We start from the raw sequence: 122,741 nt of genomic DNA, 5'->3' as shown, positions 1-122,741 counted from the left end.
GTAACTCTGTTTCTCAAGTCCCAGCAACATCCTTATAAACCTTCTCTGCACTCTTTCAACCTTATTAATATCCTTCCTGTAATTAGGTGACCAAAACTGCACACAATACTCCAAATTCAGCCTCGCCAATGCCTTATACAACCTCACCATAACATTCCAACTCTTATACAATACTTTGATTTATAAAGGCCAATGAACCAAAAGCTCTGTTTATGACCCTGTCTACAAATGTTTGTACTTTTGACGCCACTTTTAGGGAATTATGTATCTGTACTCCCAGATCCCTCTGTTCTACTGCACTCTTCAGTGTCCTATCATTTACCTTGTATGTTCTACCTCGGTTTGACCTTCCAAAGTGCAATACCTCACACTTGTCTGCATTAAACTCCATCTGCCATTTTTCAGCCCATTCCTCCAACTGGTCCAAATCCCTCTGCAAGCTTTGAAAACCTTCCTCACTGTCCACTGCACCTCCAATCTTTGTATCATCAGCAAACTTGTTGATCCAATTTGCCACATTATCATCCAGATCATTGATATAGATGACAAGTAACAATGGACCCAGCACTGATCCCTGTGGCACACCACTAGTCACAGGTCTCCACTCAGAGTAGCAATCCTCCACTACCACTCTCTGGTTTCTCCCATTGAGCCAATGTCTAATCCAATTTACTACCTCTCCATGTATACCTAGTGACTGAATCTTCCTAACTAACCTCCCATGTGGGACCTTGTCAAAGGCCTTACTAAAGTCCATGTATACAACATCCACTGCCTTCCCTTCATCCACTTTCCTGGTAACTTCCTTGAAAAACTCTAGTAGATTGGTTAAACATGACCTACCATGCACAAAACCATGCTGAATCCAAATACTGTCTATCCAAGTACTTGTAGATCCTATCTCTTAGTATTCCTTCCAATAATTTACCTACTACCGATGTTAAACTTACCAGCCTATGATTTCCTGGTTTACTTTTTAGCCTTTTTTAAAGAACAGAACTACATCAGCTATCCTCCAATCCTCTGGCACCTGACCCGTGGATATTGACATTTTAAATATTTCTGCCAGGGCCCCTGCAATTTCAACACTAGTCTCCTTCAAGGTCCAAGGGAATACCTTGTCAGGTCCTGGGGATTTATCTACTCTGATTTGCCTCAAGACAGCAAGCACCTCCTCCTCTTTAATCTGTATAAGTTCCATGACCTCCCTACTTGTTTGCCTTGTTTCCATAGACTCCATTCCAGTTTCCTTAGTAAATACAGTTGCAAAAAAAAAAAATTCATATCTCTCCCATTTCTTTTAGTTCCATACATAGCCGACTACTCTGATCTTCAAGAGGGCCAATTTTATCCCACACTATCCTTTTGCTCTTAACATACCTGTAGAAGCTCTTAGGATTATCCGTCACCCTGACTGCCAAAACAACCTCATGTCTTCTTTTAGCCCTCCTGATTTCTTTCTTATGTATTTTCTTACTCTTTTTATACTCCTCAAGCGTCTTATTTCCTCCCCGTTGCCTATACATGTTATACATCTCTCTCTTCTTCTTTATCAGAGTTCCAATATCCCTCGAGAACCAAGGTTCCTTATTCTTATTCATTTTGCCTTTAACCCTGACCGGAACATACAAACTCTGCACTCTCAAAATTTCTCCTTTGAAGGCCTCCCACTTACCAATCACATCCTTGCCAGAGAACAACCTGTCCCAATCCATGCTTTTTAGATCCTTTCTCATTTCTTTAAATTAGGCCTTTTTCCAGTTTGGAACCTCAACCCAAGGAGCAGATCTATCTTTATCCATGGTCAAGTTGAAACTAATGGTGTTATGTTCACTGGAACCAAGGTGTTCCCCTACACACACTTCCGTCACCTGCCCTAACTCATTTCCTAATAGGAGATCTAATATTGCATCCTCCCTAGTTGGTACATCTATATATTGATTTAGAAAACTTTCCTGAACACATTTTACAAACTCTAACTCATCTAGACCTTTAACAGTATGAGATTCCCAATCAATGTGTGGAAAATCAAAATCCCCTACAATCACAACGTCCTGTCTCCTGCAGTTGTCTGTTATCACTCTGCAGATTTGCTCCTCCAATTCTCACTGACTATTGGGTGGTCTATAATACAACCCTATTAATGTGGTCATACCTTTCCTGTTTCTCAGCTCCACCCATATGGCCTCGGTAGACAAGCCCTCTAATCTGTCCTGCTGAAGCACTGCTGTAATATTTTCCCTGACTAGCAAAGCCAACCCCCCCTCCCCCACCCTTCATCCCTCTGTCTCTATCACGTCTAAAACATTGGAACCCTGGAACATTGATCTGCCAGTCCTGCCCCTCCTGTAGCCAAGTTTCAGTAATGGCTATGATGTCATAATTCCATGTGTCAATCCAGGCCCTCAGCTCGTCTGCCTTTCCCACAATACTCCTCACGTTGAAATATACACACCTCAGAAGATTATTATCACCACACACAACCTTACTATTTGTGACTTTGCATGAACATCATTTATTTTTACCCCCGTCCCACTATGGCACTCTGGTTCCCATCCCCCTGCAAATCTAGTTTAAACCCTCCCCAATAACACTAGCAAACCTCCCTGCAAGTATATTGGTCCCCTTGTAGTTCAGGTGTAACCCGTCTCTCTTGTACAGGTCCCACCTGCCCCAGAAGAGGTCCCAATGATCTAGAAATCTGAAACCGTCCCGTACACCAGTTTCTCAGCCACGTGTTCATCTGCCAGAGCATCCTACTCTTACCCTCACTGGCACGTGGCACAGGCCACGTAGTAATCTGGAGATTACTACCCTCGAGGTCCTGTTTTTCAACTTCCTACCAAGCTCTCTGTACTCACTCTTCAGGACCTCCTGACTCTTTCTACCGATGTCATTGGTACCGATGTGTACCACGACATCTGGCTGCTCACCCTCCCATTTCAGAATGCTGTGCACGCGATCAGAGACAACCCTGACCCTGGCACCCCGGAGGCAACAAACCACCTGGGAGTCTCTGTCATGACCACAGAATCTCCTGTCTGTACCCCTGAATATTGTGTCCCCTATCACTACCACTCTCCTCTTCTTCCTCCCTCCCTTCTGCACTGCAGAACCAGACAGTGCCAGAAATCCGGCTGCCGCAGCTTGTCCCAGATAAGCCATTCCCCTTCCCAACAGTATCCAAATCGATATACCTGTTTTGGAAGGGAATGGCCACAGGGGAACCCTGTACTACCTGCCCTTTCCCCTTCCCTCGCCTGACGGTAACCCAATTACCTGTGCCCTGTACCTTAGGTGTAACTACCTCCCGGAAGCTACTATCTATAAACTGCTCAGACTCCCGAATGACCCGGAGGTCATCCAGCTCCTGCTCCAGTTCCCTAATGCGGTCTGTTAGGAGCTGCAGCTGGATGCACTTCTTGCAGGTATCGTTGTCAGGGACACCGGAGGTCTCTTTGACTTCCCACGCCCAGCAAGAGGAGCATTCCAACATCCTGCCTAGCATATTCTCTAGTCTGAACAAAAAAAGAAGAAAAACAGAAACTTACCGGAACCTACCCTCGCCTCTGCCTGTTTCTACTCTGGTGTCCTCTCAACATTTCCACTGACATTCATGGGACTCAATTGCTGCGCTTTCTCCCATTGTGATGAATTGTTCCAATTAAACAAATTACCTCTATACTAATGAGGTTTTAGCCACAGCTCAATGCTAGCAACCTTGTCCCTGAACTACTAAATCTTGCTCTTAGACCTGGGCACATAATGTATTATACACGGATGTAGTACTGATTCGGGGGTGCAATGCCCTTGAGGCTGAATTGAATCTTATTCAGAGGCACAAGCTTAATTCTGCAGACAATTATATATTTTGGGGTGAAACGTAGAAAACGCCAGATCTAATTTGGACACGGTACCCCACAAATACTCTTTTGTTGATGTACGTTCAACGAAATATGAATGCAATGACTGCTTTAAACAGTAAACAGTCGAGAAAAACCAGGCACAGGGGAGCAGGGGAAGATAAAGTCGGTTACACCGGCGGAAGTGATGGGCTGGAAAGAGGAGGGGTGAGTACCATGGAGACAGGTGAGAGCAGCAGGTGAGGAGCTGCCGGTGCCGTGCCCTCGGAGTATAGGGCGGGCCGGGGGTAGGATGGATTAGGGGTTTCAAATGCTCTTTCGTTCAATTCTGATGGATTCTGAGGGTAGGTTCCATGTATTCCTTTCACTCCATCCCCCAAGGACCCCACCTACCTGACCCCCGGGTTGCATACGCCCTCTGTTACCCTTCCTCACAGGGCTCTGAAAGCCCCACTCCAGGGGATCGTGTCCCATGCCATTCACGTTATCCCGCACACCTCCGTGCCCCTTGAAGGTCGGGGTTCGTAACTTGTCCCATCAGTCCAGATGAAGGTTTCCCTCGATTCCCTTCCGCACGGATGCTGCTTCGACCCGTTGAGTTCCTACAGCAAATCGTTTCATTTTTGACCCAGCAATTAATGTTGGTTCCTAGGAAATTTGGCAGGCCAGCCGCTTTAGCGTGGTACTCATTATGGGATTAAATGCCGAGCCTAAAGCCTAAGTGTTGTCTCTGCGGCTCTGTTACCTGTTTAGCTGCAGTGAAGGTGTTTTAGGTTGCTAAGCAATGGGGCATAGGATGGGCTTGGGGCTGTCTTCTGTTTAATTGCTGATGGAAACTAAGTAACATTCAAGATATGTGAAGATTGGGCGTTTGTTATTTGATTTGCATTTTAGAATTTCCAGATATTTCTTCAAAAATCTGCCTGGCCTTATGCAAAAATGCTGCGGATGGCAACATTAAATGTTCTTGGAAGCTATTGTGATGTTTCTATGCACACATGTATGTCTGATGGGCTTAAACACTTGCTGTCAGTTGAACTCAACCAAGTAAAGAGTATTTTCCAATAGGAATTCTGTCCCATAGTGAGAATTTACAAAGGTGCTTCTATATGTCTGTTGTCACAAAACTAAAAGGTAAACCTATTCCATAAGATCTGGGAGCAGATTTGGGACATTTGGCCCATCGTTTCTGCTCTACCATTTCACCATGGCTGGTCCATTTCCCTCTCAGCCCAATCTCCACCTTCTCCCCATATCCTTTCATGTCCTGACTAATCAAGAATCTATCGACCTCTGTCTTAAATATGCCCATTGACTTGGCTCCACACATTCCCTATAATCTTCCCAAATATTTAATACTTTTTCAAGTCATCTTTGAATTATAAAATGATTTCTGATAAAGAAATATATCAGGCTTTGCCACTCATTGTGACACAGAAGGAAGCTTTTTGACAGTTTTCTTGCTGGTTTCCAGCAGATAATTTTGCAATCTAGCCCCATTTACCCTCCCTTTCATTGCCTTTTAATTATGCTGTTGTACTTTTGAACTTAAACTAGTCTTCTCCAGATAATAGATTACAGTAGAAATTTTTTTCTTGGTTTCCTTTAACATAACTTTTCAATTCTCAATATTAATCCAAAATTTCATAGCTATCCTGTTTCAGCAAGGGGTGGCACAGTAGGGTAGTGGTTAGCACAACCCTTTAAAGTACCAGTGACCTGTGTTCAATTCCCAGCACTGCTTATAAGGAGTTTGTACATTTTCCTGTGGCTGTGTGTTTCCTCCAGGTGCTCCAGTTCCCTACCACAGTCCAAAGATGTACCAGTTTGTAGTTAATTAGTCATTGAAGGGCCTATTCCACACTGTATCTCAATCAATCAATGACTAACACCAATTTCCCTGGTCTTTCTTCATGTAGCTGATTATATGTCCTTGAACTTCTTGTCTTATGTCACTTTCAACTCTGATATTTTAAAAAGATCAATTGGAACATGAAAGTATGTGACATAATTTCTTGCAGAAGGAACATTTACAACATTGAAAGACTGTAGTGTGTTATAAAAGTCATATTTGTTATCTGTGTTGGTGTTGTGGGAAAAAAAATCTCAGGAGCAGCAGACAGAAGAGATCAGGCTGACTCAGAATTGTTTCAGACTAAAGGGTTTTATTACATGATATCGTGGAGAGCCCAGACACCTAAAGCGGAGCTCTGAGACTCTACTCAACAATGGATTACACTCTTATTTGTACCCCAGGCGTACGTGACAAGAAGCACTTAAATATGAAAAAGGAGGGAACTTCAACTACAACTCATTAGAATAGCTAAGTTGCACTATATTGTCTCTGAGCGGTTATACATTTTCGTAAGTGTTAGTTCTCAGGATAGTATATCAGGCTTTCCCAAGCACAGACATGTGATGATACTTGGAACAAGGAAGTACAGACATAGTTATTTCCCCATCCCATCTACAAAGCTCATTTCACTCACACAGTGTACATTAGTTGTAGATAAGCGATTACAGACTTTGAATTCACATACTAGAAGAAGGACATTAAACTCTTAACGTTTGTCACAATGTCTTACTATTTTTCTTCCACAGTTGGAATATCAGGTTTGTAGAGTAATATGTTATGCTTGGGTTTAACTCAATGAATTATTCATTTGGGGTCTGCAAGGGTTCATCTATAACTTCACACTTGGCAACAGTAGCTTATGCTTGTTGCTTGTTTAACAGTTTTCTTTCTGTGTTTTTCTGTCTTCCTCTCCTCAGCCCCTGCCTTACATTTCCCAGTCCCACTTTAGACCCTCATTACTCTCTAAGAGTGACCATGTGATTCTGGTCATCTGTCACTTTAATTTCCATTTCCTTCTAAGTAGATGTGACCTGACTTGCTAGGCTTTCCTAACATTCCCTTTGTTTCAAATTTCCAAAAAATAATGTGCTCAAAGTTCAAATGGTTTTTGTTTTCTCTCCTCTTTTCGGCCACTGTTTAGTTTCCCAGAGAGATTAGTTGCCATTTACAAAGGACTTTCATCCTCTCAGCTGACATTGATCTGTGTAACCCCCTTTCTCTTGCTCTTCACCCCTATAGCATCCTGGGTGGATGGGGTGATTGGTGATGGAGGCTCCAGGTGTTATTTAGCTGCTTAAGGAGAGCAAATTCTTCACGTGAGAAAACAGTTGTAGATGATTCTTTTAAACTTGTGTCATAAATGCACCTTATTATTTGTTACTTTATTGATGGTAATATTGCTTTGTGTTATGAGCATGAGTTGTATGTACTGTGTTGAGCACCTGGGTCCGGTGGAATGTTGCTTCATTTGGTAGTGTACACGTGTGCGGTTGAATGACAATAAACTGAACTTGAACTAGAGCTTTGCCTCTGTTCCACAGCCATTTGATGAATTCTGTCATTTAATGGTTCCTGTCCTGTTATAGGCAGTTGTATATAGACAATAGACAATAGGTGCAGAAGTAGACCATTCGGCCCCTCGAGTCTGCACCGCCATTCTGAGATCATGGCTGATCATTCACTATCAATACCCAGTCCCTGCCTTGTCCCCATATCCCTTGATTCCCCTATCCATCAGATATCTATCCAGCTCCTTCTTGAAAGCATCCAGAGAATTGGCCTCCACCGTCTTCCGAGGCAGTGCATTCCACACCTCCACAACTCTCTGGGAGAAGAAGCTCTTCCTCAACTCTGTTTTAAATAACTGACCTCTTATTCTCAATCCATGCCCTCTGGTACTGGACTCTCCCAACATCTGGAACATATTTCCTGCCTCAATCCTATCAAATCCTTTAATTATCTTAAACGTTTCAATCAGATCCCCTCTCAATCTCCTCAATTCCAGCGTGTACAAGCCCAATCTCTCCAATCTCTCTGCGTAAGACAGCCCTGCCATCCCAGGAATCAACCTAGTGAATCTATGCTGCACTTCCTCAATTGCCAGAATGTCCTTCCTCAAACCTGGAGACCAAAACTGTACACAATATTCCAGGTGTGGTCTCACCAGGGCCCTGTACAAATGCAAAAGGACATCCTTGCTCTTGTATTCAATTCCCCTTGTAACAAAGGCCAACATTCCATTTGCCCTCTTCACTGCCTGTTGCACTTGCTCATTCACCTTCATTGACTGGTGAACTAGGACTCCTAGGTCTCTTTGCATTTCTCCCTTACCTAACTCGACACCGTTCAGACAATACTCTGCCCTCTTGTTCCAGCTTCCAAAGTGGATAACTTCACATTTATTCACATTGAATGACATCTGCCAAGTATCTGCCCACTCACTCAGCCTATCCAAGTCTCCCTGTATTCTCCTAACGTCCTCTTCGCATGTCACACTGCCACCCAGTTTAGTATCGTCAGCAAACTTGCTGATATAGTTTTCAATGCCCTCATCTAAATCATTGACATAAATCGTAAAGAGCTGTGGTCCCAATACAGAGCCCTGTGGTACCCCACTAGTCACCTCCAGCCAGTCTGAGAAACACCCATTCACTGCTACCCTTTGCTTTCTATCTGCCAACCAGTTTTCTATCCATGTTGAAACCCTGCCCCCAATGCCATGAGCTCTGATTTTACTCACCAATCTCCTATGTGGCACCTTATCGAATGCCTTCTGAAAATCTAGGTACACAACATCTACTGGCTTACCCTCGTCTAACATCCTTGTTACACCCTCAAAAAACTCCAACAGATTAGTCAAGCGTGATTTGCCCTTGGTAAATCCATGCTGGCTCGGCCTAATCCTATTTCTGCCATCTAGATGTGCCACTATTTCGTCCTTAATAATGGACTCAAGCATCTTCCCCACGACTGACGTTAGGCTAACAGGGCGATAGTTCTCTGTTTTCTCCTTCCCTCCCTTCTTGAAAAGTGGGACAACATTAGCCACTCTCCAATCTTCAGGAACTGATCCTGAATCTAAGGAACATTGGAAAATGATTACCAATGCATCCGCAATTTCCTGAGCCACCTCTTTTAGAACCCTCGGATGCAGACCATCTGGACCTGGGGATTTATTAGCCTTCAGTCCTACCAGTCTACTCATCACAGTTTCTTTCCTAATGTCAATCTGTCTCAATTCCTCCGATATCTTATGACCCTGGCCCATCCATACATCTGGGAGATTGCTTGTGTCCTCCCTGGTGAAGACAGATCTAAAGTATGCATTAAATTCTGTTGCCATTTCCCTGTTTCCCATAACAATTTCTCCCAATTCATTCTTCAAGGGGCCAACATTGTTCTTAACTATCTTCTTTCTCTTCACATAGCTAAAAAAGCTTTTGCTATCCCCTTTTATATTCCTGGCTAGACTGAGTTCATACCTGATTTTTTCTCTCCGTATTGATTTAAGATTAACAAACATGAGGAAATCTGCAGATGTTGGAAATTCAAGGAACACACACAAAATGCTGGTTGAACGCAGCAGGCCAGGTATCATCTATAGGGAGAAGCACTGTTGATGTTTCAGGCCGAGACATTGACAGTGCTTCTTCCTATAGATGCTGCCTGGCCTGCTGCATTCCACCAGCATTCTGTATGTGTTGTATGTAAGATTATTACAGTTTTAAGTAAAGATGTTGGTCATGATTTGCTAAGTTAACAGTAGATGGGTTCCTTTATAGTCTGAATTCTATTCTGATTATTTCTTGAAATCAGAACTTGAACAATGAAAATGGGGGCTAGGTGATATAAAACCAGTCCTTACAATTTCCAAGATATTAGTTTTCTAACTGGAGTGGAGTTGAAAACAAAATAGTTAGCAATAAGATTGGCCGTGACATCACATCCAGAGAAGGGCTTGCCTTCATTTTCACTTGCTGAAGACCTCTTTCTCCCTTGCCCTGCTGCTGAGGAAGGAAATAATGGAGGTTGAGGTATTTCTGCAAACTACAAGTATTTGACACTCCTTGTTTTTGAGAGCAGTGGAGATTCCAAAGTACATTTTTGATACCTTAATGGCAGGGGTCCCCAACCTTTTTTGCACCACGGACCGGTTTAATATTGACAATACTCTTGCGGACCGGCTGACTGGTGGGTGGGGTGGGGGGGGGTGGGGGGGTCTGTTAATCATGGCCGGAATATAGGTGATAAGTCAACTAAGTCACTTATAAGTGGATAATACACTCAATTTTGTTTCTAAAAGGGTTTATCTAACAAATTTAATATTAAATACACCGTATATTTTCCCCGTATGAACATATAAAATCATTGCAACACACCAATATTGCTGAATCAGTGGGAGCCCTGGGCTTGTTCCCCTGCAACAAGATGGTCCCATTGAGGGTTGATGGGAGACAGTGATACTCGAAGGGGGTTCCTTATGTCCAGTCTATGTTGCAAATTAGTTTTCATTGCACTCATTGCAGAAAAGCCGACTTCGCAGAGATATTATGTTGGAAATGGAAGCAATGTTTTCAGTGCTTTCATGGCTGTCTCAGGATATTCAGCCTTGACTTTGATTCAGAATGCTGGCAGAGATGTTATGTCAAACATACTTTTCAGCCCACCGTCATTTGCAAGCTCGAGGAGTTGATCTTCTTCCTGCACTGACATGTTTGACACGTGGGTAATGCCCTCGCATACGTTCAAGTTCCAACAGTGGGTGTGACAGGGAATGAGGAAAGATGCAGCTGACTCATCATTTCCTCATGGACCAGTAGCACATGCTTTGCGGCCCAGTAGTTGGGGACCACTGCTTAATGGTCATCTTCTTGAACTTCCGATAAAAATGTTTCTAAAATAGCTACATCACAGAAGGGACATTGAAAACATGTTTATCTCTCAAACTTCCAAGATTTAAACTTCCCTGGAACACTGATAAAGCAGACTACATATGAATGTGTCATGCAAATTTCCTTTATCCATGGCATTTGAATGTTACTTTCTCATGATCATTTACAAACTGTGTCTAAAGATCTGTTCATATAGCGACCCTTAAGTAATAAGGGTGCAATCTAAGACACCTCTCAAATTTGTATACTTTTGCCTGATCTTTTATGCAGAGGGAAAAGGTCTTTAGTGGAAATTGGGAGTGATGGCAGTGGTGAGTTTGACTCTACAAACAGCTTTGCAGGTAGAGCTTCAGCCGAAGTGCTATAAGGTCAGGTGTGTGGCTGAAGTTCTATCTGCTGAACACAAATTTGTCTTTAGTTTCTCAGTTTAAAAAAAACACCTCAGAGAGCACTGCAGAATGGACCATAACATTGATGGTGGGAGCTGCAGGTTGGGGCTTGGCTCATTGAATGCTCTTGAGGATAGGTTGGTAAGGGCGTCACACCTTTCTCATCTTCCTTATAGTCTATAAGACATAAGAATAGAATTAGACCATTTAGCCCATCGGATCTGCTCCACCATTTCACACGGCTGATTTATCATCCTTCTCAACTCAACTTCCCTGCCGTCTCCCCATAACCTTTGATCCCCTTACTAATCATGAAACTATCAACCTCCACTTTAAATATACCCAATGACTTGGCCTCCACAGCTGTCTGTGGCAATGACTTCCACAGATTCACCATCCAATGGGTAAAGAAATTCCTCCACATCTGTTATAAAGGGACATCCTTGTATTCTGAGGCTTAAACAGTACATCCATTCGGACCAACACGAGTCCAAGTTGCTCTGACAGAATTGCTAACCACAGATTGCATAACCATAATGTTGGTGAATAGCTCTAAGTAGCTGTTAGTGAGTGTTATGAAACTTGATTCTTTGAGCAACCAAAGATGTCAAACAGAACAGTTTGCTTCAGAGTGCATTTAAAAATGTTGTAAAGGAATATTGTGTGATAACTGATATCCTGTAAGATTCCCTCTGTCTACCTCACACCATAAGTGAAGGTGCTAAATAAAATGTAGTGAACTGTGCAATTTCCCTCCTAAACCATTAACTTTGAATCACAGTGGTGACATATTTGACCCACCAGTTTCCTGAGAAGTGCTTTTAGTGATGAACAAGTGGATTGAGTGGGCTCCTTTAGTTTAAAATTAATTGACGTTGATCCACATTTAAAAAAAAACGTAACATTGAATTCTATAGTTTTGTATATTGCTGAATTCAAAATCTTTAAATAGGGAATATCATCCATGGAAGATTTCTATCATGTGTTCATTATTTTTTGAAATAAACATTATTCTAGGATTTTTTTTACCTTGTTTAAAATACTGATTTATGATTCATTCTTTTCACTCTTTTACATGGAAGAATAAACTGGTATGGACAAGTCGGTGTAAAAAAAGGATGGAAGATGACTGAACAGACTTAGTGGGCCAAAGGGCCTGTTTCTCTACTCTTTCTCACTATATCTCTATGGGTTGTACATGAGTTGAAGTCCTTTCTGGATTAGACTGCAACTGGAAATATGGGGTTCAGTGCGGTTTTCTCCATATCGTTTTCCTTTCTAAAACGAATTTCTCTTGACAGTAGGTGCCAGTTTCTGGAGTTGCCCTGGGAGGATGTTCTGGTTCCCCACGTCCTCTGCCACCTGCCCCTGGGCCAACTAGTCTGCCTGCAGCGTGTCAGCAAACAGTTTCACACTTTGATTCAGGTCTACCTGGCAAACTGTCACAGTCTGGACACCTCCCAGGTAATGTGTCAGTGCAACAAGGACAATATGCCTCCCTTTACTACCTAGGAGCCCTTCAAAGGTTGAGAGACTGTGAGCATTGCACTGCATTACTTGATAAGACAAATTGAGACAACTTTTGAAAGGAAATTGGATAAATACTTGGAAAGGAAATATTTGAACAATGGGGGTGCGGTGGGCTGGGAGGAAAAGCTGAATGGAATTTCTCAAACAACCAGTACAGGCATCCCGTGATGTTTATGATCAGGGCTCTTTTATGAGAATGACTGCATATTATTAAAGAAATAGGCTTTTATCATCAACCATTTGCTGTTTTTAACAATTAACTTTTGAATGGTAGAGTGCAGTGGTTGAAGTTTTGTTTCTGTTAGTGTTATTTTTATGCGTTATTAGTTGCAAGCATGTCTTTGTATGAGTTTACTTTGAAGTGAGGCTATATGGAAAATAATTACATCTGCTCCAAATGGAGCAATGGGATGTTTTATCCACTACAGTCAGCCCTCTTTATCCGCGGGGGACTGGTTCCGGGACCCCCTGCGTATATCAAAAAACGTGGATGCTCAAGTCCTTTATTTAACCTGTCTCAATGTGGACCTTAGGACCCAGCGGAACCCCAGACCTCATCTAACCTGTCTCTGTGCTGTGGTCTTTAGGACCCAGTGCAGCTCTGAATCCGCAGTGTTTCTGTTCACGAAAATAAAGTGGAAGTAATAAAGCGATTGGAAAGAGGTGAAATGCCATCGGACATTGGAAAAGTGTTGGGCTACAGTTGGTCAACAATTGGAACAATTTTAATGGATAATGTGAAAAGCCCTGCCCCGATGAAAGTTACAATTATTACTAAGCAACGCAGTGCTTTGATTATTGAAGTACATACGTTTCTTTAAGTGTTTTATATGCATAGAAAGGTAAAATATATACTATATAGTAAGACAAACGTTTGACTAACTGGCGCTAAATAATACCGGATGTACCTGTTCTGACTTCAAATCCGTTTTAAAGATGGACTCAGGAACGGAACTCCTTCATAACCCGGGGACTTATAATACCTAATGCAATGTAAATGCTGTGTAAATAGTTGGTATACTGTATTGTTTAAGGAATAATTACAAGAAAAAAATAGTCTCTACATGCTCAAACAATGAGTGCTGGAAGAGCACTTCTGGGTTTTCCCGATCCGTGGTTGGTTGAATCCATGCATGCGGAACCCGCGAATAAGGAGGGCCGACTGTACTCTTTATAATTGATGGAAATCATGTTCTACTGTCTATCCCTGGCCTAGCATGGGGATTGTCAGTATAGTCATGTCCTACAACCCTGCTCTAGAATGAAGTACCGATGTTTCCCTAGCAGCTGCATATAGTAGTGTTGGAGGCCAGCAGCTGGAGGAATGAGAATTAACTGAAATAACAGAATCCCGGTGGAGTATACAAGCTGAAACACTGAAGAATTGCGGCGTTGTAAAGCCTTGCTAGAATCTAAGGATTGCAGAGTTATCAAAAAAGATAGTAACTGCTGGGTGTATATAGAAAGGCTGCCAATTGATGTGCCTTTCTTAGTGTGAGCTATGCCCTTCAATACTATAACTTATTGAGCTCAATGACCCAGGGAGAGGCATGTAGAGTTTTTGGCCATTTAAAGGGAAGCAGGAGGAAGAAATAGAATAGTGATCTGAATGAAAACCATAAGACAGGAGCAGAATTCAGCCATTCAGTCCGTTAAGTCTATTCAACCATTTCATCATGGCTGTTTTATTATCTCTCGCAATTCTTTTCTCCAGTTTTTTCACCATAACCTTTGATGCCCTTACTAATCAAGAACCTATCAATGTCCGCTTTAAGTATACCTGATGACTTGGCCTTTACAGCTGTGTGTGGCAATGAATTCCACGGATTCATCACCCTCTGGCTAAAGAAATTCCTCCTCATCTCTGTTCTAAAGGAACACCCTTCTATTCTGAGTCTGTGACCTGTGGTCTTAGACTCCCCCCATATTGGAAACTTTCTTTCCACATCCAATCTATCTATAATATGGATACTCTGGGTTGCTAAGTCACGATGGGCAACAAATGAGTGGGGACTAGCTCGAAATGAGTATGGCGGTTGGGAAGCAGTGATTTAGTTGAGTGGGGACCTGTTTGAAATGAGTATGGGGGTTGGGAACCAGTGATTGGTGGAGTGGGGGCCAACTTGGAATGTGCATTTGGAAAGAGAAAAGAACATTGGAAAAAGAAAATCTTTACTCACAACTGTTTTTCTCTGATTGAGTTCAGTTCGGGGCTGCCATTCCTCAACATGCATTCTGCCGAATACTGAAAGATAACACAGTGCTGCACCACTTGATTGTTCACAGCTGCTCTGATTGGCTAACAGACCTCGAGCTCTTGCCAGTGATTGGTCAGAATCATCATTTGGAGAAGGTTGATGTGACGGGATGCCGTGGCTTGAGCAGGCGGACACTAGTGGCCTTGTCGCTAAGTTGCCCCAACTTGCAGTATCTTTCTCTGAGGCAGTGTGACTGGGTGGATCCTCTCTCCCTGCGAAGTCTGGCTGATCGTTGCAGTCGACTTGTGTCGATTGATCTTACTGCTTGTAAGCAACTGAATGATGAAGCAGTCTGCTACCTAGTGCGTAAGTGTCCAAAGATCAAGTCACTCTCCCTGGCAGTCAACGCAAACCTCAGTGATAGCTCTGTGCAAGAAGTAGCCAAACTATGCACTGAGCTCGAACATCTGGATTTGACTGGCTGTCTCCGCCTCAAGAATGAATGTATAAGGTAAAGACTAAAGTATGCTGCTCCTATGTATTTTTGTTTATGTTTCCATATAAACTTTTGAAAGTTTGTAGAATATTTGGTAGGGTAGTCTACCTGGAAATGTGAGATTTGGATTTATGACTGGCAGAGCTACAAGTCCCAGCATTGTATCTGAAATCCACAAATTTAAATTGGGATCCCACCAATCCCAATTTAAGTCAATTAAAATTATCTGTAACTTTTATCTGTGTAAAGTGCCTGTGAAATAGTTATCAAATTATCTTTTTTTTAAAAAAACTGGTTTATTAAAATTGATGAAGGGTCTTGGCCAGAGATATTGATTATATATTTCACTCCATAGATGCTGCCTGACCTGCTGAGTGCCTCCAGCATTTTGTGTGTACAGGTGTCCCCCGCTTTACGAAAGTTTGCTTTACGCTACTTTGCTTTTACAAAAGACCTACATTAGTAACCTGTTTTCGCATTACACCATTTCAGCTTAAGAAAGGTTTCATAGGAATGCTCTACCTTTTATAATAATTTTCTGTCTTTCATAATGTCAGAAGTAGGAATGTTTACTGATGGTTGAGTAAGTGTATACAGCTTTACAGATTATAAAGAGTTCTGTACATTTATCAAATCTAGAACAATATTTGGACTAATGTGATAGCTTTTCATGACATGTGTCCAGCAATAACTCTGAACAGGGAGCCCAACTGGTTAGTCTTGAGAGTCAGTACATTATTATTGTCAGATATCTCCACTATCAACATCTTGGAATCAGTGTTAAATAGGAATTCAACTGGTCCAACCATGTAAATATGGGAGATACAGAAAAAGAGTGAGAAACTTGGTGTTATGCAACAAGTGTCTTGCTTCTGGAGTTCCCAGAGCCATTTCATTGTTTACGAGATGAAACCTCTGCTTATCACCTAGGCGAATGCTGCTCCAACTATCCTCAGCACCATCCAGGTCAAAACATATTTAATTGGCATCATACTCGCCTTTCTAAATATTCATTGCCACCGCCACCAGTGGCTGCAGTACTTACCACTTAGAAAACACATCAACATATTGATGAAATTACTTCAACAGCACCTTCCAAGCCTACAATCTCTACCACTGTGAAAGATGGCAGTAGACATGAGAATGCAAACTACCTTCTTCCAAGTCATGTACTATCATGACCTTGAATTCTATGGGTGCTCATTCATTTTAATGGGGTTAAAGTTCTTAAACTCCTAACTGAACAACTGATGTTGTACCTTTAATACAGTTTTGGTTTGAGAAAGCAGCTCATCCCCACCAATAGGAATGGGCCTTGTTATCAGTATTCTGATTCTATTGCCGGGGGGGGGGGATCTTAAGGCTCACAAAAGGAAACTTTTAAACTCGTACTGATGGTACCTGATAGAATGGTGCTGTGTGGCACCAATTTGCAAGTGATCTAGGGTAGACAGATCTGAAAAATAATTTAAGATTAATCAATAACCCTGTTGGAATTTGGTCTTGGGTTATACAGAATTGCTTCCTGTCCCTGGGATTCCAGCCTCTTCAGAAGTAATCTATTGCATAATTGCTTAATGTCAAAGTATAAAAATATGAATTCTTCAGGCATGACTAAGTTAAGGCAAAAACTTGCATAGTACTTATACAGTTTTTTAACATAAAATGGTTTGGTTTGCATTTTAATATAAGCAATTTAAAAGTTATCTATGCAGAACAATGCTTGCATTTCTAAAGTATTGTACATGACTTGGAAGAAGGTGGCTTGCACTCCCTTGTGTATACTGACATCTTTCATCAGTGCCCTATAAATGCAAGTCACTGTCTTTTTAAAGCTTAGTTTATTATTAGCAACCACTGCACATGATGTGATTTTTTAAAATTATAAAACAAATTGCTTTTTCCAGGACTGTTGCAGAGTATTGCACGAAACTCAACTCGCTAAAAGTGAAGCACTGTCATAACATCACTGAAGGAAGCTTAGAAGTTTTGCGTAAGAAGGGAGTAGACATTGACGTACAGCCTCCCTTCCAACGGGCACTGGTACTTCTGCAGGATGTTGTGGGCTTTGCACCATATATCAATCTCCAGATTTGAATAGAAGTATTGTGGAAAACCAGCTATCCATAGCCCTGACACAATTGCACTCCATTTTTGTGGTAATGTAAACTTAGATTAAAATAGGTTGTATAATATTCCGTGAGTGTCTTGCTGCTCCTTTGTCAAACTTTCGGTACTTCCAATTTTGTTTCTCAGATGAAATGAGTTAAAACCTGTAATATTGTGCATGAAAATAGATTTTATTCTGGCTTGCCACTTCATTGAATTACCACTGCTAATTCATTGTTATTTTTTTTTTTGATTGTGTGAAGTGAGGAGAATGCTCATATTTGCTGCACCAGAGCAGAATTCTTCAAGTGTTGATGTTGGCAGTGAATTGCCAATGGCACAGGGAAGCAGTAAATGGAAACCCCATCAACCAATGAGAGAAATTGAGGGGAGATAACATTGTTAAATGATAAAGGTTATCAAATGATACCTTGATAATATCAAGGTTTGGAATTGAGCTGAAACTCCAGTCATCACCAGAGAGTAATATGGTGTCTTTTTAGCTTCTTGAATACATTCAAAATTTATGTCACCAACAGCTTCCCTTACCTTTCCTTATTTTGTATGACTACAACTCTTAAAAGTCTGCAATTGCTGATGCTTTGTAGTATCCTGGCAAAGCTGCTATGTACCTTATTGCACATGACCCCTCTGCGTTGGCCCTAAAATAACAGTTGACAAGTTCCAACCAACTCTTCATATAATCTTAGTGTATGTACCTGCCATTTGGAATAGATAAAGGATTCATTTGAACTCATTCCCCACAATACTACAGTTTCTTGTAGTTGATATATCCAAATTCATTTTGTGAATTATTGAAATGGCTTTCAATACTCTTTCACATAAAACAAATCTAGTTCATAATTTCCTTTAGGCTTCTTTTAATCTCTGTTGGTTCTTTTTAATTTTGTAGTTCTGGATACTGATAATCTTGCTGGTGGAAAGTGTTTCTTCTAACTTTGAACACCTCTATTAAATTTCCTTTTATCCTATGTCTGAGGGGAAAATTCCAACATCTCAATAAAAGAATTGCTGGAAATCTGAAATCTTAACATTTCATCCTCTTTGGATCACTGATGTCCCTTATACTTGTCTGGTAAATTGCTCTGCTGTCTCTAACAGTACTCTGATGCTTGTATGGCTGGCTTACATTGCTATTTTCAATCTTTACCTAACAATGTTATTACATTGCCACTTCAGGATTGAAATGCAGAGGTCAGCTTTTCTAATGATCTTTTGATGGCCCCTTGATTCAAAATGAGCCATTTTCCAGCACCTAAATACATATGGCTGAAATGATTTTAAGGGGTGATGATTTAAGGGGTATTTCAGTAAAGAGTTAAACTGAATCAAGTGGACGTTAGTAATTCACTAGCAGTATTCAAGAGAGTAACTTATTCTCTAAACAAGCACATTAACTTGTCAGTACTTGATGCGCACAAATCACATGCTTTTTGACCACATGGCAGTAAGAACAAAGCAGTTATTTGATCCCTCAACCTTGTTCCACTATTGTGCAGAGCTGATCCTCAATCTCATTTACTCTCCCTTCTAATCTGCATATCCCTTGATTATTTTGACTCCGTGGGTATACTGATCTCAGTCTTGGGTAAGTTTAGTGCCTGAGTAAGTGGAGTGCTCTCCAGCAGTGAATTTCAAAGGTTCATAATCCCTAGTGAAGAAATTTCTAAGTGTCTCAGTCTAGATGGCTGACTAGTTATTCTGAGTCAATGATCCCAGGTTCTAAATACCCTAGCTAGAGGAAACACCTTAGGATCTAGTGTTAAATCATCTGTTTCATTAAGAATTTTTTGGATTTGCCTGTGGCTTCACAATGCTCAATATTTCCTCGTAAGAAAATTTGCTCAACCCTGGACTGAAATAATTAAACCATTGTTCTACAATTTCTCAGGCAAGTTTGTCCTTGTGCTCTAGGTCTTAAAAATGACACAATCTTACTAAAAGCTTAGTTGCTTTAAAATGTTGTTACTCGTACAATAAAGATTAATGTGCCATTTTTTCTTCCAATAGCTCTTGCGTGTTAGTTACATATATTGTACATTTGTACTCAGGTTTAGTATCACTGGCATATGTCATAAAATTTGTTGTTTTGTGGCAGCAAAACATTACAATATATATATTATAACTTGTATATAATAACATAAAAATGTATTTAAAAAAGAAGTGCAGAACAAGAGCAAAAATAAATAGTGGGGCAGTGTACATGGGTTCATTGTCCATTCAGAAGTCTGGTGGCAGAGGGAAAGAAGTTGTTCCTGAAATGTTATGTGTGTGCCTTCAGGCTTCTCCTTGATGTTTGCAATGAGAAGAGGGCATGTCCTAGGTGATGGGGATTCTTAATGATGGATGCTGCCTTTTTGAGGCACTGCATTTTGAAGATGACCTGGAGGCTAGAGCTCATGAAGCTCATGATTTCAGCTTTTTGCAGTTTTTTCTGAACCTGTGCAGTGACCCCTCCATAGCAGACAATAATGCAACCAGTTAGAATGCTCTCCATGGTATATCTGTAGAAATTTGCAAGAGTCTTTGGTGAAATACCCGTTCTCTTCAAACTCTTAATGTAATGTAGCCACAGTTGTGTCTCTTTTGTAATTGCATCAATATATTGGGCCCAGGATAGGTTCTGAGATGTTGACACTCAGGAACTTGAAACTGCTCACCCTTTCCACTGCTGATCCCTCAATGAGAACTGCTGTGTTCCCTCAACTTCCCTTCCTGAACTCCACAATCAATTCTTTAATCTTACTGCTGTTTAGTGCAAGGTTGTTGTTGCAGCTCCACTCAACCTGGTGATCTATCTCACTCCTGTACCTCTTCTCGTCGCCATCTGAAATTCTGCCAATAGCTGTGTCATCAGCAAATTTTTAGAAGGCATTTGAGCTGCGTCTAGACACACAATTGTGGGTGTAGAGTAGAGCAGTGGGCTAAGCACATATCCTTGAGGTGCACCAGTGTTGATTGTCAGCAAGGACGAGGTGTTATTTCTGATCTGCACAGACTGTAGACTTCCAATGAGGAAGTCAAGGATCCAGTTGCAAAGGGAAGTACAGTACAGAGGCCTAGGTTTTGCAGTTTGATGATTAGAACTGAGGGTATGATTGTGTTGAATGCTGAGCTGTGATCAATAAACAACAGCCTCACATAGGTATTGTTATTGTCTCTGTGATCCAAGGCCGAGTGAGAGCCAGTGAGATTGCATCTACTGCAAACCTATTGTGGTGACAGGCAAATTGCAGCAGGTCCAGATCTTTCCTCGGGCAGGAATTGATGCTGGCCATGACCAACCTCTGAAAGCACTTCATCACAGTTGATGTGAGTGCAGCTTGGTGATAGTCATTGAGGCAGTTCACCTTGCTATTCCTGGGCACTGGTATGATCGTTGCCCTTTTGAAGTTGGTGGGAACCTCTGACTGCAGCAGGGGGAGATTGAAGATTATTTCCCTTGATCATACCTCCTTAGTTCAAGGAGTATTTACTGAAGGTTCTGGATAGGTTTGTCCCATTGAGGCAGGGAAAGGATGGTAGGGTGAGGGAACCATGGTTGACAAAGACGTGGAACACCTAGTCAAGAGGAGGAAGGAAGATTTCTTTAGGTTTAGGAAGCAAGGATCAAACAGGGCTCAAAGGAATTACAGGGTAGCTGGGAAGGAGCTCAAGAGTGGACAGAGCTAGAAAGGGGCATGAGAAGGCCTCTAAGGAAAAGAACAAAGCATTCTACACATAGGTGAAGAACAGAAGGATGGGCAGAGGGAAATGTGCCTGGAGGAGGTAGGTGAGTTCCTTAATTAATACTTCAGTATTCACCAGTGAGAGGGACCTTGACAATTATGAGGTCATGGTAAAACAAGCTTATATGGTTGAACATGTTGATGTTAAGAAAGAATGTGCTAGAACTTTTGAAAAACATCAAACTAGATGAGTCCCTAGGGCTGGGTGTATACCGCAGGTTACTGTGGGAAGTGAGGGAAGAGATTGCTGCTCCCTTAGTGGTGATCTTTGTGTTTCATTGGCCACAGGAGTAGGGTGGCAACTGTTATTCCTTTGTTCAAGAAAGGGAGCAGGGGTAGCCCTGGAATTAAGGACAAGTAAGTCTTTCTTCAGTGGAGGGCAAATTATCGGAGGATTCTTAAAAGCAGGATTTATGACTATTTGGAGAAGCGTAGTCTGTTTAGGGATAATCAGCATGGCTTTGTGAGGGGCAGGTCATGCCTCACATGCTTGATTGAATTCTTTGAGAATGTGGCAAAGCACATTCATGAAGGTAGAGCAGTGGATGTGGCATATATGGGTTTTAGTAAGGTGTTTGATAAGGTTCTCTGTGGTAGGCTCATTCAGGAAGCATGGAATCCAGAGAAACTTGACTGTGTGGATATAGTATCTAGCTTGCCTGTAGAAGGCAGATGGAGATTATTCAGCCTGGAGGTCAGTGACCAGTGGTGTTCTGCAGGAATCTGTTCTGGGATCCCTGCACTTTGAGATCTTTATAACTAACTTAGATGAGGAAGCAAGCTAGGGTTTATCTCTTCAGAGTGAAGGATGATGAGTGACTTATATTGAATTGACTTTATTTCTTACATCTTTCACATACATGAGTAAAAATCCTTATGTTACATTTCTGACTAAATGTTCAATCATAGTAATTTATAATAAATTGACTGTTCTATCTAACATTGAAATACACTCAAATCTGCTTGAGTTAATCAGTCTGATGGCCTGGTGGAAGAAGCTGTCCTGGAGCCTGTTGGTCCAGGCTTTTATGTTGTAATACTGTTTAGACAATAAGACATAGGAGCAGAATTAGACCATCTAGCCCATCGAGTCTGCTCTGCCATTCAATCATGGCTGATCCTTTTCTGTATCTCCTCCTCAACCCCAGTTCCTGGCCTTCTCCCTCTAACTTTTGATGCTATATCCAGTCAAGAACCTATCAATCTCTGCCTTAAATATACCCAACCACCTGGCCTCCACAGCTGCATGTGGCAACAAATTCCACAAATTCACCACCCTTTGGCTAAAGAGATTTCTCTGCATCTCTGTTTTGAAAGTGTGTCCCTCTATCCTGAGGCTGTGCCCTCTTACCCTAGACTCTCCCACCATGGGAAACATCCTTTCCATATCTACTCTGTCTAGGCCTTTCAACGTTCAAATGGTTTCAATGAGACCCCCCCCCCCCCCCAATCCTTCTGAATTCCAGCAAGTACAGACCCAGAGCCATCAAATGTTCCTCGTATGATAACCCTTTCATTCCTGGAATCATCCTTGTGAACCTCCTCTGGACCCTCTCCAACGCCAGCACGTCTTTTCTAGCACATCCATTCACGGTACTCAAGCTGAGGCCTCATCAGTGCATCACATCCTTGCTTTTGTACTCTAGACCTCTTGAAATGAATACTAACATGACATTTGCCTTCCTCACCACAGACTCAACCTGCAAGTTAACCTTCAGGGTGTTCGCACAAGGTCTCCCAAGTCCCTCTGCATCTCAGATTTCTGGATTTTCTCCCAGTTTAGAAAATAGTCTGCACCTTTACTTCTACTACCAAGTGCATGACCATGCATTTTCCCACATTGTATTTCATTTGCCACTTTCTTGACAATTCTAACCTAAGTCTTTCTGTATCCTACCTGTTTCCTCAACACTACCTTCCCCTCCACCAATATTTGTATCATCTGCAAACTTGGCAAGAAAGCCATCTATTCCATATCTAAATCACTTATATACAGCATAAAAGAAGTGCTCCCAACACCTACCCCTGCTGAGCACCACTAGTCACAGAAAAGGATCCTTTTATTCCCACTCGCTGCCTCCTACCAATCAGCCAATTCTTTAACTATGTTAGCAACTTTCCTGGAATACCATGGGCTCTTAACTTGGTAAGCATTCTCATGTGTGGCACCTTGTCAAAGGCCTTCTGAAAGTTCAAATACACAACATCCACTGTATCTATGCTACTTGTAATCTCTTCAAAGAATTCCAACAGGCTTGTCAGGCAGGATTTTCCCTGAAGGAAGCCATGCTGACTTTGCTATGTAATCCCATCACCTCATCCTTAATAAGTGACTCTAACATCTTCCCAACCACTGAGGTCAGGCTAACTGATCTATAATTTCCTGTTTCCCGGATGGTAGCAGCTGGAATAGACTGGGGTTAGGGTGACTTGGGTCCCCAATAATCCTTTGGGCCCTTTTTTCACCCGTCTTTGTAAATGCCCTGAATCTTGGGAAGTTCACAACTACAGATGTGCTTGACATCTCTCTTGGCAGAATCCTGTGATTAAGGGAGGTACAGTTCCCATACCAGGCAATGATGCAGCCAGTCAGGATGCTCTCAATTGTGCTCCTGTAGAAAGTTCTTAGGATTTGGGGGCCCATACCAAACTTCCTCAATCGTCTGAGGTGAAAGAGGCGCTGTTGTACTTTTTTCACCACACAGCTGGTGTGTACAGACCACGTGAGGTCCTTGGTGATGTGGATGTTGAGGAACTTGAAGCTGTTTACCCTCTCAACCCCATCTCCATTGATGTCTATAGGGGTTAGCCCGTCTCCATTCCTGCTGTAATCCACAACCAGCTGCTGTTTTTGCAACATTGAGGAGAGGTAGTTTTCTTGACACCACTGTGTCAGAGAGATGACTTCTTCCCTGTAGACTAGCTTGTTATTGAGATTAGGCCGGTCAATGTAGTGCCATTAGCAAATGGCAAATTAGCAAAAGGACTTGCTACACAGCCCTAAGGGGGCTCCTGTGTTGTATAAGAGGTATAGATAGAATGGGCAGTCAGAGACTTTTTGCCAGGGCAAAAATGGTTAATATAAGGGGTATAATTTTGAGATGAACTGAGCAAAGTACAGAGGGGGGTGTCAGAGGTAAGTTCTTTACACAGAATACTAGGTGCATGGAATGCACTGCTGGAGGTGGTGGTAGAGGCAGGTACATTCGGGTCATTTTTTACACTTAAATAAGCAAACAGATAGAAAAATGGGGGTTATGTGTGAGGGAAGGGTTAGATTGATCTTATGCCTTTCAGCTTACTCCAAAATCAATCTAACCCTTCCCTTCCACATAACCCCCCATATCAAGTTCTATGATAAGATGAGCAACTGAAACTAAAAGTCATTGTGGTTAATTTTGAGCATACATGATATAGGATTGAGTTATATCAAATAACTACTGGGTAGGCAAGCACAAAAGTGCTGAATAGAAGAAACACTGGAGAAATACAGTGATGTATTCAGGGAGAGTAAAGGTGAGGGGATACACAATGTGGTAGGGTACTACATGAAGAGGGGCTAAATGAATAAATGAAGGGCACATTCTACAAACTGAAAAATGGGAAATATCTAAATAACCCTCTAGGCTGGTACTGACACAATTTCTTCAGGCAATCTTCCACAATTCTAGGAGGCCACTACAGGCAGTGTCATTCAGCCCAGATATTTTCAGCCGATCAATTACCTTTATATGTCAGAAAACTTCATGTTTCATTGTTTTGCAACCCATGGGTAAAAGAAACAGAAGCCAAAATGTTTATTCATGGAATGAAGTTTGTCAGATAGCTATTTAAAGTATCTAAACTGGGAGTATAATAACTTATTTATAGAGCACTTTTCATATAGATAATATAGTTCAAAGTGCTTTATAATGGGATAAAGTGCAAACATGAAAATAAAATAAAAGTCAAAAAGATTAAGTAAACAGGTTTTGAGCTGGTGTTTAAAAGTGTCAACTGAGTCTGCATTCCTTATGGTTTGAGGTATTGAGTTCCACAGTTTGGGAGCATAGTTCAAAAAAAAAGCTGACCTGCTCATTGTCTTTTGAGGGAGATTGTTTAGATTTAAGATTTCGGCAGAAAAAGACTCGGGAGCTCGAACAGGATTATAAAATGAAAGTAATTCTGTGATGTATTCCGGTCCTAGACAAGTAAAAGCTTTAAAAACAAGAGTATTTTAAAATTAATTCAAAAAGATGCAGCAAGCCAATGCAGAGTAGCTAGGATGGGAATGATACATTTCCTCCTCTTGGATTTAGTTACTGAGTTGAAGTTTGTCAATAGATTGCTGTGGCAGATTGCAGAAATCCGCCCAATATATCACTGACACATCCCTCCCCTCCATTGAAGTTATCTGCAGGAAGTGCTGCCTGATAATGCAAAATCTGTCATCAGAGATGCCCACCATTCAGGCAGGCCACACATAATCATTTCACAGTTAAATCATCAGGCAGGAGGTATAGAAGCCTTAAGTCCCACACCACCAGGTTTGAGAACAAATACTTTCCTTAAACCATTCAGTTCTTGAACCAACTGGAAAACCTTAATCACTACAATTTATCAACACTATGGCCATTTTTGCATGGAAATTAAGTTTGTTATTAATTGTATTTTTCTTGTAAAAGTGCATATAATTTGTTTGATTTGCTTATGTGATGCTATGTGCCTGTGATGTAGCTGCAAATAAATTTTTCAGTGCACTGGTGCATTTATGTACTTCTGCACGTGACAATAAATTCAACTTTGACTTTGCTTGAACTGTATCTCCATGAGTCCAATTATCTGCCCCAGACTTTCAGTACTAAAACCATCACGGAGCCTTGTACCATTCATTAGCTTAGAATTCACTCTATTTTAGAAAATTGTGGGCAAGTCTGAATACTGTGGTTACAATGATCAATAGTTGTCTACTGACCCAGACCTCAACTACACCCCAGCACCATAACATACATTTCCATCAAGTCAGAAGCTTTGGGAGTCTGGTGAAACCTGAATCTTGAGCTCTAAGGGGAATTACTTCTGCTTGGTTAAAAAGAGCTGTCCCAACGGAACAGGCTTCATTTCTCCAAAAATTTTGCTTATACCCTGTGTATTTAACAATTTGATCTGATCAATCTGTGGCAGGTGGTCAGTGGGTAAATCAGGGATTTTGTTTTTAAACACTTAGCAGAACTCTCAGTTCTACTTATGTCGGTTCCTGTTTTGATCACATCAGTTAGATTTTTCTCCAGCTTCAATCTCTAATAACAGTATATTTCTTTTGAATTACTTACCTTGAATCACTCCTTGGAAGTGAGAGATGCCTACCTTGAATAGTTTTATAAATTTTTGGCAGTAGGACTGATCAATAACTAAGCAGAAATACAAAAAAGCAATTTATTATTTAAAAGCATCACTGCACTTATTGATTGTAGCATCAAAGGGAACTCATACACACTCAAACATAAATACAATGACATGTGTAGTCTATTGATTATCACAGTTTGCAGGAAGATACAGTGATCCATTAAGATGCATAGCAGATTTACTTTAAAAGAGAATGCCATCTTTCCTGAGGTTTGGGAATCTGCACTCAGCCTGTCACTGTAGAAAAGTTTTAAATGATTAAGAAAGTTAATTTGTAAAGCTATTACATATTTATGAATCAGTTGTTGAATCAGTTCAGACATTTGAGTTTTCATCATTAACTATTTAGTACAACTTCTGAGGCCATTGAAGGTGCTATCACCATATTTCACTGATATGTGAGATATAACATAATTATGTTCAGTAACAAACTTGATTTTAGACCAAGCAATCTGAAGTAATTAAAAATGAGAAGATAATTCCACATTGTTTTGAAAGGCATTAGTAGGGTAACTTAACCATTTCTCATAACACAGCAAACACAACCTGTTCACACTGAGGAGACTAGATGTAGTCATCTATAAGACATCTTTATGAAATGATTGAGTCCTTTAAGATGCACAACTGTTCAGACAGATATTGGAACTTTCCCCACCTGACATGCAGCATCATCTTGACAAGGGGACAAGGGTAAAATGGTTGCCTCCACCATAAAAGGATAGCCAAGGCCTGTTCAGTTTGTGGACAGAAGGGCACAGAATATTTTAAATATATTCACTTGCAGTCCAAGCTTAAAAGTAAAAACCTTTTCAAGGTTTTAAATCCTGAGAAATATTGAAGTTGTTCAATTTAAATAGACAAATATTTAGATAATGACTAACAGTTTCAGTACACCATGGTGTACTCAGTAGTACGCCACTGTGTTTTCAGTCCTACCAGAAGCAAAATCCAGACCACAGTGCTACACAACAACGCTGCAATAAGTGAAAAAAGAAAAAGAATACTGCTGGGATTTCAAGGAAATCGATGTTCAAATAAGTTTCTTGTACTGGTGGAAAGCAGTATGTATACTTCCACTTCTAACTAATCAGCTAATGAAGGAAAGGACTAAGTTGTGCTCAATTCAAGGCAAGTCAAGATTAAAATCAAGATTAATCCATGCCAATATAACAAAATACCATGAGATACTTTATCAGCATCTCAGTGAAATCTATATTTTCTGGCTGGTTTAAGATTGATGTAGGTTTTCTTCATCTCGTCACTTTCGGTTTTCTTCACTTCTGTATATCTTTCACCCTTCGTGCTTACTACCTGGTTGTCTATATATCGAATCAGCTTTTTGGGAGCCTGTTAAAAAACAGACAATGCAACCATTATCAATCATAAATCCAAGTCATAATGTTTGCACGTGTCTCCAAAATGTATGGAGATGCAATATGAAGTTACAATATGCCTTGAGATGGGATTAAAATAAGTCACCACAAAGTGAACTAATTTAGGTTAAATATGATGCGTGTTTGATGGAGACAAGTGAATCTACCCTTTATGTCAAAGCTAAATCTCTTGCCAAGGAAGTAATTCAGCTCATAAAGCTCATTCACCGTCATCACAGTCTGACTCTGCAAGTGCTATAAAAAAGTAGACTGGTAACTGTACAACACTGTAGATAATTCCTTGTAAAGTAAAACTTTCTCATCATAGCTGATTAAGACTGCGGTAACCAGTGGAGAGGAATCAAAGGCAAGGTGAAATCAAGATTGAGATGAAGATTTCTTGTTAACTCTCAGTAACATCTCTGGAAAATTTTAGACTATTTCAAGAGGGCACAGGCCTAAACCAAAACCACAAACAACATAATCTGAGTTGAAAATCAACTGTTTTGGGTAGAGATGGAAAACCTACGATATTTGGAGAGGAAGTTTATCAAGGGTACAGCAGATAGTGGTATCAGATAGTGAAGCCCACCTAACCCCCGGCTAAGGATGAATGGTAGAACACAAATCAAAGCAACTTGTAACTAAACCCAAGACTTAGATTTCACCCTGGAGGAAAAAAATATCACTTGACATACAGGCTGAAGCACAAATTTAACAGATTAATCATATGCGGAGATGGCCAGTGGCGTAGTGGCCTTCGCACTGGAACTCGAGGTGAGTGGTCCCAGATTCAGATTCGGCAGGCTCTTGCACACTTTCTAAGTGTGCTGGGTTGAGCATTGAGCTAGCAACTTGGCCTCATAAAAAGAAAAAATAACAGACAAACGCTAAAGAAACAGCAAGGTAGCCACCTGACGCGCCACAAGGCACAGAAAGGAACAACAATATGTGGAAGGTCAACTTCTGCAGACCAGCAGGAACTACCATTATCTTGGATGCAAACAAAATGCTCCAGATGCTGGAACAGAAAAGTGCTAGTAAAGCTTAGCAGGTGAAACATCATCTTCTAAGAGAAACAAATTAGCAGGTTAGATTGGTTAGCCCATGCTGGTCCTGATGAAAAGTAAAACCTGATTTCTGTTTTCACACGTCTGCCTGTTAAGTATATTCAGAATTACCTTTTTTATTATATGAACTTACAGGGCAAATTCTGTTGTATTTAAGCACTATTTCTCAGTTATTTGCTGTTCAATCTGTTGACCTCACTGCAGTTGCAGAATTCTATCTGCTTTCTCCCCAATTCCAATCCAATATCCTTTTTTCGTGTTAGATGAAATGCACTTCTTCCAGGTTGAACTGGAATTTGCTTTGTGGTCAGGTTCTTAAGACAATCCCCAGGTTGACCCTTAAGAGCAGATTATTTTTCTTTTCAGATGTTCAGGGCCTGAAAACTTGATCAACCATTGTTCTGGCAAAAGCAGCTACTTGTATTGATGAGAAATCAATATTGTCAATCAGTTAGGTCAAGGAAGGAGCCTATATCTCCAAACAGATTTTAATTGGCCCAGATCTGGTTCTGACTGAAAAGTACCCCTTATCTGTTCATTAACTCAATTTTGTCCCTTGGAAGATACTTGAATAGAGACTAATTGTTTTTGTACAAGTATCAAAAAGAAACTCAATGATGGGATGAGGCAGATACATCTTTCTTCCTCACTTCCACAATCCTTAGCACCTCACTGCAAGTAAATATTGATTAATTATGTGAAGTGTGTCTGTTGTTTTACATCCTAGGACTATCACACTTTGGGTATTATGCTGCCTCTTATGAAAATATTTCAATAATGTGTAATTTATTAAAATTGAACCAGTGCAAATCATTTACTCTTGATCAGTGACCCATTTACTCTTGATGAAAAACTAATGGCAACAGAAAATCATGACGTTTAGGGCAGACACAATTCAAACACAGAATCTGCAAGTGAAACAGTGCTAAAAATAAAAATCAAATTGTTCACCATATTTTTTCCACACGTTGCCAATCTCCATCTACTTTTCCATTTTATAAAAAGCTTTTTCCCCCCAGAATGCTAAAACTTAAATTATATTTCAACCCCCTTTCATCTCTGCTTTACAAAGTCATCACTCTTGCTAAGTCCTATTGTCAATTTTGGTGTCACCCTCATTCTTGGGCATGGGGCATAATATCCATCCACAAATGTTCCATTTAAAAATTTGTCATGTTCTAGTTTAAATTTCAATTTTTCCCCTCTAAGAAATCAAAGTTGGGGTGGCAATTCTTAACGGAATCACTATCAACAGACACCATTGTTGAAACATTTCTCTGCTCATAAAAACAAGTTGTCTGATGTAACGTGATTGCAGAAAAATAACAAATCTGCTTCTCAAGGCCAATAAGACAGGGAGCTTAAAACTCACAAGAGACAAATGCAAATGAAAAATAGAAAAAATTACAAAGTCATGAGACCCAAGCAGCACCTGAATGAATGGAGAGTGAATTATTGTAGAACAATGGGGGAAAAGGGGGCATGAAAATGATTGGAGGGGTTCCTTCAGAGACAATGGGAACAAATGAACACTTCTTGAATAGTGAGATTTTATGAATAGTCAGAAAATTTCCACAATGCCAAGACGTTATGACTGAAGACTCTACTGTAACAATTTTACTAAAGGATTTAGGCACAAACTGAGGCAAAAGACTGACAAAAATCAAGGTGATGAAATTAGACTGTAAACAGATCTTACACGGGTAATGGAGTGTGTAAAGTTCACTACGGACAACACTGAAAGTTAAGGTTTGTTCCATGAAACTGATCTGATGGCATTCCAAATAACTTCTTACCTCTTTAGGTGCAATAGGTTTGTGAGTTTTGACATCCTCCTCGTTATCCACCATCATATATCTGAAATAACATTTTAAACAGGGAGAATATCAGCATCTGCGAGGTGGTACAGAATTATAAAACACAATCCAGCAAATATATTTGAACTTTAGGACAATTTTAATTATGTGGAGTTACATTATTTAGTTAAAATTGTATGCAAATATCTGGTTACTAAAATATAAGAATAAAGTTAGCTAATGATTTTGTTCTTGGGTTCTGCCATTCTTCCTTTAAAATCAGTTGCCAACGCCTTGTCCTTGAAAATTAACAGTTTCCAAACCTTTGCCTCTCTTTGAAGTCTTACCTTTAAGGATCTCCTTTTCTAAGTTTCACCAAAGAAGTTTTCTGCCCTTGTATTATCAAAACAGATTTAAAGAACACTAATGACATCCCACATAAGTGGCTAAGATAATCTACCCCTCAATTATTTTTTAACCTAAATGCAACTCTGACATATTTGGGCACACTAAGGGCAAGAGTTTTGCTTGCAGGTGAGCCGTGTTGAATGGATATGGAAATTGGAAGTCTTAGTGAAGCTACAGATAGATGTTCAAAAGTCCCTCCAGAGGTAGTATTTGACATCAAGATTATAAATACATGGTTAAACTTCAGACATTGCAATGGCTGTGGTGTCATTAGTAGAACTGCTGCCTCCCTGTTCCAGCAACCTGGATTCAACCCTGACCTCAGGTGTTGTCTAGGTGGAGTCTGTATGTTATCCCTGAAATTGGGTGGATTTCCTCCAGGTGCAAAGCTTTGAGGATTGCCAGCGTATAGCTAAGTGGTAGAATATGGGGGCAGTTGAAGGGAATCTAAGAGACTAACATCTGATTAGTGTACGACTAGCGTAAATGAATGTTTGACAATCTGTACGAACTCAATAGGCCAAAGAGCCCAGTTCCATTCTCTATGACTCAATCTTCTCCAATACTCCTGCACTGTGGCTGAGTTGGTTGGGATCATTCTTGCCATGTTCAATTATGATCTATCCAGCCATGGTCAGAAACCAACCTGCTGGTTTCCACACTCCCATCACTGCTGTCTCCCGAGAACATATTCTTATGCTTTTCTATTTCCGTTCCCTCAACTCAGATGATGAGACCCACCTGCATCCAACTAGTTCTCTAAATTGTCTGGCTCTTTTCTGCGGGCATATGATTAAATGATTAGAAATTCCCTCCTCCCTCATCAGGAATTCCAAAGTCACAGTTATGAACTTTGTTCATGGCCACTAATTCCATCCTTCTGCCCAATACTGTCTCAAAATTAACCATTGTATTACAACCTCAATGTCACATTTTATTTTAAAAGTTTTGGACCATCTATATGTGGTGCCTTTAAGCCCATTTCCATCTCACCACACCTGCAAGACACTTGCCCAAGCTTTTGTTATCCCTGTTTTTGACTATTCCAATGTTCTCTTGAACAACCTTGTTCATTCTACCCTCTAATCCAGTTCTGATGAAGGCCTGAACAACTATTTCCTCTCACATACACGCTGCTGATTGCTTCCAACCTTTTAGGCTTTTGTTTGAAATTTCCATTCAGTCATTACTCATGGTGATTGCTTAGGCTACACTGGATTCCCATTATGCAGAATCTTGATTTAAAAATTTGATCTCTTCCTTCCACCCAGATTTCTCCATAGTCCCATACTTAACAATTTTTGATCTCTTGTAGTTCTACGGTCCTCTGAAATATCTACACCTGTTCTGTCCTATTGATCAAACTTAAACTTAATCACTGCTGTTGGTAGTTGTGTCTACAGCTCTGAAATCTCTTCCCTAACATTTTCTGCCTTTACTTCCCTTTCATTCTTTAAAACACTTTTAAAAATATTTTCCTATTCAGTTATCAAACTTATAGTTATCTGCCCAATATATCATGTTGCTTGATATCAAATTTACAGGTAGTTTGAATGCATTGCATAGAATGAGCTGTTCCAAAATAATCAGACTTTAACAACAACTCCATCAATGAATTTGGGAGTGATATCATCAAGAGTTGAAGTAAAGCTGAGCACGTTATATCATACAAACATCTGAGGTTCACTTGTTTCTGTTAATTCACATTTGTTTTAATGTAGGGAACTAAACTCTTATGTATTTTACTTAATAAAATACAAGAAATATACAGAAGCTTCTTTGGCCTAACGTTTTAGGTGTTAATGCTCCAAGTCCCTCCATTATTAGCTTTTGTGTAAAGGTCTATAACAAAAGACGCTTCTTTCTTCCTTAATGTGTTGTTGGACCACCTACATTTTGTATATCCTCTGATTTAAATTGTTCATTTCAAAGTTGTCTCACAGTATCCTACTGGTTCTCGGAGACCAAAAACCCTTGGGAAGTATTTTTGGTGCTATGGATAGAATGTTTACCTGCAAGGAATTATATAGTATCATTACATAAGGCACACAAATGACTGTTCAGCTTAACTAGATTTTACACCTGAAAGCAAATACATTAGCTCCTGTTCTTTCAAGCTTCATTCTCCAGTTATCCTGAACAAAGCTCTAGGACATAGTTGACAATAAATAAATCATTTTTGTCCTCTGCCCAGTCCAAAAAGAAATTCATGCTTTCAGTGGACAATACTCACTTTTCCAAGATGCTGGCTTTAATCTTCTTATCTGTTTTTGGTTGTTTTTCCTTAAAAAAAAGAAAAACTGTTCTCAAAGCAAATAGCAGTAATGCACCATGGAATCCACTGTACATTAAGACTGTACTTGCTACATCCACAATTCTATATACAATTTTATATTCACACTGCAGATGCTGGAAATAAATAAAAACACAAAATGCTGGCAGAACTCAGCAGGCCAGACTGCATATATGGGAAGAGGTAGTGACGACGTCTTGGGCCGAAACCCTTCATCAGGAGTGAAGTAACATGGGATGGTCAAGGGGGGATAAGTGGGGGGGAGGGATGAAGTAGAGAGGTGGGAAGTGATAGGCTGAAGGGAAATGGGCTGGGGGGAAGGTGGAGAATTATGGGAAATAAAAGAGAAAGAAAGGTATGGCTGGGCGGAGATTATAGTAAGGGGGGAAAAGAGAGAGAAAGAGAACCAGACTAAAATTATAGACAGGGATGGGATAAGGAGGGGGGCAGGGGTATCAACGGAGGTCTGTGAGTTGAATGTTCATGCTGGCAGATAGGAGGCTACCTAGGCAGGAGATAAGGTATTGCTCCATCAACCTGCATGTGGCCTCATCTTGATGGTAGAGGAGGCCATGGACAGACATATCAGAGTGGGAGTGGTCTGTGGAATTGAAGTGTGTGGCCACAGGGAGATCCCGTCACTGCTGGAGGACTGAGCGCCGGTGTTCAGCGAAACGGTCTCCCAGTCTGCGGCGGGTCTCCCCAATGTATAAATGGCCACATCGGGAGCACTAGATACAGTATATCACCCCCGTTGGCTCGCAGGTGAAGTGGTGCCTCACCTGAAAGGACTGTCTGGGGTCTGGGATGGAAGAAGTGTGGGGGCAGGTGTAGCACTTCTTCCGTTTGCAGGGATAAGTGCCTGGAGGGAGGTCAGTGGGGAGGGATGGGGGGGATGAATGGACAAGGGAGTCGCGCAGGGAGCGATCCCTGTGGAAAGCCGAGAGTTGGGGGGGGGGGGGGGGGAGATGTGTCTGATGGTGGAATCCCATGGGAGGTGGCGGAAGTTACGGAGGATTATACATTGGATCTGTAGGCTGGTAGGGTGATAGGTGAGGACCAGGGGGACTCTATCCCTGGTGGGCTGTTGGGGGGATGGGGTCAGGGCAGAGATGTGTGAAATACGGGAGATGCGATGGAGGGCAGAGTTGATAGTGAACGAAGGGAAGCCCCTTTCTTTAAAAAAGGAAGACATCTCCTTTGTCCTAGAATGAAAGGCCTCATCCTGAGAGCAGATGAAGTGGAGGAATTGAGAGAAAGGGATAGCATTTTTGCAGGAGACAGGGTGGGAGGAAGAATAGTCTAGGTAGCTGTGAGCTGTTTATATTCACACTGTTACTTTTAGACAGGCTCACAGTTAACTGATAAATTGAGATCAACAGTTCCTGCCCTCATGAAGTTCCAAGCATTTTTGAATGAGTGAATTAATTTATTACTAAGGTACAGTGGAAAACTTGTTTTGCTTGTGTCATCCATAAAGATCATGTCATTGCAACAGTGCCTTGAGATAGTGTTCAGAAAAACAATAACAGAATGCAAAATAAATTGTTACAGAGAAAGCGCAGTGCAAGCAGACATTCGGGAGCAACTCTATAACAAGGTAGATTGTCAAAAATCCATCTAACTGACTGGTCAATAGTCTTGTAACAACATGATGAAAGCTATCTTTGGACCTAGTGGTACGTGCTTTCAAGCTTTTGAATCCTCTGACCAAATTAGGATTGGGGGGGTGGTTAGAAGAGAGAATGCCTGGGCTGTGTGGGGTCTTTAATTATGCTGGCTAGTTTACTGAGGCAGAGAGAAAAACAGGAAGAGTCCATGCAAAAGAGGCTGGTGTCTGTGATGTGCTGAGCTGTGTCCACAAATCTCTGCAGTTTCTTGCAGAATCGGACAGAGCAGGTATCTGACAAGGTGTTATGCATCCAGATAAAATGTTTTCTATGGTGCATCAATAAAGATTGATAATGATCAAAGGTGACATGCTAAATTTTCCCAACCCAGTGAGCTTTCTGGTCCACGATATCTATGCGGTTGGATCAGAACAGGCTATTGGTGATGTTCATGCTTGAAGTTGTCAGTTCTCTCCATCTCAGGACCATTGATGTAAACAGGAGCCTGTGCATTGTCCTCCCTTCCTGAAGTCATTGACTAGATGTTTTTTGCTGACATTGACGGAAAGTTTTTTATTATGACACTATGCCACTAAACACCTTCATGTGTTCTGACTCATCATTATTTGAGAGTCAGCCCCACTACCCATTTACTGGGTGATTTGCATCACTTGAGCAATACACAATGCAATCCTGTGTATCTAGCAAGAGGAGCCACTTGGATTGGTTTCAAGCTTGAATGAGCAAACACTGACATATTATGAAACACAGTGCATCTGAACAAGAAATCCAGGTTTAGATTCAATTAATGTAAACTAAATGAAATCTCTTCTCTACAGGCCCACGTGCAACTCTAGTAGCAATGCACAAATGGTGGAGGAACTCAGTAGATCAGCCAGCACTTATGGAGGGGAATAATTGCCCCCATAGAAGCTGCCTGACCTAGTGAGCTTCTCCAGCATTTCTGTTGGTTGCTTAAGATCTCCAGTATCAGTAAAATCTCATTTCAATTAAGGTGCTTCAGACAGTTTCATTCTACTTTTCAGTTAGTGCAACTTTCAATCAAAAGGCTGCCCTACATCAATATGTTATTCCCTCATCCAAGAGACTCCAGGGCATGCGAGGGTATGGAAATGCCACTTTGGTATAGAAAACAATCTAATCAAGATTGTGTTTTTTACCCATTCAAAACATAAAGATGTTGCCAGCAGAGCTAGCATTTAATGCCCAAACAACAACACACACAAAATGCTGGTAGGACACAGCAGGCTAGGCAGCATCTAAAGGGAGAAGTACTGTCGACGTTTCGGGCCGAGACCCTTCGTCAGGACTAACCGAAAGGAAAGATAGTAAGAGATAATGCCCAACCTTATTTGCCGTGCAGCTTCTGAAACTGATGCACTGTAGGTATTCCCATACTGTCATTCAGTAGGGAATCCGAGGGCTATGATGCAACAACAGTGATAGGAAGGGCAATATTTATTTCCAAGTCAGGATTATGCAGTTTGGAATGGATACTGCAGATGGTGGTATTGCTTGCCACCTTAGGGAATGCTGATGAAGCAGTTATGGCAGGTTCAGCTCTGCTTTTTGTTCAGAGGACATACAATGCAGCCACAGAGAGTTGATGGCGCAGAGGGAATGTTCAGCAGATTGAACAGCAGGTAAAGCAGGCAGCCTTGTTTTGAACATTGGAGAGCTTCTGTGGTATCATCGAAGGAAATGCAGGGTATTCCAAAAGTTTAACAAAGAACAATTCAGAAATGAAAAAAGCAGTTTTTGTACATTTCATGAAGAACTTTGGTCCTATAAAAAATGAGGAGTCTGGGGAATTAATAGCAGAAAACGAGAAAAGACAAATGAATTAAACATGTATTTTGCATCAGTCTTAATTATAAATGACAAGTAACATCCCAGAAATCACGATACATCAGGAATTGGAAGGGAGATGAAAACTCAGAAGATTAACAAAGACTAAAAACGTAATTTGAACATTTGCACTTGGAAATGTTAGAACCAAAAGACAGCTTGGCAGGGCTCCTACAAAAATTCAATGTAATCAGACAAAGTTGATGTGGTTTTATGAAAGGGAAATGTCATTTGACAAACTTATTGAAGTTCTTTGAAGTGATGTGCTGTGGATAATGGCTAAACTGTTCATTTCTGTGGCATATAATAGGTGCTATCTTACTGCACAAAGATCAAAGCACTTAGTGTAAGAGTTAACATATAATTATGGATACAAGACTAGCTAGTTAACAGGAAGTAGAGTTCACCTTGGTTTTATTCAAAGATTGCAGGGCTGCGAGGTATATACTGATGAGTGGAGTGATCAAATTTCTGTGTTGGAGTGAGGGGAAGGGTCAGAAGACATTCACTAATTCCAAGGGGGAGTCATTGAGACGATGGAAAGCTCATTCTTGGTGGCAAAACTTATTCTGTGAAGATGCCATTTCTCTCCCATTTGCTTATTGCCTGGTTTTCTAAACCAACCTGCTGAACATCTTACTCTAGTTGGTAACGTCAATATCAATGGATCCAATACCCTAGCAGTAATAGGCATAGTGATTATTATGTCTGACACTGCTACAAGTCATAGCTGTGCAGTTTCTTTTAAACATGCATTAATTGTGGCTTATCAGTTACCATGGGTAATAAACAATCATACTGGACCATGCCAATGAGCTGACAAGAGAGACCACCAATAGGGAGTTTGCACTATATTAGTAAGTAGTGCCAAGCCCCTGTTTCTGCTTAAGATCAGGCACTGGTGGTAAAGATGTGTTTGAAACAACAAGTGAAAAAAAATCTTTCTGCAAAGGCTGTAGCAACATTATTGTGCCATGCCTGAGTTTCAGATATTTATATGCTGACTACATCTGAGGAATTTTAAATGATGTGGATTGTATTTGCATTATGCCCTTCACATCCAGAATTGCTCAATAAAGTAAACTAAAACTTCACACAATAAAATTTATGGATAATTTCCATTAAATGTGGTTTGAAGGATGTATTGAACAGAACATCAGAAATCTCTGTCTTTTTATATAATAGTATCATAAAGACTTTTTAAAATTAAATCCAAAGCATCATCTCCAACAGATCGCAGCATTCTGAGTACAGAACTGTTATTGTCAGAGATGATCATTTGTAGGATTCTAATTGACAATAACAAATAATTTCCAATTTCCTTTTCACACACCTGATGGACTAACCTCTGAAATTGCAGGGTCAGGCTGCTCCACTGCCCCTTCCATTATTAACTGCACAGCATAATCCAAGTTGCCTTTGGCCACAGAAAGAGCATGGTGCATGGTAGAAACACTGCAGGATGGAAACATCTCAACCAGCAGCTGGACCCCATCTTCCTTTTCATCAGAACTTATCTAAAAAACATAAGGGGTAGGAATGTTATGCAGGAAGGGTCCCAATCAGAAACTCGGGAACAGTTTGCCTCAAAATTCTGTACATATTCATTTATATAGACCATAAGACACAGGAGCAGAATTAGACCATTTGACCCATTGAGTCTGCTCCACCATTCAATCATGGCTGATCCTTTTCTGGCCTCCTCAGCCCCACTCACAGGCCTTCTCCCCATAACCTTTGATTCAATGTCCAATCAAGAACCTATCAAGCTCTGCCTTAAATACACCCAACGACCCTACCGCCACAGCTGCCTGTGGTAATAAATTCCACAAATTCACCAACCTCTGCTAAAGAAATTTCCTTGCACCTCTGTTTTAAATAGAGACCCCTTTATCCTGAGGTTGTGCCCTCTTGTCCTAGAACCCCACCACATGAAACATCTTTTCCACATCTATTCTGTCCAGGCCTTTCAACATTCAAAAGGTTTCAATGAGATTCTCCCCCCCCCCCCCCATTTTTCTAAATTCCATTGAGAAAGATCCAGAGCCATTAAACATTCCTTGTATTGATAATCCTGTCATTCCTGTAATAATCCTTGTGAACCTCTTTTGAACCCTCTCCAATGCCAGCATAACTTATCTTAAATGAGGAGCCCAAAACTGTTCACAATACTCAAGGTGAGGCCTAACCAGTGCCTTATAAAGCCTACTCATCACATCTCTGTTCTTGTATTCTAGACCTCTTGATATGAATGCTAACATTGCATTTGGCTTCCTCACTACTGACTCAACCCGCAAGTTAATCTTCAGGGTGTTCTGCACAAGGACTTCCAAATCTCTTTGCAACTCTTGGATTTTTTTCCCCATTTAGAAAATAGTCCGTATATTTATTTCCACTACCAAAGTGCATGAACATGCATTTTCCAACATTGTATTTCATTTACCATCTTCTTGCCCTTTCTCCTGTCTAAGTCTTTCTGTAGCCCACCTGTTTCCTCAACACTATCCACCCCTCCATCAATCTTGATATCATCTGGAAACTTGGTAACAAAGTCATGTATTCCATCATCTAAATCCTTGATATAATGCATATAAAGAAGCTGTCTCAACACTGACTCCTATAGAACACCATTAGTCACTGGAAACCAAGTAGAAAAGGATCCTTTTTTATTCCCACTCATTCCCTCCTACCAATCAGCCAATGCTCTAACAATGCCTGTGACTTTCCTGTAATATCCTTGGCTCTTAACCTGGTAGGCAGCCTCACATATCGCACCTCATCAAAGGCCTTCTTAAAGTCCAAATATACAATATCCACTGCATCCCCTTTATGTATCCTACATGTAATCTCCTCAAAGAATTCCAGGGTCCTACCTTGTCCTGTGTCACCAAGTATTCCTTAACCTCATCCTTAACAACTGACTGACTCCACCATCTTCCCAACCACTTATCTACAAAATGATTTAGAGAAAAGGATGATCTGCTGCAATAGCTAATTTTGTTTTCCTCATCAGCACAATTGTAGGAGCTAGTACACCTGCAGGAAATTATCCATCCCACTGCAGTAACCATAAAAAAAATAAACCGAGTTTAAGTGCCAAGGAATTGTTGAACTCTTAGAAATGACATCAATCACATGGCATTAAACTGAAACCAGGTCTAGTTGAGGTTTACATATAAAATACACAGGCTTTCCCAAGGGTTCCAGCTGAGGAGTCATTATATTAGAAACTAAAGAATATATTTTGGTCTAAGAACTAAGACAATGGCTTCGATTGTCTTCAAATTTAATTGGAGGAAATTTCTGTGCCAGGGCTGATTGTGCCAAACAGAACATAATTCACAATCTTACAGAAGCATTTTCCCATATGTGATTTGTATATATTTTCTCACGTTTAGTTACTATTCTGATGTTTTATAAATTTTATGTACAGAAATGATTCAAGCAAATAGCAAGGAATTTTGTTATATAGTTATAAAGTTGTGTTAACTGCCATATTCTAGATTATTAATTTACCTTAAACTATGGAAAGAAATTCACACAATTTTGATAATTCTTCAGAAAAAAAAGGACTTTATTGCAGTTCAATTAAAATTATGGGAAGTTATTTTCAATAGACTTCAATACACTCAGAGTATTGGTGGTGCCGGATGAGTAATTTCCCCAATTATTAGAATTCTAACACAATTAATTCACTAATGTTTCTTTTTGATACACTGGAATACTATTTCCAGTGGTGCCTGTGTTAAAATAGAGTGAGGAAAACCAGGCCTAAGATATGAAAATCAGCACAAGAATCAGCAGCCAGCGAAACATTTGTGAATTATCAGAATTTCTAATTTTCCTGGCAAAATTCATTTTAAAAACATGGAAACAAGAAACTAACACAAATCCCACATTTGTTTTCAGGGGGAGGCAGTACTAAAAACTATGTAATTTACAAACTGGGAGATTGTAAATTATAAACTGTCAAAAATCAGTTCTAGAACTGAACATTTTCCACTAAACCACACTTATGCTATATTTTTAGCTGATGAAAATGATAAAAGCTGCAGATACTGATAATCTGAAATAAAACCACAGAATACTAGAAACACACAAGCAACTACAGCTTTACAGATTTTCATTTGCCGCTGTATTCAATGGCACTTCTTTTTCCAAGAATGCCCACCCTGCCCTTTCTCCAAACTGATTTCTGTCCAACTTGTTTTCCTTGTTGACCCTTTGCTTAATCCTTCCACCCCATTCTCTCTACCACTTCAAACTTTACTCCCTTTCCCAGATGTGACAAACCAAGTTAAGCTTTGAGCATACAGAAAAACCGATCATTACATGGTTATTGTTGGCTGCTGACTGAGCTCATTTGCTACTGACACGTTTATTCCAACTTACTTCTGGAAGCCTTCCTTTTTTCCCCCTCCAAATCTTAAACATATGTAAAACTGCTGGCTTCCAACAGAGCAATGCTTTGAGTTTGTTAAGCTATGTGGTAGGTTCCTAAATTCAGGTTTATTTTGGGTAATCCATGGTTCTGAGTAGTATTCATGCCATTTCTCTATAGTTTGACATCAACCTGAACAGTTATGTACATGCACTTAACACAAAATGCTCAAGCTTCATTTTAAATCCCGCCAAGACCCCATTCCTACCATCTTCACATCTTATAAATTTCTGAGATCTACAAGAGCATCCAACTCTGGCTGTTCCACTTACAGAATAAAGAAGTCAGTGGCAGCCTTATATGAAAGAAGCAGGCTAAAGTTTAAAAATTTGGCATCTGCAAGGGGACATGGGCTAGCACAATTGGCAGAAGTGTGAAGTGGCATATTTAGGCAGAAGGAATAAGGAGACACAATTTCGCATTAAAAGCTGTAATGAATCAGACTTTCAAAGTTGGGCAGATACTTGAAGAAAATTAAATTACATGACCACAAGGAAATGTGACTGAATTCCTTGCCAAGGAGTTGTGACAGTGGTAGTGTGCTGAAATACCCGCTTGCATGCTTCAGTTATTTTTTGATACCTTGCATTAAGCTTATTTTCCATTTCTCTGTTCCCAGTTCCATTCTTTAAAAGAGCCCTTGCATCTTTGACCAAGCATTTGATCGAGTAATTTAAATCTCCTCATGTGACTTAGTCAAATGTTTCATCGCTGTCCTCCAAAACAACCAAAGAAACTTTATTGCAAGTTAAGAACACTATAAAAATACAGCCTACTGCTTTTCCTCCATTATTTAACACCATCATTCCTACAGTCCTGATCGAAAAGGTACAGAACCTAGGCCTCTGTACTTTCTTCTACAACTGGATCCTTGACTTCCTAACCAGAAGACCACAATCTGTGTGGATTGGAAACAACATTTCCACCTCACTAACAATCAACACTGGCTCACCTCAAGGGATGTGCTCTGCTCTGCTCTCTCTATATCCAGGATTGTGGGGCTAGGCATAGCTTGAATGTCATCTATAAATTTGCTGATGATACAACCATTGTTGGCAGAATTTCAGGTTGTGACAAAAGGGCGTACAGAGGCAATATACCAGTTACTTGAGTGGTGTTGCAGCAACAACCTTGCACTCAATGTCAGCAAGACCAAAGAGCTGATTGTGGACTTCAGAAAGGGGAAAACGAAGAACAGAAACCAATCCTCACAGAGGGATCAGAAGTGGAGAGAGTGAGCAAATTTCAAATTCCTGACCTAACCTGGACCAGGTTGCAACATTTTGATATAGCTGTAAAGGCAAGACAGTAGCTATACTTCATTAGGAGTTTCAGGAGATTTGATTTTACTCAAAAACTTCTACAAATGTACCATGGAGAGAATTCTTACTAGCAGCATCACCATCTGGTATGATGGCGGGGAGGGGTGGGGTAGGGCTACTGCACAAGATCAAAGTTGCTAAAACCTGTAAAATTAGTCAGTTCCATCACAGGTACTAGCCTCCGTATTTTCCAAGACATGTTTTAGGAGCAGTGCCTTAGGAAGGCAGTGTATATCATTAAAGATCCCCATCACTCAGGACATGCCCTCTCACTGTTACCATCAGGAAGGAGGTTCAGAAGCCTGAAGGCACACACTCAGCAATTCAGGAACAGTCTCTTCCCCTCTGCCATCCGATTTCTGAATGGACATTGAACCCATGAACACTGCCTAACTACTTCATTGTTTGTTTTTTGCATTATTTATTTTAACAATTATTTTGTATATATATACTTACTGTAAATCAGTTTCCTTTCTCTATATTTATCACGTATTCCATTGTACTGCTGCTGTAAAGTTAATAAATTTCACGAAGTCTGCCAGTGATATTAAATCTGATTGATTCTGACATTATTCCATCAACAGGTGGAGCTATTGCACAATAAATTCAACTTGTGATGCACCATCAATAACTCTCAGAAACGGGAGGCAAACGATAGGCTTTTATTAGCAGCAAAACGGAGCACAGCATCTCGGAGACTGAGGGGGGAGCAGTGCCTCCAATCGCCTTTATACAGGGGTCTGTGGGAGGAGCCACAGGAGCAGTCAGCAGAGGGGCGTGTCCAGACAGGTATACATAGTTTACCACAACTTGTCACAGGGATGCATTCAAGAATATTTGATAGCATTTCCAATGCACAAGTGTAAAGATGAACGAAGTAATTGTTAGTCCAGATCTGATGCAGCATATAAAAAGCACACTAAGATTAAGATCTCAATATTTAATTTAGCTCAATAACTATAAATACATAAGGTAGTGTGTGTGTGTGTGTGTGTGTGTGTGTGTGTGTGTGTGTGTGTGTGTATGGCTGTGAGAGAGAGAGATTGATTATATGTATATTAAGTGATCCTAGGTACAGGAATGTCTGTACATAAAGTGACTGACAGTAAATGATAAAGTAATGGTGGTGGGTTAGAGGATGGGTTGTTGATCAGCCTTACTACTTGGGGAAAGCAATTGCTTTTGAGTCTGATGGTCCTAGCGTGGATGTTACTGTACATAGCCTCCTTTCTGATGGGAGTGGAGCAAACAGTCCATGAGCAGGGTGGATGAGATCCTTCATAACATTGCTGGCCTTTTCCTGGCATAACTATATGTCCTTAATGGAGGGTAGGCTCGTGCCAATGAAGTGTTGGGTAGTTTTGACTACCCATTGTAAAGCCTTCCTGTCCACCACAGTGCAGTTTTCCTGCCATGCAGTGATGCTTTCCATTGCGCATCTGTGGAAGGCTCTCAGCATTGATGTGAATAGTCTAGTTCTCTTCAGCTTCCTCAGAAAGTAGATGCATTCGTGAGCTTTCTTTATTATGTAGGAACATAGAGCCAAGGGATCATACATTTTTAAACTACCTCCTCTTTCCCTAGAAAAATTGGAGTACTTCTACAGCACTTAAATGTACACTTTGCTTTAAAAAACACTTTTCTCCTTCCTCCATCCAGTTCTATCAAAGCCCTCGTAAAGAATATATTGTCTACTCAGAATTACTGAGCAAAGACTTTGTTTTATGTTCTCACAAGGATTCTTCCAGCCAAACAGCTCATCTCTAATGCCCACATAGTTTATTAGGGCGTTAACAGTTACAGGGCCATTTTCTCAAAAGACTGTTTATTTGTTGGTTACAATATATAATTGAATTCTAGTATGTGACTAATTCTAAATCTTCTAGATCTAAGTGCTGCCTACAACACAATTGACAACACATTCCCCTCGATTACCTGGAGAACTGGGTTGGCCTCTCTGGTAGTGACCTTAATTGGTTTTGTTCATATATTTGAGAGAGAAAAAGCTTTTTGTCTGTCTTGAAGACAATGTATCTTTTGGTGTTGTTATGGGAAGCTGTCTTGGTCCCCTATTCTTCTCACACCTGCTCCCCTTAGGAGACATCATAAGAGAGCATAAACTTGATTTCCAGAGTCATGCAGATGACACACTATTAGGTACCTCAGTTGACCTTGATGACAATAACACCCTATCTTCTTTGATGACTAGTAAAGCTGCAATAAACAAATGGATAAGCAATAATTTCCTAAACTAAATGAAGGTAAAACTGAAATACTTTTGGCCTCAGGACCAACTGAAAGATAAACTTCTTGATAAACTTGGGAACTTGGCTCCCCTTTTAAAATTGGAAGCAACGAGCCTGGCCTTTAATCCTTGAATTTTAAATCCCACATAAAGAAAGTGAACAGAGCAGTATTTCTACACTTAAGAAATACTGCAAAGGTATCTTCATTCCTGTCACAGAATGATGCTGATAAACTAATTCATACCTTTATATCGAACAGACTAGAGATTACTGTAATGTACTTTTTACAAAGCAATCTATTGATAATTTTCAATTCCATCCTAACACTGCTGCTAGACCTTTACGTAAAACCAGGATGAGGGAACGTATCACTCCCATCCTAGTTACTCTGCATTGGTTTCTTATATCTTTTAGAACTGATTTTAAAATTTGCTTACTTGTTTGTAAAGATCTTAATGGGTTGGGACCAGAGTATATTACAGAATCATTTTTGTTTTATAATCCTGCTTGAGCTCAGGTCCTCTGCCAGTCTCTTAAATTTAAACAATCTCCCTCAAAAGATAATTGGCAGGTCAACTGTTTTGAATTACGATCCTAAATTGTGGAATTCAATACCTAAAGCTATAAGGGATGCAGATTCTGTTGACACTTTTATACATTGGCTCAAAACCTGTTTACTTAACCTGACTTTTAACTAACATCTTTTTGTCTTTTAGCTTCATGTTTATTTTTTTTATATTTTCACATTTGTACTTTTATCCCATTATAAAGCACTTTGAACAACATCAGCTGCGTGAAAAGTGCTCTATAAGTTTATGAATATTACCATAATAATTTTTTATTAAAATTTTTGTAGTCACAGATAGTGTGACTGCACTCAGTATCTTTCTCAGGGCTGGGAAATCAGGAATTGGAAGGCACAGGTTTAAGGTGATAGGAAAGAGACTGAACTAGAACTTGAGAAGCAATTTTTTAAAATTATATGGAACAAGCTGCCAGTGGAAGTGGTTGAGGCAGGGACAAGAGCAACTTTTAAACGACATTTGGACTGCTACATTGATAGGAAAAGTGTAGAAGGTTATGGGCCAAACGTTAGGAAATGGGACTAGCTAAGTTGGACATCTTGGTCAACAAGGAGCAGTTGGGTTGAAGGACCTATTACTATGCAGTAAGATCAGGATTACCTAATAAGTTCCACTGGATTTTATTCTTCAAATTCTGACATTAATAAGAGAGTCAGCTCCATCTGATTTAATGTTCCCCCCACCCAACTCAGCATTATGGGATGAAGCACTTGTTGGAAGTCTGCACTTGTTGTCTACCCTTGAGAAAGTGCTGAAATGTTTTAAAAACATTTAAAACTGAAATAAAAACACAAATGCTGGAAATAATTAGGAGGTCAGTCAGCATCTGTAGAATGAAAAACTGTTACCATTTCAATTCCATAGCCCTTCATTATGAGTTCTAATGAAGGGTCCTGGTCCTGAAACATTAACTGTTTGTCTTTTTACAGGCGCTGCACGAGCTGTTCATTGTTCCCAGCAATTTTTGCTATTAATAATTTAGAGGTGGCAGAAAGCTGCAGTTTTTCAATAAAAGGTGGGGTCTTCCATACTTCTAACCCTGAAATGGTGAAGAAGTGCAACATTCCCAAGCAAGATGGTCGGATGGTGAAGCAACTATTGGCAGTGTTGCCATGCACCAGCTGAGTAACTCCTATGCATTCTGTGCACAGTGCAAGCAGAGAGCAACAATGGCAAGGAGACTCATGGAGGGTGTTCTGAACTGGTTCATCTGGAAGAGGTTAGCACAAAATGTTGGAACTATACTCATCCAGGGCAAGTCCTTACCGTCCTGTCCTGTATTTAATAAAAAGAAAGATCGGGAAGGCAGTAGAACTTTTATATGATCATGTGAATTAGGTTACTACTTATCCTTCAAGTATGTTATGTCAATCAATTAGAGAATGGCTCCTGTGATGGCAATCTTAGCTCCCACCTACTTTTCATAGCTTATTAAGAACCTATTCACCTCAAAAGAGCAGTGGAAGCAGAGAGATAAAAGATTCAACTCTTGGAGAAAAAGAAAATCACCTCATTTCTATTTTAAATTGGTTATCATTATTCTTAAAGTGTCCCTTATTTCTAACTTCTCTCAAAAGAGAAACTTCCTCTCCACGTCAAGACTACTCGAGAAATACAGTATGTTTCAATGAATTCGCCTCTCACTTAGACTGCTCAATCATTTCTCACAAAGCAACATACCATTTCACTTAACAGTCCATTAAACATAGCTAAATATTTGCAGATACTGAAAATCTGAAACAAAATCAAGAACCATACTCAGGAGGTTAAATAGCATTAAGAAGGACAGAAGCAGAATTGATACTTCAAGTTAAGGAGCCTTTATTGGGTTTGATTCTGCTGATGAAGAGTCCTTGATGGTTTCTCTCCCTGCTGATGCTGTGGATTAGATTCCTTAAGGTTGTCATAGCTGGGGAAGGTAGCGGGGATAAGCTCCCACTACCTATTAAATGCTCCCAATGACATGAGTCTCAAATAGCAACATCTTGCACTTCATATTGTACTGCTCTGGCTTGTGTATCATGTAAAAAGCTAGGATGCAATATCCATGGTCAACCCCGACCAATGGAGAACCTCTATCGAAGCTGCTTGACCCACTGAGTGGTTCCAGTGTATATCCTTTAATTAGTCCGGCAAACTTTCTCTGGATTGCTTTCAAAATATTTACATCCTTCCTTAAGCAAGGAACCCTATTGGACATAGCACCTCAGATATGGTCTCAACAAAGTGCTGTATGACTGAAGAATGAACTCCCTACTGTTGTATTCTTTGCCTTCTGCTCTCAGTACAGGAGATAAGGGCTTTGATCAATGGTCAGTGCCCATTATAATTTGAAGAATACTAAACCTTTGCAGTGGCTCCCACTCCTGGCATCAAACCACTTTCCAATTCTGTTGATGATTTCTGTTCCCAGTCACTTGATTGTTTGTTCAAAGAAGGTACAGTATCTTGCAAGCCTGCAGGAGGTGGAACATTTTCTGTAAATTTACAAAAAAAAAATGTTAGTCTCATTTCATTACCTTCCTGTATACGCAAGTCTCCACTGAATGTGTAAACCAAGAACTAATACCAATTATTCCTATATCCGTAATTACTTCTACAAGCTAAACTATCTTTAATACAAGGTCACAAACCATCAATCAATAACAAGCAAGGGCCAGAGAGCCAACTAATAGGATCATTCCAAAACATCAAGATGTAAACAAAAATAGCAGAATAATTAACTAAGCCTAAAGTGGATCTTATATTGAATTTCACTGGACTAGTATAGGAAATTGAGGATGAAGTTCAGAGTGTAGTGGATCACTGAAGGTAGACTGATCTGTCCTCCTCATTTTAAAGCATATTGCTAAGTTTGCTTGCCTCTGATAAAACATTCTCAAATCTGAAATGATAAACCTGTTTGTCCTGCCTGACCTGCTGATGTTATCACCACCGTCTTTAACTTTTATGTTGTAGAATCCACAGAACTTGTATATTGGAGATGGTTGCTTTTTGAGGATGGCTGGAAATGGGGAGCAGTAACAAATTTGGATTTGAAATGGGAATCTAATACAATATTAAATCACACATTATTACAGGTAACCAAATATAGTTTTGTGCAGAACAATACATCGAAAGGAACTTCATATAACGTACATCATTTAGTTTTGTGCAAGGTTCATTTGTTAGTTCTTCTGCCAGATAGGTTCAGATGAATGGTGAAGATCTCTTCGCAGTATCTGAAGAGGGCAAAATTTCCAATCCTGATCATACAGAGCACTCTGAACAGGTCTGGATGTCATACTATAAAAAGGATGTGGAATAGGCTACATTTAGGGGTAATGCTACTCCCAAACAGAGTACAGATTATGGTCAATACTGGAAGTCAAGTCTACTGCAATACTATAAAAGACAAACTGATTTTACATAAATTATTGGTCTGTAAACTTGTGTTCATTCACTGCACTGTTCTATGGAAATTACTCTTCATTTTATTAGGAAAGAATATTGTACCCACAATAGTTATTTTATTAGGCACCTCCAGTACCTAATAAAGTGGCCGCGAAATGAATGTCTGTGCTCTTCTGCTGCTGAAGCCCTTCCATTTCAAGGTTTGATGTGTTGTGTGCTCAGAGATGCTCTTCTACACAGCACTAATGTACCAATGGGAACTGGTAATGTTGTCTCCCAACTTCCCCTTTCTGAAGTTAATGATTAGCTGCTCAGTTTTGTTGACAGTGAGCGTGAGGTTGTTAATACAACACCATTCAAACAGGCATCCTGTCTCACTCCAGTATGCTGACTGTTTCTTCTGATTTGTCTTTATTCAGCTTTATAAGGTATTTTATTGTTTTTCCATCAATCTTTTCGTGTTCAATGATTCCGGCTGCAACACACTGTATTTTCCTCTAGGTCATTAACAGACTATAAATAGACAAGGCCCCAACACTGATTCTTGTGGCTCGCAACTAGTTACAGCTTGCCAGCCAGAAGATTAAACACTTTTGAAGTGTTATTATTGTTGTTAGCATTAGATATACAACAACCTACACTCTACAAAAAATATGCATTCGAGCAAAGCCAGCTTTTATTTTTAATAATGAGTATTCACTTCCAACCTTAGGATATCAAGGGTGAAAACTATTTCTAGAAAATGACATTGTCTGCTCTGCTGCTGGGTAGAGAGGATTAGGTTTCAGGTACTGACTCTGGTAGAGTGTTGCCATCAAGAAAAAAAAATCGACTCCCCCCACCCCCCATTCTGCTACAGTTGCAGGTATGGTGAGAGAGGAACTGGAGTGTTGTTGCCTTAGGACGGGGGTCGGCAACCTGCGGCTCCCGAGCCATTTGTGGCTCTTTCACCTCTGTGCTGCGGCTCCCTGTGGCTTTGGGAAATAATTGGTCAGTATTTAATTAAAATGTATTTTATGTTAGTTTGTTAGCTTTTGAAATGTAATTATGGTGATCTTGTACAACCTAAGTGTAGCGACACATTTCCTGCCACATCCGAAACGGCTCACAATTAGCCAGCATTCCGGCTAAGGGAGATAGCCTACGGGGGTTTGTGAGTACGCGTCTTTTGCAGCATCTGCGTCCATGGGGGCTGGGTTGAGGGAGGCTTAAAAGCAAGGCTGTTTAGTTCGAATAAAGCTATCTTTGACTGCAGTTTACTGACACCGCTACAACGTGTTTTTATCGCTGGCTGTCCAGACGGAAGGTGCTGAAACGCTTTGTCGCGTGTCTGGAAGAAGTGAAAACTTTCCTGGGCAGCAAAGGGCTCACCTTTCCTGAGCTGGAACAGCCAGAGTGGCTGGAAAAGCTACACTTCATGGTAGACATGACAGCGCACCTGAACACGCTGAACACAGCTCTTCAGGGGAAAGGACGTACAGCTCTACACATGTTGGAGGATGTTTTGGCATTCGAGCGCAAGTTGACAGTGCTTGCCAGAGATTTACAGAAAGGCACTTTGTCTCACTTCCCCAATTTGAGAGAGTTCAAACAAGGTCACGACATGATAATTTCGGAGTATTTACATTCTGCAATCATCGCAATGCAAACATCGTTTGGGAAACGCTTCTGTGAGTTCAGAGAGGAAAAAAACACATTATCCTTCCCGGTCACTCCCTTAAGCATCGATCCTTCCCTACTGAATACGACTGCATTGGCAGGTGTGAGTCAACCTGATCTTGAGATGGAACTGGCCGACATAGCCGACAAAGACATATGGGTGTCCAAGTTTAGACGCTTGACAGCAGACCTTGAAGATGTTGCCCGTCAGAAGGCCGTTCTTGCTCAGAAACACAAATGGAGTGATATTGAAAACCTCACAGATGACAGCTTGCGATCCTGTGTAAAGATGAAGGTGACATCATACAGCCCTGATGTGCAGACGCTGTGCGCTGAGGTCCAGGAGCAGAAATCCCATTAACCAAGTATGATAAATATTTTAATTGCCTATTATTTTACTTATATTCATATTTTTTCATTGTTCAGTGAAATAGTCCTTTCATTTTTCAGGATGACAGCTGGCTGACGTTATTTTTGGTTTGCTGCTGGCGGAAAATTTAAGTTCGGCGTTTTTCATAAATACAAGAAGGACTCAAATAGACATTGAATATTTTACTTAAAAGTAACTTTCAACCCAACGTCTTTTTTTCGGAGTTCAAAATGTTTTTGTTGCATGCAGAAATGTAATTTTGTTTTCTCTGCAGGAGTTCATCAATTTCATAAATGCAACACATTATAGTTTGTTTATACATAGCATAAAGGCAAAAAAAACGTTGTATGCAGTGTTATTTCATTTTAAATGTCAAACGGGTTTTGCGGCTCCCAGTGTTTTCTTTTCTGTGGGAAACGGGTCCAAGTGGCTCTTTCAGTGGTAAAGGTTGCTGACCCCTGCCTTAGGATGAGGTGAAACACTCTTTCCCTTAGATCTACCATAGACATATTGCAATCAAATTAGATCACTACATTAACACTGAATTCAGTACGTGGGGTAGTGGAGAGTGAGAAAGAAATAAGAGTTACTGCCCAGAAACAGGCCCTTCTGCCCATCCAGCTCATGCCAATCTGATCTTCAGCCTAGTCCTGGACCACATCCCTCCAAACCCTTCCCATTCATGTACCTATCCAAACTTCCCTTAAATGTTACAATAGAACCTGCACGTATCACTTCCACACTCGCACAACCCTCTGAGTGAAGTTTCCCATAAATATCTCACCTTTCACCCTAAACCAATTACCTCCAGTTCTAGTCTTACCAACCTGATGGGGAAAAGTCTGCATGCATTCACCCTATCTATCCTCCTCCATTTTGTATACTTCCATCAAATCTCCCTTCATTCTTCTTTGCTCTAGGGAACAAAGTACTAAGCTATTCAACCTTTCCCTATAATTCAGGTCCTGATGTCTTGGCAACATCCTTGTAAATTTTCTGTACTCTTACTAATACATCTTTCCTGTTTGGTAGGAGACCACAAACGCACACCATACTCCAAATTTGGCCTCACCAACATCTTATACAACTTCAAGAGAACATCCCAACTGCTGTGCTCATTACTTTGATTTATGAAGGCTAATGTGCCAAAAACTCTTTTTACAATCCTATCTACCTGTGATGCCACTTTCAAGGAATTTCTGTATTCCCAGGAACCACAGTTTTAAAGTATACACAGAACTCCACCATTCACTGTGCAAGTTCTAGCCTGGTTTGTCAAAGTGCACCACCTCACACATGTAGGCATTAAATTCAATCTGCCATTTCTCAGCCTATTTTTCTAGCTGGTTAAGATAACGCTACAAACTTTAATACCCTTCCTTGCTGTCCACTACACCCCCAACCTTGGTGTCATCCACGAATTTACTAATCCAGTTTACCACATTTTCATCTAAATCAGAGTTTCCAAACCCTTATTACACCATGGACCAATACCATCAATCAAGTTGGGAACCCCCAATCTAAATCAGTAATGAAGATGATAAACAACAACTGACCCTTCAGCACATGACATTGTCAAAAGCCTTACTAAAATCCATACAGACAATGCCCATTGCCTTTCCTTCATCAACTTTCTTGATTGTTTATACATGACTTACCATGCACTACTAGGTGAAGGAAAGGGACATAGAGAGTGAATGCAATAGACAGTAAAAGTTTTAAACAGAGGAAAAAACCCAACAGATAAATTATGCTGCCTCACATCAGAGAGAGGATATGGATGCGATGGGAGGTGAAGACCTCGACACAATAGTTATCACTAAAAGAGGTATTGCTGAGCAAACTTGTGAGCTGAAAGATAGACAAGTCCCTTAGTCCTGATGGAATGCATACCAGGGTACTGAAGGAAATGGCAGAGGTTATAGTTGAGGCTTTGGTGATAATTTACCAAAATTCTCTGGATTCTGGGCAGGTCCGGACGGATTGGAAGAAGGCGAATGTCACCTCACTATTCCAAAAAGGGTGTGGGCAAAAGGAAGATAACTATAGGTCAGTTAGTTTAACATTTGTAGTTGGGAAAATGCTTGAAGCTATCATTAAAGAAGAAATAGCGAGGCATCTGGAAAGAAATGGAAGCATCAGGCAGACGCAGCACAGGCAGGTCCTGTTTGACAAACTTACTGGAGTTCTTTAAGGATATAACAAGCGATAAAGAGGAATAGCTGGACGTTATTTACTTGAATTTCCAGAAGGATTTAATAAGGTGCCATATAAAGGACTTATTCATGAGATAAGGATGCATAGAGTTGGGGGTGATGTGTTAGCATGGATAGAAAATTGGTTAACAAATAGAAAGCAGAGTTGGGATACATGGGTGATTCTCTGGTTGGTAATCAGTGGTGAGCGGTGTGCTGCAGGGGTCGGTGCTGGGTCCACAACTGTTCACGATATACATTAACAACCAAGTGTGGTGTATCTAGTTTTGCTGATGATATTAAATTCAGTGGAAAGCAAATTGTGCTGAAGATAAAGAGGGTCTGCAGATGAATAAAGATAGGCTAAATGAGTGGGCAAGGGTCTGGCAGATGGAGTACAATGCTGGTAAATGCAAAGTCATCCACTTTGGAAAGAAAAATGGAAGAGTAGATTAGTCAAATGGTAAAAAAATTGCAGCATGATGCTGTACAGAAGGACTTGGGAGGGCTTGTGCGTGAATCACAAAATGCTGGCTTGCAGCTGCAGCAGGCTATCAAGAAGGCAAATGGAATGTTGGCCTTCATTGCTAGAGGGATTGAGTTTAAATGCAGGGAGGTTATGCTGCAGCTGTATAGGGTACTGGTGAGGCTCCTTACTTGAGGAAGGATATACCGGCTTTAGAGGTGGTGCAAAGGAGCTTCACCAGGTTGATTTCAGAGATGAGGGGGTTAGACTATGAGGAGAGATTGAGTCGCCTGGGACCGTATTTGCTGGAATTCAGAAGGATGAAAGGAAATCTTATAGAAACATAAAATTATGAAAGGGAGAGATAATATAGAGGCAGGAAAGTTGTTTCCACTGGTAGGCAAGACTAGAGCTAGGGGACATAGCCTCAAGATTTGGGGGAATAAGTTTAGGACAGAGATGAGGAGGCATTGTTTTTCCCAAAGAGTGGTGAATCTGTGGAATTCAATGAAGCAGTGGAGGCTACCTCAGTAAATATATTTAAGACAAGGTTGGATATATTTTTGCATAGTAGGGGTATTTAAGGGTTATGAGGAAAAGGCAAGGAGGTGGAGATGAACCAATGGTCAGATCAGCCTCTTCTCTCTTTCTTCTCCAGCTGTCCATCAATTTCGATGTTGACTGTGCTGAGAGTCTAGTCTCTGCAGGCACATTTATGGGCCACAAGGCCAGCATTGGATCAGCACATCAGTTGCATTTGTGATTTGACTGGTCCAGCACCGAATGTCTGTGTTCATGACCTGCTTCATATTTCTTCTGCCTTTTCTCCTCGATAGCTGGGATTGACTTCTTGACAATGCAGCGCCAACTTCTTCCGTCCAAAACATCTTTCTCCCAGGTGTTCTTCATATTGAATGGCAGAACAGACTCAACAGGCCAGCTGGCCCATTCCTGTTCCTATTTCTTAAGTTCTTAATGTGCAAAGTTCAAGGATTGGGAACTGTTCCCTCATTGGTAAATCTGGCAATCAAATTACACATAGTTGCATCTGTCCATGTCAAAACAGAGCGCCATGCAGTGCTTGAGGAGACTGTTCCACTTTCACACTGGGAACATTTATTCTATGGAGCAAGATTAATTAGATTCACAACAGATTCAACAGTTCACATGTGGGCAATGAAGTGTTGTGGCACATCAACATTAGCAGACATTTTCCCATAACAATCTAAGGCCATGTCCTGATAAATTGCTTACTGTAATGTGGGGAACCCACCGTAGTCTAATGAGCAGTGCAGAAGAATACAGCAAGAGGAACTACAGTAATAATGCAAATATTATCCCAAATACCAACTTGAAGCTACAAGCAGGCTCACATGCATACTGAAGATAAAATACCTCATACTATTGTCAGAGCTAAGCAATTGTATAGGTAACTCATCGTATCAAAACTCTACAGTCATTTCACTTGCAATCATAAATAAGGTAAAGAAAGCTGCACAACAAATATTCCTATCCTCAGAGAAGGCAAAGTTCAGAACATGCATGGTGAGCATTAACAAACATTTTCTGCTAGGTAACAAGACCACCTTTCATGTGAGGGTCACCCCAAAATCCCCACCTTCATAGAAAACAATCTTCATCATATTTAATGCACTCTATTTTACATAAAGAAACAGGAGAGTGCATGAAATTCAAGAATATCTTTTCCACATAAAAGCTGGAGAAAGGAAATCTGATACATATAATTACAGCCCAGCTTATCATCAATCAGCAGCAAAGTAATGAAAGGTTCTTTCAAATGTGCTAGCTAAACAGTACCTACCCAATATAAAACACTCAGTTTTGGTTTAACCACTGGTTTCCAACCAAAGGCAAAGGAGCTGAATTCCAGAAGTTAGGCTAAAGTGACTATCTAAATATCTACTATCAAAACAGTATTTTACCAGATATGCACTTAAGAAGGTGTTGACAAGGAAGGAGCAAGTAGGATATGGAGGGGGAGATGACAAAGTCATACGTAGAGAGGGAGTGCAGAAGGTAGAGATGGAGAAAGAAAATGCCATAAGAAGGGGTGGTTGTAATTGACAAAGGTCTATCATCTCAGCCACAAGACAGTGCTGAATAGACGCAGTCATACTGCACAGAAACAGGTCCTTCGACCCAACAGGTCTACAACATTGATCAAGACCCATTCCCATCACCTATCCCACAAACAACAATTGACAGTGGTTAATTAGTCAAATAAACCATGCATCTTTGGGACACGAGAGAAACCCAGAGCACCAGCAATCACAAGAACACAGAAACTCCACAGAGACAACACCAAAGGTTAGCTTTGTACCTGGATCACTGGAGCTGTGAGGCAGCAACTCTAATATCTACGTCACAGAACTTTATAAAGTGTCCTGGGATAAACCCCCAAACAGTAGGGTGGATATTGGGTACAAGTTGATTAGGGAGTTAACATTGGCATGTGCTAAAGGTAATGCAGTCGTTATGGGAGATTTCAACATGCAGGTGAACTGGGAGAATCAGGTAGGTGCTGGACCCCAGGATAGGGAGTTTGTGGATTGTCTAAGGAATGTATTTTTGGAACAGCTTGTGCTTGAGCCAACCAGGAACGAGGCTATTTTGGACTTGATGATGTGTAATGAACAGGAATTGATAAGTGACCTTGAAGTAAAGGAGCCATTAGGAAGTAGTGATCATAACATGATAAGTTTTTATCTACAATTTGAGAGGGATAAGGGCAGATCAGAGGTGTCAGTGTTGCAATTAAATAAAGGAGACTACGGAGCCATGAGGGAAGAGCTGGCCAAAGTTAAATGGGTGGATGCCCTGGCAGGAAAGACAGTGGATCAGCAGTGGCAGATATTCTTGGGGATAATAGAAAAGATGCAAAAGCAGTCCATTCCAATGAGAAGGAAGGATTCAAAGAGGGAGAAGGGGCCACAGTGGTTGACAAAGGAAGTCAGAGATTGCATAGCATTAAAGAAAAAGAAGTATGACAGGGCTAAGATGAGTGGGAATACAGATGATTGGGAAAGTTTTAAGGAACAGCAGATCTTGACTAAAAAAGCAATATGGAAAGAAAAAATCAGGTATGAGCTCAGTCTAGCCAGGAATATAAAAGGGGATAGCAAAAGCTTTTTTAGCTATGTGAAGAGAAAGAAGATAGTTAAGAACAATGTTGGCCCCTTGAAGAATGAATTGGGAGAAATTGTTATGGGAAACAGGGAAATGGCAACAGAATTTAATGCGTACTTTAGATCTGTCTTCACCAGGGAGGACACAAGCAATCTCCCAGATGTATGGATGGGCCAGGGTCATAAGATATCAGAGGAATTGAGACAGATTGACATTAGGAAAGAAACTGTGATGAGTAGACTGGTAGGACTGAAGGCTAATAAATCCCCGGGTCCAGATGGTCTGCATCCGAGGGTTCTAAAAGAGGTGGCTCAGGAAATTGCGGATGCATTGGTAATCATTTTCCAATGTTCCTTAGATTCAGGATCAGTTCCTGAAGATTGGAGAGTGGCTAATGTTGTCCCACTTTTCAAGAAGGGAGGGAAGAAGAAAACGGAGAACTATCGCCCTGTTAGCCTAACGTCAGTCGTGGGGAAGATGCTTGAGTCCATTATTAAGGACGAAATAGTGGCATATCTTGATGGCAGTAATAGAATTAGGCCGAGCCAGCATGGATTTACCAAGGGTAAATCATGCTTGACTAATCTGTTGGAGTTTTTTGAGGGTGTAACAAGGATGTTAGACGAGGGTAAGCCAGTGGATGTTGTGTACCTAGATTTTCAGAAGGCATTCGATAAGGTGCCACATAGGAGATTGGTGAGTAAAATCAGAGCTCATGGCATTGGGGGCAGGGTTTCAACATGGATAGAAAACTGGTTGGCAGATAGAAAGCAAAGGATAGCAGTGAATGGGTGTTTCTCGGACTGGCTGGAGGTGACTAGTGGGGTACCACAGGGCTCTGTATTGGGACCACAGCTCTTTACGATTTATGTCAACGATTTAGATGAGGGCATTGAAAACTATATCAGCAAGTTTGCTGACAATACTAAACTGGGTGGCAGTGTGACATGCGAAGAGGACGTTAGGAGAATACAGGGAGACTTGGATAGGCTGGGTGAGTGGGCAGATACTTGGCAGATGTCATTCAATGTGAAAAAATGTGAAGTTATCCACTTTGGAAGCAGGAACAAGAGGGCAGAGTATTGTCTGAACGGTGTAGAGTTAGGTAAGGGAGAAATGCAAAGAGACCTAGGAGTCCTGGTTCATCAGTCAATGAAGGTGAATGAGCAAGTGCAACAGGCAGTGAAGAGGGCAAATGGAATGTTGGCCTTTATTACAAGGGGAATTGAGTACAAGAGCAAGGATGTCCTTTTTCATTTGTACAGGGCCCTGGTGAGACCACACCTGGAATATTGTGTACAGTTTTGGTCTCCAGGTTTGAGGAAGGACATTCTGGCAATTGAGGAAGTGCAGCGTAGATTCACTAGGTTGATTCCTGGGATGGCAGGGCTGTCTTACGCAAAGAGATTGGAGAGATTGGGCTTGTACACACTGGAATTGAGGAGATTGAGAGGGGATCTGATTGAAACGTTTAAGATAATTAAAGGATTTGATAGGATTGAGGCAGGAAATATGTTCCAGATGTTGGGAGAGTCCAGTACCAGAGGGCATGGATTGAGAATAAGAGGTCAGTTATTTAAAACAGAGTTGAGGAAGAACTTCTTCTCCCAGAGAGTTGTGGAGGTGTGGAATGCACTGCCTCGGAAGACGGTGGAGGCCAATTCTCTGGATGCTTTCAAGAAGGAGCTAGATAGATATCTGATGGATAGGGGAATCAAGGGATATGGGGACAAGGCAGGGACTGGGTATTGATAGTGAATGATCAGCCATGATCTCAGAATGGCGGTGCAGACTCGAGGGGCCGAATGGTCTACTTCTGCACCTATTGTCTATTGTCTATAAACCGTCCACATCTGATTCATTAATGACCTCCTGCCCTCTGTGTCAGGAATATGAATACTGACTGACAATTGTGGGGCCTGCTGTTCTAATCACAGTTAAATAATGATATCTTAAGTGGCTACATATGCGGCAACATCGGAACAACACAAAAACCTGGGATGATATGTGTAACATTCACACCAACAGTACCAGATACTGACCATCTCTAACAAGAGATAATCTAAGCAGTTCCCCCTTGTATTCACCTGTCTTTCAACTGGGAAAACCAATGACCAGAAACATATGGAACCAATCACAAATTTTATAGCTACCCAAGCAATCAGAAGCTGGACGCTGCAATGAGAGACTCATTCTCTAATCCTCACAGCCATTGCACCATCAACAGGAATGTGACAGAATAAACTGGCAATGTGCAGCTCCAACACAACTCAGAAAACAGATTTGTTGATCATCACATAACCTACCTCTAAAATGTCACTACTTTCACCACCAGCACAGTAACTGTGGTTTGTTTTATTTATAAATGATGTACTACCACATCTTACCATCTGCACCTTCCAAAAGGTGCAAGCTTTATCACCTAGAAGTGCAGATAGCAAACATCAGCCAAGTCATACACCACCCTGACTTGGAAATATATTGTCATGGGATTCAAGTCCTGGAATCCCAAACTTAACACCTTTATGCAAGTACCTTTACTTCACCACACAAACTTCAAAAGCTTGTGAAGGTGGCCCACTAGGACTTGAAGAATAGAAAGATGGCCTCACAAGCAAATGCATGTCCATACAAACCATGAGCCTTTAGAGTCTCAGTCCCAATGTAGAATGGAGTCAAGCAAAGTTTCTCAATGGAATGAAGCTTATCTATAAGATGAGCTTGAAAACAGCAAAAACTTCACTATCTGAACAGACTCACCCCGACCTCAGTCATCAATCTACACTGTGCAGTAACGGTTAGTTTATTTGCACACTTGAAGGTCAAGCTCCAAACCTTATTGAATAGTGCCACAGCAACAACCTCAATCAATTTTAGCAAAACCAAAGAACTGATCATTGGCTACAGGTGGAAGAAAACAGAGGTTCATGAACTAGTCCTCATCAGGGATTAGAGGTGGAGAGAGTCAGTAACTTTAAATTTCTTGGTGTTATTTCAGAGGATCTGTCTTGGGATGAGCACATAAAAAAAGTTTGCACAGATTCAAAGATTAATTTTATTCTCGAAGTATGCATGTACAATACATCCTGATAATTGTTTTTCCCAGATAGCCATGAAATACAGAAAAAAGTCATCAAGCCCCCTCCCCACGTGAAAAGGAAACAGAAACAAAACTCAAACTCCAAATTCCCCATCCCCTCCATCGCATAAATCATCCAAACAGAAAGTGCTGACTGGAACATTGAACCCAGACCCCAAACCTCTCCCTCGCAAAGAAAAGTGACAATAACATCAAACCTCCAATTCCCCTCCCTCGCACAAAAGCAGTGACAAAAAAATGATTCAGCACATCATCTAAAACTCTGACAAACTTCTATAGATGCTACAGAAAGTATCCTGCCTGGCTGCATTGTGGTCTGGTTTGGAAACTCTAATGCCCACGAACAGAAAAGCCTATAAAATGTAGTGGATACAGTCCAGTCCATCACAGGAAAAGCCTACATCTACAAAAAACACTGCCACAAGACCAAGGACCCCCATCATTCAGGCCATGCATTCTTCTTGCCACTGCCATCGGGAAGGAGATACAACAGCCTTAGGTCTCACACCAGCAGGTTCAGGAACAATTATTACCCTTCAACAGTCAGAGCCCAGAACCAGTGCAGAACATTGAGCAGATTCCACAATGTATGAACTCACTTTCAACTCCCTTTCATTCTCTACAACTCATGTTATCAATATTATTTATTTACTTTTTGGGGGTATTTATAATTTGTCATATTTTGCACATTATTTGTTTTTATGTGTAGCTTTTCATTGATTCCATTGTATTTCTTTATATCTGCTATGAATGCCCACAAGAAAATGAATCTCAAGAGTAGCATATAGTGACATGCGCTGGCTATTTGTGAGCCGGTTCGCCTGCGCAGAAAGTGGGTCGCCACATAACCCGCCCCCCCCACCGGAACCAGCGATACACCCCCCAATGTCCACAGTCTCTGTTTGGGAGGTCTGCCTCTGCGCCACGGTGCCTGAACCTCGACCGGCTGCGCCAAGTCCACATGGGCTGGTTTGAGTCGGTCCACCGTGAAAACCTCCTCTCTCCCCCCAGTGTCCAGAATGTACATGGACCCATTGTTGTTGATCACCTTGAATGGCCCCTCGTATGGTCGCTGTAGCGGTGCCCGGTGTCCGCCCCTTCGTACAAACACAAACTTACAGTTCTGCAGGTCTTTAGGTACATGGGTCGGGGGTCCGTCTGTGCTGTGAAGTTGGTACGGGGGCCAGGTTGCCGAGCCTTTCACGTAGCCTGTCCAGGACTGCCGCGGGTTCTTCCTGTTGCCCCCTTGGGGCTGGTATGAACTCTCCTGAGACGGCCAGGGGCGCGCCGTACACCAACTCGGCCGACAAGGCATGCAGATCCTCTTTGGGTGCTGTACGAATTCCAAGCAGGACCCAGGGAAGCTTGTCTACCCAGTTAGGTCCTCTCAGGTGGGCCATGAGAGCAGACGTCAAGTGACAGTGGAAGCATTCCACCAGTCCGTTCGACTGTAGGTGGTAGGCAGTTGTGTGGTGTAGCTGCGTTCCCAACAGGCTGGCCACAGCTGACCACAGGCTGGAGGTGAACTGGGCGCCTCTGTCGCAGGTAATGTGGGCCGGTACCCCGAAGCGTACTACCCAAGTTGTGATCAGTACTCGGGCGCAGGAATCGGCAGATGTGTCGGTGAGCGGGACTGCCTCTGGCCACCTTGTGAACCGGTCTACCATCATTAGGAGGTATCTTGCTCCTCGGGACACTGGTAGGGGGCCCACGATATACACATGAATGTGGTCGAACCTCCGGTGGGTGGGTTCGAACTGCTGCGGCGGGGCTTTAGTGTGCCACTGCACCTTGGCTGTTTGGCACTGCGTGCACGGTCTGGCCCATTCACTGACCTGCTTGTGAAGTCCGTGCCATGCGAACTTGCTGGAGACCAGCCGGATGGTTGTCCTGATAGATGGGTGCGCCAAACCGTATATGGAGTCGAAAACTCACTGCCTCCAGGCTGCCGGGACGATGGAGCGAGGTTAGCCAGTAGCCACGTCGCAGAGTAGGGTTCTATCACCTGGGCCTACGAGAAAGCCCTGCAGCTGCAAACCTGAGACTGCGGTCCTGTAGCTGGGCATCTCGTCGTCTGCCTGCTGTGCCTCCGCCAGTGCTGCACAGTCCACCCCCAGGGTCAGGGCCTGGACAGCTGGTCTGGAGAGTGCATCCGCCACGATGTTGTCCTTTCCTGAGACATGCTGGATGTCCGTCATGTACTCGGAGATGTAGGACAGATGTTGCTGCTGGCGAGCCAACCAGGGATCAGACACCTTCGTGAAATCGAAGGTCAACAATCTGTGGTCTGTGAATGCGGTGAACGGCCTACCTTCTAAGAAGTACCTGAAATGCCGGATTGCCAAATACAGTGCCAACAGCTCCCGATCGAAAGCACTGTACTTGAGTTCGGGTGGTCGTAGGTGCTTGCTGAAGAACACCAGGGGTTGCCAGCGCCCCTCGATGAGCTGCTCCAGCACCCCACCGACTGCTGTGTCGGATGCGTCCACCATGAGGGCGGTCAGAACATCTATTCTGGGGTGCACCAGCATTGCGGCATCTGCCGAGGCTTCCTTGGCTTTCATGAAAGCGGCTGCGGCCTCCTCGTCCCAAGTAATGTCCTTGCCTTTACCCAACATCAGGGTGTACAAAGGGCGCATGATACGGGCTGCTGAGGGGAGGAAACAGTGAAACGGTGGTAGAAGTTCACCATACCAACGAACTCCTGCAGGCCTTTGACCATGTTGGGCCGGGCAAAGTGGCAGATCGCGTCTACCTTGGCGGGCATAGGTGTTGCCCCGTCTTTGGTAATCCTGTGGCCCAGGAAATCGATGGTTTTGAGACCAAACTGGCATTTGGCCGGGTTGATCGTGAGGCCGAAATCACTCAGGCGGGAGTAGAGCTGGTGGAGGTGGGACAGATGCTCCTGACGACAACTGCTGGCTATAAGGATGTCGTCCAAATAGATGAATGCAAAGTCCAGGTCGCGTCCCACCGTGTCCATTAGCCACTGGAACATCTGTGCGGCATTCTTCAGGCCGAACGGCATTCGGAGGAACTCAAACAGGCCTAAAGGGGTGATGAGTGCTATTTTGGGGATGTCTTTAGGGTGCACCGGGATTTGATGGTATCCCCAGATGAGGTCTACTTTGGAAAAGGTTCTTGCCCTGTGCAGGTTTGCTGCAAAGTCCTGTATGTGCAGCACAGGATAACGGTCTGGAGTTGTAGCCTCGTTCAGTCTGCGGTAGTCGCCGCATGGTCTCCAACCCCCGGCTGCTTTGGGCACCATGTGCAGGGGGGAGGCCCATGGGCTGTCGGACCTCTGTACGATCCCCAATTCCTCCATCCTCTTGAACTCCTCCTTCACCAGGTGGAGATTTTCCGGGGGGAGCCTTCATGCGCGGGCATGGAGGGTTGGTCCCTGGGTCGGGACGTGGTGCTGTACCCCATGTCTGGGCATGGCTGCGTGAACTGCGGTGCCAGAATCAATGAAAAGTCCACCAGAATGCTGGTGAATTCGTTGACCGACAGCATGATGGAGACCAGGTGTGGGGCTGGCAACTTGGCTTCACCCAGGGAGAACGTCTGGAAAGTCTCGGCATGTACCAGTCTTTTCCCTTGCAAGTCAACCAGCAGGCTGTGAGCTCGCAGGAAGTCCGCCCCCAGGAGTGGTTGAGCCATGGTGGCCAGTGTGAAGTCCCACGTGAACCAGCTGGCGCCAAACTGCAGCTGCACTGTGCAGGTGCCGTAGGTCCGTATCGTGCTGCCGTTTGTGGCCCTCAGGGTGAGTCCTGGTTTCCTGTTGCGGGTGTCATACCCTGTCAGGGCAAGGCACTGATTTCTGCTCTGGTGTCGACCAAGAAGCGGCGTCCCGACTGTTTGTCCCAGACGTACAAGAGGCTGTCCTGGTGGCCAGCCGCCATAGTCATCAGCCGCAGCTGGCCCTGGCCCTTGCAGGGCGGCCAACAACAGCGGGCTTTTGTGCCCCACCGCTGGTGGTAGAAAAACCACTGTTCACTGGCCTCCTCACTCCTGCCTCTGTATTGTGTGCATCCCCCTGCCGGACCTGGTCTGACCTGCTGTTGGGTGCGTGGCCTAGTTATCTGACAGACGGACGCCACGCTCTCCCTCTTGGCTTTCCACAGCACGTCTGCCCAGGCCACCACCTTCCGGGGGTCGCTGAAATCTGCGTCGGCCAGGAGCAGATGTATGTCCTTGGGCAATCACTCTAGGAACGCTTGCTCGAACATGAGGCAGGGCTTGTGTCCGTCAGCCAGGGACAGCATCTCGTTCATCTATGCTGACGACAGTCTCTCTCCCAAACCGTTCAGGTGAAGCAGGCGGACACCCCGCTCACGCAGTGAGAGGCCAAAGGTCCCAATGAGCAGCGCCTTGAATGCTTCATATTTGCCCTCTTCCGGGGGCGACTGTATGAAATCCGCAACCTGGGCGGTCGTCTCCTGGTCAAGGGTGCTCACCACGTGGTAGTAACGTGTGGAATCAGAGGATATCTGCCGAATCTGGAACTGGGCTTCTGCTTGGCTAAACCACACGCATGGTCGCAGCGTCCAGAAAGTCGGCAGTTTTAGTGAAACTGAATGAACAGATGAAGAGTCAGTCATCTTTGATCCAAATCCTGTTTGGACCGTCGGGGTCACCAATGTAGCGATGTGCTACACACAGCACTGAAATAACGACACGCAGTCGATAAGTCGTTTCGAGACTAGTTTATTCAAACATCGCGGCGCTGGCATTTAAATCCCTAGCGCCCGCCCTCTCCAGCAGAAATGACGTCAGAGGTGCATTACCAAAGTCTCCCCGCGCACTGGCTATTTGTGAGCCGGATCGCCTGCACAGAAAGTGGGTTGCCACTATATATATTATATTACCAATCTAGAGATTGGTAATAAATTTAGTCTTAACTTTAATTCCTTCAATGAAGCATACAAGGAGATGGACCTTACACTAAATATCCCAAAGACAAGGCCATGACAAATCTGCCCCCAGTTCACCAGATTATAAAGTGGATCACTAACAAGATGTTGGAAAATCATTCATCAGTCCCCATGTGCACCACTGCCTTAGATGGTCAAGCAGAATTTTCAGCCCAAGGAGTCAAAGACCACAAACACATCACCAAGTGTATGGTCTACCACACAACAGTGAACCCTACCATCCTATAAACTTTGAACATATGAACAAAATACAGAGTACTGGAGAAATCCATCAATTGTGCTCTTATAACTTACAAAAACAACTGTCAGGATAGGTGAACTAGTGACAGTGTCTGCTCCAAATTAATAACCTCAGAATCACATTTCTGATCACACTCTTAACAGTTCTTAGGACATCACATTGTCTATATACCTGACTCTAGACAGTTGATGCAGAGTTAATCACTCCCAGAACAAATAAAATACTTCAAGAATGTCATTAAAGCCCCTTAAATAAATACATTTCATCCTGACTTGGAAACCTTTAGAACAAAACCACCAAATCAGCAGTAAAGCATACTGGCACACCCCACACTCTTCAAATCTCCCCAGTGCAAGCTTGTGCAGGTCAAATGCAAATAGTGGAGAGCATACAATATTCTAATATCCATCAACCTGTTTCATTGAGCTCCATGCCCCACCTGTGACAGAGTCCGTGGACCCTGCAGACAACTCATGTGGCACCTCTGAACACAATAAAACAGCGTAAACAAGTCTTCCCCAACTCTGAAGACTGCCCAAGTTGGTATTATTTTAGGAGTTAAATAGAAAGGTGTTTAAACTTAATGCTGTTATTTCCTTGAAGAACCATGATCTAAGACATGACTAGCACCAAGTACTTACAAATTTAATGGTAAATTATGTAGAAACATCCCAATTCAATTCTTACTGTTTCTTGGAACATAAATAATGCAGAACTGAAACCCATATTTTGATGTAAATTTTCCTCATTTTTGTTACAGATTTTACATTGCCCAAAACTGGACTGATAATTTGCAAAACTGTTTAAAAAACTGATGGGAGATGAAATGCAGCCTTTACAATCCTCCCACAGTTTGCTGCATAGACATTCATTTCATTCCAGTCATTACTGACAATGAATTTTTGAAATGTCACCATTTTATTGCTTTCATAGAAATGTATATGTGATAAAAGAGTTCATAAACATCACTGACACCCTCAAGCAAAATTAGAGTGTTAATGAATTAGTGTTGGTGTTTACACCCCTGCACATGGAGTAAAGGCATTTACCAGAGCATGTTTCTTTCTCACTTGCTATCCACTGCATATACAGATCAAGGTCCTGCCCTAGTAAGATCACTAATCTATCACTGCAAATACCACCATGTTATAGCAGAGCTGAAGCCGATATTTTGATATAAATTTTGATAAGTTATAGAACTTAAATTGCCCAAAAGGTGAGAGAGAAATATTTTCTCCACACTAACCCTAACCTGATCATCTCTCTCCACACTAATCCTTCAAACCTGCAGATAAGGGGATTGCTGTAGTAGTCTGGTGGACTGATCTCTACCTTGCTGAGGCTAGGCGACAACTCTCAGACTCCTCCAGTTACTTACCTCTTGAACAGGAACCCACTAAGAAGCACCAGGCCATTGTCACTCACACCATCACTAACCTTATTAACTGTAGGGATCTTCCATCCACTGCCACCAACCTCATAGTTCCCATATCTTGCACCTCCTGATTCTACCTCCTTCCGTTTCCTATCAGATTCCCTCTTCTCCTTTATCTCTTTCACCAATCGTTCCCAGCTCTTTATTTCACCCCTCCCCCCTCCCAGTTTCACCTATCACCTACCACCTGTTCTTCTTCCTCCCCACCCCCACCTTCTTTGACCTCTTTTATCACCCCTAGTTGTGACGAAGGGTCTTGGCTTGACATACCGAGTGCTTACTCTTTTTCATAGATGCTGCCTGGCCGGCTGAGTTCCTCCAGCATTTTGTGTGTATTACAAATAGCATTAAGACTGGATATACAGACAATGATAACAATTACACCACACCAAACTATTACTCTGATTCAATTTCACTCTGAGCAGGGACTAAACCCAAGACCTTCAGGCCTAGATCATTCAGCCTGCTCTGGGATGTTCCTACAACAGTCTCACTCAGCAGTTTTTGGGACTTACCTTTGTTACGAGCTTCAATTAACTGTGCAGCCAAATTAAACATCATATCATAAATAGCGACACTGAAAAATGAAAAAGGTTCATTTTAATCTGCACGATTCATCTTGAAAGTTCCTTTCTAATTACATTTATCAATGGACAAACTACACAGATGTACAAGGTTCAAGATTTGATCATTGCATGAGTGACTGATTCTCAGGCACTGCTTATCTCCACTGAATGAACCAGCATTCAGATGAACAAAGTAGCCAACTTTTCCCATCTCCTGGTCAGATAGTAAGTAACCGGCCTCAATAGGAAATCAGGAACTTATCTTAAATTCTATTGATTTTTATTTGAAGAGGGCAATAAAAGAGACAATCACAAAAGTATGGTGGAACAGTCCGAATGTTACTCATGCATACTTACTTCTTTACTGCAACTGGATGACTGTGATCAGTCTATAACTATCCCTTATCATTATGCATACTTCACATTTAATTTAAGGGAAGTTTTTTTGCTGTGGCCAAACACAATAATTCAAAATTAGGTGATCTAAAATCAGCTTACAATAGATGAGACCTAATCAATGATCTTTCATAAGGGCAACGGAATCCTTTATTTTATATAGGATCTTCCTATTAGTACTTCCCACTGTCATTATTGCTTTTGTAATAAATAATCCAACAAACATATCACTACATTTGGAGCATTATACACAGTATTACCCAAATTGCTTGTACATGCAGTATTAATATACACATATAGCACAGAAACAGGCCTTTTGGTCCAACTCATCCATGCTGAACAAGATGCCTATGTCATATAATCCCTTTTGCCTTATCTCTACAAGCGTCTCCTATTCATGACTGGTGAAAGATCTACACAAGTGCACAACAATACACTGATCAATATTAGATAGTGTCTGCTAAATACAGAATGAACATGGTTTCCTCTCATCCCTTATCTGAGGTTTTTAAACAAGAATTGTCTTTCACATTGAGGGTGTTCCCAAGCCTTTACTACCAGTATAGCTGGCAGACTAAATATTAGTCATGATTTTAGGAAAACTCCACAGCTTTTCCTCAAACTAATGCTGATTATTTTTGCATACATCAGAACGGTATGTGGACCCTGAGCTATCATCCTATCCAAAAGAAGGCACTCTGAAAGCATAGCATTCCTAGTGCATTGCATTATAACATTCCTGAAGATTGTGTGCCTTAATCACTGAAAAGGAACTGGAACCCCCAACACTGCAACTCAAAAATAAAAGTACAGCTGAATAAATCACAGTGGACTCTGCTGAGTGATAATTACCAATGCCTCTTCTGTTTTTCAACACACCTGAGATGAAATTTCTAGTCACTCTTCAATGATCTCCGGAGAGTGTCTTTAAAGAAAGAAATCAGCAAATTTGTGAAAAAAAACTAAAATATTCCACCTGTCAAGAAAATAACAAAAGAAAGTATTTTTCCTCTTAATTTAAATGTTAGTCAAATCAGCTGGTCATCTCTGTCCCGAGGTACTACCACAAAAACTTTACAGATCCAGCAATGAGATATATTAGCAAGGATCACCTACCTACTTATTTCTGCAAAGCCCGGGATGTAGGCCTCCATCATCTCAACAAACATCTCCACATCAAAATTCTCTTCCGACGAGTCTGGAGATCCAAGCTCCTCCAACACACCAGTGATGTAGGAAAGAATTACCTCATCCATAACACTGTGGGGGCAAGGAAATAGAAATATTATCTTTTGTTATGTGGGAGCAGTTTTGTCAAAACCAAACATATAGCGTATAAAGCATCCTTAATGAGTGCGAGATTCTTTTCCTTAATTTAACTCTAATACATTAACAAGCTTTTCTGAATCAAAGAAGAGTTTGCGTCAAACACCTTTAGCTTCATTAATTGATATTTGCAAAAGCTTGTAACAATGATATCCAATAGATTTAGGATTGCTCAATCAAAAAAACCCACTAATACTCTACAATTCCCTTGCAGGTATGGGGGACTAAAACACCCCATGACTCTGATAGTCTGGTCATGCTCTATACTTCAGCTAGATCAGTGGAATTTCCAGACTGGTAGATAATTTATTTTATTTCGAGATGCAGCACAGTAACAGGCCCTTCCAGCTCAACAAACCCATGCCACCAATTACACCCATGTGACCAATTAACCTACTAATCAATACATCTTAGGAACATGGAAGGAAACAGGAACACCCTGTGGATACTTGTGCAGTCATGGGGAGAATGTACAAACTCCTTGCAGGCAGCGGGAGAATTGAACCTGAGCCATTGGTATTGTAATGATTGGTTGTCTTGGATCTGATGATGACAGATTTGTGCAGTTCTGTTGAGTGTTTGTAAAGGCTGCTGAGTCCAAGCTGTGAGTGACATAGACGTCCACAATAAGGACGTGAAAGCTGTGCTGGATTTGGAAGTGAAGCCAATGCTTTTGCTTTCCTTCTTTGTCGGGCAGCAATTAGTACTGCTCGGTGTCTCTCCTCCAGGTTGTTACGAGCAGTTCTAACCAAGGCTCACCAGCTGCCCCAGTCTTGCACACTCTATTCCAGCCGTCTTGGTATGAGTCCAGTGCTAGCTTTCGTGCAGTCTTTGAACCTCTTACGGGTCCTGACTTGATTCCTCTTGCCCAGTGAAAGCTCACCATACAGTAGCTGCTTGGGGTTTCAGGAATCCTTTATGCGCATGATATGCTCTGCCCACTGAAGATGTGCTTTTTTAATCATGGCCTCAACACTCGAGGTCCCAGCTCTGTCGAGGTGCAAAACACCCAGACAAAACCCAGGCGGTCGTGTGGAGAATGTACAAACAGCAGGGGAATTTAACCCAAGTCGCTGGCGGTCGTGTGGAGAATGTACAAACAGCAGGGGAATTTAACCCAAGTCGCTGGTACTGTAATAGTATTACACTAACTGCTATGCTACTGTGCAGCCAGACACATATTTACTTGACTTTCTAGTTACACAGTATTATAATAAAACTTCCAGTGGACCAGTCAAGATTACAGGGGGTGCATGAACCAGAGTGCCAGTGAATTAGATACTGAATCACTGGGACACCCAAATTATTGAACAACAGATTACGAAGACTGATGGGAACACACAGAATCTTAACCTTCCTCTGGTAGTATCAGAAAGAATGACAGCTGAAATGTATGAAATGCTACAGATGCAGTTGCAAGCAATGTCAGTTCCAGTGGAGGGGAGATTGTGATTAAGGGTAAATACCTTTGTAAGTACAGTCATGAAAAATGTCAACAGACTGGGAAGTCAGAACTTCAAAAAAAAACGGGAAGATGAAATGATGCAGAGAGTATGATGAGGGATACAGGGTAAACTGCCTCATGAGTCACTGTGCTAATAATGATTGCTGATCTGGAGTCTAATCCACAAAACTGAAACAGACTTGTCAAGGAAGGGAAGTCAGAGATTAACCACATGAAAGAGAGTTGAGTGGAAGCTTGTTGTGAAAGTGATAAGAATTTTGTGCCATTAGCAGGAAGCAGCAGCAACTCTTTCATCGACATATTGGGAAAAAAGGTGAAAGAGGAGCCTGTGTAGATCTAAAACAAGGACTGTTCCATAGATTCAAGCTTATATCCTAATGCACAGCTGCAGGAGATGCCACACCTGCAGTCTTAATTCTCCTCTTTCTACCGTTGTGGACCCAAACACATTTTCCAGGTGAAACTATTCACTCATACCTCTTTCAATTTAATGCATTTAATGTCCATGACAGTCTTCCCTACATTAGGGAAATGAAATGCATATTGGGTGATCACCTTGCAGAATATATCTGTTCTGTGCATCAGAGCGAGCTTGAGTTTCCAGCTGCCTGCCAATTGGACTTCATCCCAACCTCAGAGACATCTTTGTCTTTGATCTCTTACAATATTAAAACAAAACCCAATGCTAACAGGGAACAAAGGAGTGGCAGCTCATCCAACAATACAGTGAATTACAGCTCTCTGAACATCACACTGATATAGGTAATCAGTCAGAACAGTTTGTGTCAGAATGAGATACAAGAAATTCTGCAAATGCTGAAAATCTGGAGCAACTCACAAAATTCTGAAGGACCTTAGCAGGTCTAACAACATCTGTGAGAGAAATGGACAGACGATGTTTCTGGTCGAGACCCTTTATCAGGACTAGAAAGAAAGAGGACAAAAGCCAGAATAAAAAGGTGGAGGGTGGGGGAGGAGAAGAGCACAAACTGCAGGTGATAAGTGAGTCCTGATAAAAGAGGTAATTTATTTCAGATTCCCAACATCTGCAACATTTTGCATCTCACAGCTTGGATTGGTTTTCGTTCACCTCCAGTTTTTACATCTCACCAAATAGATCAGTTGCAATAAACAGATCTTCACCATCCTCTCTGTCTGAAATGCCATCACCTGTGCCTTCAGTCCTTCTTGGTCTTCACTTTTTCCAGAAATATTCCCTTTCTTTCCACCACCCTCCTTTCCCTACAACTTAAATCATATTTGCTTTCGAACTTTTATTAATTCTGATGCAAGGTCATCAAACTGGAATCTCCACTGTTTTTCTCTCTCCACAGATAATGCACAATTTGTTGAGTATTTGGAACATTTTCAGCTTATTATTTCAGATTTCCAGCATCTAAATTTTTTCGTTCTTCCAAGAGCTATTTTTATCCCAAACAGCAACATTCATGCACATCCAGACAAGTTATAGCACTGTAAATGAGGTGCACTTTTATTTAATTAAATCAGAACTCACTGGTTATCAAATTACTACATGCAAATGATTTTGCTTGCTCAATGGAGTATAATTAGAGGATGTGTAGAGGATTGGGTTTAGAGAGGATGCTAATGTTGGTTCACTTCTACTGTAGATTTGAAGATTTTATGCAGTCAGCATTGACGGTAAATCTCCAATGCTTTGAAGCATATACTGCAGGCAGTTCAGGTCTCAAAACTACAGTAAATGGCAGAATGGGGAGTCATTGCTACTTATAAACTAAGAACTTTGCTTTAAGTTTAAAGTCTTACTCTTCAAACAGGTTTTCCTCACCTAGCGCATAAAGGTGATGTTGAGTTTCATCATTTGCTGAGTTGGCTGAGAGATGTGGAAAGTGATAACATTTTTTAAGATCTCACTTCAACGGATTACAAAACCAACCTGTGCGTCAATGACAGTAATGACTCCCTGCTTGGTAGACTGAATGCCTTCTATCTACAATTTGATGTAATGAATGATGTGACATTGAGAAAAGCCTCTCTCCTCCCCTGAGGAACAGGCATCCTCTGATTGCAGCCGAGGTGAGGAGGATCCTAGCCAGGGTAAACCCATACAAAGCTGAGGGGGGCCAAACAACATACCTGGTCAGGTGCTGTAAGATTGTGTGGCCTGGCTAAGGGGTCTTACTGAATATCTTTAATATCTCTTTACAACAGTCTACTGTCCCTGCAGGTATCAAGGCAGCCACCATCATTCTGGTTCCCAAAAGAGCAACAGTAACTGGCCTAAACAATTACTGTCCAGCAGCAATGACCTCAACAATCATGAAGTACTTTAAGTGGCTGGTAATAGGTCATATAAAATCCCACCTTCCAGTTACATTGAACCCGTTCCAGTTATGCTAACGCTCAAACCGGTGCACTGATAATGCCAAGCCTTGGCCCTCCACTCCATCCTGTCCCATCTAGAAAACAATATCTCATACACCAGGTACATCGATTTCAGCTTTGTGTTTAACACAATCTTCCCTCAGAGGCTGATGGGTAAGCTGTCCTCGTTTGGACTCAACACCCCTCTGTAACTGGATCTAGGACTTTTTGATGGGAAGAGCACAGTCAATCCAAGTTGGCAGCAACATCTCAAGTTCCATCATGCTGAGCACTGGTGCCCCCAGGGTTGTGTGTTCAGCCCATTGCTGTTCCATCCTGCTGACTCACGAATGTGCTGCCAGCTCCAGCTCAAACTGCATCAGATTCACTGATGATACAATGGTTGGCCTCATCAGCAACAATGCTGAGTTGGTACACAAAGAGGAGGTATAGCGGCTTGTCAAATGGTGTGAGAACCTGAGTCTCAATGTGGACAAGACAAAAGGGATGATTGTGAACATCAGGAAGGCACAAGGTTGACCACTTTCCATTGCACATCAATGACTCTGCCATTAAAAGAGTGAAGAGCACAGGTCTCTTGGTGTGCACGTAATGAAAAGATCTAATCTGGACCTACAACACCTCCCCATTAGTCAAGAGGCACTGCAGTGCCTACATTTTCTGAGGAGATTTGGACTTGCAAGGCTCCCGCTCCCCATTCTAAAACCTTTCCACAGGAAATCCATCAAGAGTGTACTGTCTGGCTACATCTTTATGTGGTACGGTAGCAGTAGCACATCGGACCACAAGGCCTTACAGGGGATAGTGAAAAAAACCGCTGATAGGATCACAGTGATCTCCCTCCTCCTGTTTGTGACATTTACCAGGATCGTTGCTTACAAACGGCCCGAAGTATTGTTGAGGATCTCTACCACCACAATCTCAATGACCCCTACCGTCAGGAAGGAGGTACAGGAGCATCAGGACTAGAATTGCCAGTAGGTAACAGCTTCTTCCCTCAGGCTGTAAGACTAATGAATACCCTGCCACCACTGAGGTCACTAGGACAGCAAGCTCTTTACTGTTTAGCTGTGCTGCACACTACATACACTTTGAATTATATTTTATTAACTTATTTGTGATAATATTTTGTTTTATTTGCTGTGTGTGATATATATTTTGTAGGTGCGCCATGCTCCAGATGAATATTGTTTTATTTGGTTATATATAGGTGAATTTCCCTGGATGCCAAATTTAAGGAGAGTTCTCACAACCCCTCCTGATAGGGAAAGCCATAGGTGTTAATGACGTTGTATGGAGTTCTGTGGAGTAATTAATGGTTCCTGCATTTCTCTTAGAATTATTGTAAAGTCAAAACAAGTTTATTATCAACATACATATGTCACCATACACGACCTAGAGATTCATTTTCTTGCAGGCATTCACAGGGAAAATAAAATACAACAGAATTTATGAAAAACTGTAAACAACAAAGACTGACAAACAACTGATGTGCAAAATTTTGCAAATAATTTAAAAAATATATAAAAATACTGAGAACCTAAGTTGTAGAGATCTTGAATGTGATTCTATAGGTTGTGGAGTCAGCTCAGAGTTGAGAAGTTATCCACACTGGTTCAAAAGCCTGATGGTTGAAAAGTAATAACTGTCCCTGAACCTGGTGGTGCAGGAGCGAAGGCTTCTGTATCTCCTGCCCATTAATAGTTGTGAGCAGAGAGCATGGCCTTGATGATGGGGGGTACCTTGATGATAGATGCTGCTTTCTTGTGGTAGAGCTCCTTGTAAATGTGCTCAATGATGGGAAGGGCTTTTCCTGTGATGGACTGGGCTATACCCACCAATTTTTGTACACTTTTCCATTTCTGCGTATTGGCGTTTCCACACCAAGCCATGATGAAACCAGTCTGGATACTCTCCACTGTGCACTTATAGACATTTGTCAAAGCTTTAGATGAAACGCAGAATCTATGCAAACTTCTAAGTAGAGACTTCCTTTGTGATGACACTTGCATGCCAATCCAGGACGGATCCTCTGATATGGTAAAGCCAAGGAATTTAAAGTTACTTGCTCTCTCCACCTACAATACCCTAATGATGACCGGCTCACAAAACTTCGGCTTCCTCCTTGTTTAATCAATAATCAGCTTTTTATCTACTGCCCTCCCTGGGCAGCGACTAAACAACTTGTACTGCCAACACAGAGTGGTGATAATTGAATGATGTTGGTCAACACTTGAGGATGTATTTCTACATCTGCCTCAGCATTTGCTCAGTCAAAAGTTTCTTGTTGACTATGTTCATGTTGCAGATTAGCAAGAAATGCTGAGTCAGTTAACTATGAGGAGAGGATGAGATAATTAGCTTGTGGCATGGCACCCTCCTATGGGTTGAGGTCAGTAGAAACATAGTTCCATTTGCTCTTCTGGGTTGACCACCTAATACGCGGCATCCCATTATGTGCACATGCACAAACATAGAATCTCCTTGTTTCATTAAGTATATAATGGAGCACAACCATGCAGTCAGTTAAGAACCTGATATCATCTAGTTGTGTGTCCACTCTTCAGTTATCAGCTCTGCCATCTCAACTAGAACAGCAGCACTGAGTTCAAGTCTTAGTAGGGGGAGATCTAGCTTGACAGCAAGCCTTATCTTGATCAGGATGAATCCAACTTTACTATATTCAGCAGTCTCTGTGACCTTCAGAAATGCAACAGTAGCAACAGCTTTAGTTGACTCATCACAGATAATGCAGACCACTTTCTTGTGGGCTGTAGATAGTGGAATTGTTGTGTAGGCTCCTGGAATTTTCAAGCAATAAGATCCTAAAGGGAAGAACACCACTGTTGTCACACTTCACGTATTTCTTTAGGGAGTGGGACATTCTAGCCACAAGTGTCCGGGGTCAACTCTTTTAACATGAAGTGTCCCTGAATACCAACTGGAGCAGCAAGTTCAAGAGGGTTAAATAGGCTGTTAACAGTTAATAGCATGCCATGACACACGCATGAACTCAGCACTACTGGGTGTGATCTTACGCAGTCTGAAATTAGACTGTGCTTATTCTGCACTAGAAAATGATTTAAAACCATTATAGACATTATAGAGAAATGCAACATGAGTGAATCTGCAGGTGCTGGAAATAAATAAAAACACAAAATGCTGGCAGAACTCAGCAGGCCAGACAGCATCTATGGGAGGAGGAAGTGATGATGTTTCGGGCCGAAACCCTTCATCAAGATGTAGGGTTTCGGCCCGAAACGTCGTCACTACCTCCTCCCATAGACGCTGTCTGGCCTGCTGAGTTCTGCCAGCATTTTGTGTTTTTATAGAGAAATGCCTCTCTATGTACCTGCATGCATCAACCTCAAATTCCTTCTCTCCCTTGACAGCTCTCTGTTAAGGCTATGATTGCCATAGCTGGTGAGGGACAGTTACCAAAAGCATGAACTATCATTTGGTATTATAGAATCTCATTGTTCAATTGGTGATCATGAAACCACAAGAATCTGAGGTAGTCTCGATGATCCTCTCTCATCAGTGAGCAGTGGAACATTTGTTCGATGTCTGCCATCACTGCGAAGGACTCTGTTCTGAGGCACATGAGGACCCCAAGCACACTGTTATGGAGGTCTGGACCCCATAAGAGCACATTTTTCAGTAATATGCCTTTCAACTGTCCATTTGAATTAAAGATAATTCATATTTGTGCAGGTTTCTGGGGGTGGTAAACATCAAAGCTGGGCAAATACCAGTTTTCTTTGTTGGGATCTGATGAAGCAGCTATCTCAGTATGATTATGCCTGAAGAGTTTCTCCATGAATTCCACATGATGACCTTTCATTTCTGGTTTCCTCCTCAATGTGTGACTGAGGGACATCAGTTGATAAGGGCCTGCTCTAATTTGTTAAGGAGTGCAGAAAGGAAGGGGAGCTACCCAAATGTTTCACTCATCATTGCTAAACTTTTGTTCATGATTCGAAGGTAGACCTTGTCTTCAATGGAAGGTGCCAGCTTACAGTCATCTTCCAAGTGACGAAGGACCAGCTTGCCTAAATCTGGTTGAGCAGAGGTATGTTACAACACTTGGTTTGCTTACCTACAATCTATTCTCACAGGGTCTGAAATTAGTTGGGTGCCTGTTCTCCAGGACTTCAGTCTTAAATGTACTGACAGTGGGCTACCATCAAGGTAGATTTCACCCACTATGACCAACTGAGGTCCAGTCGCTTGACATGAGGTGCATAAAGCCAACTATTACACTGTTCACGTGGCTTAAGTGCACGGATGGTGTCCCTGCCAAGTAACAGGAGAATCTCAGAAGAGTCAAGTGTGGGAATCTTGTCAGCTATGGGCTTAATATGTGAATGACCACATGCCACTTCAGGAGTTGGGATCTCATCCCTGTCGTTGAGAATATAGTCGCACTAGATGAGGGTTAGCAATGGTAAGCAGACCTCCCCTCCTATTGACTTTGCAACAAATCCACTGGGTCTTCCTGATGTTCCAAAACTTGTCTTTAGAGTGTATGGAAATCAGAACTTAGAAAAAAGAATGTGTCAAAGAATATTCATTTTGCCAAAGACACATAGCTCTAATATCATATATACCTTTACATTTTGCTCAGAATATCCTTTCGGGTAGATGTTGACAGGACATATTTTAGAGCAGGATTTGCCTTTCCCACATATCTCTGTGAATGAAGTACCCACATCTGATGGATGCTCAGCTGGCTCCACCCCGTGCTCTGCTGTGGGCATACTAGAACCAGTTGTATCCCGAGTTCCTAGCCCTGAATGAAATACTGACACATGCTGGTCACTGTTGCACTCAGTATAGTATATGATAACTTTACAGTCTATTGCTTGGCGTGCTGTTGAACCACAATATTTGAAATATATTGAGTGCCCATTTAGAAAGGTGTCTCCAGTCCACAAGTGATTTTTCCCCTGAAGCCTCTGCATTTCCTTAAGAGGTAAGGTTTCTTATGGACACTGTATTATCTTTCGGGGTTCATGACAGTTTTCCATTTTAGTTTTGCTGACCATGCTTTTGCTGGAGACCTCTCTGAATGAGATATTGCTGAAAGCTGAGAGCATAAAACTAGGATCATTTCGCATTTCTGTGTGGCGGCAGATGAAATCCACAAAGAAAGAAAATGGAGGATAGAGGGCATTATGTTTCATTTTATACCTGAGACTCTCAGTCACACACTGTTCTTGCATATTGCTCAGTAGTTTTGCCACTGTAGGGTTTACTCCTCTTGCAGCATAGTCCTGGCAGGTAACCCTCGTTTTTTGTGGCTTGCAGTTTTGACAACAGATCTGCAAGCTCCTGAAACTTCTGTGGTTCTTTGTGTGAGATCTTTGGAAAATGATCAAATCTACTAAAGAGAGATTCTGTAGCGGTGTGCTACACGCAGCGCTAAAATAACGACACGGAGTCGGTAAACTGCAGTCAAAGATAACTTTATTTGAACTACACAGCCTTGCACTTAAGCCTCCCTCAACCCGCCCCCCACCCCCGGGCGCGGATGCTCCAAAAGACACGTACTCACAAACCCCCTTAGGCTATCTCCCTTAGCCGGAACGCTGGCTAATTGTGAGCCAGTTTGGATGTGCCAGGAAATGGGTTGCCACAAATCTTTGATTTATTCTGGACAGCCACTGCCTTCGTCCAGCTCCTGCCACAGCATTTGTTACCTCACAGATAGATTATTAATGCAAACTGCCCTAACCCTTCTTACACATTACAGTGACTCCTCCTCAAGCCACTTTCAGAGGTCTAGCTCTTCATTAGGTTTCAGATTTAGTCCTTCCAAGGCATAGTGATAGCTTGAATTCCCAGAACAGATAACCGGCAGACCAGTTGTTGAACACTTTCAGTCCCACTGTGACTAGGTCCCGACAAGCCAGATCTAATGCATGTGTGGCTCCTGAGTGAGAGCATTGTGAGAGTTTGGCAAATGTGTTTCCTGGGATGAATGGAATTTCCGTATCTATGCAAATGGGCTTTCTATCAGTGGCAAATCTTGACTGAGGTCTTTGTTGTGGTTGAACTGTGGAATGAGGTATTTTGGATCTTGCGGCTGTCGACCTTGACTGTCAATACTTTAGACTATATGAAAGGCAAATTGGCTGAGTGGTGTGGGCAGCTTGTAGAGCTGAGGCACTGTCTTTTGTTATAGGCAAAATGCATTTGGACATGCTCTTTAGTAAGGTGCATTGGGTGTTGTGAGGGCAAAGGATGACTGATTCTGGTTATAGACTCACCGTTGTCCAAGTCAGCTCCTCTGTCATACACATCAGCTTCACACTCTTCTGTGAGCGCATGTAATGTAACCCTATACATGTCCTCTCCATATCTATACATGCTTTTGCATTTGCATCTCAAATTTATGCATAGCACAAGCTGCTTTCTTCCTTACCCCTTCAGCTTTGGCACTAGCTCATACTGTAGCTCTGCTAATTGTGGTGTCGCTTGAGCATCATGAAGACACAAAATTGAGTCACATTCTGACCCTACTTCCAGGTCTTGGCAATCGATGTTGCTTGGGTTGGAAGCTGACCTTATTGTGTATGGTGTTCAGATGTCTCCAGTCCAATGGAGATGCTGCGGAAGATGAGCTATCTTTTCACTTTATTGCCCTCACTCTGTGTATGTACACAGCGAGGCGGTCAAGATGGAAGTTTTCTTCAGGGTTTTAAAAGTGAGATCTCTTTTCTGTTAAGATATTTCTGTTTCAAGGGCAAATCAAGAGTGGACAGAGATGAATGACTTTCTGCCATGCGTTTCAAATAGAAAGTAACTAACCAGTAATGGAAATGATATAAAAACAACAGCTTATGTATAGGAAGTGATGTTCATGCAAAATGATCTGTGCCTCTAGAGGCCAGAACACTTTGATTTTGAGTGAGAGGTTATTATCATGGCACCATTCAAACAGATTTTCATTCTTCCTCCTGTATGCCGATTTGTCTCTGACTCGGGCAACAACAGTGGTGCCATCAGCAAACTTAGATAAGACATTGGAGTTGTAATTAGCCACACAATCGTAGGTATAAACCAAGTAAAGCAGGAGGCTAAGCACAGAGCCTTCTGGTGCATGTGTGCTGATGGTGATTGTGGAAGAGATGTTGTTGCCAATCTGTATTGGTGGGGTCTACAAGTGAAGAAATTGAGGATCTAGATACATAGGGAGGTAGATTATGCACACTGCCCTCTAGATGGAAGGAATTCAGAGTGTAACTCTTCTGCCATTGGGAAGAGACAGCTGAGGAGGACTTTGGCAATGACAATGCCTGTGGTTGACAGCAGGAAGATGTTACTGTACTTACTGCTGTCAGATTTACACCCCATTTTGAAGTCTCTAGGATTCCCTGGCACGTCCTCTTCTCAGAACTGGACAATAGGTTGTGGATTTGTGACTGAAGCACTCGCTGGCACGTTTTGGAACCTCATCAACGTAAGAGCTTGCTCCAAAGTGTCTCTTGTTTCTCAGTTGACATATGGGCCTTTTGACCTCTTGGGCAGAAGGGGCAACAAGCCTCGGACAGACAGATTTCTGGTCAATGGAGTCAAGTACAGCAAGATGGCAGATGGAGGCAGGCCAAGTTCAGGAGTGAAGATGGAGAATGGCGAGGATCAGCATGTTAGAACATGACAGGAACAGATCACCAGAGTGAACACTGCCTTATCCAGCCTGTTATCATTGAAAAACCTGACACCAAAAACACTAGATGTTAATGGTCTTAAGGATCTTGCAAAGGTAGCTCTTTTCAGCAGAACCTCATAGGCAACCTGAGTATTTCCAGCCACAGTTGGCTTAGTGTTTGGATTGCCTTGAAGACCCCAGTTGGAATATGTAGGCAGAATTGTTTTCATTAGTGGAGAAACCAGGGGAAGGAGACTTTAGTTCATTAAGCACAAATGCATTAATCTAAACTCCATTACAATGCAAAGAGCTCTGCAGGTACCTGAAGGCTGAGGTCCGGTAGAAATCCAATGACCTGAAGAACAGATAGTGGGTGGAAAGAGTACAAGATATCCAGCAACTCCACAAATGCCATGACACACTCAGCTTCAGGGGCACCATCATGCCACTGATAGCCCAAACACTGGCCCCACCTGGTGAACATATCAATCACAGAGAGGCAATCACTGCCCACTGAAAGAAACTCTTCAAAAACCCTCAAAACCATAACTCTGTCCATGACCTGATGTGGGCATACTTATACCTAATACCCTTGCATCATAGTCCTAGAATAATACGGTATGGATACAGGCCCCAAACAGTGCACTCTTTCCAGTTTAACCGCATCTCTCCTGTAACAGGGTGACGAAAACTATACTGTATACCGTACTCCAAGTGTGGCCTCATCAACAATTTGTATCACTGCAATATAAACTCCCAACTCTATACACAAAGCCCAGACAGATGAAGGCCAACATGCTACACATCTTTTCAGCAACCTCTGTGACATCGCTTTCAACAAATGACACACTTGTACCCCCCAAGTCTGTGTGTTCCATTACACTCCCTGGAGCTTTCCGATTCATAGTATCAGTCCTACGCTGATTTGACTTTCCAGAATGCATCCCCTTACACTTATCTATATTGAAATCTATTTGTCAGTGCTGAGCCCAATTCCCTAACTGATCAAGGTCCCTTTGTAATTATGACAACCTTCTTTAGTATCAAACAACATCTCCTAATTTTGTGTCATCTGCAAACTTACTGATCAAGCTTTGGTCAAAATCCATTTCAAGGTTGGAGTAAAAATACTCGTGGGCAAAAATGAATAAAAGCATTGAGTTTTCAGTCATTCTGAGATGTAATATCTTTCAAATGGGGTGTTAAAATACTCAACTGAATGTGAAGAATCCTAAAAATAATTCTCCCAACTGTCTTGTCAATATCAACCCTCCATCTGACTTCTGGTTATCCAATTGCTACTTCATTACTGAGGCCTTGTCGAGTTTCCAACAAAGAATATACTTCCAAAAGTAATAAAGTGGCTGCACATGTGCTGGGATCAATAGCTGGAAAAAGCTCTTCATAAATGGAAGCTTCCTCATTGCTTTCATCGCTCACCTGAGATCAGCATCAGGGATGTACGAGTGAACAAACTGGGCCAACGAGTCATGGATAATTTTCTCCAATGTCATGGTACCAGTTGCTGAAGAACAACAAGGTTCCACCTGCAAAAGCAAAGCACATGTTCAGTTGCACGTTGAAGTGGAAAGGACATTGATTCAAAATAACAGGGGATCCCTCAAATTCATTCAGCTGTATACACGTACACCACCAAACAAAACAATGTTCCTCCATACCAGCATACACAACTCAGTACATATGACTCACACACAGCACAAAGTAATATCACTACAAATAAACTAACAGATAATAAAATATATTCCAAAAGATTGATATTTAGCATAAGGTGTATTTATGACACAAGCTAAAACAATATAATGCTATTGGTACTTTATACGTGATGAGACCTGGACGGTGGCAGGGAGTTCAGTAGTTCTCTGCTTCAGGGATGAAGCTGTTTCCTATCCTAACAGTCCTTGCCCTAAATCCTATTTGATGGGAGGTGGGGGCAAAGAAATTGTGAGACAGTTGGGAGGGCTCCTTGAAAATGCCAAGGGCCCTGAATATGCAGTGCTCCTGATAAATGTCTCAGATGGGTGGAAGAGAGACCCCGATGATCCACTCAGCAGTCTTGACAACCCTTTGTAGGGACTTGTGGTCAGATGCCTCACAATCCCTGTATCAGACAGTGATGCAGCCGGTCAGGACACTTATCCCGTTAGCAATTTCATCCGTGTTCTTTAGATTAAACCTTATATGTAACTCTGAAATAAAATGATACGCAGTCTGTTGCCAATTAACTCATTACATTTAAAATGCAAATTCAATTTTCAAATTTACAGTACTGTGCTAAAGTCTTTGACACATATATATAGCCAGGGTGCCCAAGACCTCTACACAGCACTGTAGTAATTTTATACATTGCACTGTACTGCTGCCGCAAAAAAAAAATTCATGACATGTAAACGATGATAAACTTGAACTTGATATGGGTCTCAACTGGAGACTGAGAATGGGAAGGGGGAATGCAAAAGGGGAGTGGGAAGCACCGAAGAGACATTCTGTAAGTATTAATAAACCAATTGTTTGGAATCAAATTACCTTGCTTTGCATCTCAGGGCTGGATGTGTCTGCACCCATGCCACCTCCCCCACCGGCCCCTGGCACTCCTCCTCTGCCACCTGTCCCACACCCCTCCCCCAGCACTGCAACCTCACCATTCCCGACATCCTTTGCTCCTGCCAGATTCACAAACTTGCTTTCTGCTCCACGTTGACAAATAGAATACTGTACAAAAGTCTTAGGCACCTACATTTATTTATATATATATATAAAACATTTGCACAGTACTGTATACCACAAACTTTAGCCTTTTCTCAATTTTTCCCCGATACTTTGCCCTTTATCACTAATTCTAGCACAAGTGTATGTTGAGGTTAAACAGGATTAACTGTCACCACTATTGCTGGCATTGATATACCTCTCGTACCTAGTAAAGTGGCTACTGAGTGTATGTTGATTTGGGGTGAGGGTAAACTGGATTAATGATCACATGGTTAGCATGAGTCAATAAATTCCCTGTCCAAGAAACAATGGCATCTATTAATTGATATCTGTTGATTCCCTGTGGCATTGATCTAATAAAAATAAGAACCCTTCTCTCTCCTTGAGTCTTGATTCATTACTGTTTCTTTTAAAGTTATTTTTCTCTCCACCTCTCAGAGACTATCAATGGGTCACATTTAACAAAAGCAGCAGAACTTATCCTATTGCTTCTTGGGTATCAAGATAAAAGCAAGTGGTGGTGACTGGGCCCAGAGACTTTCACAGATTTCAAATTAGTCAGACCATTTTCTTCAGCCCTGACTGGGAACCACAACTTGTGATGACAAAATCCCAGACAACAAGGGGCTTTCCGTTTCAACATAATACCCAAGTTTTCTCCATTTGTAGCCTAGGGAAAATTATGGCGTAACTTAAGTGGTTTAGGACAATTGGGCTGCGACCTGAAGGGCAGAGAAACATCAGGTAATATAAGGCAGAGATAATTTTATCAACACATCTGTGGCTGAACAGGCTTCATTTCAAATACACAATCTTATGTTTTAGCACGTGAATCAGGTAATTAATTTGTGATTAAGTACAATTTGATGATACAAAATGTCCTACTGCTCTTTCATGCGTCAAATTCTAACTTTCCTTAAGTTTTTAAATTGGAATATAGGAGGGCAGAGTAGTCACACCTGATTGGTCACCGATAACCAATTCATGATAATAGATCAGCAACCTGGACCACCAACAGATTGTTAGAAATAGGTTCTGTTTTTTTTTGTGAACACAATTGGAATGCAGATCGCCGTGTTTACATTTATTTTTGACGGTGGCACTTGTTACTATTTAACTCAATTAGAGACGACTGGAAATAATGTATTCTAGGAAAATTCTTATCCCGGTATAAAATAATACTTTACCCGGTTTTCTCGTTAATACACTATAGCACTCGGTGTTCGTGCCCCATTCAGCTCCTTCACCATCTACTCCATTTATTTGCCACCTTCCCAGATTCAATTTGCAATGTGGTTTGTGGGGGGGGGGGGGGGAAGAGAGACAGATGTGCTCTTTTGGGGTAGAAAATTCTGGTTTACAGCCACTCCTGTTAGCTCCTTTCAACGGTACAAACACTCCCAGTTTCTCCTGGCTCTGAGTGAGAGTACAGGAAGAGGTACTTAGTGGGATGAGTCGCAAGCTCTGTGTGGGGACAGGAAAGGTTTGCAACCTCAAACGTCGTCCGTTTCCCCCTGCACTGATAGAGCCGCACCTGCTGAGTGTTTCCTGGATACTACCGCTTTTCTGATTTGCTACATCAGAGATTTTAAAAGATTTTGATTCCCTACGTTGATGAACCGAGCGCTGAAACTAACAGTTAAGGCAGGGATCAGACAATACAGCCAGCTTGCCTCTTCGACCACAAGCTTGTGGGGTATTGTCTCTACAACCGACTGGCATACCCCGGTATGGAGGGGTCCAGTTATTTGTGCATCCGGCCCTCTTGCCGTAGGATTCATGCTTCATCTCCTCCCCTGTCTGTCATCATTCCCTCCGCCAATTCACCGAGCTCCAATGCCTTACTTACACCGTTCCCGGCGGCGAACCGTCCCACTACACAGACCTCAGCCGACCACGGCGAGAAACAACTCCAAATTGTGTGGAAGCCGCGCTCCCGCCAACAACAAATCCCGCGCGCACGTTCACTCCCCGCCGTCCGCCCGCGCGCACGTTCACTCCCCGCCGTCCGCCCGCGCGCACGTTCACTCCCCGCCATCCGCCCGCGCGCACGTTCACTCCCCGCCCACCGCTCGCGCGCACGTTCATTCCCCGCCCACCTCCCGCGCGCACGTTCATTCCCCGCCCACCTCCCGCGCGCACGTTCATTCCCCGCCCACCTCCCGCGCGCACGTTGCACCCCAGGCCCCGCCCACCTCCCGCGCGCACGTTGCACCCCAGGCCCCGCCCAACCAACAGCAAGCTTCGAGCGTACATTCCCGCCCACAATAAATGCAGCCCACAGCACACGACCATGACTAAGTTCTGTTTTGTTAGCTTTTCCCCTCTAACAGAGACGATCTTAGTCCCCCTGGGCCCGTCAGGATGCCAAGTTCTTATGTCTGTGAGTCTACTTCTTTGTCAAAGATCCCCACTGCGTACCTTAACTTCAACCCTCCTCTTCTCGGACACCCAGTCTTTTGCCCGCCCTGGATCTTAATCATCACTAACTGTCAATAAGATCTGCCATTTTCCCTATTTTAACCATATGCACTGCCCTTTTCTCTCTCTCACTCTCCGATTTGAAGCGCACAGTGAAAAGACCATAAGATATTGGAGCAGAATTAGACCATTTGGCTCATTGAGTCTGCTCTGCCATTCATTCCATCATGGCTGATCCAAATTTCCTCTCAGCCGCAAACTCCTGCCTTCTCCTACATCCCTTCTTGCCCTGACCAAACAAGATTCTATCAACCTCTGTCTTAAATAGCTGCCTGCGGCAAAGAATTCCACTCTATGGCTAAAGAAATTCCTCCTCAAATCCGTTCTAAAATAGCCCCTCTTCTGAGTAAAAATCTTAACCTGGGCATTACACTTGTTTATTTATTACTATCATCATTATTATTATATATTTTTTTGTATTTGCAGTTTGTTATCTTCTGCACTCTGGTTGAATACCCTAGACGGGCAGTCTTCCATTGATTCTGTTGTTGATATTGTTTCGTACCCCGTAACTGGGTGTCTAACCAGCAGAGAAAGAAGAATCCATTAGAGTCTGGTGGTACTATATTCAAAAATGTTTATTAGTAAAATAAGCAAATCAATACCAATAATGCAAATATATAGATAACACAAGTTAGCAATAATAAATCTAAAAGTGTAGGAATAATGATAAGCAATAATAAACAAGCTCTGTCGATGTCTAGGGGTAAATGAATTGTCATAGAAAAGTATAAAGTTCAGTTCAGTTCAGTTCATGCGTGCTGAGATATGGTTGTTGTGTTGTAATCATTGTGGAGAGAGAGAGAGAGCGAGAATGTAACAGCCACTGCAGCCAAACCTTCCTTTGCTTTCTTAATCCGTCGTATCTTTGTGGTCATTCAATTATGACCCCTCTGTCATTCAGCTAGGCCAGGGGTGGGCAAACTTTTTGACTTGAGCGCCACAAAGGGTTCTAAAATTTGACGGGGGGGCCGGACCAGGAGCAGATGGACGGAGTGTTTTGGTAATACACCTCATAAGAGAAAATAAAATATCATGGGATATGTAGAAAACATGTGCTTTAATTTCAATTGAAAATGAACAAATGCATTACAACAAAATATCTGTCTTTGAAGTCCCATGGTATTTAGCTATTTATTGAAATGACTTTTAAAACACTGAAAATTAAATGAGTAAAATACAGCTTTTTTAATAGTAACAGTTATTATTTTAAAGCACTGAAAATTCTGTTATCCTTCAAGATATTATCATCATCACTCTCCTCCTGACTGTCTTCTTTATTTCAAAAACGGTGTTTATTTCAAATAGGGGGGGGGAGAAATGTGGGCAACTCTGCACCCCATTGTCCATCAAAACTGTTCATCCGTCATAACAATATTATTCTATAGATTTATTGAGTATGCCCACAAGAAAATGAATCTCAGGGTTGTATATGGTGACATATATGTACTTTAATAATAAATTTATTTTGAACTTTGATATTAAATGTTCAGTGATTGTGCCATCTGCAAAATCAACATTATTTGGCATTCAGTATACAAAGTTCCATTTTCCTGTGCACCCTAAAGATGTGTTCTGGATAATCAGAAGTCGACTGAAGAAGAATCAGTGGATTTGTTGTGGAGTCAATAAGAAGGGAGGTCTTCTTAGCTTTCACAGCCCTCATTGAGTGTGAGTATATTCCCAATAACAAGGATGAGATCCCATCTGCTGAAGCTTCATATAGTCATTCACATATTAAAGACATGCTAGCTGTCAGGAATCCCCACTCAACTCTTCTGAAATTCTCCTGTTGCTTGGCAGAGACACCTATGTTCTTAAGATACATGAACAGTGCAACGATCAGTACAATGTACCTTATGCCCAATAACTGGACCTGGGTTGGGTCATAATTGGTGAAGTCTGCCTCAGTGGTGCTCATCAGCCCATTGTCGCACATTTAAGATTAATCTCCTGGAGAATGGGTGGCCAAGCCATTTCAGATGCTGTGAGAATGGAATCTGTATGAAAGAGAAGATTGTAGGTAAGCGAACCAAGTACCCTGACACACTTTCATCTCCTCAACCAGATTTAGACAAGCTGGTCTTCAGTTGCCTTCCATTGAAAATGAGGTCTCCCTTCAAATCATGAACAAAATATTTAGTAAAGACAACTCCACAATTGGGTAGCTCCTCTTCCTTTTCAATTGCCAATAAATTCCTACCAAATAGCAGAGAGCAGGCCTCAAGTCAACACGTCTCCCAGTTGCAAATTGAGAAGGAAAGCAGAAATGAAAGATTATTACGTGAAATTCATGGAGTGACTCTTCAAAAACAATTATGCTGAGTTAGCACATCCTCCAGATCCCACCAAAGAAAACTGATATTTGCCCAACTTTGGAGTTTACCACCCCCAGAAACCTTTACAAATATGATTCATCTTTGATTCAAGTGTGCGGTTCAAAGGTGCATCACTGAACAATATGATCTTGCAGTACTCGAACCTCTAGCAGTCTGGTCAGCGTCCTCATATGTTTCAGAACAGAGTCTGTCGCAGTGATGACAGACATCGACCAAATGTTCCACAGCTTCCTATTGAGAGAGAATCATCAAGACTATGGTTTCATGATCACCAACTGGATGAGATTCTGGAGTACTGTACCATGTGAGAGTTCATGCATTTGGTAACTTTCCCTTGCCAGTTCTGGCAATCTAGGGCCATAAGTGGACAGCTATCAAAGGAAAGAAGAAATTCATAACTGAAACATGGGGGTACATAGAGAGGCAGAGGTACATATGTTGATGATGGTCTTAAATCATTTTCTAGTACAGAAGAAGCAGTCAGTGTGCTGAAAGCAATGTAAGACATGTTGGCACAGTCTAATCTCAGACTGCATAATATAGCATCCAACAGCGCTGACGTCAGTCTTTTCCCATCTGAAGATCTGGCCAAAGGTCTACACAATCTTGATCTTGGATAGATCTCCCTCCTATGCAGTGTCTAGGCCTTGGATCAGACCTCATTACTGACATCTTTACTACAAGGTTACTGATACTGAAAGACCCTTTTAACTGCTATCAGCAGCTTATTTGACCCTCTTGGATTTGCTGTTCCAGTCAGTACTGAGGGATATTTCATGTGTAATGTCCTGTTAAGATTTCTACTGCTATGCTGTGAAGTATTTTTATTTTAGCAGTTTTCTGCAAAAGCGATGTGTCCTGCTAGTAAGAGTGTTTTGCTTCGGCTAAAGATAAGGAAACATGTTATCCACCTTGGGGCTGTTGTGTCAGCCAATTGGATTGTCTTGATACATGTTGTAACTTCCTGCCCAGCGGGATGCCTGTTAACTGTTTGATGACATTGAAAGATTGGTAAACGTACTGTCTTTATAATTTTATGCTGGTGTGCGACCTGTCGTTTCTTGGCGACCGATAATTGTGTATGGGGTATGGGGCAGTATTTACACAGGATTCACTAAAATCTGTTCCTTAATCGTAACATTCTAACTTCCCTGTTTGGTTGAATCCCAAATCATACTGCCCCTAGACGTATATTACTAATGAAAGGTGGCCTTCTCATTCTGAGCCAAGTGACTGTTAGCAGAGTTAGCTAACGAGCCATTTATAGACGAGCCTGGTGGGAGAGATGCACCTCGGACACTTGTGGATGGGATGTCCCTAAAGGGAAACATGAGCAGTGGAAGCAGTGTTCTTCCCTTCAGGATCTTAAAGATTTGAAGATTCCAAGAACCTACACAACAATCTGCAACCCAGAAGAGCCAATGGAGCTAGGTTCCTACTAATCTCAGCCCAGTTGATGATGCTACTAGAGGGCTCCAAGCTAATCAGCTCACCCTCTCTTCATGGTTAACTGGCTCAGCGTTTCTTGCTGATGCCCAGCAGGAACATCATCAAGGATGACATCTTCGAAGTGAGAACAGTTAAAGACTGTGCAGTAAGACTATTGCAAGGCCACTCTCTGGGACTATCCTTCTTTTGCCAAAGACTTAATGAAACAATCATTTAACATCAGTAGTTAAGCTTGATACCCTATGGATGTCAGGCAGTGAGTGTACTGGCCTCTAAAGATACAGTTCATTTTGAATGACCATCACTTCCTGTGCATAAGCTTTTTCTTAATATAATTTCCTGCATGGATTAATTTGGATTTCATTTTGAAGCACATGGTGGAAGGACATCCAGTTCTACCCCCTCTTTATTTGCTGTAAAAACACCAATATCTGTGAGTCCTAAGTTTTGTTAATATTGGTAAACATTTAGTAGATACATTTTGAAGGAAATATTATGTTTATTGCCTATTGTTAAGATATCATTGCACCATGGGTTTACTCTTGTTTGCATGGCATAGTTATGTGTGTATTACCTTGGTTAACACCAAATGCGAGAATACTTGACAGTATTAGTATATTCAGGTGCACTGCAAATATGTATTAAGTTTAATGTGTGTTTTACTTAATTTTCTGCAGTTTCACAAGTAAGGTCTCATTAAAAACCCTGTAGGAAGCTTTCATCTCATGTGATTTTTGAGGAAATGTTTAACTCACTGCTTAGCTTTGTATATTTGCACTGCAGGGGCAGTAGATCAATCCCAACTTCACCAACAAACCAACAGACAAGAGGGGTGTTGTTGTGGTCTGGCCAATTGACCTCCGGTTTGCTGAGGCCAGGCAGCAACTCTTTCTCACCCATTTTAAAGGAGAATCAGGCCATTGTCTCCCACACCATCACCAACCGCATTGACTCTGAAGATCTCCCCTCCATTGTCACCAACCTCATAATTCCCTTACCCTGCACTGCTTGTTTCTACCTCCTACCCAAGAACCACAAGCCTGACTGGTTAGGCCCACTGGTTCTGCCTGCTCCTCCCCCACTGAAATCGTGTCTTCATATTTTGGCTCCATTTTATTCCCACTTAGTTCAGTCCCTTCCCACCTACATCTGTGATACTCTTCACAGGCACCTCCCAGTCTCTCAACCAGCTAACAGGACTCACCTGCCACCGGTTTCCAGCACATCTGCAGCCTATTTAAACCCAGTTCTCACCGACAGTCCTTGTTCACCCATTGAACCAGCCAACCTCAACCAGTTGCTTCTAGCCTTCAGTTACCTTGTTGTCTGTGGTGTTTACTATCGGTTCTCTCTTGCTTTGTGGCCCCTCATGGCTGGTTATTTTTGTGGTCTATTATTCAAATTAAGGCTGATTTATACGTGCGTATGGGCTATGCCGTAGCCCTGATTTTCACTTCTGTGTCGCTCTAAGCCATAACGAGCATGTGTTGGTGTGCACCAAAATGCTTGTTGGCGGTGGGGTTTCTATGCCACTGTGTTGAGTTTCTTCATGAGAGATATGGTCAAGGAAATGTATTTCAAACACTTTCACATGTCGGCAGGTAGTTTTGATGATTTGGTTCATCTATTTTGCATCGGTGTACAGACATGACAGAGAAGAAGCAACCAGAAATGCGATGCTACCAAGTGGACCAATCACAGTTGTTGCGGTCTGTGTCGCCGCGACGTGTGAGTTTTTTGGGGAGGTGCACATCACTCTACAGCATAGGGTATGCGGTACCTATGGCGTAGATGCGATGCACAAGTATAAATCAGCCTTTATTGCTCATTGCTGAATTGTCTCTGCTGCTCTGCTTTTGGTACAAGCCTTCCTTACATTTAGGTGAACCAGTGATTGAACCAGCAGAGTTTGCTCGCCTAAAGGAAGTTGTCCACCAACACTAGTGCGTGATCCAGAACCAACAGGAAACCACTGACCATCTGCTCACCACTCTCAACCAATTCTCTGTCCCGTTATATTAACCCTGTGCTACTCAACCTCCTTCAATGGAACCCCAGATTCCAATGCCCAAATGCTTTGATGGATCGCCAACACGATGCCACAACTTCCTATCCCAGTGCATCTTACATTTTGAGCTCCAGCCATCTCTGTATTCTACGGACTAAGCTAAGATTGCCTTTGTCATCTCTCTCAACTGGGTGACCACTGACCTGGGTCACTGCTAACTGGGACAATAAAATCACCACATGCAGTAATTAAATGGAATTCACTGCTCAGATGTACCAGGTTTTCAACTGCCTGGGGAGTGGAAGGAAGGAAGGAAGGAAGGGATTGGATACTTTGCCCATGTTAAGGCTCAAGCTTGGGGCTGGATTTTACTATGGAATTCAGGACAGTTGCCGTAGAGTGTTTTATATTTGTAATTAGTTTAGATCACTTTGTAAAGATCTGTTTGCATTTTGACACGAAAGAGTCTTTTTCTGTTGATCAGCATTGAAAAAGCCAAATTAAATCCACCGTGAATCAACGTTGTAAAATAATAAAACATGAAAACTTCCTAAGGGGTGAATACTTCTTATAGGCACTATATATACAGTGTGTGTGGCATCTGTTAGTCTTGCAAGACCATGGGTCTGCGCCTGGAAAGTCTTGAAGTGTCCTCTCCAGGGTGCAGGCCTGGGCAAGGTTGTATGGAAGACTGGCAGTTGCCCAAGCAGCAAGTCTCCCCTCTCCACGCCAGTGATGTTGTCCAAGGCAAGGGCCAATACAGCTTGGCACCAGTGTTGTCGCAGGTGTTGCCAGAACGAGGTTGAAGGCAACATTGGATTGCCTTAGGGACTCCAGCTACGGATTTGTCCTCAGGGTTTACTCCCGAAGCCTTTCCCATGAGTGGGTATGGCCGCAAGGCAGCGGAGGTTTAAAATCAGAGTTTTCCCTCTCTTAGATGGACTGCCTTCCCAGGTTGACGAGCTCCATCTACCCAAAGCACTGGTTTTATGGCACCAGGACTCGCCTTTACCCCTTCTCCTGTCAGTAGAAACAGTTCCGCTGGGCTTAGAGGCTAAGCCACACGAGAAGGCCAGGAGTTGGATTTGGTTGTCAGAGGCTATTTGAAGCAAATGCCGTCAGGAGCACTATTAAGTAGTGGGAGCTCGTCCCCACTACCACTCCTTGGCTTCATTATTCAAAATCACTCTCCCCCCTCCCCCCTCCCCCTCTCCCCCTCTCCCCTCTCCCCCTCTCCCCTCTCTCCCTCTCTCCCTCTGTTTTTTTTTGTTTACATGACTTATTATTGGTTATGAACAAAAGTAAGTAAATGGTATATATCATTACAGCACCGTGTCATATGTATGTACCTCACAAAGTAAAAACAAAATAAATATGCATCCCCTAACTCTCTCCTGTTTTTCTCTTGATTAATTTTTTTGAGTTATAATACATTACATTTAGTAAAAAGGAACTGAGCACCCTGCCACTTCACATACCACTGGACTGCATGATCAACCTCCTTCCCTAGGTTTTCTGTTCTCCCTCTCCCCTCCAGAGACCCAAGCCATGAATGACTACATCGCCAAAGCACTATGGCATGGTGTCATTCAACAATCCCAGTCTCCAACTGGTGTAGGATATTTCTATGTCAATAAGAAAGATGGGGGTTTCTGGCTCTGCATCAACTGCTGTGGACTCAACAAAATCACCGTTAAGAACAGCTACCCTCTCCCCTTGATGGGTAGCACATTCAAAACACTCTGCAGGGTCCAGATCTTCACCATACTGGACCTACAGACTGCGTACAATACGATCCGCATCTGCCAGCAGGATGAATAGAAGACATCACTCCTAGCACCCATTGGCCACTATGAATACTTGGTGGAGCCTTTTGAACTTTCCAATAGTTCAGCCATTATCCAAACCTTCATTCATAAGACCCTGAGATATGCTACACAAGAATATGTTTGTCTACCTTGACGACATTTTCATCTTCTCCACTGACCCCCCCCCACCCCCAAGACCACCATTTAGTCCTTTGGCATCTCCATGAAAACCAAATTAGAGAAATGCTAGTATGCCATTTCAGTTATTTCCTTCCTAGGATACGTCCATTCACCCCAAGGCATATCCAGGGATCCAGAGGATGCTTTCGTTTGGTGGCCCCGAACATGCCCTCTCAAACAGCTACAGCACTTCCTGGGCTTCTCCAACTTCTACTGCTGTTTCATCAGGAACTACAGCCAGATTGCCGGCCCTCTCACCTCCCTCACCATATGACCCATCTCACAGATAAACTGGCCTGCAGCTGCAGTCACACTTTTGAGGAGCTCAAGAGACAGCTTTACCACCACTTCCATTCTCCACCATTGGAATCCCTCTGGACCTTTTGTGGTAAAGATGGACACATCTGATGTAGGCCCTGGGGCATCCTCTTTCAGCAAGGACTGGGGGTGAAGACACACTCCTGAGCCTTTTTGTCATGGAAATTCAACTTTACACAGCACTGTTATGGAGTAAGAGACAGGGAACTGCTCACCTTTAAATGGACATTGGAGGAATGGAGACATTTTTCTGATGTGAAACATTGAGCCCTTCCTGAACTGGACTGACTACCAGAACCTCATAGCCATACAGCAGACTCAACTCAGCCCACATCAGGCTCTCAGCACTTTCTTCTTTGAGCAGTTCAACTTCACTGGCTCTAAGGCAGATGCTTTGTCACAACAGTTTGACCCAGCTGAAATGGAAACCTTCCCTCAGATTCAGATCCTCGCCCCAATTGTCTGGGATCTTGAGGAGCCTTTTCGCCCAGCCCAACAGCAGAGGCTTGCTTCGGTTGACATATGTGTATGTGCTGGCAGCCTTGTGCTCTGAGCTACTCCAGTGGACCCACTTCTCATCCGATAGACCCTGGATCTTCTGTGTCACAAGTCCTGGTGGTCCACCATGATCACAGATGGACATCAGTTCCTCACTGCCTGCCCTCAATGTACCCAGTCCAATTCCTCCAACCAGTGGTCCTCTGGACTCCTGCGGCCCCTACCAGTCCCTTGACACCTGTGGTTCCACATCACCATGGATTTCATCACAGGTTTGCCATCTTTGATTGGGGCCATGGTGATCATGACAGCATGGACCAGTTCTCCAAGGCGGCCCACTTCATTGCCCTCCCCAAACTTCCCTCAGGACGTTGTGTCAGACTGGGCGTCACAATTTGTGCCCAACTTCTGGTGAGCCTTCTAATCCTTCCACACCTCAGTGAGTTTACCCTCTAACTATTATCTGCAGACCAACAGACAGTCAGAAAGAGCCAATCAACAAGTGGAGAAGTTTCTCCTATGCTTTGCTGCCTATTACCCTTCCATGTGGAAGATGTATCTGCTGGGCTGAATGGTCCCTGAATCTACACATCTCCTCTCCACAGATCTGTCAGCCTTTGAAGTGCTTCATGGCTACCAACCTCCATTGTTCCCCATGGTGGAGCCAACAGTGGAGGTTCCATCCACCTGGGTCTTGGTTCACTGCTGACAACGTGTTTGGAGGAAGGTACAGAAGGCTCTTGCAGCCAACTGCACCTCCTGCTGCCAATTAAGTGGATGCCCCAAAAGCCAAAGTTTTATGGAAATTGTTAAAAAGGCACAATTAAGGTATAAATAAAAACAAACTACTGTTTAAGTGAGTAACAAAATATGTATTTAACTGAAACACAGAACAAATTAGAAACCTGACAATACAGTACTATAAGAGTGTGTATTAGTTTCTAATATTTATTGATGTAGGAATTCATCCAGAGTACATTGCCATGACTTTTTGATTGATTGTAAATGAACAAAATCAGTGCATATAACGGACTACCATCACACAACGCTTTTGACAAATTCTACAAATCTTCATTTTCATTGCAACATTCAAGATGATTGTCAATAACTTCAGATTTTTTGTAATTCCTAACTTGTTGAAGTAGTGAAATCATTTTATTTTCACTCCCAGCCATTTCTGGCATCTCCAAACCTGGATGTTTGAAACGGCATTGAACAAAACAGTTCTAAATTATCTTAAATGCTTATTTCTAGCCAGCTATCAGTGACAAAAATAACAGATTTTTGAACACAGGTGCTATTTAAAAGCTGTTCATTCTAAGCACGGTATAGTGTCTAACAACCACGCAAGTGCACGTGACTTATGCTAGTTAGAAGCTGTTCAGCAGGTCTTCTATCTCAGTTAAGTGGCATAGCATCCCAAATAAATGGAGGGAACCCTGGCTATTTTCTCAATTAGTTTTTGTTCTTTAAGAATTGTCCCAAATAAGTGGCTGGCCCAATTAACTGAAATCCACTGTATGTGATACAAGGTGACTCAACTACACCTGAGAAAATAACCACACCTTGCAGTATGCCTCAGTGTATTCTGCAAGGGTGACCCCAAGATTACACTTACCCATCACTTTATTTCTCCATCCCAGTTCTATTTTGATCTGTTTTTGGCTTCCTACATTGTTCTAGCAAACTCTAGACACATCTTCTGACTAGGCATATTGCAGCCTTTAGGATTTATATTACGTTCAACAATTTTAGATCATCAGTATTTCTGCCAGTTCTGATGTAAGGTCTTCCACCTAAAACATTCTTTTTTTTCTTTTCTCTCTCTCCCTCTCTCTCTCTCTCTCTCTCTCTCTCCCTCTCTCTCCATCTCCCATCCCCTAGATAGCGTTAAGAACATTCCTACCACCAAATCAATCTTAGTCTCCTCACTATCACACACATTCCCTCAATTTCAAAGAATAATCTCAACCCAAAACATCAAATGTCTATTTCCCTCCATAAGTGCTACCTGGCCTGCTGAGTTTCTCCAGTGTTCTGTGTGTTATTCCATTTTCTTCTTTCCAGCTTTCTCATTCTCTGCATATTAAAATACACTTGTTTTATTTTCACTTTTCTAGTTCTGATGAAAGGTCATCAAGCTGAAACATTAATCTTCTTTCTTTCTCTTCAGATGCAGCTTGACCTGAAGATTATCTCCAACGTCTCCTGTTTTTACTTGAGGAATTGAAGAACTTTCTCCACCAAAAGACTGCTGAGGTTAATAGAAATTTCTGTTTTACTTAGTTCAATCATCTTAATAGGTTGGCATATCAGGGGATATTGATGAAAAACAAGCAGGTGTTAATGACTTCCATAATATCTGACTTTACTGAACTGCAGGCCAAAGCTTTGTCTCTGTTGTAAATTTCTAGCATATTTTAGTTTGGTTTCCCAGCATTAGATAATTTCCTTTTTCTTCCCAGTGGGAAGAATCCTGAATGTGTACCATATTGAATGGTAAGATCTCAGCCTGATCCCTTAATGGTTGAGCTTCCTGTTGGATTCAATTCAACCACTCTCTCCATTCCCAGACTGACCTGTCCGTCATTGACCTTCTCCACCACCGCAGTGGAGAACACAAAATGGGAGAATATCGCATAATCTATTTAGTTAGTCTACAACTGAATGGTATGAACATTGAATTTTCAATTTTTCAAGTAACCAACCTGGAAATTGTTTTCCTTTCATATTTCTATCAGTCCACCTGCTTTCTTTTCTTTCATCCACCTTTTCTACACCCTCTCCCATCTAGATTCATCCACCCTCCCATCTGCCTGTCATCCCACCATTATCGAGTTCCACATCACCTTCCAGCATCTGTCTCTATCTTCTTCCCCTCCTATCTCAAAAATTTTTTCCTTATCTGTTTCCACCTCTTGCCCTCCAACCTCTGACTCTCCTTTCCCCATCTGGCTCTATTTGTCCATCATAGCTCACTTAATCTGGTTTCACCTGTCACCTGCCAGCTTCTGTCTCACCCCTCCCTCTCCCCTGAGTGAATTTTGTTCCTTCAAACATTTCGATCTTAAATCTAGCTTTGTTTTGCAGGTATCAATGGATGTTGTGGAGTTATTTGTGAAGGCCTAGACCACTTATTCTTAAGAGTTTCCACAGCAGTGTAATGTTCCAAAATCTGGTCCTCTGTACCTCCCTCTGCAACCGGATCCTCGACTTCCTCACCAGAATACAACAGTCTGTGTGGATTGGAAATAACATCTCCATCTTGCTGATAATCAACAATGGCGCACCACAAGGATGTGTGCTTATCCCACTGCTCTACTCTCTCTACATCCATGAAAGTGTGGCTAGACACAGCTCAAACAGCATTTTTAAACTTGCTGATGACACAGCTATGGTTGGCAGAATTTCAGATGGTGATGGGAAGATGTTCAGGAGTGAGATCTATCAGCTGGTTGAGTGGTATCACAGCAGCAACCTTGGACTCAACCTCAGTAAGACCAAAGAGTTGATTGTGGACTTCAGAAAGGGTAAGACTGGGGAACACACACCAGTCCTCATTAAGGAAGCAGAAGTGGAAAAGGTGAGCAATTTCGAGTTCCGGGGTGAGATTTGATATGTTGCCAAAGACATTTGCAAATGTCTACAATGTACCATGGAGAGTCTTCTAACTGGTTGCATCACCTTCTGGTATGGGGGGTGGGCACTGTACTGGATCAAAATAACCTACAGAAAGTTGTAAACTGAGTCAGCTCCATCATCAGCACTAGCCTCTCCTGCATCCAGGACATCTTCAAGGAGTGATGTTTCAGGAAGGATGCATCCATCTTTAAGTACCCCCACCACCCAGGATGTGCCCTCTTCTCATTGCTACCATCAGGGAGGAGGTGCAGGAGCCTGAAGGCATACACTCAATGATTCAGGAACAGCTTCTTCCCCTCTGTCATCATATTTCTGAATGGACATTGAACTACTTTTTTCCTCTTCTTTTTGCACTACTTGGTTAATTTAACTTTTTAAATATATATATTTACAGTAATTCACATTTATTGTTATGCAGTGCAATGTACCACTGCCACATAACAACAAATTTCACGATATATGCCAGTGATATTAATTTAAACCTGATTCTGATGTTGTAAGTTATAGATGTGCCATTGCTACTGGTGTTCTGGAAATTCACACCGTTCCAATTCCTGTTCTGCCAATGTACAGTATGAGACAAATCACAGCTTCAAAAACTTTGTGTTAAAATCTGATTTTTCATTATAAAATATGTTTTAATATAGTACATTTTAAAATTGCATTACAGCATTTCTTACAAAATGTGCAGGCTTATATTTCATGTTGAGAAAATCAGAATTTTGCCCAATATTTTGAGAAAAGTGGGTGAGATAACATGCTTATTATAAAAACCTGTCATGCCTAAGTCAGCAAGTACATAGAAGGGTTGCAAATTCAATAAACTATGCATAAAACAAATCCAAAATATGATACAAACATGAATAATAATGAGACCTAAAACATTCATCTTGGGTATTACATAAAGGGAGCTCTTGCTTCTACTGTATTGTTACTTCCATTGATGGAGTGATGATAGCCATTTAATTCTGCAGCTGAAGGCGAATTTCTACTGAATATTGTTTAAAATACAACAAGGATATTGAGACAGAGTTTGCAACGAAATAACTGCTCCATATGCCAGCTGATCTACACAATTATTGAAATATTATGTCCGTTATGCCTTGCTCTGCCTTCCTCCCGGAGGCTCAGTCCGGCCTCTACCCTCACAGGCCTCAGGGAAAGTAGGCTGGCCTCAGAGACTCAATCTATGCAGCAAAGGAATTTGTGACGGGCTTGCTAACACTTCTTTGCAACTGAGCTGTTCATCATTTGTACTTTCAGATCTTAATCGCCCCTCAAAACATGTAGTGTGCCTTTAAGAAACCCAACAGGAAGTGAAATTAGCTAGTGACCTTTGAACCTCCAAACAATACTGTAATTGTTTGAAAGGGAGGGTGGCGGTAAGGATCCCGTGGAAAGAATGTCTGCCGAGGTCTCTGGTGCTTATTTTAAAAGGACCAGCGTCTTCTGGATGGCTGTCATTACAGGAGCCTTTGGCTATTTCACTGTAAGCCTATTTAAAATGTATCTGCCTGGTTTCAGACGTCCTGCTGGGTTAGGACTGCGTTTACAGACCGGGGATAAAATTGTGCAGCGAGAACTCCATTTATTCTGCAAAATAGCAAGTTTATGAGGCAAAAGGCTGCTATTTCTTCTTTAAGTGCTTGCCTTCATGGAGGCAGCATTTTGTTCCTTCCCCAACCACTGTTCCTGCAGAGGTTAACAGGGCTCTGCCTATAGTGTGCTTCGTGGCCTGTTGAATCTCGACTTCAGTCTTTTAATGGTGCCTTTTCCTCAGCGAACTTTGATGGATATGATTTGGCACTGGGATTGTGATTTATCTTAACATTTCTACATCCCACCCCATTATTCCTTCCCCATTCAAATCAACTGGCCAGCTAAAGGCAGATTTCTGAAATCGTGCAGTTTATTTTTTGGTTTATTCTTTCAATTATCAGACAACTGTTAGTTCTTATGATTGTATTTCCCCATTTCTCCTTGGGAGCACTCATCTCCCCATCTCTCCACCAAACTTCATTTACCCTGCACCTTCACTAATCAAGGATGAATTACTCTGAGTAAGTATTACCAAATGTCCTAAATTATCCTGAAACCTTTAGGATTTGCATTAATCTCTGAAACACTATCACAAACAATACACAGGAGGAAAATAAAAAGTGTGTCAAATAAGTGTTAGTACCCTGTAACTGGGTGTCTGACCAGCAGAGAAAGAAGAATCTGGTGGAGTCTGGTGGTACCAAACTAAAGGTGTTTATTAGTAAAATAAGCAAAACAATACCAATAATGCAAATATACATATAACATAAATTAGCAGTAATAAACCTAAAAGTGTAGGAATGATAATAAGCAATAATAAACAAGCTCTATCGATGTCTAGGGTTAAATGAATTGTCATAGAAAAGTATAAAGTTCAGTTCATAAATGCTGAAGTAGTTATGGTTGTTGTGTTGAAATCATTGGAGAGCGAGAGAGAGAGACCGAGCGAGAGGTAACAGCTACAGCAGCCAAACCTTCCTTTGCTTTCTTAATCGGTCGTATCGTTGTGGTCATTCAGTTATGACCCCTCTGGTCTTCAGCTAGAATGTTCTTCTGTGGTGGACTCGTCACTCTGACAAGAGTGGACACACACACAAGTCCCACCGGCCCTGCTGTAACACTGTGACACTGTGAGTTTTACTGACCGATCTCCTGGTTCGGTCTTCGAAGCCCCCCCCCCCCCACCTTTCCTGTGGGTTCCAACACTCAAACAGTGTCCACTGGTGGGTCTGAAGAGTGTCCCTCCAGACCTGTCTTTTTATCCCCACTCACGGAGTCTCAGCTATCCATCAACTCTGAATGACTGTGTTCATCAAATCAGGCCACTCCTGCTATCTCCTGAGGAATGTTAACGAGCAAAGTAGTAGAAGGTAAATAATCCTTGTAGAAGTCATTATACAGTAAATCAACAGTCTCCCCCTCTTATCTGTAGCAAATGTTCTTGCCTGGGCTTTATCTCTCTCACTCAATAGTAGCATAACAACAGCAATAGTTCATAATTCTCGGGGGGGGGGGGGGGTTGGGAATGGATAACTCTGCACCCCATTGTCCAGGTCTGTTCATCACTCATAACAAAAGCAACGTTTCTTTTTTAAAAACAGTAAATGGAAATGGGAAACGAGTCATTGTTTGATTAGGTGGTGGGGCTTGTAGGAACAGTCTTAACAATACTTGCCCCTTATCAAACATTGATTTTTATCACTTGCTTCTACTCCACACAAGCCTATTCCTGCAAGACATTCTTCTCGTCATTTTCCCCCAAATGCTGCTTTGTTTTTTGATTCTTCTACCCACTCATTGCTGTCTGGGTGAAGATGTTTCTCCTAAATATTGGATGAGTTTTTTTTTGTTTGTTACTTTGAAAAACATGGGTTGTTCTTCTTTTCAGCTACTGATGTTTTGGCCAGAGAGCATACCGTACAAGAGCCTGGGACTCTGGGGCAACTTCTCCAAATATCTGGTGGACCAGTATCACCCCCACTTATATATTGGGTATGTTTTATGGGCATATACTGGCACTACAACCCTCCAGCTTCTCCCTCCCATCTTCATTTGACAAATACTGTTCATTTGCTTCTTGAAGCTTTGGTCTCTTCATTCTGTTTTGTTGATCTCCCAGTTTATGCCTTTGTGGGACTGGAGGGGCTTCCAGGGGAGATGAATCTATGAGACGTGCCCAAGATAGAATGTAGAAAAAATGTTATAGCCACATGGAATGCAGTGCTGCCCTTATTCTTTAAACCCTGCCCATAACAAAAAAAACATCAGAATCAGGTTTAGTATCACCAGCATGTGTCATGAAATTTGTTATCTTAGCAGCAGCAGTTCAATGCAATACATAATATAGAAGAAAAAATAATATATGAATAATTACAAATCAATTACAGTGTACATATATTGAATAGATTAAAAATTGTGCAAAAACAGAAATAATATATATTTAAAAAATGAGGTAGTGCCCACGGGTTCAAAGTCCATTCAGGAATCGGATGGCAGAGGGGAAGAAGCTGTTCCTGAATCATAATGATTATCTTTAGTTCAAATTCAAGTTTAATTATCATTCAACCAGACATGAATACCCATGAAAACAGCCAAACAAAGCAGGGTCAAGATGCAAGATAGTCATACACGGCACAAAGTACATATAGCACACACAAGAAAGCAGTAAGCATACAGTTATGCAAGAGAAATATAATATAGCCCAAGTCCCTAAGTGGCATGTCCCATTGATTGATGGAGCTTGAATGTTGGCAGGAACAAGCCCTCAGTGGTCCGCAGACAAATGCATGTGTGTAATCCAGCTGGTCATGCACCAAGTGAACACTGGAGGGCAGCCCCAGCAGCGGGTCAGCCCCCAATCCAGCACAGATGCTGTGCCACACCACACCCAGCGTCTCCCCTCCTGGCAGCTTCAACAGGCGAAAATGCGGCATGAGGCATAGTCCGTGCTGCATCTGAGGCCACGCAGCTCCCTCGCCATCGGTCTTTCCAATAAGCCAGTTAACCAGACTTGCAGTATTCTGTGTCACCAACGTCCAACCAGGTCTGGCACAATAAAAACGTCCAAGACAATCACTCGCTGTTAGACTGCACACCGCCTTCCCACACCTACGCCGGGGCATTTCTGTAGCAGGCAGCAATGTGGTCTGCATTGGCTCCAGCCCCTCTGCTAACGAGCATCCCACACATGTGGTAGGAATGTCCAGCAGTGCCTTGCAATGATAAAAAAGGCATTTACAAAAGACAAAAACACACTTGGGTGGCCGCTGTTCTACTGGAATATAAACTGCAAATGAAGCAGTAAATGATCTATTACAATCCAAGAGCAGTGAGATATTATCACAGGAAACAGCTGGATGGTTGTGAGAACACTTGATGTGGATGTTACATTTTGAATTCTTTGCAAACCTGGTGTATACATCGGTATTTGGTTGGGCCAGTTGGTATTGGCTATGTTCTGCATATATTTTTTCTTCTGGCACTTGTGCGTGAACTCGGAATATTCAGTAACAGTAAAGGTAAATAATTATAGGAATAGGCATTGATGAAATTGGTGCTACGTGTACAGCTCTCAAACAAGTAAATACAAGCAAGATATAAAATATTAGTTATCGCTAGTGCAGCATCAGAAGTCTCACTGAAAGTTAAGTGTGTTTATTTTCCTTTCCTTGATTTTTTATGAATATGCACCGAAGCTTATAAATTCACAATCACATTTATTATATACAGTACAATTTCAATAACAATACTATTTAGAAATCATGTTATTTTTCTATTGTCTTATTAAAAGATTTTTAACTTTTGAACAGGTTTCTAAAATGCTTCATTTATTTCAATCTATCTCTGTTATGTTAATAGTAAAAGAATGAGTACCTGTAAATAAGCAACAGCTCTCATAATATTTCCTTAAGATAGATAATTATTGTAACTAATTCATTAATCAATGATAACTTCCACTCAAAGTTATGCACAGGACATGGCAAACAAGAGAATTTTTTAGGTCATGTCCAGTTTGGGCACATGCTTTCCAAAAGGGTTGCCACTTCTGCTCCAGGGATGTCACCATGAGATCCTTAGAGATCAAAGAATTTGTGTTATATATAAAGCTTCAGAACTTGATCCGGTTTGGATGGCTATATAGTTGAGGCTCCTGTCATTCTGAAGGCAGTACAGTGCAGAAGGAAACTGAACTGTGTCTAATTGTATTCTGTTGCTGCTGTTTTGGATAAATCTATTTTTAAAATTCTAATCATTTGCAGCTACTGGGTGGCCTGGTTGGTCCATTTTGCCGAGGCACTGTACAGCATTAAACTCTGCAGGTGAGGCTACTTAATATTTTCCTATTCATCTAATTTTTAAGGGCTTTTGGTTTCTAGCCTTACTGGCTGAAGTGAAAACACTTGCCATTTTCAGCATGAGATAAATTTGGCACCAATGTCATCCTATGACTTTTTTGAATGAGATAACCAATTTAAGGATAGCTTTGTGCCATGAGCACTAAGTTGTTGCTGTTGTAGTCCTGCTTCTGAATCAGAAAGTTGGGGTTGGGGTGAGAGATTGGGTCTCCATCTAGAAATTGATGAACAAAAAAAACAAGTCACAAGTTTTGATGAAACCATGGAAGAGTAGAGCAGTGGGCTAAGCATGCATCCTTGAAGTGTGCCAGTGTTAATTATTTGGGAAGAGATGTCATTTCTGACCTGCACTGACTGTTTTCCCCATTAGTTTCAGTAGCTCCATTTAGTATCAGAGAAATGTATACAATATATACCCTGAAATTCGTATTATTTGCAGACATTCATGAAAACAGAAGAATGCCCCAAAGGATGAGTGACAATACAAATGTTAGGACCCCCCGAGGCCCTCCTGCTCCCCCTTCCCATGCACAAGCAGCAGCAAAGCAACAGCACTCTCCCACCCCCCCCACTCACTTCCGTCAAAAACAATCAGCACCCTCCACCCACCAATCAAGCAAAACCAAAGCTCCCAATAAAGACTACGATCTGCAGTACAACAAAACTAATAGTTCACTCTACAATTTGACATAGCACAGGCGCTCTCTCTCCTTAATAAAGGGAAAAAGAGGTGTTCCCTTTCACAGCGAGAGGGGAGACATAGCAAAACAACCCACTGATTTATGGTGTTAAAAGTCTGTCATGCCACTTTTTTTTCCTCCAAGTTCTCCGACTGGAGAAACAACATCAAGCTTCCCCACCACCCAGAGAGAAAGCAGTTCGCTGAGTACCGAGACCCTGACAGCTGATATGCCGTTTCCATTGTTCTGTTTCCAACCACAACTCTCCAGTCGGCAGCACCAGCATTGAATCAGCTCATCCGCAGCACTGCAAAGTCTCGGAACCTAGTCTTCTAGGCCGTGTCTTTGAGATTTTAAAAAGTGGCCAGTTGTGAGCCCCCGGGAGCGGGTCCCACCACCTCTAAGGGCCGAAGCCTGGGTATAACTTCAGGTCAGGGTCTTCAACACAACCCCATCCACCCTGGAAAGGAAAACGAGAGGCATCAAAGGTAGAAAATAAGCTGATTTCGCAGATGAACCCAAAGGAGTTGCCAATAAGCGCCAAAGTAACTCTGCCTCCGCCTACGTAACTGATTAGGAAGTGAAGTTGCAGAGAGTGGTACAGAAGCCCAGGTTTTGGAGGTTGTTGATTAGTACTAAAGGTATGATGGTGTTGAATGCTGCATGGTGTGGATATTGCTATTGACCAGGTGATCCAAGGCTGAGTACAAAGCCAATGAGATTGCATCCGCTGTAGACCTATTGTGGTTATAGGCAATTTGCAGTGGGTCCTGGTCCTTGCTGAGGCCAGGAGATGATTCTAGTCATAATCAACCTCTCAAAGCCCTTTTTTCACAGTATAGGTGAATGCAACTGGGCGATAGTCATTGAGGCAGCTCACCCAGACCTTCTTGGGCACTGGAATGATTATCACTGTGTTCAATCAGTGAGAGTTTGAAGTTGTCCTTGACCACTTCCCCCAGTTGGCTGGCATAGCTTTTCAGTGCTCTACCAGGTTCGACATCAGGCCCTGAGGCCTTGCGAGGATTTGCCCTCTTGAAAGATGTTCTGATGTTAGCCTCTTAGACAGAGATCAGAGGGTTGTAGATATTGCAGAGATTCACACAGTTGTAATTTTATTCTCCTTTTCAAAAAATGCATAAAATGTTTTGAGCTTGTCTAGGAGTGAAGCATCACTGCCACTCATGATGTTAGGTTTCGCCTTGTAGAAAGTAATGCCTGCAAACCCTGCCAGAACTGACATCTCTAGCTTCAATTGGGATTATTTTTTTCACCCCTCAAAATAGCCTTCTGTAGGTTGTACCTAGACTTATTGTATAGTTCTGGATCACCAGTCGAATGCCACAGATCTATCCCTCAGCAGACCACGAATCTTCTGTTTCATTGGCAGCTTTTGGTTTGGGTATGTCCAGTATGTTCTTGAAGATTTTGATTAAATCAGTGAAAACTGTGGAGTAATCATTCAAATTTGAAGATTGAATGTTGTCCAGTCCACCAACTCAAAGCAGTCCTGTAAACACTCCTCCACTTCGCTCGACTAAACCTTCTTGGTCCTCACCACTGGTGCTGTGATCTTTAGTCTCTGCCTGTATGCCGCAAATTGAAGTACAGCCAGGTGATCAGACTTTCCAAAGCGCGGGTGCCAGATGGCATGGTAAGCATTCTTGATGGTGGTATAACAGTGGTCAAATGTGTTGGCTTCTCTCGTTCCACAGGAGTTATGCTGGTGGTAGTTGTTCAGAGACTTCTTCAAGCTGATTTGATTGAGTTTTCACTGCATTGACAGGGAAGGAATCAGGGTGTACTGTTTTGTGACTATGCTCAGCTCCTCCAGTGTCTGCCTGATGTTGGCCTGAGGTGGAATGTACACCAGTACCAGGATAACGGCAGAAGACTCCCACAGCAGGTGAAATGGATGCCATTTGACTGCTAGATGCTCCAGGTTGGGAAGGTTGATTGACACAGAACCACCACATCTGTGCACCACGATGAATTAACCACGAAGCATACTCTGCCTCCCCTACACTTAAAGTGCTCGTGCCTTTAAAACACTCATATTATACAGTGAACGGTGAAGCCTCGGGTTGCAGTGCTGCTTCCAAAATGGTAGCATGTTTCCCTGAAGCAAAGTGTACACCAGGCCCTGATATCCTTCTGGTACTGCAGTCTTCAGTTTTATTTTCCAGACACTGCACATTCTCCAGTAGGATACAGTAATCAGCAGTGGGGGGGGGGGGGGGGGGGTGGTCTAAGGCCTCTGTGATTCAATTGTACCTGTACACCAGAGCACCTCCCCCACCTCCTATTTCTAAAAGGAGAACTGCACTCATAACGTGAGCCTGGAGTCTGAGGTCCCGCTGATTTTGAGGATCAATAGATTTTTTTAACACCCTGAGTGATGTTGCTTACCGGCTATGACTGTGAATTTCAGCTATAGTGGTCCTAAAGAGGAATTTTTGATGATTCCCAACGGAGCTCCATGCCATAAGTTGCCAATTATATTGGCGCCATCTTGGCATCATAGGACGAACGTACAAGCTCCTTACAGAGAGTGGCAGGAATTGAGCCCTGAGATTGCCGCTGTAATGTGTTATGCTACCGTGTCTCATAAGGCCATTGTTGTATAAATGATGTAATACATGATTAGGAATGTATCCATGGTATACACACCATTGGGTATGTAGTAAGCTGTTACTGTATGTATAGGGACAAGAATAGGTCACTTAGATAGTTTGAGATTGTATAGCGATATTAGTGAGCTATTTAACCCCTTGAGTTTATTTATTGAATAAGGACTCAGGGTCAACAAATGGTTTTTTATGTAAATAACTTTATTTTGTAATATTTCTGAATTAAGTATATTTTTGGAAAAAAAGAAAAAAAATTAAAGTTCATGACAATAGGAGTTAAGCCATTCTGAACCTTGAAGCTGTTCAGCTATTAATTATGTATTTCTTGGTCAATGGAAGAATGCAAAGTGAGTGTGAAAAGCAAGACACAGTTAATGTAAAGGGGAAAATAATCAGATTTGGTACAATTTTACAATCGGTGCCATTTCACTCAAAAATAATCACTAATTTGATTAATGGGATAAAATTGATCTTTTGATACACAGCATTGAAAAAAAACAGCACCGCACAGCCAATTTCTCCTCCAACTTCAACCAATATCCTCCTGAAATTTCACAATTGGAACAATAATTATGATGTAAATATTTTGTTTACAATGAAATGCTTTGGAGTACTCTGATGTAATGAAAGCTCTCGATATGATTAGTACTTTCCTCAGAGCCACAGATTTTGCTTCACAGATGGGAAAGCTACACAGTTGGGATCTCATGGTGCAGAGAAATTAAAGCACATGCAAATTCAGGGATGCACATATCTTTAATGCTTTTGCCATTGTTAAAGCAAGGAGACTCTGCTGGAAATCCTGCAGAGAGCCAGCAGGGGGAGTGAACGAGCCAGGTCAACAATGTCTGGGATTTTTAGGGCCAGCACAGAGAGAATAATCCTTTATTCAACAACATGGTTAATTATTTTGAGCTAACACAGGGGCTTACTGATGGGCTGAATTCTTTGATGATAATTATGGCATTTAATTTGTAATCCTGACGTCAGGAGTTCAAAGTTGAGCTTGTTCACTTTTGGAGTTCAGTATAATACAGCGGTTTACTAAGGGTTGGTGCCAAACAGGCTGGAAGATGGTATAAATAAAACATCTGTGCAGTACCAAGAGAAAGCCATCTTTTGTATGAGATGTGAAATCAGCTGCCCCCTCAGTAAGAAGTAAAATCAGCTTTGTGCCAATTACAATTCATGAGGCAGCACTGGGTGTGCTATGGTGGACCCAGTTGTGGTTTTTCTTCATGAGGGGGAATTTGCATATGTGTAAAGTGTGGGATGAGTGAAGTGTGCTGTGTTTCTGAGCAGGATGTCTGTGTGTGTAGGGTGCATGAAGTTCACTGCATGTGATGTGTGGCAATATACAATTTGTAAAATATGCCATGCTTGTGGAGTTGCATCATTTATGGCTGAACTGTCCAGGGGGAGGAAGGTAGAATTGCAGTTAAGTAATTTCACCTTCCTACTCCTCAAATGGGGAATCTCAGAATAAGTACCATGAACTCTAACTCTTCCCTCAGTAAAGGAATTCTTCAGTCTTTAAGTACTTGTTCAATGTTTGTACTCTACTGCAGTTTGTAACTTTCCAGCAGATATACATGTGATAAAATGTTTGCTTACTGTGCCTTGTATTAATTTCTTGGCACTCTGATTTGGCAATTAAAACAGAGATTTGTCAAAGTTTCCAAATAATATTGTATACTGATAGGATTTGATTTAACTAAATATTGGGAAATCTAAAGCTATTGTTGTTTAGGATTTAATTTAACTAAATATTGGGAAATCTAAAGCTATTGTTGTCAGTCGCCGTTTCACAATTTGTTCTCAAAGCACTAATCCCATCTGTTTCCCTGGCAATGGGTCAGAACCTGAACCAGATGGGTCAACACCGTAACTCCCAAGATGAACCTCTGGGAAAGCCTCCATTATGGCATCAAGATCGCCTCTTTCTTGGATCTGGCAAGGAGGGGGTAAGAAGAGGAGAAGGTTCCCTGTTGGCATATTTTATCTAGCCATGTCCTCTGGTGGAGAACTTAAAGCAAGAGCCTGGTCTTTTCCATGTTAACCTCTGAAATGGGTCTGCTTGAGCTAAAGTTGCTGCATTGATATCCAGGTTGTACTCCAAAATATACTCCTGCAATCTGTGGGATGAAATCATTGCCTGGAGGAATTTCTGACAAGAAGTCTTTTCCAAGAATTTTCTTTCTTGAACTTCATGGCTGAATTGCTTGCCCAATCTCCCCAAACATAGCCCCAAATGAGCGCTTGTTCTGAAACATTGGTCTGTCAAGAGAGAAATAAATCTTCAGATCATATTTTGTTGGCATTGCTCCCAGCCTAAACTGTGTCAAAGTAAAGACTGGAAGACAATTATCATTGTAAGGATCTTAGTTCTGTCTATTTGCAATAGATAGCCTACCCTACAAAAAAACTTCTGATAAAGCAATGTTCTTGATATTGCATTTTATACATTACTTTTGATAAAAACAATGTTTCGAACTTGGCCACAAATGCCAGAAATCTGCCTCCTCTTAACACTAATGAAGATGTGTATCATGTGGTCCAGGACAATTCCAAAAGCACATAGCTAAAAAGTGAACTCTCTCCCATCTCTCTCTTATAAGAGAACCTGTGTATAAACAGAACATTTCCATTTCCAAGTTCTCTATCAAATGAAATACTTTAAAAGTGTGGTGTGTTGGATGGAAATTTGCAGCCTAGTTGCACAGAGGAAATTCCCACAAATAGCAATGTGGGTAATCAGTATTAGGGATGTTGGACAAGGCTTGAAGGAGTGTTGCTCTGCCTGCATTCAAAATAATGTCATATTGTATCCACAAGGGAGATCATTTTTTATATCTTTCCCAAAAAAATGGCACCCCTGTTAGGGCGTTTTTTTGGTTAGGACATATAGCAATTATTGATTTCACAAACCAACCTTCAGATCTGAATATCCATTGAATATTAAATCTAAAATGCAACTGAACAATGGCTTCCTAAGAACCATGAACCAGGTTAATTGGAAGACACCACAGTTAACTGGAAGACCAGACAACACTGATTTAAATTTGTCTTTTTGTGTGTATTTGGTTGTCTGCAGAATGGGTGTGCAGGAAAGAGGTGTGAAAGTGGTATGTAGTTCCAAGAAAGCATTGTAAATATGGAATTGTGTGTAATTCAAAGGAAGCACTGTAAATATGGAATTGTCTTGAATTTTCTTTGATCTTTAGAACATAAAATGTGTAGTGCTGGGTCAAACAGACCTTCTTCCTCCAAAAAGGTGTCCATCTGATGCCTGCTATATCTCATTTTGTCAAATAAAGAAGCTGCTTCATATCTACCAGTACTGCTTTCCGGTGACTTTGTTCATGCAACAACACCTCCAGAAGTATAGTTTTCTCTTCATGCCCCATTGGAGTATCTCCCTAAATTTCATAGTGATACATACCCACATATTGCTGATTCAGATGCAAGACTGCACCTACTGAGCCACAGCAGGTTAGAAAACTCACAGAGTGAGCCCTTCACCAGGTAGTGGAAGACCACCCTTTCCAGTCTGGCAAGAGAACAAAAAGGCAATGGTCAAGAAGGGATATTTGAGGCTTTGGTGCAATAAGGTTATTTATTCAAAATATTCTTGTCATGCTATATCCTGTCACAAGTACCAACTATTTTGATGGACAAAAAATACAAATGATTAATTTTTATTTTCTTGATCCTCCTGTATAAAGGACATTGCATGCTAAACAAACAGAAGATTGTTCTGGTCGATGTAAGGAGTCCTCTGTTGCATGGACTTTATTAAATTCTGGTCCAAATAATAAAGTTTGTGTCTGAAGAAATCGTTCCATAGATTTTTCTGAATCAAAGTCAAAATGTCTTTGCAATTTCTTTTTTATGGTCAGAAGGAATGACTGTGAGTCTGGATGGTATTGGTAGGATGGGATGTGGGCACGGGTGCATTGTGTGGCTGTACTCAATAATGCTAACTATCTTTGTCTTTACCTCACACAGTGACAAAGGGATCACAAGCCTCAGAACTCGAGTGAAATGGGCATTTCAAACATTCCTGTTTGGGATCGCCTCTCTTCAGCAACTCTTGTCATACAAACCAGAGCAGAAGGAAAAGTGAAGGCCTGACGATGCAGCCACATTCCTTATCTCTGGCCATGTTAGGCTCAAAGGCACTTTGTTTTCAGGGAAATTGCAGTCTTAGGATGAATGGTAATACTGTGACTGATTTCTGATTCTTTTCAGCCAAAACATTGGCTGTTCTCACATACTGGTTCATTACTTATATCAGCTTAGGTTTTCAAGTCATAATGTCAAGTCACCTACTTAAAATGTATAATATGATTTTACACCCTGAGCAATCTTTAGATGCCACTTGGTCCTGAAACCTGTTCCACTATTGAATCTGTACCTCAGTTTCATATTTTACTTTAGTGTGTTTGTCTCGAGGTCCTCATCCAATAAAAATCCAGCAATTCCAGTCTTGCAATGTTCAATTGTCAATTTCCAATCTTTTCATCTACAGAGAGGAGTTCCAGTTTTGAGTGGAAGATAATTATCCTGTCTCCACAGATGGACAGCTCAGATTATTTATTGAGACAATGGACTTCCTCTGATTGTTGAATCATATTCAGTACTTACTGCATCAACTGACTTAGTAGCTTTTATCACCTCAATCAGATCGTCTCTCAGCCTTCAATGTGAGGGAATGAAAGCTATGCTTATGCAACATGGAAAAGTAAGGGCCTCTCTGTCTACCAGACAGGGCCTGCAACTGTTGATGGCAGTTTTATAGTTTAAGGAGAAAACTTTTGAGTGAAATTAAGCTCAGTCCATTCTGTATCACTTCTCTACCGTGGTCAGGCAGTGTGCGTCCACTCTTTCATTGGCTCCTTGTGCAAAGTCCTAAGAAGCATAAGTGATGAATGGTAACCTGCAGCCAAATGGTTAAGGCTTGTGGGCTGGCGATCTGAAGATTGTTAGTTCAAGCCTCAGCTGAGGCAGCGTGTGTGTCCTTGAGCAAGGCACTTAACCACACACTGCTCCTGCCGGTTGGTGCAGTATGGACAAGACAAGACAATTCGTTAGCTCTCATCAGGATGGGCTGTGTAACTTTCCTAAACTGGTTTGTAGTTTGGACCAATGAATGCACTGATTGGACTAAAGGTACTTAGTCTTATAGTTCAAAGTTTGAAGTAAATTTATTATCAAAGTACATATATGTCATGATGATTTTCTTGTGGGCATACTCAATAAATCTTTAGAATAATAACCATAACAGAACGAATGAAAGACCGCCCAACTTGGTCGTTCAGCCAGAGTGCAGAAGTCGACAAACTGCAAATACAAAAGAAAGAACTAAAAATAATAACAAATAAATAAGCAATAAATATTGGGAACATGAGAAGAAAAGTCACTTTCAAGGAGAGTCCATTGGTTGTGGGAACTTCTCAATGATGAACCCTGAAGAATATTCTATATTTCTGCATAAGTGTGATCAGATCTTCACATGTCCTAAAACTAGGTAAGGAGAACTCAATTAAATAATTAACACAAAAACATTATACCTGTTTATTTATTGAGAAAAATGATCCAATATATTACACATATTTGTTGGAAAAAGTATGTGAACCTTTGTTTTCAGTAACTGGTGTGACTCTTGTACAGCAATAACTTCAACCAAACACTTCTGCTAACTGTTGATCAGTCCTGCACATGGGCTTGGAGGAACTTTAGGCCATTCCTCCTTAGAAAAACTGCTTCAACTCTGTTCTTCCTTGCATGAACTGCTTGCTTCAGGTCCTTCCACAACATTTCTATAGGATTAAGGGCAGGACTTTGACCTGGCTATTCCAAAACAGAAATTTTCTTCTTTTTAAACCGTTCTGTTGATTTACTCTTGTCTTTCAGGTCATTGTCTTGTTGCATTATCCAACTTATATTAAGCTTCAGGTGACGGACTGCTACCTTGACATTCTCCTGTGAAATGTCTTGATACAATTTTGAATTCATTGTTTTCTCAATGACTGCTAACTGTCCAGGCCCTGAAACAGCGAAGCAGCCCCAAACCATGATGCTCCTTCAATCATACTTCACAGTTGGGGATGAGATTTTGGTATTGGTGTGCAGTCTCCTTTTACCTCCTAACATAGCAAAGTGCATTTCTGGCAAAAAGTTCAACTTTTGTCTCATCTGTCCACAGAACATTGTCCCAAATGCAACTTAGAATATCCAGGAGGTATTTTGCAAACTCGAGATGTGCAGCAATTTTTTTTTTGAAGAGCTATGGTTTCTTCCATGGTGTCCTTCCATAAACACCATTCTTGTTTAGTGTTTTTCTGATAGTGGACACATGAACAGAGACTTCTACAGGTCTTTTGCTGTTACCCTTGGGTTCTTTTTCACCTCCTTCAACATTGCATGTTGTGCTTTTGGTGTGATCTTTGCAGGATGCCCAATCCTAGGGAGAGTAGCAACAGTACTGAGTTTCCTCAATTTATAGACAATTTCTCTTACTGTGGAATGATGAACACTCAGGTCTTTAGAAATGTTTTTGTCACCTTTTCCGGCTTCATGTATCTCTTAGTTTTTCTTCTAAGGTCCTTTGAAAGTTGTTTTGATAGAGGCATGGCGCACATAAACAGATCTTTCTTGAGAAGAGCAGGTTCTGTCAGTAACCTGACTATGTGTCGTTTTATAGGGCAGGGCACCTCTACAACCCACACCTCCAATCTCAGCTCATTGATTGCAACACCTGACTCCAAATAACTTTTTTAAAAGGTATTACCCCAGAGGTTCACATACTTTTCCCTATAAATACATGTAATATTGGATTATTTTTCTCAATAAATACATGAACAAGTGTAATGTCTTTGTGTTATTTATTTAATTGGGTTCTCTTAATCTAGTTTTAGACCTTACATGAAGTTCTAGACATATTTATGCAGAAATAGAAAAAAATTCTACAGAGTTCACAAACTCTCTAGCAGCACTGTATCAGACTTAGCGTAGAGAATTCAGATCATGGTACCTGAAAGCCCATTACTTTTGTGAGCTTAAAACATTTACACATTGTTCTGTGCAATGAATTTTAATTCAACCATATGGAAACAAACATTGCAGGATAACCATCTGTTACTCATCTGAATGCCTGATGTACAGTGTGCGTCATTTAACAGTTTACTCTTGTTTTCACTGAAGCCCCACACAAGAAAATGATAGTGAAATGAGTCTGAAATTTTGTAAGTTACTCATCCAGCATCCTCTTTGACATTCTACCATCAGGCAAGAGACTCTGATGCATAAAAACAAGAATGGTCTGGGTGGTAAATAGCTTCTTTCCTCAAGCTGTTAGGCTTCTTCCCTCAGGCCATTAGGCTTCTGAACTGCCTGTTGCATCCCCATTCGAAGCGTCTCCAGATAATTTGTTCTGTACCCTACAATTAATTTATGCACTTTACTTTGTTTATGCATAATTCATTTGTAGATTTTATTTTTACCTTCCTAAGTTATTGTGTGTAACAGTATATGTATGTTATGTGTACTTCTGTGCTTTATGCCCTGGGTCCAGAGAAATGCCTCGTTTGGCAGTATATCTGTATATTGTTAAATAATAATAAACTTGACTTGCCTTGATCTGTGGTGCTGTTGGTAATGTTGTGGTCTCCAGAGACCAATGTTTGATCCTGACCACCTGTGTTAAAAAAAACCCATAGAAACATAGAAAACCTATAGCAACCTTTGGCCCACAAAGTTGTGCCAAACAGGTCCCTACCTTAGAAATTACTAGGCTTACCTGTAGCCCCCTATTTTACTAAGCTCCATGTACTGATCTAAAAGCTTCTTAAAAGACCCTCTTGTATCCGCCTCCATCACCATTGCCGGCAGCCCATTCCACGCACTCACCACGTTCTGAGTAAAAAACTTACCCCTGACATCTCATCTACTCCCCAGCACCTTAAACCTGTGTCCTCTTCTGGCAACCATTTCAGCCCTGGGAAAAAGCCTCTGGCTATCCACACAATCAATGCCTCTTATCATCTTGTACACCTTATATCTCTATCAGGTCACCTCTCATTTTCCTTCGCTCCAAGGAGAAAAGGGTGAGTTCACTCAACCTATTCTCATAAGGCATGCTCCCAAATCCAGGCAACATCTTTGTAAATCTCCTCTGCACCCTTTGTTGATTGTTTGGAGCTTGTATGTTCTCCCTGTAACTGCATAGATTTCTCCTGCCCTTCAACTTCACATTCCAAAGATGTGGTTGGTTAAATGGCCACTGTTAATTGTTCCTAGTGCAGGTGGATGGCAGGAGAATTGGGACGTGGAGTCAAGTGTGGGAAGAAAGCATTAGCTTGATCTTTGAGTAGGTTAAAATGTCAGCATAACATGGTGGGTCGAAGAGCATGTAATGTTCCATGTTAATAACAGGTATGTGAGAGGGACAGTAAGATCAGTGTACATGAGTGTTTGATGGTCAGTGTGGGTGGAGTGGGCCAAATGATCTGCTTTCTTGCTGTATGACTTGACAGAATTTCAGCCAACATTTTATTGTAAGTTTCTTTAATGGAGCTTCAATCTCCAACAAAGTAACTCCAGGCAAGTGCTATTATAAGCCATACCAGCAACTTCCAACTCCCTGCCACCCTTTACTGCCACTTTGCAATGTTAGACAGATTACAATTACAATGGACAACAAAAAATTTTGCTTCCTGAATATTTCTGGGTATATCTTACGGATTTTGGGCTGTTGATCATGAAAATCACCATGAAATTTCCCTATCATGCACCATTAAAAAATCACCTACATTTGTTTTTTTCAATTCTTAATTCAAGTCAGAATAACTGATACCAAGACTAAGAAAGGTATTTCTGTTGGTTCCAAATCAAACAGGTCATCAATGATAGGCAATTCAAAGAACTCCTTGTGGGACTGTAGATAATTGCATGGAAGGCATTGAAGAATGTTGTTGAAAATTTTCTTGGCAACTACAGAGCACCAAACTATGTGCAGCTGGTTGACAACATGTTTCAAGCATACAAAACCATGAAGTGCAATATGTCACTAAAGATTCATTTTCTGCGTTCCCATTTAGACTTCTTTCCTGCTAATCTTGGCGATGGGGTGACAAGCATGGTGAAAGGTTTCACCAGGACATTGCAGTCATGGAGAAATGGTATCAGGGCAACTGGAATCCATCAATGCTGGCCGATTATTGTTGGACACTTAAGCAAGAAGTCTCAGACACTGAGTACAAACAAAAATCATCAATGAAACATTATTAGCGTAGTTGAACTATTGGAAAGCATCAACATCATTATGCAATTAAGTACATTATATTTCAATAAAAGCATTACACTCAAAAGGTAGGAGGAACTTAGCAAGCCAGGCAGCAGCTATGGGAGTGAGTAACTAGTCAACATTTTGGGCCAAGATCCTTCATCAGGACTGGAAAAAAGATGAGATGTCCTTTTTTTCCCCAGTCCTGATGAAGCATCTCAGCCTGAAATGTCCACTGTTTACTCTTTTCCATAGATGCTGCCTGACTTGCTGAGTTCCTCCAACATTTTGTGTGTGTTGCTTGGATTTCCAGCATCTGCAGATTTAATAGAAGTTATTTGCTTGTTTTTCCAAATTCCTACATGATACAAATAGTCCGAAATTATATTGCGTTCAGCTTCAAGTGATCTATCATAAACAAAAAAATTCTGAGGGAGCAACACTTCTGGAAAAAAAATTGTTGTCCAGTGTTACTAGTCAGGTTTAGTATAGAGACCTTTAATGACTGATGTATTTAATATGAGGCAGTGTGTATAATTTTAAGCTTCCTATCACTATTAATGGTTAAATCACAAACCCCATTTATGATTTGTGATTACAAAACTATAAATCTGATATGGATGGGGTTATTTCATGACAGTTGAACCTTTCCTCTCCACAGAACAGATGTAACCCTAGCCCTAAACATAATGTGGAATCACACAGATCACAGGAAAATCATGCTGTGAGAATCTCTTATCTGAAGTGAAGAACGTTTTTAAGATTGTCAGTATGTTGAGTCTTGGAAGCAGTACTCCTAAACAGTCCGTGGATTGAGTGTTGGATGGGTTGTTATCAAGGAATTGGGAATTGTTGACAATGGAAATAACCTCATCCATACCAGATTTAGGTTAAGATTATTTATTATTCAAAGTTCTTCCTTCATGTAAAACATTTGCTGATTTCATGTTACGCATTTGTAGATATTTAAGAGATCATATTAAGCCACGGTTGAATGTTGCATGTTGAATTCCACATCCTTACTAATCTTCAAGTAAATGTTTTTCTTTCTGAATTTATGATTTCTTGGTAATTATCTTGAAATGATGGACACCCATTTTGGTCTTCCCATAAATTGGAGGTGAGGCCGGTGCCTTATTGATTAAATGTCAAACTTGGCACCATGCAAGTCCATGTGTCTCCATGCTGTTCATTTATTCACTAGGGCATTATGGAGCCTAATTTGTAATCTTGTATAGTCAGGGCTTCTCCAACAGTAATAGCTCTGATGTGGTCATGTAAATGATGACATTTTTAAATAGAACAGGATACATTCATGGAGGTAGCCAAATAAATGGTGTTATTGTATAGAAGATTCTAGGTAATCCTTTGCCAATGCCAGGGTACAATTTTTAGATAATAGCAGACATTGACAAAATTGGAAAAAATACATTTTATCATTGTAAAATTTGTGAGATTTAAGCATTTTACATTTAAACTAAATCATCACAGTCCTTGTAAAAATGAAGCTTTAGGGAAATAATTATTAGTTGGTTCATGTGGCCCAACTGTACAGAAAGAACTAAAGCATTCTTTGTTGCACTTTCATAAGCTGATATGACCCTATCCAATACTATAACATTAATAACATAAAAAGAACACTGTTTCTGTTCCCATAGGTGTGGCCTTTCCTGTTAAATATTTCCAGAATTTTTGTTTTTATTTTAGGTTTACAGCATCTGTAGTCCTTTTGATTTTTGCTTTGATTCACTACTGTGCAACCAGTTTGAGTTACTCGCCTGTGAGACTGAGCTGTGCACTCCAAGAATTAAAATTAATTTCGGAGCATAAAGTAAAACAAGCATTTGGTTTAAATTCTTGAAATTATTTGAGAAGGGAGAACTTTTATTGAACTGACAACCAGCATCATCCAATTATGCTGTTAAGAACCTGTTTGTTTTACTCTTGGCATGGGAGTAGGAACATGAGGAAGGTCACAATGTGCAACCGTAGTTGACACTTGGATTGAGGTAATTGGAGGGTTAATAAAAGCTCCACGATTCTTTCTGTTTTTGACCTCTCTCACAGTGAGACAATAAAACATTTCATACCTGGGTTGATTGACCTGAGCACCCAGGAGAGAATAACCCTTCATTTAAACTTTAAAGGAAGTCGTTTCAAAGACCTCAAACTTGTCATTATTTTTAAGCAATTATCCTAATCTTTTATGAATAAACACAAAGCTAAAATGGAAATATTACTCAGCTTTGTACTTGTTATCAGGATGGGGGGTGGGGGGGGGGTGGTGTCAGAGGTAGCGACATCAGTTATTGCCAGTCAGTAATTGATCTTGAGAAAATGATAGCAAATGAGGTGATCTGCTGTAGTCTTTTGAGTGAATGGTCTCAGTATGACAGTACTTACAATGCTACAGCATTGAAATGTGGACAACAAGAGTTTTGTGATATCTGCAATGCCCCATACTGAGCCACATTGGCTCCATCTTTTGCGTTCTGCCAAGGGTTCATGCATTGAAATTCCACTGGGCTAGAATTGTTGTATACTTTTAAACAGGAAATGCTGGAGATGTCAACAGCACAGCAAGTTGTTTATAGTACTGGATTGAAGATGCTGTAATTGTTGCATAAAACTTAATACAACTCCTCTGAAAGTATACTTGGCTGGTGCCTTTGATGATAAACCACTTTTAGAGACAAAAATTGAAATAGAAAGTGGTTGAAACATTTGGCAGATCGAGCACCCTTTGCAAAGAAAGTAAAAGTATTTATCCTTATACATATATAATAATTTAGCAGAACATCTCATCTTTATCTAAATAATTAGCTGTGAGTCTGTAATAGCATGGTCACCCGAATTAAAGAACTCAAGTCATACTCCAAGGACTTAACGTAGGGTGACACTTCAGAAGAATGGTAAGGAGGCACTGTGATATCAGAGGTATGATTGAGCTGAGATTTTGTCTGCCCTTTCAGGGTTCTATTTTGCTGAAAAGCAAGGTCTCCTCTCAATGTCCCTCAACTGACAATTTAAAACACTACCTACTCTTATCTCATTGCTATGGAGAAAGTACAGACACCATATCTTGAAAAAATTTCATTGGCTATGACTGTATTTGTGAGTACTTTCAGTAGTGAAGAACTTTAGATAATTGAGAATTCTTTCTTTCATGTACTTTTACCTTAAAGATTAATAGTCATATTTTGTGAGGGTAAAGACAGCAAAATAATTTAAGGCACAAAAAACATGTGGAGCATTTTATATAAGCCAGCCTATATACAACTAATCTTTTTTCCACTCTCAGCAGGTGCTCCTTAAATATGAAGATTTCTGCTTTTAATAAACTTTCAACCAATGAATTCCAAAACCCCACAACTCTTTTACCCTCCGATCCTGCAAGTTATTATAGATTGTGACCCCTTATAAATTATTCAAGTTTGTCCTTTCAGAACATATTGTAATAGTACACACCTCAATTTAATACACTTGCATCTCTCCTTGTTCTATTTATCTGCATAATTGCTTTTCCAGTATTGGCAACATCCTTGCAAAATTTCCCTACTTCACCTCCCATACCAGCACACATTTCCTGTAATGAAAGGCCAGAACTGTATACAATGCTCTAGTTGTGGGCTAACTGATTCTCAAATTCTTCTGTACCTCTGTCAATAAATATCCTGTGCAGTTTCTTAGCAATGTTTTCCATCCTGCTGCTTTCAAGAGTCTGTAAACATCCAACAACAAGATTCTTCTGGTCCTCATACTGTTTACTTATTCATTTGGCTTGTTTCTCCTCCCCATGTGCACTATCATGCATTACTCCAGAACTAACTTCATCTGCACCATTAACCTCTTCCTGCTGCCAACAATTCTCTTCTCACAACCAATTTTGTTGCCATCAGCAAACTTAACTTTACCCTCTAAGTACTGATCATTAACATAATTTAACAAAATCTGATATGCATGGAGCTTCACACACCAATCAACTCTCACTTTTGGCTGTCTGTCCATCAAGTCCATGAATTATCAATGTTTGCCTTTAGTACACAAGGATCAGACGGCAACTTTGGAATTTCTGTGCACTTGTTTTCAAGCTTGAAATGTGGATGTTCTCCCAGAGATTTGATGCAAGCCTGTGAACTGTTGTGGGTTAATTATCTAGTAATTTACCCACAATTACCTTGTAATTACAGAAGGAACTTACTTTTGGAACATATGTTAATGATTTAGATATAATTGTAAGGGGCATGAGATGGAAGTTTGCAGATACTACAAATGTTGGCCAAGTGGTTGATAGAATGTTTTAGACTGCTGAAGGATACAGATGGTCTGGTCATTTGAGCATAAAATTAGCAAATGTAAATTAATCCTGTGAAGAAAGAGGTCATGGAACTTAGCAAGTGCCATTAGGCAAAGGAGAATACAATAAATAGGAGGATATTGAATGGTGTGAAGGAACAGAGAGATCCAGGAGTGGGTGTGTAAAATTCTTAAAGTATTATGACAACTTAAGGTGATTAAAAGGCATACAACCATAAAATATACCAAAAGGTTATTTCTAGAATTATATACATTATTAACTGGTATTGTATACAGTTCTGATTACTACTTGGCAGCAAAGATATGATTGCACTGGAGAGATGTTGCCTGTGGTTGGAAGGGTTTTGCAGTAATGGAAGATTGGTTAAACTGGCTTTCTTTTTATTGGGACAGAAGAGGCTGAATGGAGACATAAGTGAAGTCAATCAAATTATGAGGCATACACAGAATGGGTAGGAAGAAGTCAAAATTTGGAGACATAGGTTTAAAGTAATTGCTGGAAGGATTGAAGGGGCGATCAGTATGTACACTCAAAGATGTGGACCTTGCCCTGACATTAGTCCGCTCTGTGATAAATGCAAGAGGGGCAAGGCCTCTCTCATTCACATGCACTGGTTCTGTCCTAGCTTGGAGAAATTTTGGAACGATGTCTTCACTACGTTATCGTATATTCTGAATCAGCACCTAGAACCAAACCCCTTAATTGCTTTGTTCGGTTTCTGGGGTGAGACAGATTTACGTCTGAGTCCGACCAAATGCCGAATATTATCCTTTGCCTCTCTCCTGGCTAGACGCTTGATCCTCCTCAGATGGAGAGATGTCGCCCCGCCCACTCATGCTCAATGGCTTAACGACATTATGGCCTGCTTTGACCTCGAAAAAATTCATTATTCAGTTCTTAATTCGGACCTAAAGTTCCATAAGGTCTGGGGACCTTTTATCGAGTACTTTCATAACCTTCCTCTTGACTAGGGTTTTTTTTCTTTTCGGTCCCTTGCTTTCAGCTTCCTTTTTTTTCTGGTAGTAGGCATTATTATCCTCTGTTGCTAAGTGTATTCACAGTCTGGGAGTTTGATTGTCCTGATTTATATTCTCTATATTGTGTTGTGGTTGGTCTGGAGTTTTTTTTTGTGTTGTGGGGCTTGGGGAGGACACTAAGTTTACTTGTCTTCAATTTAGGTGCTTTTTTTAAAAAATTCTCTTTCTCTATATCATATTGTCATTGTATGGTTAATTTTGCACTGTATTAATGTTCCTCATTGTGATTTGGGGTTTTTTAATCTGTAAAATGTATAAAAAAACTAATAAAAAAAAAGATGTGGACCTTGTACAGAGGGGTAGTATTGAACTGGGTCACTTTTCTGGACTGACATGGACACAACATGTTAAGTAGTCTCCTGTGTTGTAAATTTTCTATGATTCTATCACTGGGACTGAGGATCAGACAGATAATGTAAGGGGTGTTTTCCCATTGATTTTAATATGGTAGAATAAATGTGGAAGATCTGGGCACTTGCTTGTTAATTTGAAAAAAAATCCAATGGGTTATTAATTTTGAAAAATGGTTTAAGTCTTATCATGAATTGTTAAGAAATTATTTATTTGCTACGTTTTTGAATGTAATATAAACATTCAGAATGTTTTTAAAGATTATGTTCTAAGCAGTTCAGAAGCCTTCCTGTCACTTCTCATCTTCGTTGTCCTAGATGATGCTTTTCTTTCTGCTGTATAATAATCTGCTGGGGTCTTCTCCAATGTTGGCCTGGAAAGGTTGCATGTTTTACCCAGATCAGGAATGGGTGCTGTTAGGACCATTTCTTCCATTTTGTATGTAAAGGCAGAGTGGTCAAATGAATGTTCCCCAAATGTTAGCTTGTTCCATTTCTAGCCGTTTCAGTATTTTAGGTTTTTTTTCTAAAACATTAAGATCTTTTAGCGAGTGACAAATCACTTTGATGTGAGTAATTGTTCATAACTTCTGTAAAGAATGAACCTCTCAATTCTTTTTACACTATAGTAATGCTCTTTCTCTCTCCCTCTTTTTCTATCTCTCTATCTCACTCTCTCTCTACCCACCCCCACTTGTATTCTCATCCTTGCCCTCTCCATCCCTCACTCTGTGCTCTATCAGTAAATTTTGCCTTCAAGCAACAGTGTAGAAGGTTATATATTTCTCCCAATGTTCCATTTCATTGATCAGTGGAAGCAAAATCGTTCCTTTGTACATCACAGAGCTACATGAATTACATCATATCTAAAGTTAAATAACTACCTTTGATTCTGACGCTGAAG

The 122,741-nt window shown here is 41.5% G+C and overlaps 4 protein-coding genes across 7 annotated transcripts; 3 read left to right on the top strand and 1 right to left on the bottom strand.

The window, feature by feature from the left end:
• Positions 1–4,046: 4,046 nt before the first annotated feature.
• On the top strand, positions 4,047–25,867 carry fbxl15 (F-box and leucine-rich repeat protein 15). 3 transcript variants are annotated; one of them, XM_059946340.1, is made up of 4 exons: positions 4,047–4,070; positions 12,301–12,463; positions 14,736–15,238; positions 17,131–25,867. In XM_059946340.1, the coding sequence occupies exons 1-4, from the start codon at positions 4,051–4,053 to the stop codon at positions 17,318–17,320; spliced, it is 876 nt and encodes a 291-aa protein (XP_059802323.1). In that variant the 5' UTR covers positions 4,047–4,050; the 3' UTR covers positions 17,321–25,867. The 3 variants fall into 3 exon arrangements, with proteins under 3 accessions (XP_059802323.1, XP_059802322.1, XP_059802324.1); XM_059946339.1 differs by having other exon boundaries at positions 4,066–4,102; XM_059946341.1 differs by lacking the exon at positions 4,047–4,070 and adding an exon at positions 4,074–4,102 and having other exon boundaries at positions 12,304–12,463.
• Positions 25,868–26,482: 615 nt separating this feature from the next.
• Positions 26,483–84,917, bottom strand: cuedc2 (CUE domain containing 2). 2 transcript variants are annotated; one of them, XM_059946337.1, is made up of 9 exons: positions 84,769–84,917; positions 81,633–81,739; positions 68,497–68,640; positions 66,934–66,995; positions 47,825–47,955; positions 38,232–38,402; positions 33,347–33,396; positions 30,706–30,766; positions 26,483–27,813 (listed from the first exon to the last, which is right to left on the bottom strand). In XM_059946337.1, the coding sequence occupies exons 2-9, from the start codon at positions 81,704–81,706 to the stop codon at positions 27,667–27,669; spliced, it is 840 nt and encodes a 279-aa protein (XP_059802320.1). In that variant the 5' UTR covers positions 81,707–81,739; positions 84,769–84,917; the 3' UTR covers positions 26,483–27,666. The 2 variants fall into 2 exon arrangements, with proteins under 2 accessions (XP_059802320.1, XP_059802319.1); XM_059946336.1 differs by lacking the exon at positions 84,769–84,917 and adding an exon at positions 84,644–84,715.
• On the top strand, positions 43,273–51,850 carry LOC132378953 (general transcription factor II-I repeat domain-containing protein 2-like). The gene is made up of 2 exons (XM_059946338.1): positions 43,273–43,437; positions 50,127–51,850. The coding sequence occupies exon 2, from the start codon at positions 50,289–50,291 to the stop codon at positions 50,889–50,891; it is 603 nt and encodes a 200-aa protein (XP_059802321.1). The 5' UTR covers positions 43,273–43,437; positions 50,127–50,288; the 3' UTR covers positions 50,892–51,850.
• Positions 84,918–98,983: 14,066 nt separating the features above from the next.
• Positions 98,984–114,487, top strand: tmem254 (transmembrane protein 254). Its single transcript, XM_059946335.1, has 4 exons — positions 98,984–99,131; positions 101,070–101,173; positions 103,441–103,500; positions 110,855–114,487. The coding sequence occupies exons 1-4, from the start codon at positions 99,045–99,047 to the stop codon at positions 110,970–110,972; spliced, it is 369 nt and encodes a 122-aa protein (XP_059802318.1). The 5' UTR covers positions 98,984–99,044; the 3' UTR covers positions 110,973–114,487.
• The last annotated feature ends 8,254 nt before the right edge of the window (positions 114,488–122,741 follow it).

The sequence above is a fragment of the Hypanus sabinus genome, chromosome 21 (genome assembly GCF_030144855.1).
Source record: "Hypanus sabinus isolate sHypSab1 chromosome 21, sHypSab1.hap1, whole genome shotgun sequence".
NCBI classification, from domain to species: Eukaryota; Metazoa; Chordata; class Chondrichthyes; order Myliobatiformes; family Dasyatidae; genus Hypanus; species Hypanus sabinus.
The sequence above is the reverse complement of the archived record's forward strand: the minus strand, read 5'-3'. Positions and strand labels throughout refer to the sequence as shown.

Excerpts from the sequence above, each read along its gene's own strand:
- fbxl15 (XM_059946339.1), top strand. The coding sequence starts at position 4,080 with ATGGAGACAGGTGAGAGCAGCAG. Across the intron at positions 12,464-14,735 it reads ACAGTCTGGACACCTCCCAG|TTCGGGGCTGCCATTCCTCA; the intron begins GTAATGTGTCAG and ends GATTGAGTTCAG. Across the intron at positions 15,239-17,130 it reads CTCAAGAATGAATGTATAAG|GACTGTTGCAGAGTATTGCA; the intron begins GTAAAGACTAAA and ends TGCTTTTTCCAG.
- LOC132378953 (XM_059946338.1), top strand. The coding sequence starts at position 50,289 with ATGGTAGACATGACAGCGCACCTGAACACGCTGAACACAGCTCTTCAG.
- cuedc2 (XM_059946336.1), bottom strand. The coding sequence starts at position 84,700 with ATGAATCCTACGGCAAGAGGGCCGGATGCACAAATAACTGGACCCCTC. Across the intron at positions 68,641-81,632 it reads ATCCCTGATGCTGATCTCAG|TGTTATGGATGAGGTAATTC; the intron begins GTGAGCGATGAA and ends TTGCCCCCACAG. Across the intron at positions 33,397-38,231 it reads CTGACCCTGCAATTTCAGAG|GAAAAACAACCAAAAACAGA; the intron begins GTTAGTCCATCA and ends CTTTTTTTTAAG.
- tmem254 (XM_059946335.1), top strand. The coding sequence starts at position 99,045 with ATGTCTGCCGAGGTCTCTGGTGCTTATTTTAAAAGGACCAGCGTCTTC. Across the intron at positions 99,132-101,069 it reads GAGCCTTTGGCTATTTCACT|CTACTGATGTTTTGGCCAGA; the intron begins GTAAGCCTATTT and ends TCTTCTTTTCAG. Across the intron at positions 101,174-103,440 it reads CACCCCCACTTATATATTGG|CTACTGGGTGGCCTGGTTGG; the intron begins GTATGTTTTATG and ends AATCATTTGCAG.